Source organism: Theobroma cacao, chromosome 9 (genome assembly GCF_053813885.1).
Source record: "Theobroma cacao isolate CCN51 chromosome 9, ASM5381388v1, whole genome shotgun sequence".
In the NCBI taxonomy this organism is placed as follows: domain Eukaryota; kingdom Viridiplantae; phylum Streptophyta; class Magnoliopsida; order Malvales; family Malvaceae; genus Theobroma; species Theobroma cacao.
The window spans coordinates 19,630,904-19,775,082 of record NC_142647.1 but is presented as its reverse complement, the minus strand read 5'-3'; the positions used below and the strand labels follow the sequence as shown (position 1 = coordinate 19,775,082).

At 33.2% G+C, this 144,179-nt stretch overlaps 2 protein-coding genes, 1 long non-coding RNA gene, 1 other non-coding gene and 1 pseudogene across 4 annotated transcripts; 2 read left to right on the top strand and 3 right to left on the bottom strand.

Annotated features, from left to right (window-relative positions):
• Positions 1-51,140: 51,140 nt before the first annotated feature.
• LOC108663058 (uncharacterized) lies at positions 51,141-56,454 on the top strand. The gene is made up of 5 exons (XR_016028508.1): positions 51,141-51,320; positions 51,435-51,993; positions 52,144-52,245; positions 53,733-53,785; positions 56,191-56,454. It is a non-coding gene; the product is annotated as an uncharacterized LOC108663058 (long non-coding RNA).
• Positions 56,455-73,262: 16,808 nt separating this feature from the next.
• LOC18589488 (cytochrome P450 CYP73A100-like) lies at positions 73,263-75,099 on the top strand. Its single transcript, XM_018127645.2, has 2 exons — positions 73,263-74,168; positions 74,240-75,099. Exons 1-2 carry the CDS (start codon positions 73,297-73,299, stop codon positions 74,973-74,975), a joined length of 1,608 nt encoding a protein of 535 aa, XP_017983134.1. The 5' UTR covers positions 73,263-73,296; the 3' UTR covers positions 74,976-75,099.
• A 157-nt stretch (positions 75,100-75,256) lies between these two features.
• Positions 75,257-91,171, bottom strand: HEN2 (RNA helicase, ATP-dependent, SK12/DOB1 protein). Its single transcript, XM_018127643.2, has 17 exons — positions 90,931-91,171; positions 89,679-90,735; positions 87,932-88,246; positions 87,701-87,805; positions 87,544-87,612; positions 87,115-87,282; positions 86,966-87,037; positions 86,778-86,894; positions 84,985-85,194; positions 84,741-84,899; positions 81,717-81,806; positions 81,503-81,595; positions 79,152-79,305; positions 77,967-78,115; positions 77,785-77,880; positions 77,411-77,503; positions 75,257-75,689 (listed from the first exon to the last, which is right to left on the bottom strand). Exons 2-17 carry the CDS (start codon positions 90,648-90,650, stop codon positions 75,579-75,581), a joined length of 2,973 nt encoding a protein of 990 aa, XP_017983132.2. The 5' UTR covers positions 90,651-90,735; positions 90,931-91,171; the 3' UTR covers positions 75,257-75,578.
• A 10,043-nt stretch (positions 91,172-101,214) lies between these two features.
• LOC18589486 (uncharacterized) lies at positions 101,215-103,113 on the bottom strand (annotated as a pseudogene).
• Positions 103,114-126,720: 23,607 nt separating this feature from the next.
• On the bottom strand, positions 126,721-126,825 carry LOC148760823 (small nucleolar RNA R71). The gene has a single exon (XR_016028694.1). It is a non-coding gene; the product is annotated as a small nucleolar RNA R71 (small nucleolar RNA).
• Between the last annotated feature and the right edge of the window lie 17,354 nt (positions 126,826-144,179).

Genomic DNA, 144,179 nt, shown 5'->3' with positions numbered 1-144,179 from the left:
TTTTATCCGTGGGTGGCAAAATTACGATTTTGCCCCTACACTCCAAAAATCACCAGAATTAAACTTTTTCACTTCCTGTCATTAAATTATACTCCAAATAGTTAATCGTGATCAAAAATTTCACTCCATGATCAAATTATTATCTTAGGTGGTAAAATGACGATTTTACCCTTGAATATCAAAATTTCCAATTTTACCCCAGATGAACCCTCGAACTTCGAACAATAATTTTTAGTGATTTCTGGACTATAAAATATTAAATTTCATCCTACAATTCTTATTTGAACTAGTTCGAGGTTAAATCAACTCAAGTGTATCGTTAGGTACGATATCGGGTTTCGTCTTTTCTTAGGTGCTTTCCTAGCATAATAACATGCTACTCAGTGCATGTATGTCATGACATGTGTTTATAGGGTCAGGTTTTACAGTTAGTGGCAAAATAAATACGTTAAATCAATGTTTTGATCGCACACTTGTGATAGAAAGTTAGTCTTGCTAATTGTGGTATAGACTCAGAAGGAAGCCAGACGATTGTGAATAATTGAGGTAGTAGCTTTAAAGGTGGAAGAGTTGCTAAGATAAAGTGAATTCAAGTTGTTGCAACGCACAGTTCTGACTATCAAACGCTGTCACGTTAAGAACCCCTAATGGCTAGAAAGCAAGAGCAAATTGAGAGTGTCATAAAGATGAAACTCACGAGTTGAAGAATGGTCATTGGTTTTCATGCTAAGCTTTGTTGTTTGGAATCTTAAGTGCATTGGGGAGGTATTAAGATAAAGATGATAAGTGAAATTGTAAAGTTTCTTTATTGCCTTATATGTTGGCATATAAGGGAAAGAAAAGTTAGAGAGTTTTTGAGATCTTTACATAAAAATAAATTAACATGGGGAGTGTTAAGATGAATAATATGATGACTGAAGTCAAATCTTAAGAAATAAGAAAGACAAGAGATTAAGTCTTGTTAAAGACTAAAGAGGAAGCGAGCGAAAGGTTAGATGAATGTATGAGATACTGATAAGAGATGTCAATACCAAGTGAGGAAAATGTAAATAAAGATTTCAATAATGCTATAGCAAATGAGTTTATATAGAATATTGTTATGAGAGTATACTGATCTTGTCTTGACCTTGTTGAAAGGAAAGGATTAGTAACAACACAAGTAAACTAGGTGACATGTTAGAAACCCTTAGAGATAAATTGAAGCATGAGTAGTTGGGCATGCTTTAATGGAAATGATATACTTGGTATATAAAAGAGTAAATAAGTGATTAAGTGTTTCAAGAATGTTTAAATGCCCTTGAGAAAGAATTATAAGTTATACATGATGAGCATAAGATGCGTGACTTTGAGACTTGCTAAGGAGCCAAATGGCTAAGTTACGGGTTAAATGATCATATGTTGTGAGACAAAAATTTAAAATAAATATCCCTAAGGAAATACTCAAGAGAAGTTCTGCCATGGATCTTGTGAAAGCAAGCACTAAGTTATGTAGTTATAAAAAGGAAGCTATAAGCTGAGAATGGTATAAGTATTAACAATAAAAAGTACTTGAGGAGAATTTAGTTTCAAGTCTTGTAATTTCAAGTACAATTTGTAAATTAGTTAAGGAAGAATGATGTTATATTCATATGAAAGAGTGGAATAAAGGATGATAGAAGTTAACCTTGATAATGAAGTCAGATAATGAAACTTTCTTAATATATTATGGGAATTGGAATTCAAAAATGCTTGAGGCATATATGATTCAAATGAATCTGAGTTTTAAGTGACAAATTAATATCGGAATGCAATAAGGATACAATATATGTAGGAGACATGAAGGATAATCGAGGAATAAGGATGACTTTTAGGAATTGTGGTATTGCATAAGATGCAATAATATATAGTATAAGGAAACTTAAGCATATAATTGGAAATGATAAGAAGAGAATATAAGTATATAAATGATGAGGAACTATGCACAGGCATGATGAGAATTTGTATGAATTATGAAGATTATTCTTTTAAATCTTGATTATAGATGGGAATGAACAAAGAGAAATTAGTCTAAAGGCATTTGAAAACAGAAACCCGTATACATAATGAGGAATATAGACATTTGAATGTACATGTATACGTATGTGTGGAGTAGTGATGTACCCAACTAAAATGAATAATGGTTTTAGTGGTTCGAGATTTAAACTCAATATATTTGATGAGTTGTATAAAAAATGTAACGATTAAGAATCTTATCAGAAGACGATTTATGGTGACCTAAGGAATTTTGGAGAAATAGTTAAGGGAATATAATCTATAGTACTATTAAGCCATATGAGATGGATTAATAGGATTAAGAAGATTGAAATTTCCTAAAAGCAAAGTAAACATGAAGTATGTGGAAATAATTAAAGCCATTAATTTTTCCGAATGCTGAGGATATGTACAGGAATGAATATGGCGTGTTAATGATATTGCAAACTACACAATAGTGTATGAGGATGGGATGAATGAATGAAAGTTGAGAAATTTAATATGTAATGAAGTAATAAGATAGTGATTGGTATACCTAAATAAGTATAAAATGTGATTGAAATCGGTATGATTGGGATGGAGTTATGGTTCAAGTTTAATGATAGTAATAGAAGCATGCTTGGTGTCTGGATATAAGAGATCATAATTGTGAAGGTTATTGTTGATCTGATTTTAAAGGATAATAATAGACATAAGTGAAGCACTCGAGTTGAATTGGAGGTAAATGAGGTGAACAAATCGAAATTCCCTATAAAGGGGAGGACATAAGAAGTCGAGCATTAGATGAGATAACAATACCCCCACCTTTTCTCTGAGTTTAGTACATAAAATTTTGAGGTCAAAATTTTATTTTAAGGGGAGTAGTGTTGTGAAACCTAACCCTATAAACACATGTCATGACATACATGCACTGAGTAGCATGTTATTATGCTAGGAAAGTCCCTAAGAATAGACGAAACCCGATATTGTACTTAACGGTACACTTGAGTTGATTTAACCTCGAACTAGTTCAAATAGGAATCGTAGGATGAAATTTAATATTTTACAGTCCAAGAATGACTAAAAATGATTGTTCGGAGTTCGAGGGTTCATTTGGAGAAAATTTGAAAATTTTGATGTTCAGGGGCAAAATCGTCATTTTGCCACCTAAGATAATAATTTGATCATGGAGTGAAATTTTTGACCAAGATTAACTATTTGGAGTATAATTTAATGATAGGAAGTGAAAAAGTTTAATTTCGGTGATTTTTGGAGTGTAGGGGCAAAATCGTAATTTTACCACCCGCGAACAAAATTTCAGATTTTGAGAGAATTTAGATCAAATTTGACAAATTGGAGAATGGTATGAGTATAAGGGATGAAAAATATGTCTATGGGCAATTTTTCAGTTTTTGGGGTAAAAATGTAATTTTTGACTTTTACGGAGGCAAAAGTGTAAATTTCAAAAATTACTCCACCAAGACTTTGGATAAGTCTGAGAATTTTATCTAAGCTATGGATATGTGGGACAAGTGTATGGTGAAAATTTGGAAACAAATGGATGGCTAGAATTTAAGGAATTAATAAAACAAAAAAATGAATAAAATAATATTATATTATTTTAGCCTTTAAAAAGGTCAAAATTCCAGAATTCTCATCTTCTTCAGCCGTCCAAACCAGGAGAGAAAAGAGGGAAAAGAAATAAGAACCCTAGCTGAAAAATTGGAGAAAAATCAAGAGAAATCAAGAAATCAAACATTAAAAAGGTAAATTTCATTGATTTTCCTTGTGATTTTCACTACCCATGCATTTTTTTCTCATTTCCATGCAAAATTAGAGTGTGGGTATGGACACCCATGCTCGCCAAACCTCCATGGATGAGTTTTGAGCTTGAGTTTTGATTGATTTTAATTGAATTAAGGGATTTTAGTTAGGTTATATTGAAATATAGCAAAAATAAGCTAGAGATATAATTTTCTCCCATTGAAACCCATTATGCTGAATTTTTTAGGGGAATATTGGTTGCTGATCTTGATGTTTATTTGAGGAATTATGATGAATTATGATGAATTATGAGCCTAGAAAAATAATGGGAATTTTTGGAGCAAAAATATCAATTTTTACCCACTAGGGGTATTTTCGTAATTTTATATCGGGACTGATAATTTGCACCACACTAAGGGACATTAAGTCAATTTGGGTGCAATTGAGGTATAGAAACTGAAAAAAAATTAATTTGGAGTTTAAACGGACGCGTATATCGATTTATCAAGTAAAAGACCGAAATGGGCTAACACCGCGTTTAGGAAAAATTTAGACATTTTTGCATTCCATATCATGCATTAGTAGTCTAAATTAGTTTAATTTCAATTTAGTACCAATGTGGTGAATTTCTCGATTTGTACTGTGTTAAGGTGGTGAGTCCTCCGATAAAGGCAAGGGAATTGCACCCGAGGACCAGTAGTCTGAGTATTTCGAAAATCCCTACTTTAGACATTGTGAGTAACCTTACCATCATTTTAATTATCTAAAGTATGTTTTTATTTAGTTTTGGTGAATTTTATGAAAATGAGTTCAAATGGTAAATTTTTATGTTTTATAAACAAAATGAGTTTAAATGAAAATATTTTATAAATTGTCTTGAAACAAAATAACGATTTTGAAAATAGAGTAATTGGAGACCACTGATATGTTGTAAATTTAAAATTGAATTAATGGCTTATGTTATTGTATTGGCATGACTGGCTGGGCTGTGTTTTTTATGAATTGTATGAATTGCTTATTTTACCCTTGCAGGCTAGGTAGTAATATATTAGCCCTGTCAGGGTGTCAAAATTTTATTATATGGTGGGTTTGACCTGCTGCAGTGGGCTGGGTTCTGTGGACTAGCCTATTAGAGGGGCACAGAATACTGTTATATTTTTTACCTCGGTTGGAGAGGCGAGTAGGGTAACTCCCGAGGTATAACTTTTAGAGTTCACTTCACGCCAAACCACCACATGAAGGGGAACTCGGCCAACGCCAAGGAACGACTATGTTTTCAAAATAAAAACATGACTTTCTAATAGCCTTGGCGGACTCAGTTAGGATAGCCCTCAGCCAAGGTATCCTAGATAATTGAGTATGATAATAATTTTTGGCATGAGCCAAGCTTTTTCAGAAATTCATAAGCCATACTGATTACTTGCTTTAAATAAATTGATTTCATTTGGTTGAAATAAGTTGAAAGATGATAAATTACAGTTTGATGAAATGTTTTAATAGTCTTCTTTTACTCGACTTTAGATATTTTGAGTGATGTTTGTTTACTCACTGAGATTTTATAATCTCACCAGCCTCATTTCCACCCATTTCAGGCTCAGAATAGATTGTAGATAACTGATATCGGTGAGGATTACAGTTGAACTTGCCACATCCAAAGACTGTAGGTTCATTTCTTTTGATACTTTTGGTCATTCGCGGGCCCACGTGTCACTGTAAATTAAATTCTATGTTTTGGTTATCTGTATTACGGTATGTAGGAATTTATTTTGCTTTTACGCTGTAAAAAAATTATTTATGCAATGTTCTTAAAATATTGTTTTATGTGAAAATTGAATATTTTATTTAATATTTTTATTTTATTCTAATAGTCATAATTCCATTTTAAACGAATGTTTTAGACATCCAAAATTATTTTTGATTATGAACTATGTGTTTTCCACTTACATACTATATTTTTAACTGATTTTGAGATTTTTGGAAAAAATAACCAAAATGCCTCTATGAGACAAAATTTTTATTTTATCAATTTGAAGTTGGAAATAGCTCAAAATCCTTTAAAACATAATATTTGGCAACGGATACTCACCGGGGAAAAGGGAAACTGATATTAAGCCTAGCGGGATTCCGGTTGGCATTCCGGGAGATGAGTGCCCATCGGGGCACCGGGGCGGTTGTCACGGGCTCGAGGGGAGTTTTGGGTCGTGACATGTCAAGCTTTAATATTTTTATAATTCCCTTTATAAACTCAACATAAACTCTCCATTTCACTCTTCATGGCTTGCCAAAGCAAAGAACAAAGAGAAAAGAATAGAAACAAACCCTAGAGAGGAAGATTCAAGAGAAATTTGTTGAATTTCAAAGAACAAAGCAATCAAAGGTAAGATTTTTCAATTTTAGCTTAAGATCTACCTTTCCCATGCTTTCTTTTTCATTTTCTATGGATGAAACACAAGTTTCCATGAGGGAATACTTGTTGGCCGAACATAGGGAGAGAGGTTTTAATGGTGGATTTTGCTAGATTTCATGATATCTTAGTGGTTTTAGTTGTTTGATGATGTTTGGCATGAAAAACAAGCAAGAAAATCACATGCCCTTCAACAACTCTGTTTGGCCGAATTTTATAGATGACATGTTGATGATGGATTTGATTCCTAATGACGTAAATGGATTTATTGGATTGTGTTAACACTGATTAGCACATTAGTTCGGAATCGGAATGAATTTCGGTTATGATGAATTAAGTCACAATCAAGCTCATTGAGGTACTTTGGTGTATTTGGAATATTGGAAGTGTAATGAATATATTTGAAGTTGAATCGGATGTTTTGGTTAATTAAACAGTGTATAGTTCGAGTTAGGTCGAATACAAATTCAGTCCGATCATAATTGAACCCACGTAGAACATCGTCTTTAAGTGATTATTCGAACAATTCTCATTCAATTTCATGCATTCATATAGAGCCTGAAATAGTTTTATAACAGTTTGGTACAAATATATTGAATTACATGTCGTGTATTATGTATAGGTGGTGAGCCCTCTGATAAGGGTAAAGATATCGTACTCGAGGACCAAGAATAGGAGTACTCCAAACTCCTGCTATTGTGAGTAATCAAATGTTCATCTTAACTATCTAATGTAGTTTATACTCGTTTTTATGATTTTAAAGAATAATGAGTTTAAATGGTAAATTATTATGTTTTAAAATTGAAGTGTTGGTTAAACGAAATAAGATTTATAACTTGTTTTGAAATTGAATACTGGTTTTGGAAATTGAGTAAGTGGAGACTATATACTCGTGCTTTGTCAAGCCCGACCTTATAAAATACTTTCCATGTCATTCATATGATTGACAATATGCTTGCATACTTGAAAAGCCCTGAAAGAAAAATCGTTAAAAGACGACAATGTACCAAATGGTACAATTAAGTTAATTTAAGCCTCGAACTAGATCAAATAGAGAATTTAAAATGAAATTAAGAATATTAAAGTCTTAGAATGGTTTAATATGGTGATTTGGAGTTCGAGGATTAATTTGGAGTCAAACCGAAATTTTTACTGTCCAAGGACACAATGGGAATTTTTAGAAAAGAATTTTTTTGGCCCCATTTGACTTATTGGAGTATGATTTGAGTATTGGAGTATAATTTGAGGGTTTGGCAGTGAAAAAGTTTAATTTTGGTGATTTTTAGAGTGTAGGGGCGAAATCATAATTTTACCACTCGCGGACAAAATTTGAGATTTTGAGAGAATTTAGATCAAATTTGACAAATTGGAGAATGGTATGAGTATAAGGGATGAAAAATATGTCTATGGGCAATTTTTCAGTTTTTGGAGAAAAAATGTAATTTTTGACTTTTACGGGAGCAAAAGTGTAAATTTCAAAAATTACTCCACCAAGACTTTGGATAAGTCTGAGAATTTTATCTAAGCTATGGATATGTGGGACAAGTGTATGGTGAAAATTTGGAAACAAATGGATGGCTAGAATTTAAGGAATTAATAAAACATTAAAAAAATGAATAAAATAATATTATATTATTTTAGCCTTTAAAAAGGTAAAAATTTCAGAATTCTCATCTTCTTCAGCTGTCCAAACCAGGGGAGAAAAGGGGGAAAAAAACAAATAAGAACCCTACCTGAAAATTTGGGAAAAATAAAGAGAAATCAAGAAATCAAGCATTGAAAAGGTAAATTTCATTGATTTTTCTTGTGATTTTCACTGCCCATGCATTTTTTTCTCATTTCCATGCAAAATTAGAAAGTGGGTATGGACACCCATGGTGGCCAAACCTCCATGGATGAGTTTTGAGCTTGATTTTTGGTTGATTTTAATTGAATTAAGTGATTTTAGTTAAGTTATATTGAAATATAGCAAAAATAAGCTAGAGATATAATTTTCTCCCATTGAAACCCATTATGCTGAATTTTATAGGGGAATATTGGCTGCTGATCTTGATGTTTATTTGAGGAATTATGATGAATAATGATGATTTATGAGCCTAGAAAAATAATGAGAATTTTCAGAGCAAAAATACAAATTTTTACCCACTAGGGGTATTTTCGTAATTTGCTATCGAGACTGATAATTTGCACCACACTGAGGGACATTAAGTCAATTTGGGTGCAATTGAGGTATAGAAATTGAAAAAAATTAATTTGGAGTTTAAACAGACGCGTATATCGATTTATCGGGTAAAAGACCGAAATAGGCTAACACCGCATTTAGGCAAAAATTTAGACATTTTGCATTCCATATCAAGCATTAGTAGTCTAACTTAGTTTAATTTCAATTTAGTACCAATGTGGTGAATTTCTTGATTTTGTACTGTGTCAAGGTGGTGAGTCCTTCGATAAAGGCAAAGGAATTGCACCCGAGGACTAGTAGTCTGAGTATTTCAAAAATCTCCACTCTAGACACGGTGAGTAACCTTACCATCATTTTAATTATCTAAAGTATGTTTTTATTCGGTTTTGGTGAATTTTATGAAAATGAGTTCAAATGGTAAATTTTTATGTTTTGTAAACAAAATGAGTTTAAATGAAAATATTTTATAAATTGTCTTGAAACGAAATAACGATTTTGAAAATAGAGTAATTGGAGACCACTGATATGTTGTAAATTTAAAATTGAATTAATGGCTTATGTTATTATATTGGCATGACTGGTTGGGCTGTGTTTTTTATGAATCGTATGAATTGCTTTATTTTACCCTTGCAGGCTGGGTAGTAATATATTAGCCCTGTCATGCTGTCTAAAATTTTATTGTATGGTGGGTTTGACCTGCTGCAGTGGGTTGGGTTCTGTGGACTAGCCTATTAGAGGGGCACGGAATCCTGTTATATTTTTACCTCGGTTGGAGAGGCGAGTAGGGTAACTCCCGAGGTATAACTTTAAAGTTCACTTCACGCCAAACCACCACGTGAAGGGGAACTCGGCCAACGCCAAGGAATGACTATGTTTTCAAAATAAAAACATGACTTTCTAATAGCCTTGGCGGACTCAGTTGGGATAGCCCTCGGCCAAGGTATCCCAGATAACTGAGTATGATAATAATTTTTGGCATGAGCCAAGCTTTTTAAGAAATTCATAAGCCATACTGATTACTTGCTTTAAATAAATTGATTTCATTTGGTTGAAATAAGTTGAAAGATGATAAATTACAGTTTGATGAAATGTTTTAATAGTCTCCTTTTACTCGACTTTAGATATTTTGAGTGATGTTTGTTTACTCACTGAGATTTTATAATCTCACCACCCTCATTTCCACCCATTTTAGGTTCAGAATAGATTGTAGATAACTGATATCGGCGAGAATTATAGTTGAACTTGCCACATCCAAAGACTGTAGGTTCATTTCTTTTGATACTTTTGGTCATTCGTGGGCCCACGTGTCATTGTAAATTAAATTCTATGCTTTGGTTATCTGTATTACGGTATGTAAGAATTTATTTTGCTTTTACGCTATAAAAATTATTTATGCAGTGTTCTTAAAATATCGTTTTATGTGAAAATTGAATATTTTATTGAATATTTTTATTTTATTATAACAGTCATAATTCTATTTTAAACGAATGTTTTAGACATCCAAAATTATTTTTGATTAAGAAATATGTGTTTTCCACTTACATACTATATTTTTAGATGATTTTGAGATTTTTGAGTAAATGACAAAAATACCCCTGTAAGATGGAAATTATTATTTTATTTGTTTAAGTTGGAAACAGTTTAAAATCTTTTAAAATGTGGTATTTGGAAACAGTTACCCACAGGGGAAATGAGAAGGTGATATTAAAGCTTTGCGGGGTTTCGGTTGACATTCCGGGTAATGAATGTCAATCGAGACGTCGCGGCGGTTGTCACGGGCTCGATAGGAGTTCCGGGTCGTGACATGCTTAATATATGGTTTGAATTGATGGCTTATGACAATGTGATGGCCTGAATGGCTGGATTTGTGTTTGTGTGGAATATATGAACTGTTTTGTTTTACCTTGACAGGCTGGGTAATATCCTATTAGCCATGTCATGCTGTCGAAATTTTTATTGATTTGGTGGGTTATTTGATTAGCTTACTACAGTGGGCGAGTTTTCATGGACCAGCCTATTAGAGAGGCATGGTAAACCTTTATAGTTTACCTTAGTACAAGAGGCGTAGAGGGTATCTCCTAAGGTAAGTTTAGAGTTCACTTCACGTCGAACCACCACGTGAGGATGTAACTCAGCCAACGCCAAGGAACGGCTGTGTTTTTAAATGGAAAAACATGTATTATGAGTATATGTTATTTTAACAGCCTTGGCGGACTCGGTTGGATACTTGGGCCAAGGTGTCACCGAGTATGAGTTTTAGCACAAGCCAAGTTTTTAAGAGAATCATAAGCCTTGTTGATTATTTTGATGAAATGTAATTGTTTTATATGAATTGAAATGAGTTTTAAATGTTATGAACCATATTATGATGGAATGATTTAATTGTCTCTATTTACTCGACTTTAGAGGTTATAGATGAACTTTGCTTACTCACTGGGTTTATAAAAACTCACCCTTTCTTTTTACCCATTTCAGGCTCAGGACAGTCTGTAGACAGCCGATTTTGTCGAAGGTTGCTTTTGGATTTGCATCCTTAGAAATCGAACGTCTACAATCTTGTATATTTTCGATTATTTTAGGGCCCACATGTCATTGTAGAATATTTTCGTATACTTGGTTTAGTATGCTATTATATATATGAATTTATATTGCTCTTACACTACAAAATTTGTTTATGCAGGATTCTATAAATATTGTTTTATAAGAAAATGAAATATTTTATTTAATATTTTTATTTAGTTTGATTAGTCATAATTTCATTTTATATGGATGATTTAGATTACTAAAATTATTTTTAGATAAGAAATGTATATTTTTCGATTGTATATTGTATTTTCACCAAGTTTCAAAATTTTTGGGTAAAAATGACCAAAATACCCCTACGTAGCATAAATTACTTTTTGTTTGTTTTTGATTTAAAAATAGTTTATATTCCCTTAAAACATAATATTTAGTAACAGTTGCTCATAGGGGAGACGTAAAATTGATACAAGAGCCTTGCGAGGTTTCGGTTGACATTCTAGGTAATGAATGTCTATCGAGACATTACGACGGTTGTCACGGGCTCGAAGGGAGTATCGGGTCATGACAAAAACCGACTTAGCTGATCAAGAAGTAAGTTAGTTGACTAAGTGCTCACTGCCAGAAACTAAAAACAGAAAATAAAGACAATTTAGTCGACTAAGACATAAGTTAGTTGACTAAGAGCATTTTGCCAAAAAATTTGAATTGTGCACTAGAAGACAGATTAACGGCCAGAATTGTTACCAAACTGTTTCTGTCACGACCCGGAACTCCCATCGAGCCCGTAACAACCGTCGCGACGTCTCGATAGGCACTCATTAGCCCGAATGCCGATCGAAACCCTGCAAGGCTTAACATCAGCTTCTGCAGCTCCCCAGTGAGCGACAGTTATTAAATCTCACATTTCAAAAAAAACATAAGTCATTTCCAAATCAAAACAATAAAATATTACTTTTTGGCTCACAAGGGCATTTTCATCATTTTTCTTTGAAAATACCGAAACTCGCCAAAAACATGGTGTAAAAGCTAAATATATTCATACATACTTTAAATCAAATAACTGAAGAATAAAATTACTTTTACAGTGACACGTGGGCCCCCAACTGACTAAGAAGATGTAAGGCTACGAACCCTTACTTTCTAGGATGCAATTCCGAGATTAATTCTCATCTTAATCAACTATTAACAAATTGTCCTAAGCCTGAAAAATGGATGGGGAGAGGGGTGAGATTATGATTACATAATCTCAGTGAGTAAACAATTACCATCAAAAGCATCTAAAGCCGAGTAGATGGAGACAATATAAAAACGTTATATCTCAATAATGTTCATAACACAAAATTCGTTTCAATCTATACCAAATAATTTCTTTTCATCAAAATTTCCTGACTTATGAATTTCTTAAACTTGGCCCCTGCCAATATCATTCTCGTGGGTACCTTCGTCAAGATATCCCATTGAGACAGCCAAGGCTGTTAAATGTCCCATACCCATAAACATGTTTTCACATCTGACACACAGTCGTTCCTTGGCGTTGGCTGAGTCTCACTCTCACGTGGTGGCCAGAACGTGAGGCGCACTCAAATCTTACCTCAGGAGATACTTCATCCAACATCTCCCCCCGGAGGTAATTATATAATTGGGTTACCGTACCCCTCTCATAGGTAGTCCACAAAAACCCCCACCACTGCAGTGACCGTTTAATATATCACCAGACCCATAAAATTTCCAGTAGCATAATATGGCAATTAAAATTAATCCAGTCTACCGAGACCAATCCAAAGCTGTTCACATATTTCATGCCAACCCGAAAAATTTAGCCATCATGCTACCATAGTGTCATAAGCCACAATTTCAATAACATATAAAATCATAAATTTTAACACAGTCTCCATATACTCAATTTTCTCAAAACAATATTTGATTTCAAAACCAGTATAAATCTCATTTTTATTAAAAACATTTTAATTAGAAAACATAATATTTTATAATTTAAGCTCACCATTCAATAAAAGCATCAAACAAGTATAATTACTCTAGATATTTAAAACGATAAATTGTCCACTCACAGTTCTAGGAGTCGATATACTCCTATTTTCAGTCCGCGGGTACAGTCTTTTACCCGTATCTAATGGCTCACCACCTAGCCATAATCCATGACACATATTCCTATTAAATTGTGTCTAACAGTCATAAGCTATTTCAGGCTCGATATATATGCATGATATGAAATGAAAAATGCACAGGTAGCTATCTGGACCCGATATTGGCCTAAGTCGATTTTTCATCCAATAAATTGGCCAATGCGTCTAATTTCACTCCAACTTGCTCCATTTCTTTTCCAATCCCTCAATTCACCAAGCACAACTAATTAACACACAATTAGGCAAAATTTATCTTCACTTTTCTTCTTGGAACTTTCGGCCAACAATGGTACACTAACTCCGTGATTTTTCCTACTTAATTTTCTCTCCATAATTCATTAATTCTTACACCAAAAACTATTATTTCTTAATCAAATCACCTAGAATAATATCTCATTCTTCCTCTTTATTCACTTACAGAATTCGGCTATTGATGGGCACCAAACCTTTGGTGGTTTTCTTCACTTATTTTCATACTACACATCATTAATCACCTAAAAACACTAACATACCTAAAAATCAAACCAATCTAAGATCATTCTCTCTCCATACCCATTTTGACCAACCATGAATTCATCATGAAAACATGTAATTTAACCATGAAAATTAAGGGAAAATGCTTGGGTAAGGTAAATCACTAGCAAAATCAAAGAAATTTTACCTTTGCTTGATCAAATCCTTGAATTCCAACACTTTCTCTTTGATTTGTCACACCTAGGGTTTGTTCTTCCTTGATTTCTCTTCTCTTCTGGTTTGGCTGATCACTATGGGAGAAATGGGCTGATTTTTTGCCTTTTTATAAAGAGATAATAAAATAATAAAAACATGACACATGGCATTTCCTTATTAGTTCAAATTTTAAATATTTGACTTTTAATTCTTTAATTCTCCACAACACATTTCTCATGTTTATCCATTTCCATGATGAATAAAATTCCTTGGTCTTGACAAGTGTCGGGGGTGAAAATTTATTGATTTGCTCCCGAGGTGGCAAAATTACCATTTCGCCCCTATACTCCAAATTATACCAGAATTAAAATTTTTCACTTCTAAACTTCAAATCATACTCCAATACTCAAATCATACTCCAACAAGTCAAATGGACCAAAAAAATCTTTTTTAAAAATTTCTATTTTATCCCCAAGTGACAAATGACCATTTTACCCCTGGATAGTAAAAATTTCGATTTGACTCCAAATTGATCCTCGAACTCCGAATTACCATTTTGAGTCATCCCTGAACTGTGAAACTCTTAATTTCACCTTAAAATTCCTATTTGAACTAGTTGAGGCTTAATCGACTTAATGATACCATTAGGGGCAATATCATCTTTTAACGATTTCTAAAACTTCCAAAATATGTAACCATTCTATTGAGCATGTAAATGACGTCGTAATTATTTTATAGAACAGGGTTTGATAGTTTCCAACGGTCAAAAATTGTCTTACCTATATTAGAGCTGATTTTCCAAGTATAAAAGGGACTTCCAACGTTTAGAAAAGGAGATTGAAGGCTTCCAAGTCCAATAGAGCTCAAAAACTAGAAAATACTCTTTGCTCATTTACTGCACTCTGCTTGTCACGACCCGGTACTCCCCTAGAGCCCGTGACAACCGTCGCGGTGTCCCGATAGACACTTATTGCCCGAAATGTCAACCCGAAACCCTGTAAGGCTTTACTATCAGTTTCTCTATTCCCTTGTGAGCAACCATTGTCAAATATCGTGTTCTAAAGGATTTTAAGCTGTTTTCAACTTTAAACAAATAAAATATTAATTTTTTTGTCTCACAGGGGTATTTTGGTCATTTTCCTCAAAAATTTCGAAACTGGCTAAAACATAATATACAAGTACAAACACATAATTCATATTCAAAATGAGTTTAAAAGTCTAAAATCTTCATTTAAAACGAAATTATGGTTATTTGAATATAATAAGAAAATAAAAGAAATATTAAGTAAAATATTCTATTTTCTTATAAAACAATATTTATAGAGTTATACGTGAATAATTTTTATAGCGTAAAAGCTAAATAAATTTATACATACTTAAATACAGTAAGCCAAAATATTTAATTTAATTTACAATAACAAGAGTGCTCCCGAATAAACAAAAGTAAAGAGGACTGTGAACCTACGGTTTGGAAAATGCAGATCCCACTGTAGTCCTCGATAAGATCAACTATCTATAGTCTATACTGAACCTGAAATGGCTGGAAAGGAGGGTGGTGAGATTATAAAATCCCAATGAGTAAACAGACATCATCATAAACATCTAGAGTTGAGTACATGGAGACAATAAAGTAAATCATCATAAACTAGGTTATACAATTAGAACACATCTCGTTCAAAATACGTAAAAAGGCTTATAAATCTCATAAAAATCTAGGCTTGTGCCATAAATCCATTCTCGAGGACACCTTGGCCGAGGCATCCTACCGAGACCGCCAAGGCTATTAAAATTCACATTTCACATAAATCATGTTTTTGTTTTGAAAACATAGCCGTTCCTTGGCGTTGGCTGAGTTCCCCCTCACGTGGTGGTTTAGCGTGAAGTGAACCCTAAACTTTACCTCAGGAGATACCCTACGCGCCTCTCCGTTTGAGGTAAGAATATAATAGGGTTTATCATGCCCCTCTAAAAGGCTGGTCCACAGAAACCCCATACTGCAGTGATTAATTAATATATAATCCACCATATAATAAAACTCAATAACATGATATGACAATTTTGTAATTCGCAGTTTTTCAAGGCAACCAAACAATTCGCATTTCAATACAATTACCAACTAGCCAATCATGCTCGATTTATCATAAGCCAATCAATTTAAACAATCAAATTGCCACAATTAACAGTCTCCGTGTACTCTATTTTTCAAAATCATTATTAATTCCAAAACAATTTATAAATTAATTTCATTGAAACTCAGTTATTCATAAAATATGAAAACTTACCTTTTTAAATTCATTTTTCCATAGAATTCATGAAAGCATCTAAAAACCACCCTAGATAATTAAAATGATAGTAAGTTTACTCACAATGTCTAGAATGCAGACTTTCGAAACACTCTGTCTACTGGTCCTCGGATGCAATTTCCTTGCCTTTATCGGAGGACGCACCACCTTGACACAGTACAAAATCGAGAATTTCACCAAGTTGGTACTAAATCAAAATTAAACTAATTTTGACTACCAATGCATGATATGGAATGCAAAAATGCACTGGTAACTATCTAAACTCAGTATTGGCCTAATTCGTCTTATCACCCGAATAAATTCCTAACTCGTCCGTTTAAACTCCAATTTAATTCTTTTCAGTTTCTATACCTCAATTGCACCCAAATTAACTTAATGTCCCTCAGTGTGGTGCAAATTATCAGTCCCAACAATAAATTACGAAAATACCCCTAGTGGGTAAAAATTCGTATTTTTGCTCCGAAAATTCCCATTATTTTTCTAGGCTCATAATTCATTATTCCTTAACCAATTCTCCTAGAATAAAATCAAACTCATCCTCACTCACTACATGGTAAATTCAGCCATTAATGGTTGGGGGAGAAAATAAATTCTTTTCTTGTTGTTTTGTTTCTAAATATGCTAAACTAACTAAAAACACTAACATAAATTAAAATCAAATAAATCCAACAACTTTCTCTCTCCTAACCCATTTTTTTCAGAATTGAATTCATCATGAAAACATGTAATTTATTCATGGAAAATAAAGAGAAATGCTTGGGAATAAGAAAACTCAAGCTTAATAGAAAAATCTCACCTTTTTTACTTAATTTCCTTGAAAATTCACACTTTTTCTTTGATTTTCTCTCTCTAGGGTTTTGTTTTTATTTTCTCTCTCTTCTTGCTGGTTTGGCCGGCCATGGGGTGGAAGTTGAGCTGATTTTTGTGCCTTTTAAAAAGAAAAATAATAAATTAATAAAGGCATGACACGTGGCATCATGTCATTGGTCCGTTTTTAAAATTTTAAAAATTTAAACATTTTATCTCCACCACATGTTTAGTCAAGGGTCAAAGATGAAGAAAAAGGAAGACCATGTGCTGGAAAAAATATCCTGGTGGTGGAAAATTACAATTTTGCCCCTAAGGTGGCAAAATTACCATTTTACCCCTTAGGTGGCAAAATTACCATTTTACCCCTATACTCTAAATTATACCGAAATTAAAATTTTTCACTTCTAAACCTCAAATCATACTCCAATAAGTCAAATTATACCCCAATAAGTCAAATGAGGCCAAAAAATTCTTTTCTAAAATTCTCATTTTATCCCTAAGTGGCAAATGACCATTTTGCCCCTAGTTAGTGAAAATTCCGATTTGACTCCAAATTGATCCTCAAACTCCAAATTACCATTTTAAGTCATCCATGAACTATGAAACTCTTAATCTCACCTTAAAATTCCTATTTGATCTAGTTCGAGGATTAAATAAACTTTGTTGTACCTCTAGGTACAATACCGACTTTTGTAAATTTTTTGGGACTCTCCTAGCATGCAATCATGCTATCATCACATGTATGTCATGAATAGTATTTTATAAGGTCGGGCTTTATAGCACTACCCCCCTTAAAATAAAATTTTGACCTCAAAATTTCACTTACCTGATTCGAAGAAAAGATGTGGATATTGGTTTCTCATCTGGCACTCGACTTCCCACGTCCTCTCCTCCATTCGAGCATTCTTCCACAATACTTTCACCATTGGAATGCTCTTGTTCCTTAGCACTCGATCCTTTCGATCTAGAATACGTATAGGCTTCACCTCGAATTTCAAATCCTCATGCAACTCAATGGGAGGTGTCTCTAAAATGTGAGAGGGATCGGGAACATACTTTTTCAACATCGAGACGTGAAAGACATTATGAATCCGATCTAACTCTGGGGGTAATTCAAGTCTGTAAGCCACTGGCCCAATCCTTTCAATGATACGAAAGGGTCCAATGTATCTTGGATTGAGCTTTCCCCTCTTCGCGAATCAAATCACACTTTTCATCATCCAATAAATACCACAAATTATCACAATAGTATAATCAAATAAGATTTAATACTTGGAAATATCAAATTATTACCTTTCCAAGGAGAAACCTTAAGAAAAACTTTATCGTCGACTTCAAACTCCAAATCTTTCCTTCGTTTATCCGAATAATTCTTCTGCCTATCTTGAGCTGTCTTTAATCGCTCTCGGATAACTTTGACCTTATCGTTTATCAAATCAATCAATTCCACATTCACCAATTTCCTCTCACCTACTTCATCCCAACAGAGTGGAGTTCGGCATTTCCTTCCATACAAAGCCTCGTATGGTGCCATCCCAATACTAGACTGAAAACTGATATTATAAGCAAACTCCACCAATGGCAAGTGTCTGTCCCAACTTCTGATAAAGTCAATGACACAAGCCCGTAACATATCCTCTAATGTCTGAATAGTTCTCTCATATTGACCATCTGTCTGTGGATGAAAGGCAATACTAAATCTCAATTTAGTTCCAAGAGCTTCCTGAAATTTCGGCCAAAATCGAGAAGTAAATCGAGGGTCTTTATCTGACACAATAGAAACTGGAACTCCATGTAATATCATAACCTCATCTATATAAAGTCTTGCCAGTCTCTCAATAGAATACGTGCTATGGATAGCCAAGAAATGGGCGAACTTAGTCAATCTATCCACAATCACCCAAATAGCATCCTTCCCACTTTGTGTCCTCGGTAAACCCAATACAAAGTCCATAGTCACATGTTCCCACTTCCATTCAGGAATCGGTAAAGACTGAAGAGTACTTGACGATTTTTGATGCTCCGCCTTGATCTGTTGGCATGTGAGACATTTCGCTACAAACTCTGCTATGTCTCGTTTCATACCTGACCACCAATAACTTTCTTTAATAGTTCGATACATCTTGGTGCTTCCGGGATGTAAAGCGTAGGCAGAAGAATGAGCTTCCTCCAAAATAGCTCGTCTCAACTGATCATCCTTAGGGACACAAACTTGGTCTCTAAGCATTAAAGTACCATCATCGCTGAGTCTAAACTCACTAGCTTCTCCATCTTGCAGCTTTTGAACTTCCTGTTTCAACCAATCATCAGATTTCTGCAATTCTCTGATCTGATTCAATAATGAAGGTCTCACGATGAAACTAGCAAGTAGGGTTCCATCCTCACCATTATTCAACTGGATCCCTAGAGATTCATCTTAAGTAACATCGAAAAATAAGAACTCCGAAGTGTTGCTAACGACGATGAAGATTTACGACTTAAAGCATCCGTTACAACATTTGCTTTTCCCGAATGATAATCAATCACTAAGTCATAATCCTTAATCAACTCCAACCATTGTCTCTGTCTCAAGTTAAGCTCTTTTTGGGTGAGCAAATACTTCAAACTCTTATGATCAGTAAAAATTCGACAACGCTCACCATATAAATAATGTCTCCAAATCTTCAATGCAAAGACTACTGCTGCAAACTCCAAGTCGTGAGTAGGGTAATTCGTCTCGTGCTTTTTCAACTGTCGGGAAGCATAAGCTATTACCTTCTCGTCCTGCATTAACACACACCCTAATCCCAACTTAGATGCATCGCTATATACCACAAATTCTTTTCCACTAACAGGAAGTGTTAAAACAGGAGCGAAGGTCAACCGGTTCTTTAGCTCCTGAAATCGATTCTCACAAACATCATCCCACTCAAACTTAACTCCTTTACGAGTCAAACGAGTCAGAGGAGCTGCTATCAAAGAAAATCCCTGAACAAATCTCCGATAATAACCAGCTAAGCCAAGAAAACTACGAATCTCTGTAACCGTTCTTGGTTGCTCCCATTGTAAGATTGCCTCTATCTTCTTGGGATCAACATAAATTCTAGCTCCGGACACCACATGTCCCAAAAAAACCACTTCCTTCAACCAGAATTCACATTTAGAGAACTTGGCATAGAGTTGTCTCTCGTGCAAAGTTTGCAACACAATGCGCAAATGGGCAGCATGTTCATCATCATTCTTCGAATAAACCAAGATGTCATCGATGAATACTATCACAAACTTATCCAAGTATGGATGGAACACCCTGTTCATAAGATCCATAAAAACTGTCGGGGCATTAGTCAAACCAAACGGCATCACCAGAAACTCATAATGCCCATAACGCATCTTGAAGGCAGTCTTAGGTACATCCTGCTCCTTAATCCTCAACTGATAGTACCCAGATCTCAAATCAATATTAGAGAATACCATAGCACCTCGTAATTGATCAAAAAGATCATCTATCCGGGGTCAAGGGTATTTATTCTTGATGGTCACTCGGTCCAGCTGACGGTAATCGATACACAATCGAAGAGTGCCATCCTTCTTCATTACAAATAGGACTGGTGCTCCCCAAGGAGAAATGCTAGGGCGAATGAAACCTTTATCCACCAAATCTTGCAACTAGACTTTCAGTTCCTTCAACTTTGCTGGAGCCATTCTATATGGAGGAATAGAAATAGGTGCGGTACCCGGAAGTAAATCAATAGGGAACTCAAGCTCTCGATCAGGAGGTAGTCCCGGTAAATCATCAAGAAATGCATCAGGAAACTCACTTACTATTGGGACATCCTCTAACTTAGGTTCCCCCTTTGAAGTATCGATCATGTATGCCAAATAAGCCGGATACCCTTTTTGCACTAATTTCAAAGCTTTGATGGCTGAGATTACACAAGATGGTAATACTCGACGTTCCCCTACAAACACAATCTCTGCTCTCTCCGAATTTCGAAGAACAACTTCTTTTCGGAAACAATCCACGTTCGCCCGATGTGCAGTTAACCAGTCCATTCCCAATATTAAATCAAAATCCAAGATCTCTAGAGGAATTAAGTCACCCCTAAATTCTTCCTCACCTACCCTTACCCCACAGTCTCTATAACAAGTATTTCTAATCAACTGTTCTCCTAGAGGGGTATGCACTACAATTTCTCCCTCTAATGGTGACAGGTTTCTATCAGCAATTGATGCAAATGTCGTACTCACATAAGATCTATCTGAGCCAGAATCTATCAAAACATAAGCATCTTTATCAAATAAAGACATAATACCTGTCACTGCTCCAGGTCGGACCCGTGCCTCATCTTCTGTCACAGTAAAAACTTTTGTCGTGGTACGAGTCTGTGGTCTCGAAGGTGGATGTGACGGGGTATTACTCTCCACACCGGACCGTATGGCTACTCCCTGTCTCGGTGGTAACCTAGAAGAATTTCTCCTCTGCATATCAGTGCGAGCTGGTGGAGATGATGCAGTTACAGTGGCTCGTCCTATTTGTGGGCAATTACTCCTAATATGACCCGTCTGTCCACATTGGAAACATCTTGTTGGCCCTCTACATAGCCCACTATGATAATTCCCACAATTTCTGCATCTGTCAAAACCTCCGGAACTCTTCCCAGAACCAGTCATAGTAGATCTGCTAAACCTCGAAGGTCTCTGCTGTGATGGTGGAAATGGAGGTCGAGCAGATGTCACGGAAACAGAAGTAGTGCTCCCTGAAGTCGTTGAGTCCTTGCCTTTTTTTACTGGCTGACTAGAAGACATACCAGCATTCCTCTTTCTTGCAAACTCAGTCCGAATCCTTCTATTCTCAGTCGCGAGCTTCTCAGCCCGTAAAGCCATCTGTACCACCTCCTTATGTGGCTCCCTACCAATCACTGTCATTCGCTCTCTAATCTCAATACGGAGCCCTTCCTCGAAATAGCTAGCCTGATCCTGCTCAGATTTCACCAGATTCGGTACATATAACATCAACTCGTTAAAACGAGTCTCGTACTCCTCTACAGTTAGATTTTCTTGTTTCAAACTCAGAAATTCTCGCTTCTTTTCTTTTTGATGGAAATAAGTGAAATACTGACCATCGAATTCCCTGAGAAAATCGAACCATGTCTAAGGAGTAGCGGAACGGGACTTCACCGAATTCCACCAAGTACGAGCCCTCTTCTCTAATAATCTCGTAGCCACCATCAACTTCATGTCATCATCTAATCCCATATCAGAGAGAGTCTCTGAAACCTGATTAATCCAGTCCTTTGCCACAGTGGCATCCAACTCACCCGTGAAAGATACACAACCCAATTGCCTAGCCTCCTTCAGCTTCTTGGAAATGGATACATCCTGTACTGGTGGTGGAACTAAAGGAGTAGCTGGAGGCACTACAGGTGGAACTTGACCAGTCTGAGCTTGACCAGCCATTACTGCAAAGAAAGCTGCCAATGCTTGTGCTGCCTCAGTAGGCATGGCTGGAATACCCGTAGGTGGTTGAGGAGATGGAGGATGTGGAGGACTATCGGCCTGCTCAGCAGCAGGTGTTGCCCGAATGGTAGATGCAGCTGATTCCTCCTCTACTGTATTTGGCTGATGACGTTGGGAACGACCTTTTCCCCTCCCAACCGATCTAGTGAAAGGTGGGCGTCCTCGTCGAGGAGGCATTGTAATCTATAAAAAAAAAAAATACGAGCAAGTTTAGGTAACCTTAGGCTCTATATGCAGATGCATGCATTCTATTCAACCTAACCTAACTTAACTTAATCCGGGGCCACACTGATATTGTAAATTTTTAAAACAACTTTAAAACTAAAAACTTTGATCTTTAAAACCAAAAGCTCTGATACCAATCGAATTGTCACGACTCGGTACTCCCCTAAAGCCCGGTGACAACCGTCGTGGTGTCTCGGTAGACACTTATTGCCCGAAATGTCAACCCGAAACCCTGTAAGGCTTTACTATCAGTTTCTCTGTTCCCTTGTGAGCAACCATTGTCAAATATCGTGTTCTAAAAGATTTTAAGCTGTTTCCAACTTTAAACAAATAAAATATTATTTTTTTTGTCTCACAGGGGTATTTTGGTCATTTTCTCAAAAATTTTGAAACTGGCTAAAACGTAATATACAAGTACAAAACACATAATTCATATTCAAAATGAGTTTAAAAGTCTAAAATCTTCATTTAAAACGAAATTATGGTTATTTGAATATAATAAGAAAATAAAAGAAATATTAAGTAAAATATTCTATTTTCTTATAAAACAATATTTATAGAGTTATACGTGAATAAATTTTATAGCGTAAAAGCTAAATAAATTTATACATACTTAAATACAGTAAGCCAAAATATTTAATTTAATTTACAATAACAAGAGTGCCCCCGAATAAACAAAAGTAAAGAGGACTGTGAACCTACGGTTTGGAAAATGCAGATCCCACTGTAGTCCTCGATGAGATCAGCTATCTACAGTCTATACTGAACCTGAAATGGCTGAAAATGAGGGTGGTGAGATTATAAAATCCCAATGAGTAAACAGACATCATCATAAACATCTAGCGTTGAGTACATGGAGACAATAAAGTAAATCATCATAAACTGGGTTATACAATTTGAACACATCTCGTTCAAAATACGTAAAAAGGCTTATGAATCTCATAAAAATCTAGGCTTGTGCCATAAATCCATTCTCGGGGACACTTTGGCCGAGACATCCTACCGAGACCGCCAAGGCTATTAAAATTCACATTTCACATAAATCATGTTTTTGTTTTGAAAACATAGTTGTTCCTTGGCGTTCGCTGAGTTCCCCCTCACGTGGTGGTTTAGCGTGAAGTGAACCCTAAACTTTACCTCAGGAGATACCCTACGCGCCTCTCCGTTCGAGGTAAGAATATAATGGGGTTTACCGTGTCCCTCTAAAAGGCTGGTCCACAGAAACCCCCTACTGTAGTGATTAATTAATATATAATCCACCATATAATAAAACTCAATAACATGATATGGTAATTTTGTAATTCGCAGTTTTTCAAGGCAACCAAACAATTCGCATTTCAATACAATTACCAACTAGCCAATCATGCTCGATTTATCATAAGTCAGTCAATTTAAACAATCAAATTGCCACAATTAACAGTCTCCGTGTACTCTATTTTTCAAAATCATTATTAATTTCAAAACAATTTATAAATTAATTTCATTGAAACTCATTTATTCATAAAACATGAAAATTTACCTTTTTAAATTCCTTTTTCCATAGAATTCATGAAAGCATCTAAAAACCACTCTAGATAATTAAAATGATAGTAAGTTTATTCACAATGTCTAGAATCCAGACTTTCGAAGCACTCTGTCTACTGGTCCTCGGATGCAATTTTCTTGCCTTTATCGGAGGACTCACCACCTTGACACAGTACAAAATCGAGAATTTCACCAAGTTGGTACTAAATCAAAATTAAACTAATTTCGACTACCAATGCATGATATGGAATGCAAAAATGCACTGGTAACTATCTAAACTCAGTATTGGCCTAATTCGTCTTATCACCCGATTAAATTCCTAACGCGTCCGTTTAAACTCCAATTTAATTCTTTTCAGTTTCTATACCTCAATTGCACCCAAATTAACTTAATGTCCCTCAGTGTGGGGCAAATTATCAGTCCCAACAATAAATTATGAAAATACCCCTAGTGGGTAAAAATTCGTATTTTTGCTCCGAAAATTCTCATTATTTTTCTAGGCTCATAATTCATTATTCCTTAACCAATTCTCCTAGAATAAAATCAAACTCATCCTCACTCACTACATGGTAAATTCAGCCATTAATGGTTGGGGGAGAAAATAAATTCTTTTCTTGTTGTTTTGTTTCTAAATATGCTAAACTAACTAAAAACACTAACATAAATTAAAATCAAATAAATCCAACAACTTTCTCTCTCCTAACCCATTTTTTTCAGAATTGAATTCATCATGAAAACATGTAATTTAATCATGGAAAATAAAGAGAAATGCTTGGGAATAAGAAAACTCAAGCTTAATAGAAAAATCTCACCTTTTTCACTTAATTTCCTTGAAAATTCACACTTTTTCTTTGATTTTCTCTTTCTAGGGTTTTGTTTTTATTTTCTCTCTCTTCTTGCTGGTTTGGCCGGCCATGGGGTGGAAGATGAGCTGATTTTTGTGCCTTTTAAAAAGGAAAATAATAAATTAATAATGGCATGACATGTGGCATCATGTCATTGGTCCGTTTTTTAAATTTTAAAAATTTAAACATTTTATCTCCACCGCATGTTTAGTCAAGGGTCAAAGATGAAGACGAAGGAAGACCATGTGCTAGAAAAAATATCCTGGTGGTGGAAAATTACAATTTTGCCCCTAAGGTGGCAAAATTACCATTTTACCCCTATAGTCCAAATTATACCGAAATTAAAATTTTTCACTTCTAAACCTCAAATCATACTCCAATAAGTCAAATTATACTCCAATAAGTCAAATGAGGCCAAAAAATTCTTTTCTAAAATTTTCATTTTGTCCCCAGGTGGCAAATGACCATTTTGCGCCTAGTTAGTGAAAATTTCGATTTGACTCCAAATTGATCTTCAAACTCCAAATTACCATTTTAAGTCATCCATGAACTGTGAAACTCTTAATCTCACCTTAAAATTCCTATTTGATCTAGTTCGAGGATTAAATAAACTTTGTTGTACCTCTAGGTACAATACCGACTTTTGTAAATTTTTTGGGACTCTCTTAGCATGCAATCATGCTATCATCACATGTATGTCATGAATAGTATTTTATAAGGTCGGGCTTTACACAGCTCCTATATTTGTAATTGTGGTATGCACTTTGTACCACTTAGATTAACCTTGTGATCATAGGTACACTCTTATCACTTTTCTCCTTGTATTCTTAAAGTGAGTGGGTCACTCTAAGAGATTGATTCAAGCTAGGATTGCTTGATTGAACATAGGTTCTAATTTAGCCTTGAAAAGTTAGGTGTTGAGTTTTAGTTGATCATGGTAAAAACTATTGTGAAAGGTTTTAGCTAAGCTTGGTAAAAGCCATTGTAAACGCTTGGTAAAAGCTTGTGAATTTTATCGTTCTTAGTGGATTGATTAGAAAATCCTTGGTTGAATAACCAAAGTAGTGGATGTAGGTTCTGGACCAAACTACTCTAAATTCTGCTATGTTGTCTACTTTGTTTTTGTTCTTATTTTCATTCTTTCTTTTCACTTGCATTTGTTCCCACCTAGAGTCAATTTTTGAAAAAGTCAAATTGTGCTATTCACCCCCCTCTAGCACATTTACTTGGGACCAACAGGCCGAGTCGACCTACATTGAAGCTAGAAAACCCGAACAGAAATGAAATAATGTTGCATAAAACAATAGAAAAAACAAGAAGCAAACACCAAGAAGCAAAAAGGATAACTAGTAGAGAAGACAAACATGGTAAACAAATCAAAAGAAAAGCACAAAGCACACCAAATACCAAAGAAAAATTAAAGTATAAGTAGAACACTTATTACAAATGCAACAAACAAAAGAGGCAATAAACTAATGAGAAAATAATGAGAGAAAAGCTTCTGGAATAGACTGAAGGAGGTCAAAATACATAAATGCATCAATCTTTTTTTACAAATCTAAAAAGCACCATAGCCAAAATAGAACATTGGAAATGATGAGAAAAAGGCTTTAAAACCTTAAAAGGTCCATTAAAGCCAGACAAAACTCTGACCTAGAACCCTACAATCAAACCAAACAATGGAGCACGGAATCCCAAACACATCAGTCATAAAAAACATGGAAAACATAGATCTAGCAATTCATCACCCAGATGGAGCTAAGCCAAAACAATAAAAGCCTAGCTACAAGTGTTTAGCATTCATCATCCCCAGCAAGCCAAATTAAAAAAGTCAACATCGCCATCGAATCGAACGATGTAAGTGAAGAAAAACCCAAGCCAACAATGCAAGCCCTCCCATACCAACCCCCAAAGACTTAACTGGAGAAGTCACGTTAGGTGGAAAAATACGTAGATTGAGGCATGCACAGTGCCCAATATCAACTCCTAAGAACCCACCCATGAAAGAGCTATAAAGAAAAGCTAGTTAAAACCAAAACAATAAACCCACCCACGCATCCAAAGTCCATCACCAAACGTGTAAGCCAACTAAACATATCCATGTAGTAAAAAAATAAAGCTCTAAGTGGCGGCAAGTTAACGCCCCTCAAGAGCTACATTTAGCATTCATCATCCTTACTAAGCAAAACAACGAAGTTGACATCACCACTGAATCGATCAGCGTGGGTAAAAAAAAAAAAAACCCAAAGCCAACAATACAAGCCCTCTCCTACCAACCCCCAAAAACTTAGCTGAAAAAGTCACGTTAGCTAGAAAAATGCACAGATGGAGGCATACATGGCACCTAAAACTGACCATAAGAACCAACTCGTGAGAGAGTTGCAAAGAAAAATAGTAGAAACGAAAACAATACACCCACCCACGAATCTAAAGTCCACCACCAAATGTACGAGCCAACCAAAGAAATTTGCATGGCAAAAAAATAAGGCTCCACGTGACAGCAAGTTAATGCCTATCAGGGGCTTCCTTTTAATAGTTATAGATTTCTAACTTTTAGGATTTGTTAGTATATTGCTCATCATGTTTGTTTTGTTCCCACCACCTCATTGTATCCTTTTCCTTTTTTTCAATTCCTTCCATTACAATGCTCATTGTTGTATTCTCATCTTCTCCCTTGCCTAAATTTTTGTTAGAGAGAAAATACATAATCATTTTCAATTATAGTAATATTGCTCTCACACCTACTTTAAAATTTTGGTAGAATCTCTGAATTACAATATTACTCTCTCTTTTATCTTTTAATCTCTTAATTTTGGTGAAATCTTTTTATTACTTGTTAAAGGAGGAAATATTGTAATAAAAGAGGCTTTATTTTAAGGAAAAAATACAATTTTGTAGTTAATAATTATGAGCTCTATATGAAATTTATGCCATTGTTGGTGTCAATATGAATTTTATCAATTATCAATTATTGAAAGATAGTCCGACCATTGACAATTTAGCACCAAGGTGGTGTTTTCAGTGGAGCTTTAGCATTGATAAAAGATATTTTACATTTAAACTTAAGAATTTCTGCCAGGATGGTTCAAAATACACATATACATGTTGTATTTCTTTTTCCTTTAATATTTGTACTAAAGAAAAAAGTTATGTTAATCTTACCATTCAAGGTATTTATAATTAGGCAAATTTTGAGCGGTTTCTCTTTCAAAATATTTCTTATCTTGTGAATTATGGCATTTATAGTGAAATGGTATTCATTGTTGGCAAGTTATTAAGGCTGGAGCTAATGATATTGTTGTTGATTCAATTGTGTTTCGAGCCAAAGATTATGTTAAAGGTATGGATAAGGGATTATTTATTAATTTTCGTACATAGAAATGAATGCAGTATAACAAATTTTTGTGGCTTGCATAACTTGTTTAAAGCTATTAGAGGAATCAAACCTAACAAAAAACTAGAAGTAGTGGTTGTGTGATTTATGTTTGGCTTGAACGTGTGATATTTGTATTTATATTCCCGAGTATGTTACCTTCTAACTTCATTAAATTTTGCTTGAATATATTTTGGTGTAAAAATTCGAAAGCTATTGCTAAAAAAATGATAAGAAAATGTTAGTGTAAAAGTCTCAATGAGCAATATACCAAAAGGGGGGTGAATTGGTATGTTAAAATTTTTTTTGAAAATCAAAGTATAAAAATCAAAACTTTTGCACTCAAAAATATTTTCTAGTATCAAAGAAAAGTTTTCAACAATAAATTACTAAGCATAAAAATAATATACCTAAGTAAAATATTTTCCTATGTTAAATACTAGTTATAAATAATAAAGTGAAAATATTTTCCTAAGTGTAAAACAATAAATCAATGTAAAACTATTTTCCAAAGGCAAATGCAAGCAAGAAACAACAAAGAGGGAAATCAAAAAGAGACAAAGATTTTATAGTAGTTTGGCTTTTTTGTTGCCTACATCCACTCCTTTGGTAACCAAAGAATTTTCAATTCACTAAAAGGATTTTTGTTTTTTAATGGGATCAAATGATAACCCTTACACCTTCTTTATCATGAGATCAAGTGATAACCCTCACACAATCCACAAAGAGATTCTTACTTTTTAACAGGATCAAGTGATAACCCTTATAACAATGGTGTTTTAAAGGCTCAACCACAAACCCACAAATAGCTTTTCAAGGTTAAGTTAGAACCTTTACAATGAAGTACAAAGTTCAGCAATAATATGCCTCTACAAATGCTCAGTGTTAATACTTTAAGCTTGAGTGTAGTGAAAAAAGAAATTTTGGCTTGAATGAAGTAAGTATATGGCTTTTCAAATCTTAGTGGAAGACTAAAATGATGCTAGAGAGTGAGGATAAGCTTTTAGAGGTCTCTATAGGGTTTAAAACTTTATCTTAGGTCTTCTCTTGCTTCCAAAGAGCTCAAAGGTGACTATTTGTAGTTAGTGTGAAGTTTGGAGCTGTTAGACACAAGTTTGAATCAAATTTGACCGTTGCTGGAGCTTGAGGGTCGACTAAAATGATCATAAGATTGACTATGTTCTTCAAATTTCTCAAATCAAGGCTCCATAGTCAAGTATAACTTTCCTTTACTCGATCAAATTCCTAAGAGCATGATTTTTGTGAGTTTGACCTGCTATAGTCAACTATGCCTGTTCTATAGTCGACTATGTTTGTGTAAAGTCAACTTTTTCATGCTTTTGAATTGTCAAGGTCTACTATTCTTGAGCTAGGGTCAACTATGGATTTATATTCTTCAAGTTTTGCACTCTTTTTGCCTTTGGATCAACTTAAGCTTTTGTATAGTTGACTTTTGACTTGTGTCTTGAGGTTTTCATAGCTTTTTGGTGCCTCTCTTTAGCTTTTTTCTCCCTTTCCTTGTTTTTACATTCAAATAACATTTCAAAGCATGTTTTCTCTTTGTTTTCTTAGCTAAATATGCATTGTTTGAAAGCTTTTATGATATTTTCTAATTATGCATGACTTTTCAAACAATTATGTAACCTCAAGGGATTAAAATTGTATTTGAGATAATTTCAAATGCTTGACATCAAGTTTAAGATAACATATAATTTTTGTCAAATCAAAATATGATGTAATTTAAGGCTAACAGAAAATTTTATTGAACCAATTTTCTAAGATTCATCTCAATAATCTATGGTTGCATTTACTTGTTGGATAGCTTGAATCTTACTATGTGGTACACAACAAAAATGAACATACATTTAGAAGTTTTAAAGCATGCCTACCACTTAATATTTTGTGTCTTTATGATAAAAGTTATTTTTGATTTAGCATGGTTGTCTTCATATTTTAGATAATATGTATGCCATGGTTGTTTAATAAGCAAATTATTAAATTCATATTTTTTCGTCATGTTGTCAAATTGGTTGTGATGCAAAATGATTCATACAAAAAAAAATCAAGGTTGTGGTTGGATTTCTATATTTAGCATATAAGAGTTTGAGGTATGTATTCTCATCCGAAAGCTTCATTGATGAAAAGGTTGGTGAGAAAAACAATGGCAGATTTGTTTGAGTGTTATAAAAATATGTTGTAACCACAGTTTCCTATTGGTGGTGACAATAGTCAAAAATGTTCAATGAGACAAGTCAACGATGAAAGTGGCATTGCGAGTATTCTAAGTAGCACTAATAATGAAATACAAAAGAAAAATATGTGTGTATAAAAGGTTTAAGAAGGACAATGGTATAGATGAGTAGAAAATGGAATTGGATAAATATTTTGCTATTGCTCATAATGTTTTGGCAATTCTTGTATCAATAGTTGCTTTAGATACCGCTTTTAGTATAGGTGGACATGTTTTAATGCATATAGGAGTTCTTTGACTTGTAAACTCATGCAATCACTTATTTTTTCTCAAGATGACTACGTGGATTGGCATGTTTTGATCTAAATGACATTGAGTAGGATATCGACAGCCTTGAGAAAGTTGACTTAGGTAATTATTTTATATTTATATTTATAATTTATACTATATAGTATCATTTCATGTTCTTAATTTTTTTCCTTTATTTCTTTAGTTTTTATTTAAAGATTAATTTATCATATCTTTTATTTATTCTTTAGATTTGATAAAGATTTCATTGGACTTCATACCTAAGTAAAAAACTTTGTTATTGATTGTTGCTCCAATTTTCAGGTAATGTTATTGTTAAGTATTATGCATATTTTCATTTATAATTTGTTTAGGTTATCTTAACAAATTAATATTGTCACGACCTATTCTTGAGGGTCCGTTGGAATTAGGACTTACATGAGTATGGCCCACCAAGTGTAAGTAAACCTTTCAATCAACATGTGTGGGCTAGTCATCCACCACATCCATTCATTTAATTTTTTAATATGACTATGTTCATACATGCATGGGCGCCATCACACAGTTATGGAACTTCTCAATATAAGGTGTGGAAATGTTTTCATTCATTAACATCTATATAACATATCATTTCATAGCAACATGTAGAATGCACTCTTCGGTGCTTACGTAGGCACTTAGGCCATCATCAATAACATTGGTATAAATTCATACAAGTATAACGCCAATTAGTGGCTTCACAGTCAAAACATGTTATATAAGCATGAATATAAAAACTAACTCGTTATTAAAACATGACTTGACCCTTTAGGTTCCAAAAGGTTGCCAGAACACCTACCAAGAAGGAATGGATCACATGGCCGTGACATTGGTTACTAGATAGCTAATCAATGATCTACAAAAATAAAATGGATAACTAACATGTGAGTCACAAAGACTTCATAAGTAAATATGGAGAAAAGGAAAAGCTTAAGGGGAAGAGTTTCTGCAATAACTCATACTTTGCAAAAACAACATGAATTTCATAAACATCACTATAGTTCCTTTTAAATGCTTAAATAACATTATTCTAAATCATTTCTGAAGAATACTGTTTAAATCCAAGTTATGTAAACAATTGGATAAAACAAGTTTGTAGCTTCAAATATAAATCATTTGCGAGGTTAAAATGAGAAGTTCTTTATCAGGGTATTAACACCTTAGCCTTGAGTAATAGCACCATTCTTGCATACAAACCCAGACGGTGGGTACTATCCATCACAATTAAGTCTATATATTTTCTTTTAATAGTTATACTTACTAGTTCCTTAATAATCACTCAACGCATGAAGTCATAATTTGAATATCCAATCATATAATCATTCCATACTCAAACAACATTAGTAATCTCATGTATATTTCATAACATCAAATTTCTTATATAATTATGAAGTGGGTCATATCAATGACTACACATGGGAGATTGGTACATCCGCATCAACTCAAGACTATAAAGGTGTGTGTCGTACACTACCCCACATCTGGCTTTAATACATATATGGTGTGACACCCCATATTTGGCTTTTAGGCTCACACAAAATTCGTACTTCTAAAACAATCATTGTCATTCACATATCATTTCAAAATGAAAATCAAATTAATCACACTTCATCATATCATACATTTCATGATCTTAATGGTGGACATTTATCCATCCACACTTGCCTTCTTTAATGGTGGTGACTTACTTATCCACTCTCACATTTTCTACAAGTGGGCTTTCTATCATCCATTCTCAAGCATTTACAAAGTGGGCTTTCTATCATCCACATTTATCCTCTCATAAAGGTGACTTTATTCATCCACACTAGCATATATGCCAAGGTGTGCTTTCTAACATTTCACAATCATTTATCATGGGTGTATATTTGTTCATCCACCTAAACATTTTTCTAGTCATGCTATATTTATACTTTATATATCCTATCGAGGATTCTTTGTGTGAAAACATTTGAAAATACTTGTCTCCCCTAGTTCAAAACTAATATATAGTAGAGATATTTATTTAAATAAATAGATTCCAAAATGGTCTTGAATAACATTTTGACTTAAACAAATTTGATTAGTAATTTTAATGATAGCATTCAAATCATGCAAGGCAACCAATTCGATAAACCATGCTTAGCTTTACATACTAAAATATTTTTGAAGAGCTGTATCCACTCACCGCGCCAAGAAGCATGTTTTCTAAGCCTCACTTTGTTAAACCTTGCTCAATCTATGATCTTTGAGCTCTATAATTTCCTAGTATAATAAATTCTATCATGAGTTTCATAGTTTTCTATCAAACCTATTTATTTGAAACTAGTTGAGTAACCCATATTCTTCGATTTAAATCCAATGAGCTTAAAACTTTAAACTTAAAGCATTTATTGTTCAACCATAAACATCCTTACCTTGATGACTTCTTTGAAAGGTAAAACCCTTAAAAATCTTTAGTTCACTTAAAGGTTTGGTACTGAAAATTTGTGGAAAGATAAAATCGGCTTAACCCATGGAAATAAAGCTTGAAAATGTTTTAATTTTACCTTAGATTCGAGTTTTGAAGGCTAAATCCTTGTTAAACGTGGTCTAGGGTAGTTGTGGATGGTTAGAGAGTGAAAATGAGTGAAATGAGGTTGAGAGAATGAGAAATGAGAAAAAAGGCTTAGGTTAGGTCTTTTATTTTTCTCTACTGAACCCTTAGATCAACTTTTTTGTCACGACCCGGAACCTCCGTCGGGCCCATGACAACCGCCGCAACATCCCGATTGACACTTATTACCCGAAATGCCAACCGGAACCCCGCAAGGCTTACATATCAGTTTCTTTCCTTTCCTGTGAGCAATTATTGTTAAACATTCCATTTTAAACAATTACCAGTCGTTTTCGACTCAAATAAATCCAAAGATAATTTAATTTTCTTTTTTTTTTAATATTTATAGACAAATATCATTATTCAAAATATTGATTAAAATATAGTATTTTTATATAAAACAATATTTATAGAAACACGTGTAAGAAATCTTTTGTAATGTGCAAGTAAAATAAATTCATACATACAAAAATTTACTAAGTTATAATGTACAATAATGGTTACAATGACAAGTGGCCCAAAATACATCTAGTGTTGGTGCTAGAAACCGACTGTCTGTGTGGTAAAGATGTCAACTGGAATCCTCGACAAAATAGGGTATCTACAAGCTACCACAGACCTGAAATGTTTGGAAATGAGGTGGGTGAGATTTTTGCAATCCAAATGAGTAAACAGACATTATCATAAATATCTAAAGGCGAGTAAAATGGAGGTAAGTTTAAACAACAAATTACGAACCATTTCATAATGTTTTCAATTTATTTCTTAAACCATAAAATATTTGTAATTTACCAAAACAGTTGTTAAGGCTTATGTCTTTTATTAAAAACAAGGGTCAAGCCAAAACTAATCCTCGGGGATACCTTGGTCGTGGCATTTAACCGAGTCCGCCAAGGTTGTTATAACATTTACATATGAAACACATTTTTATTTTTAAAACAAGTCGTTCCTTGGCGTTGGCCGAGTTACACATTCACGTGGGGGTTCGACGTGAAGTAAGCTCTAATACTACCCCAAGAGTTATCCTCCTCACCTCTACAACCAGAGTAATTATATAACCGAGTTTACCGTACCCCTCTAATAGGCAGTCCACGAAAACCCGTCACTGCAGTGACTAACCCACAAATTTTAATAAAATTTCGATAGTATAACGTGGCTTTTATTTATTTATCCAGCCTGCATAGTAAAAACAGTTTACATAAATTTTCCAATACACTTACAAAATATAGCCACATATACTCATATCTCATAAGCCATTCATAGGAAAATATATAATTTTCAAGATAGTTAACAGCCTCCAATTACTCAATTTCATAATCAACACAATATATCTTTATTTGTCACATTTATTTCTAAAACATCAAAAATCTCGTTTTAATCTCGTTTCATTTCATAAAATACATAAAGAGCATTTAAAAATAAACTCTAGATAATTTACAATAATAATAAGTTTGCTCACCGTTTGTACAAACTAAAAGCTTTCTAGGTGCCCCGATAACTACTCTTCGAGTACGATTTTCTTACCTTTACCGGAAGGCTCTCCTCCTAGACACATTGCAAAAATTTACTCAATTCATCACATTAATGCTAAATCACTATATATTTGACTTAAATCCTATACTAATGCATGGTATGAAATGCAATAGCCAAAAACGGCTTAAACGCGGTATTAACCTATTTTTGGCACTTTACCCGATAAATTGCTAACGCGCTCCATTTTAGCTCTAAATTGTCCCATTCTCTCTCCAACATTTCTAACCATTAATTATCAGCCAATATTCCTCTAAAATCACTCACTCTCTTCCTTGGAAAATTCAGCCAAAAATGGGACATTAACTCGGTTAATTTTTCACTTTGTTTTTCTATCAAATTTAACCAATTTTCATCATTTTTTCTTCATTTCTCTTAGAATAAAAATCAGATTATCATCATTGTAGCTCATTGCAGATTCGGCCAAGGGTGGTTATTGTGAAAATTTAATGCTTTCTTGCCCAATTCAATTTCTAAACACATTTAACTAACTAAAACTATCAATTTAACTAAAAATCAAAACCTAAAAATTTCAATTTCTCCCCCCTTGAAATTCGGCCAGCCCTTGATCTCACTTTTAGATCTCTCTCTTCAAGCATGCTAAATGGAAACAAAGGCATAGGAAAGGTAGAATCAAGCTAAGGTCAAAAAATCTTATCGTTAGACCCGTAAACAAGCGAAAAACGTGAATTCCCCCTTTGAATTTTTCTAGTTTCCCTTTGTTTTTTTTCTTTTCTTCCTTTCCTCTCTATTTCCTCTCTTGTTCTTCCTTATGGCCGGCCATCACTTAAAATGGGGTTTAAATGGGCTGACTTTTCATTAAAATAATATTAAACCATTAAAAAATGCCATGTGTCATTTTCCCATTGGTCCGTTTTTAAAATTTCATCCATTTGTTTTCAAATATTCACCATACACTTGTCCCACATGTCCATAGCTTAGATAAAATTCTCAGACTTATCCAAAGTCTTGGTGGAGTAATTTTTGAAATTTACACTTTTGCCCCTCTAAAAGTCAAAATTTACATTTTTGCCCCAAAAACTGGAAACTTGCCCATAGACATATTTTTCATCCCTTATACTCATACTATTCTCCAATTTGTCAAAATGTGATCTAAATTCTCTCAAAATCTCAAATTTTGTCCACGGGTGGAAAAATTACGATTTTGCCCATAAACATCAAAATTTTTAATTTTTCCCCAAATGAACCATCGAACTTCGAACAATCATTTTTAGTCATTCCTTGACTATAAAATATTAAACTTCATCCTACGATTCCTATTTGAACTAGTTCAAGGTTAAATCAATTCAAGTGTGCCATTAGGTACAATACCGGGTTTCGTCTATTCTTAGGGACTTTCTTAGCATAATAACATGTTACTCAGTGCATGTATGTTATGACATGTATTTATAAAGTCGGGTTTTACAACTCTACCCCCTTTAAAATAAAATTTTGATCTCAAAATTTCACTTACCAGATTCGACAAATAGATGCGGGTATTGGCTCCTCATCTGATGCTCTACTTCCCATGTCATTTCTTCCATTCGAGCATTCTTCCACAATACCTTCACCATTGGAATGCTTTTGTTCCTCAGCATTCGATACTTTCGATCTAGAATACGTACCGGCTGCACCTCGAACTTTAAATCTTCATGCAGTTCAATCAATGGTGTCTCTAGAATGTGGGAAGGATCGAGAACATACTTTTTCAACATCGAAACGTGGAAGACATTATGGATCCGATCTAACTCCGGGGGTAATTCAAGTCTGTAAGCCACTGACCCAATCCTTTCAATGATACGAAAAGGTCCAATATATCTCGGGTTGAGCTTTCCCCTCTTTGCAAATCGAATCACACCTTTCATTATCCAATAAAACACCATAATTTATCATGATAGTATAATCAATAAGATTTAATACTTCAAAGTATTCAAATTATTACCTTTCCAAGGAGAAACCTTAAGAAAAACTTTATCATCGATCTCAAACTCCAAGTTTTTTCTCCGTTTATCTACATAGCTCTTCTACCTATCCTGGGCTACCTTTAGCCTCTCTCGTATAACCTTGATCTTGTCATTAGTTAGCTCGATCAATTCCACGCTAACTAACTTCCTTTCACCCACTTCATCCCAACAAAGTGGAGTACGACATTTCCTTTCATATAAAGCTTCGTACGGTGCCATACCAATGCTAGACTGAAAGCTATTATTGTAAGCAAATTCCACTAACAGCAAGTGTCTATCCCAACTCCCAAGGAAATCCACGACACAAGCCCTCAACATATCTTCCATAGTTTGGATAGTCCTCTCTGACTGACCATCCGTTTGTGGGTGAAAAGCAATGCTAAATTTCAATTTGGTTCCGAGAGCTTCTTGAAATTTTAGCCAGAATCGAGAAGTGAATCGAGGATCTCAGTCTGACACTATAGAAATGGGAACTCCATGTAGCCTCACAATCTCATCTATATAAAGCTGACCTAGCTTCTCAATAGAGTATGTACTATGGATAGCTAAAAAGTGAGCGGACTTAGTCAACCGATCTACGATCACCCAGATCGCATCCTTTCCCCTCTGTGTCTGCGGCAGTCCCAAAACAAAATCCATAGTTACATGCTCCCATTTCCACTCAGGAATAAGTAAAGACTAAAGTGTACCTGCTGGCCTCTGATGCTCCGCCTTAACTTACTGACATATGAGACACTTGGCTATGAATTTGGCTACGTCTCGTTTCATACCCGGCCACCAATAATTCTCCCTGATAGTCCTATACATCTTGGTGCTTTTGGGATGTAATGCATAGGCAGATGAATGGGCTTCTTCCATGATCGCCTGTCTCAACTGGTTTTCCTCAAGAACACAAACTCGGTCTCTAAACATCAAGACGTTATCCTCTCCAAATCTGAGCTCACTGACTCCCTCATCGGTCAGTTTTTGAATTTTTTTTCTTAACTCATCATCAGATCTCTGAATGTCCTTGATCTGATTAAGTAACGAAGGTCGCACAATGAAGCTTGCCAATAAGGATCCATCCTCACCATTTCTCAACTGGACCCCAAGAGATTTCATCTCTAATAATGCTAGAAAATAACAACTCTAAAGTGCTACTAAAGACGATGAAGACTTACGACTTAAGGCATCAGCTACAACGTTCATCTTTCCCAGATGATAGTCTATCACCAAATCATAATCTTTTATCAACTCCAACCATCGCCTTTGCCTCAAATTAAGCTCTTTTTGGGTGAGCAAATATTTTAAACTCTTGTGATCCGTAAATATCGGACAATGCTCACCATACAAGTAATACCTCCAGATTTTTAAAGTAAACACCACTGCTGCTAACTCTAAATCATGGGTAGGGTAATTTGCTTCATGCTTCTTCAACTGTCGGGAAGCATAAGCTATTACTTTCTCATCCTGTATCAACACACACCCTAACCCCAACTTAGATGCATCACTGTACACCACAAATCCCTTACCACTCACAGGAAGTGTTAAAACGTGAGCAGAGGTTAACCAGTTCTTTAGCTCTTGAAATCGATTCTCACAAACATCATTCCACTCAAACTTAACTCCCTTACGAGTTAGACGGGTCAAAGGAGCTGCTATTAAGAAAAATCCCTGAACAAACCTCCGATAATAACCGGTTAATCTGAGGAAACTATGAATCTTCGTCTCTATCTTAGGTTGCTCCCATTGTAAAATTGCCTCTATCTTCTTGGGATCAACATATATTCCAGCTCTCGATACTACGTGTCCTAAGAATACCACTTCCTGTAACCAAAACTCACACTTCGAAAACTTTACATACAACTGTCTTTCCAGCAAAGTTTGTAATACTATACGCAAGTGGGTAGTGTGCTCATCATTATCTCTCGAGTAAACTAGTATGTCATTAATGAACACAATAACAAACTTGTCCAAGTAAGGGTGGAACACCCTGTTCATGAGATCCATAAAAGTTACCAGTGCGTTAGTTAACCCGAAAGTCATGACCAAGAACTCATAATGACTGTACCGAGTCCTGAACGCTGTCTTGGATACATCCTATTCTTTAATCCTCAACTGATGATACCCAAACCTCAGATCAACCTTAGAAAACACTATAGCTCCCTGTAATTGATCGAAAATATCATCAATCCTCGGTAACGGATACTTGTTCTTAATGGTCATTCTATTAAGCTATCGGTAATTGATACATAACTGAAGTGTACCGTCTTTCTTTTTCACAAATAAAATCGGTGCTCCCCACGGAGATGTACTAGGGCGTATAAAACCCTTGTCCACTAACTCTTTCAACTGCACTTTCAACTCTTTCAACTCTGCCGGAGCCATTCTATATGGAGGAATAGAGATAGGGGTAGTACCCGAAAGTAAATCAATGGTGAATTCTAACTCACGATAGGGAGGAAGTCCTGGTAATTCATCAGGAAATACATCAGAGAACTCACTTACTACGGGAACATTCTTTAACTTAGGTTCCTCCCTCAATATATCAATCACGTGAGCCAAGTATGCCGGATATCCCTTTCGCACCAATTTCAAAGCTTTGAGGGCCGAGATTACACAAAACAGTAATACTCGACGCTCCCTCGTAAATACAACTTCTGCTCCCTCTAAACTCTAGAGAATCACTTCTTTCTTAAAACAATCCACCTTTGCTCAATGAGTGGACAACCAATCCATACCCAAGATCAAATCAAAGTCCCGAATCTCCAAAGGGATTAAATCACCCATGAATTCTTCTTCCCCAACTTTAATACCACAATCTCTATAACACGTATTTCTTACTAATAGCTCGCCTAGAGGAGTACGCACTACAATCTCTTCCTCTAACGATGACAGGTTCCTATCTGAGAATTATGCAAATGATATGCTCACATATGATCTATCGGAGCCTGAATCTATCAAAACATGTGCATCTCTATCAAACACAATCATAGTACTTGTCACGGTGCTAGGTCGAGCTTTGGCTTCATCCTCAGTCACTGCAAAGGCCCTGGTTGAAATCTGAGGCTGCGGTCTGGAATATGGCTGCTCTAGGGTATTACTCCCCATGCCTGACCGTATCACTGGGCCCTGTCTAGACCGTGATCCCGAAGTGTCTGTCCGCTGTATACTAGGACGAGTCAGAGGAGTAGAAGTAGTTATTATACCCCGTCTCAACTGAGGATAATTTCTCTTGATATGCCCCTGTTGGCCGCATTGAAAACACTTTACAGGCTGTCTACATGACCCAACATGAAATTTTTAGCAATTACGGCATCTGTCCAATCCTCCTGAAGTCCTCCCCTGACTACTCATCACTAGCTGATCAAATCTAGAAGATCTCGGCTGTGACTGCTGAGATAGAGGTCTAGTGGATGCCACAGACGCTGAGGTAGTACTTCCTGCAGTAGATGTCGAATCTCTATCTCTCTTTGAAGATTGACCCAGGAACGTAAGCGAATTCCTTCTCTTTGCGAACTCAGCTCGGATCCGTCTATTCTCAGTGGTGAGCTTCTCAGCCCGTAAGGCCATCTGCACAACTTCTTTATGTGGCTCCTTACCAGTCATTGTCATCCGTTCCCTAATCTCATTACGGAGCCCTTCCTCAAAATAATTGGCTTGATTTTACTCAGATTTCACCAGATCCGGCACATATAACATCAACTCGTTAAAACAAGTCTCGTACTCCTCTACAGTTAGATTTCCTTGTTTCAAGCTCAGAAATTCTCTTTTCTTTTCTTTCTGATGAAAGTAAGTAAAATACTGACCATCAAATTCTCTGAGGAAGTCAGACCATGTCTGAGGAGTAGTGAAACGGGACTTCACCGAATTCCACCAAGTATAGGCCCTCTTCTCTAGTAATCTAGTAGCCACCATTAGCTTCATGTCGTCATCTAATCTCATATCAGAAAGAGTCTCCGAAACTTGATTAACCCAATCCTTAGCTGCGGTCTCATCCAACTCACCAGTAAACGAGACGCAACCCAACTGTCAAGCTTCCTTCAATTTCTTAGAAATGGAGACATTCGGTGTCTTGGGTGAAATAGGAGGTGGTGGTACTAGGGCTGTTACAGGAAAAACAGCAGGTGGAATTGGACCAACCTGAGCCTGACCCGTAAGAACAGCGAGAAAAGTCGCTAATGCCTGAGCTACCTCGGGTGTCATGGCAGGTACACCAGGAGTAACAACAGGTGGTGGAGGAGGTACAAGGAGGTCCATAGACTCAGCAGTAGGAACTGCTCTAAAAGAAGACGCAGACGACTTCTCTTCTATGGAATTCGGCAGACTCTGTCTGGGGTGACCTCTTCCCCTACCGGTAGATCTAGTAATAGGTGGTAGCTCACGTCGAGGAGGCATAATGATCTACAAAAAGAACGAAATTGGTTTAGACAACTTAAGACTCTATATGCAACTACATGCAACTAACTAATCTTAACTGGGCCACACTGACATTGTAAATTATTTTTAAAATAACTTTAAATCCAAGAACTTTAAAAGTCAAAAACTTCTTTCAAAACCATAAGCTTTTAAACCAAAAGCTCTGATACCAATTGAATTGTCACGACTCGGAACCTCACTTGGGCCCATGACAACCGTCGCGACGCCCCGATTGACACTCATTACCCGGAATACCAACCGGAACCCCGCAAGGCTTACATATCAGTTTCTTTCTTTTCCTATGAGCAATCGTTGTTAAACATTTCATTTTAAACAATTACCGGTCGTTTCCGGCTTAAATAAATCCAAAGATAATTTAATTTTCTTTTTTTTTAAAGATTTATAGAAAAATATCAATATTCAAAATATTGATTAAAATATAGCATTTTTATATAAAACAATATTTATAGAAACACATGTAAGAAATCTTTTGTAATGTGTAAGTAAAATAAATTCATACATACAAAAATTTACTAAGTTATAATGTACAATAATGGTTACAATGACAAGTGGCCCAAAATACACCCAGTGTTGGTGCTAGAAACCTACTGTCTATGTGGTCGAAATATCAACTGGAATCCTCGATAAAATAGGGTATCTACAAGCTACCACAGACCTGAAATGTTTGGAAAGGAGGTGGGTGAGATTTTTGCAATCCCAATGAGTAAACAGACATTATCATAAATATCTAAAGGCGAGTAAAATGGAGGCAAGTTTAAACAACAAATTACGAACCATTTCATAATGTTTTCAATTTATTTCTTAAACCATAAAATATTTGTAATTTACCAAAACAGTTGTTAAGGCTTATGTCTTTTATTAAAAACAAGGCTCAAGCCAAAACTAATCCTCGGGGATACCTTGGCCGAGGCATCTAACCGAGTCCGCCAAGGTTGTTATAACATTTACATATGAAACACATTTTTATTTTTAAAACAAGTTGTTCCTTGGCATTGACCGAGTTACACATTTACGTGGGGGTTCGACGTGAAGTGAGCTCTAATACTACCCTAGGAGTTACCCTCCTCGCCTCTACAACCGGAGTAACTATATAACTGGGTTTACATTCCCCTCTAATAGGCAGTCCACGGAAACCCGTCACTGTAGTGACTAACCCACCAATTTTAATAAAATTTCGATAGTATAACGTGGCTTTTATTTATTTATCCAGCCTGCATAGTAAAAATAACTTACATAAATTTCCCAATACACTTACAAAATATAGCCACATATACTCATATCTCATAAGCCATTCATAGGAAAATATATAATTTTCAAGACAGTTAACAGCCTCCAATTGCTCAATTTCATAATCAACACAATATATCTTTATTTGTCACGTTTATTTCTAAAACATCAAAAATCTCGTTTTAATCTCGTTTTCATTTCATAAAATACATAAAGAGTATTTAAAAATAAACTCTAGATAATTTACAATAATAATAAGTTTACTCATCGTTTGTACAAACTAAAAGCTTTCTAGGTGCCCCGATAACTACTCTTTGGATACGATTTTCTTACCTTTACCGGAAGGCTCTCCTCCTAGACACATTGCAAAAATTTACTCAATTCATCACATTAATGCTAAATCACTATATATTTGACTTAAATCCTATACTAATGCATGGTATGAAATGCAATAGCCAAAAACGGCTTAAACGCGGTATTAACCTATTTTTGGCACTTTACCCGATAAATTGCTAATGCGCTCCATTTTAGCTCTAAATTGTCCCATTCTCTCTCCAACATTTCTAACCACTAATTATCAGCCAATATTCCTCTAAAATCACCAAAATCAGCTCACTCTCTTCCTTGGAAAATTTAGTCAAAAATGGGACATTAACTCGGTTAATTTTCCACTTTGTTTTTCTATCACATTTAACCAATTTTCATCATTTTTTCTTCATTTCTCTTAGAATAAAAATCAGATTATCATCATTGTACCTCATTGCAAATTCGGCCAAGGGTGGGTATTGTGAAAATTTAATGCTTTCTTGCCCAATTTAATTTCTAAACACATTTAACTAACTATAACTATCAATTTAACTAAAAATCAAAACCTAAAAATTTCAATTTCTCCCCCCTTGAAATCGGCCAGCCCTTGATCTCACTTTTAGATCTCTCTCCTCAAGCATGCTAAATGGAAACAAAGGCATAGGAAAGGTAGAAATCAAGCTAAAGTCAAAAAATCTTATCGTTAGACGCGTAAACGGGCGAAAAACGCGAATTCCCCTTTGAATTTTTCTAGTTTCCCTTTGTTTTCTTTCTTTTCTTCCTTTCCTCTCTATTTTCTCTCTTGTTCTTCCTTATGGCTGGCCATCACTTAAAATGGGGTTTAAATGGGCTGACTTTTCATTAAAATAATATTAAACCATTAAAAAAATGCCATTTGTCATTTTCCCATTGGTCCGTTTTTAAAATTTCATCCATTTGTTTTCAAATTTTCACCATACACTTGTCCCACATATCCATAGCTTAGATAAAATTCTCAGACTTATCCAAAGTCTTGGTGGAGTAATTTTTTAAATTTACACTTTTACCCCCGTAAAAGTTAAAAATTACATTTTTACCCCAAAAACTGAAAAATTGGCCATAGACATATTTTTCATCCCTTGTACTCATACCATTCTTCAATTTGTCAAATATGATCTAAATTCTCTCAAAATCTCAAATTTTGTCCACGGGTGGAAAAATTACGATTTTACCCTTGAACATCAAAATTTTTAATTTTTCCCCAAATGAACCCTCGAACTCCGAACAATCATTTTTAGTCATTCCTTAACTATAAAATATTAAATTTCATCCTACGATTCCTATTTGAACTAGTTCGAGGTTAAATCAATTCAAGTGTACCGTTAGGTACAACATCGGGTTTTGTCTATTCTTAGGGACTTTCTTAGCATAATAACATGTTGCTTAGTGCATGTATGTTATGACATGTATTTATAGGGTCGGGTTTTACATTTTTAATCCCAAGGGTCAATCTTTAGGTCTATTTTTCCCTTAGGTGGTTGTAGGGATCGACCCTTTAAATCTTAGGGTTCAATTTTTTTGATTTCCAGAAGCTTATTCTCAATTCTACCTTACAGGGATCAATCTTGGTGATTCTAGAAGCCATTTCAAGTGTTTTGTTACTAAGGGATCGACCTTTCCTCTTTTAGGAGTCAATCCCCTTATAATTCTATAAGCTATTTTGAGTCTAAAAACTTCTAGGGACTGACCTTTCCTCTTTAGGGATCGACACTTTATGCCTTAACTTGCAAAAATGCATTCTTTTGGTTTCATTTTCCTCCTATTTTTTCAATAATCAGTTTTCTACCAAATAAACAAAATATTAGGGAGAAATTTATCACATAATGGTTAGAAAACTCATCTAAACACTTAAAAATTAATCAATTTAACTTAAATAAAACGTTGGGGTTTGACTAATATATACTAATTGTACATATTAACATTTTAAGGACATGTTTTAATGTTCATATGAAATTTTGGGTGATTGATGGATTCAAAACTGTCGAAACGAAGGTCGATGTTGTGAAATTTATGTTGTGAAATTATGATTGTGTAATTTATAATATGGATATGTACAATTTATGCTTTTCTCTCATTTAGTATGATGTCATAGATAGTTGGGTATGCAGAATTTATGAAAACTTTTTTTTTCTTATCTTTTCTATTTTATTTAAACATTTTCTTGGCCAATTTAATATATGGTTTTATAATCTTTTTTTACTAAAAAAAGTTTCTATGGTGTTTATTGCTTTTTTTTACTAAAAATAAATTATATAGTTTGAAGTATTTAGATTGGTTGAATTTCAAGCATAGTTATGTTTATTCTTTTTATTGAATATTCATGATATTGATTGAGTATTAAGTTATGAATCATGAAGGCTTTTCTTGGTGCTAATAACTAGTATTGTAAATATTCTATTTTTTTTATTTCTATATTTAGTTTATTAGGAGCTTTTAATCATGCTTGCTAATAGCATTAAATTTAAAGCCCTGGATGTTATTGTCTTATTAGGTCAGACAACCTTTTTTGTCCATTAAAACCTTGGATGTTATAAGGTCGAGATTCCTTACTATCCAACTTGGGCCATTAAGCTTAAAATTGAATATCTGAGCCATAATTGATTGACCATGATTGGTCAATGGTGATCGGTTTATCTTAGGCTAGTGACTTGATTAGTTTTTCCCTCACCTATGATCAAAACCGACTGTTACTTAGTCCTATGCATGACCATAAAAGTGTCACAAGATATTGTGTACTCTTTTATGTTGAAATCATTGTATGAGATGTATTGGGTCAACCAACAAGAATAAGTCATTCAAAGCATTATCTACCACGCAATTTTCGTTAACTTTAATATGTTTTCACTAAGTGAAGGTTCAATTAAGAGACGCCTTCATATGTGCAATTGAGCTCCAAAATTATAAAAATTTTGGATTATTTTAAAAATGGTGGGAGATTATTGAACATTTTCAACAACAATAAGTATGTAAAACAATCCCACATTGGAAAAGGAAAAAAAGAGTTCTTTACATAAAAAGGATAACAAGTTTTTAATAGTTAGACTAAAATGGGTTAAAGTGCCAAATGAACCATGGCTAGGCTTGCCAAGCCTTGGTTGGTCTTGAAATTAATTATATTAATAATATATTATAAAGGCATGTGGCAAGTGCTGGTGCATATACAAGTAATTAAAATTTAATTTACTTTGTAATTGTGAAAAGAAGTATTTGTACAACCAATAATAATGTCTATTAGAAACAGAGAATTATATCTATTGGGAAAAAAAATAGTTACTTCTGTTGGAAACAAAAAAGTTGTGTCTAATGGAAAATAGATAATTGTGTGTTTATAAATAGACTTAACACCAAGAAACAAAAAACAACAATCTTTCCTTCTTTTCTCAGTATTCTCCAAATTTCTTCTATATTATTTCGCTATAGAAAAATCCTATAGAAGTTTAGTAATCTTGCCATACACCAGTGGATGCTTAATGGATTGATTGTGTTAGTGCAAAATGCAATTAATCACTAGGCTTCATTGTATCCTTGAGGTTTTTTGTCTACAACCCTTTTACGCACTATCAAATGAGGGCAAATAAAATCTGAAGGATATTGTTTTTAATACATGCCTTTAAGCCATTTCATCTTTTCTAGTTTTTTATTCTAACAGCTTAAACAACATCGCTTTTTGAAATCAACCTATTCAAGTTAATAAAATCAAGCTCAAATTTTAAAAAATACTTATGAAAAAGAGTTTTAATATAGTTTTTTTATATAGATTTAATTAGATCTCTTTATCATGCATTTTAAAAAATTTACAGCATGCTTGGTTGAGGGAATAGAATAGCTATTCTCCGTATTCAAATTACCAACTAAAGACTACATTTGATTGGATCGAATGGTCATTCTGAGGAATGGCCATTCTATGAGGGTCTTGAATAGCCAATACCAAATAGCTAATACCAAGCCCTCCCTTCGTATTGGCTATTCTTAAGGGTTGGGAATATAATTATAAATTGATTGGAAAAAAATGTCCCTTAACAATATAAAAACCTACTCTTCCATATAATACCCAATTTCACTGTCGCACCAACTATCGATGAGTGTATCCCTCTTCAAGACTCCTTATCACTACAAAGCAATCCACTGTTGCCTTTTTCAGCATCGATTTCCCCATATCTGGTGAGTTGTTCATTATCTCTTTCTCTTCTAATTTGGATTTTTTTTTTAATAATGTTGGATTAATCACAAAAAGAAGAAGGCTTTTGATTTATAAAGGAATTCAATTTTGTCACATAATAATTCTTCATTGCGCTATTCTACATTATCATCGTAAAACAACTCATTAGCTTTTAAGACAATCCAGATACTCGATACAAGATCTAACTCATTAATACAAGTCTTTTCAGTTTATTATTCAAAGGATTGGCAGCCCAGTCTAACTAGGGCATCAAGCAAGGAAAGTAATTTTCACTTCCAATACTCTGTTTCTTTTCATGCTTATAAACTTAGAAAAAGTTTGCTTGCTTGATTTTGTTTCGTGCATCTCATGACTTGTTCTTGATTCTTTGTTTGACTTATTTTGTTGTTTTCCCTCTTTCATCAAGATATTCCCTTTAGCTACCGTAATGGTATTGCATTGGAAATGATTAGTAGCAGTGCTTGTGCTAAGCCCAAGTTCTAAGACCTCACGCTTTCATTTTGAGCCTCAGTTCATATGTGGGACTTGGATGTACTTTCATATTTCTCCTAAAAAGTAACTGGAATATCATAGTTTGTAATAGTAGTAATCATCCACTATAATTTAAGACTCTCTAAGGCTTTTGAAGGCACACGGGTCTAAACAAAAAAAGGGAAAGAGGAAAAGGAAGCTTTTTTTTTTTCATTCTTAGGAATAAGTCAATACTTTCCAAGAACAACGTAGATTAGGATTAAAGTTAGATTTGTCATTATACTATAATCTAATATTCACTTTACTAGTATTGAATAAGGAGATTAAAAAAATATATGATTTTCATAAAATTAAAAATAATTTTCTAAAAATTGATTACTTTGTTCTTTTTCAATGTGGCATTTTCATAATAGTCATATGTACATTTTTTATCCAACACGAAATGATATGTCATCATTTTTGCTAGTCTAAATTCTTGTCATCATTTTTTTTCCAACACAAAATGATATGTCATCAAATTAGAGTGGCAAATTCAATGTAATTGAAGTATATTAGTATAGTGATAAAATTCAATATTGAGCCATGGCATAGTTATAAATTTTGTCTTATTTGAATGATTGAATGATTCTTGAATCATGATATTACTTAGTCAAAATGTCACATGATTGGATTTAACATTTTGATTGTTTGAAACATATCACTTCATTTCATAAAATGTCAATTTGACAGCAACTTGCTAGAGCATGTGGAAGAACAGACTGTCATTTGGCTTTGTTTTGCTGTATAGTTCTTTGTTTGATCATTTAACATGGATATTATATATCTATATATATATATATATATATACCACTGGCCAAGCAATAAAAAAAAATTTATCTAGATACTACTTATGAAGACAGGTACACTACTAGATTGAAGTAACTAATTCCCAGTAATTAACAAAGGTCAAGGACATACAAATAATTAGATAAAGATTTTTAGTCAACAAAATAATCAAGAATCCTTGAGGATTTTCTATTGCAATGTGTTGATTATTATTGTTGTTGACTTTGTGGTTTTACTTTTGAATAAATATTCATTGTATGTTTATCTTTATTGTTCTCTTCAAAACAACACAAATCATGAATATGAAAATCTAATTTTTGTAGTTATGGCTCGTTTGGGTTTACGTACAAATTTAAATAAGAGAAAAAAAGATTATAACTGCATTGATAGTGTTCTTGGATATGTGTGTTGTTGTTATTTGGTTTTGGTTTATGTTGGCATTAATTTGTATTTTACGAAATTGTAGACGAAGAGTGAGAGCTTATAACTTAGATTTTTTTTTTTTAATTTAGAGTATGTGATGCTACTTGTGCATGGTAATGATTTTTCGTGTATTTCACAAGCTATAATGAATATGCGTGCCTTTTTTAAATTATATGAGATGCTAGAAAATATTGGAGAGTTGAAGTCAACAAGGAACATGCTTGTAGATGAGCATGTAACAATATTTTTATATATTGTTGCTCATCATCTTAAAAGTTGAGTTATTAGGCAAAATTTTAAAAAGTTAGGTGAGACAATTAATCGACACTTTTATAAGGTGTTAAATGCAGTGATAAAGTTGCAAGATCATTTGCTTAGAAAACCTGTGGTTATTTTGACAAACTCTATGGACAATTGATGGAAGTGCTTTAAGGTAGATTAATCGTCTTATTAATTTTGTAACTATACATACAAGATAGCAATAGGTTTTTCTGATAAAATTTAATTCCATTTTCATTGTAGAATTGTTTAGGTACTCTAGATGGAACACATATAAAGGTTAAGGTGCCAAGTGCGGATAAGCCTAGATATCGAATTCATAAGAGTGATATCGCAATAAATATGTTAGGTGTATGTACACTTGACATGCAATTTACCTGTGTTCATCATGGTTGGGAAAGATCAATAGCTGATGATAGAGTTTTTTGAGATGCAATTACTAAGAGACATGGACTTAAAGTGCCTTATGGTAAGTTTTCCTAAGATAATAGGAAGCTTAAGGTTTTTCACTATAAAATTATATCAAGTAAATAAATAACTTAATAATTAGTTTTTTTATATATAGGTTGCTATTACCTAGTTGATACAGAATAAACAAATTATGAGAGCTTTCTTGCACCTTTTAGGGATCAAAGTTATCATTTTAATGAATGACGTCAAGGTCATCAACTAACAACTCTCGAAGAATTTTTAATATGAAACACGCAGTTACTTACTATGTAATTGAAAGATGTTTTGGGTTGCTAAAAATTAGATGGGATATCCTTGGAAGTCCATCGTTTTATTCGAGTAGGATACATAATTGGATTATCATAACTTGTTGTTTGCTTCACAATTTGATTAAGAGAGAGATGACCTTTGACCCTATTGAAGATAGAGTGGGAGAATATCTTCATGATAACACAGTACTTAAGGAGGAAGATGTAATAAGTGCTATTAACCCCTCTAATGTTTGGACTAATAAGAGAATGCAATTGGCAAATGAAATGTTTACTGAATGGCAAACATCTAGGCAGAATCAAAATTGAAGATGAAGTTTGTTTTTGTGTAGGTTTTGTCGGACAGGTTACTTTTTGATAGTGTTGGAGGGTTTTCTAACCTCTTGTTTAATATGTGAGTTCACATATGTGATTTTTTAGATTTTGCATGTAATAGCCCGCACCCTTGTTGGATACAAATAAGACCTTATTGATCAAACGAATGATCATTTGATGTGAATTGGCATGCTAAAGAGCGACAAATGATGAAAGGAACGTTCAAGAATAAAATGCTTCGTGAATGTAGAAACAACAATTAAATATAATATTTTCGTTGGAGATGAATTAGTAAGCTAAAGGATGATTCGAAAGTAAACCGAGATGTAATAATACGTTTTGGGACCAAAGAAGGCAAGTGAAAATTTTTGAAATAAAATAATATTTTATTTAATAAAATAATATTGAAATATTAATATTTTATATGTTATCGAAATTAGTCATGAAAATGGAATATGACTAATTTAAGTGGGGGAGAAGAAGTAAAGAAGAATTTTGAAAGAAAACGATGATAATTGTGACAGCGTGATTTTATTAAATCGAGCTAACGCGGGTAAGTAGATATTTAAATATTATGGTGACACCGCATTGAAATGCGATCTCGATATTTTGATTATACACGTGTAAGAAAAGGAAGATAGAAGAAAATTAGAATTTTTAAACGTGTCAGAATGATCAAATTTTAAGATACGAAAAAAAGAAGATTGAGTACCAAATAAAATGAAGTTAAGGCATAATATGTAAATTTTATTGTTTTGAAGAAATAAAATGAAAATGAAAATAAAATGGATGATAAAATAATGAAGAAAAAATGTTGAAAGTCAAACAATATTTTTATATGTACATGAGTGACCACATGAGTCAAGAATGGAAATGATGTGGTTTGGATGGGAATGAAGAAAAGTCAAAGTTATTTGGAATAATATTAAATTGGAACCAAGTGAGGTGAATGGCCGGCCATACAAAAGAAAGGAAGAAAGACAAAAAAAGTAAAGAAAACAAAAGAGAAGAGTGTAGAAAGGAAGGTGGGGGCCGACCATGTGAGGAAAGAAAAAGGAAGAGAGAAAAGTTAAGTCAGTTAGTGAATGAAGAAGAAAAAAAGAAGAAAAATAAAGGAAGAAAGAAATGAAGAGAAAAAGGGAAAGAAATGAAGAGAAAAAGGGAGAGAAAGAACCGTGAGAGAGGAAGAGCAAAGAGAATGGTTTTGCTGCACTTTGAGGAAGGAAAAAGAGAGTTTTTGCTGCAATTTTAGAGGAAGAAGAAAGCTAAAAATTTTGAGGTAGGAAAGCTGATTTTTTTTTTAAGTTAATTGCTGGAATTTTTTAGGGTTCTATGGCTGATTTTGGTGCTGAAAATTCAAGGTTTTTGCTGCTGAAATTGTGTGAATATGCAGCTGGAAATTTTAGAGGTTTTGCTACCATTAAAGGGCAACAAAGTGCTACCAATTTGTGTAGAAAAATTGGAGCTATTTGCTGCCAATTTGTGCAGAAAAATTGGAGCTGTTTGTGCAGAAAAATTGGAGCTGTTTGCTGCAGAAAAATTGGAGCTGTTTGTGCAAAAAAATTGGAGCTGTTTGCTGTTAATTTGTGCAGAAAAATTGGATAGCATTGTGCTGCCAAATTTTTGAGGAAAAGAGAGCTGAAAGTGCTGCCACCAGAGGAGGAAGAAAACAACCCAAGGAAGAGAGAAAGCCACTGTGGTGAAGAGAGGAAGACATGGTGGTGAAGGGAGTGACAGTGAAAGAGAGAAAAAAGAAAGAAAAAGAAAAGAAAAGAAGTAGAAAATAAAAATGGGCATGGCCCAAATAGAAAATAAAAATGGGCATGGCCCAAATAGAAAATAAATGGGCATGACCCAATAGAAAATAAGTGGGTATGGCCCAATAGAAAATAAAAATAAATAGGTTTGGCTCAAATAGGAAAAATGGAGAAGCCCATGGAGAAGGCCCAATGGTAAGTTAATTTTATATTTTAAGATTTATGGGTAGTTTAATATTATGCATATTTTGGATGAAAAATATGCAAGTTGCTTAAGGAATTTTTAATTAAGTTGCTACCCATATAAATGTGTGATTAAGTATACTAAGTTTAAATTGTTGCTAGGAAAGTTGTCGTGGAGGCGTGCCGAACGAAGTATGTGATCGACAAATAGGAATAATTATACACGTACGAATCAATAGTGAAGTAATATTCCACTATTATGAGGTGAGTAGGGGGTGTCAATTTTAAAAAATTCCATATATATATACATGTAAATATATTTTACGTGAAGTGCAAAATTTATGGAAAGCATGCGTTGATAGAATTTTAAGGAATTGTGGGTGTAAGTTATTTTTAGAAATCATTTGAAATATATATATATATATATATATATATATATTAGACGTAAAGTGTTTTAAACCGAGAAACAAGCTTTTCGAAAATATTTATATCAAAGGAAATTGTGCCTTATTGTTTGTGTGGTGTGCATTCATGAAATTTATTACATATTCACCATGCTATTTTGATACAAAATATCATGCAAATATTTACAATGAATATTTTACGAAAAAAGAGTTTTAATGCAATGTGGGGACCTATATTTTGAGAAAGATTTAAAATATCCCCTTGAAGATCAAATTTGAATTCTTTTAAAAGGTGATTTCATTTTAACCAAGAAATTCAAAAGTAATTGGAGATTGCTACTTGTTGTGTTATAAATTGTATTTTGAATCTAATGGCTTATGACAATATTTGCATGAATGGTTGAATTGGTATTTGTGTTGAAATAAATGAACTGTGTATTTAGCCTTAAGAGGCTGGATTGTGAAATAATTGCCATGTCATGCTATTGCAAATTTTATTGTATGGTGGGTTTAGCTTGCTGCAGTGGGCGGATTCTGTGGACTAGTCTATTAGAGGGGCACGAAATCCGGTTATATATGTACCTCGATCGAAGAGGCGCGTAGGTATCTCCTGAGGTATGGTTAGAGTTCACATCACGTCGAACCACCTCGTGATGATGAACTCCGCTAACGCCAAGGAACGGTTGTGTTTTCAAAATAAAAATATGATTTATGCGTACATTACCTTTTAACAGCCTTGGCGAATTCGGTTGGAATAGCCCCAGGCCAAGGTATCCCTGACAACCGAGTATGAGAATGATTTTGGCACAAGCCAAGTTTTTAAGAAAGTCATAAGCCATGTTGTTTATTTTTGACAAAAATGTAATGGTTTCATATGAGTTGAAATAAGTTTTAATATTATGAATTATATTTCTCTGCATGGTGAAAAAGGAATTAAACGGTTTTTCGTACCTCCCTTATATGTTTATCTGTGAAATAAATATGTAATTCCTTGCATATGGGGCGAGTTATGATTTGGGCATGATTTTAAATATTATTTTGTTTCGCGGGAGCTTGCTAAATTTTATTGATTTGATTCGAAAATGATTATTAATTTGATTAGAAAATGATTATTAATATAGTTTGATGTGAAAAAATTTTATTACCTCGATTATTTATACTTTATAAGAAATTCTAAATTTTTATATAAGGCACAAATTCCCGTTTGAAACGAATTATTTTTATAATCTGCATTTTTATATTAAACTGATCTGCCGTTTACTTGTTTCCCATCTACGCCCTACTCGCTGAGTCGATGATTATCACTAAGGCGATGAGACTCACACCCCTTTATTTTCCCTTTTTCAGATAGGGATCAGCCTAGCGTGTAGTCAGTGACGCATTCGGTCCACCGTGAATAGGTAAAAGCATCTCCTAGCATTTTATTCCGAGTCGCTCCGCTGTTAGAGGTCAAGTCTGTCAAACCCTACTTTGTAAAATAATTATAATGTCATTCACATGCTCGATAGAATGTTTGTATATTTAGGAAGTTCGAGAAATCGTTAAAAGACGATATTACCCCTAATGGTATCATTAAGTCGATTAAGCCTCGAACTAGTTCAAATAAGAATTTTAAGGTGAAATTAAGAGTTTCACAGTTCAGAGATGACTCAAAATGGTAATTAGGAGTTCGATGATCAATTCGGAGTCAAACCGGAATTTTCACTATCTAGGGGCAAATTTATAATTTTTCCACCCGTGGATAAAATTTGTGATTTTGAGAGAATTTAGATCACGTTTGACAAATTGGAGAGTGGTATGAGTATAAGGGATGAAAAATATGTCTATGGGCAATTTTTCAGTTTTTGGGGTAAAAATGTAATTTTTCACTTTACAGGGGCAAAAGTGTAATTTTTAAAAATTTACTCCACCAAAACTTTGAAAAAGTCTAGAAATTTTATGGAAGACATGGATAAGTGAAGAGGATTGAGTGGTAGAAAAAGAAAGTCAAAAAGATGGCTAGAAAAAAATAAAATAATAAAATATTCAAAGGTCAATAAAATAATAATATTTTATTAAGCCTATTAAAAGGCTTGAAAATTCCAGAATTCTTCATTGGGATGGTCAGCCAAAACCAGCAGGAGAGAGAGAGAAATAAGAACAAACCCTAGAGTGAGAAAATTCAAAGAAAAAGTGTGATTTTTCAAGGAATCAAGTGTTTAAAGGTATGATTTTTCAAGCTTAGCTTAAGATTTATCATTTCCATGCATTTCCCATCATTTTTCATGGTTGAATCATGTGATTTGAGGATGAATTCAATTCTGAAAAAATGGGTTAGGAGAGAGAAACTTGTTAGATTAATTTGATTCTAAGTTATGTTAGTGTTTTAAGTTAGTTTAGCATATTTAGGAACAAAACAATAAGAAAAGAATTTATTTTCCTCCATTACCCTTATTTGCTGAATTTTCTAGGGGAATATTGGCTGCTGATCTGGATGTTTATTTGAGGAATTATGATGAATAATGATAAATTATGAGCCTAGAAAAATAATGGAAATTTTCGGAGCAAAAATACGAATTTTTACCCACTAGGGGTATTTTCATAATTTGCTACCGAGACTGATAATTTGCACCACACTGAGGAACATTAAGTCAATTTGGGTGCAATTGAGGTATAGAAACTGAAAAAAATTAATTTGAGATTAAATTAGACGCATTAGTAATTTAATCGGGTAATAGGCCGAATTAGGTCAGCACCGCATTTAAGCGGTAGTCGGATAAGTTGCATGTCATATCATGCATATATACCGAGCCTGAATTGATTTTATAATGGTCAAGCATTGATGTGGTGAATTATGTATTGTACATTGTGGATAGGTGGTGAGCAAATTACACTGGTAAAAGTACAGATATTGTGCTTGAAGACTAGGATTAGGAGTACATCGACTCCTAGAACTGTGAGTGGATAATTTATCGTCTTAAATATCTAGAGTAATTATACGTGTTTGATGTTTTTATTGAATGGTGAGTTTGAATTATAAAATATTATGTTTTTCAATTAAAATGTTTTTTAATAAAAATAAAATTTATACTGGTTTTGAAATCAAATATTGTTTTGGGAAAATTGAGTATATGGAGACTGTGTTGAAATTTATGATTTTATATGTTATTGAAATTGGGGTTTTTGACACTATGGTAGCATGATGGCTAAATTTTTAAGGTTGGCATGAAATATATGAACAGTTTTGGATTGGTCTCGGTAGACTGAATTACATTTTATTCACCATATTATGCTACTAGAATTTTTATGGGTCTGGTGGTATATTAAACTGTCACTGCAATGGTGGGGGTTTCCGTGGACTGACTATGAGAGGGTTACGGTAACTCAATTATATACTTACCTCCGGGGGGAGATGTTGGGTGAAGTATCTCCTGAGGTATGATTTGAGTGCACCTCACGTTCGGGCCACCACGTGAGAGTGAGACTCAGCCAACGCCAAGGAACGGCTGTGTGTTAGATGTGAAAACATGTTTATGGGTATGGGTCATTAAACAGCCTTAGTGGTCTTAGTGGGATATCTTGACGAAGGTACCCGAGAGAATGATTCTGGCAAGGGTCAAGTTTAAGAAATTCATAAGCCGGGAAATTTTGATGAAAAGAAATTATTTGGTATAGATTGAAACGAATTTTGTGTTATGAACATTATTGAGATATAACGTTTTTATATTGTCTCCATCTACTTGGCTTTAGATGCTTTTGATGGTAATTGTTTACTCACTGGGATTATGTAATCATAATCTCACCCCTTTTCCTATCCATTTTTCAGGCTCAGGACAGTTTGTTGATAGTTGATTAAGACGAGAATTAATCTCAGAGTTGCATCATAGGAAGTAAAGGTTCGTAGCTCTACACCTTCTTGGTTAGTTGGGGGCCCACGTGTCACTGTAAACGAAATTTCATACTTTAATTATCTTTATTACTATATGAATAAATTTATTTTACTCTTACGCTACAAAAGTTATTTTAGGAAGACTTTGAAAATATTGTGTTTTAAGAAAATAGAATATTTTATTTAATATTTTTATTATATTCAAATAGCTATAATTTTACTTTAAACGAATGTTTTAGACTTCAAAATTTAATTAAAATAATGAAATATGTGTTTCCACTTACATATTACATTTTTTTCGGATTTCGAAATTTAAAAAAAATGAAATGACGAAAATACCCCTGTGAGCTAGAAAATAATATTTTATTGTTTTGAGTTGGAAACAACTTATGTTTTCTTGAAATGCAAGATTTAATAACTGTCGCTCACCGGAGAGATGCAGAAGTTGATGCTAAGCCTTGCGGGGTTTCGATCGGCATTCGGGGTAATGAGTGCTTATCGGGACGTCGCGGTGGTTGTCACGGGCTCGATGGGAGTTCCGGGTCATGACAAAGTCGTAGCATTTTATTTATTAAGTTGTAAAAAAAATCTAAATTTTTATATAAGCATTAATTTGGAGATTATAGATTTTAATACATATACTTACGAATAAAAAGGAAAAAGTTTGTATTGATTTTTATATTTATGGTTCAAGTTAGTATATGAAAGTATCAATATTATATGGTGATTGAATGTAGTGGATTAATGAGCAAATTCTAGACAGGCTTGTTGGAGACTTGGCGGGTCTTTTCCGAAACTCTTGGACGCCGGCAGCAACTGGGGAGAGGTCGTTGCATTGCAACTTTTGGATCTTTGTATAGATTAGAATAGGTTTTTGGCTTATGTAGACTCAATAGGGCAACTTGTTTTTTTTTTCTTTGAATAGATCAAAATAGGTTTTTATCTCAATTGCAATTGTGATAATTATATTAAGATATTTATGTTTCAATTATCACTATGATTATTTATTTGATGAATAAAGTTTACTTTTTTATAGTGTAAAATGTCTTCATCTTCAACAATTTCTTCTTGAAGTTCAAACAAAGGAACAAAAAGAAACTAGACCCACAATAAATATGTTGTACTAATATCATGTTTGGTTGATCTCCACAATAAGGGAACATATAATGTAGACGCCGATTTCAAAAGTGGTTATTTGTTGGAGTTCAAAATAATGATTGCAAAAAGTTTACCAAATGCGAACTTGAAGGCCAAATGTAAAGCCTGACCTTATAAAATACTTATCATGACATACATGTGATGATAGCATGATTGCATGCTAGGAAAGTCCCAAAAAATTTACAAAAGTAGGTATTATACCTAGAGGTACAACAAAGTTGATTTAAACTTCGAACTAGATCAAATAGGAATTTTAAGGTGAAATTAAGAGCTTCATAGCCTAGGGATGACTCAAAATGATAATTCGGAGTTTGAGGATCAATTTGGAGTCAAACTGGAATTTTCACTATCTAGGGGCAAAATTGTTATTTTGCTACCTGAGGTTAAGATGTGAGTGTTGGATGAAATTTTTGACTAAGATTGATCAAGATTGACTATTTAGAACATAATTTGAGGTTGAGAAGTGAAAATTTGTAATCTTGGTATTTTTTGGAGCATAAGGGTAAAATGGTAATTTTGCCACCCCAAGGGCAAAACAGTAATTTTCCACCACCAGGACATTTGTCTAGCGCATGGTCTTCCTTATCCTCATTTTGACCTTTGACTAATCATGTGGTGGAGATAAAAGGTTTAAAATTTTTAAAGTTTTAAAAATGAACCAATAAGAAAATGACAAGTGTCAAGCTTAGGATATTTTATTATTTAACTTAAAAATCAGCATAAATCAGCCCATTATCTCTCCAAATATTCAACCAAGCAAGGAAGAGAGGGAAAGAAAGGAAGAACAAACCCTAGGTGAAGAATTTCAAGAGAAATAGTGTGGAAAATCAAGGAAACAAGTGAAAAAGGTAGGATTTTTCAACTTAAGCTTGAAATCTATTTTCCTTAAGCATTTCTCCTTATTTTTCATGCTTAAATTACATGTTTTCATGATGAATTCATGGCTGGTCATAATGGGTAAGGAGAGAGAAAGATGTTGGATTGATTTGATTTTAAGATATGTTAGTGTTTTTAGTTAGTTTAGCATATTTAGAAACAAAACAACAAGAAAAGAATTCATTTTCTCCAACAACCATCAATGGGAAAATTTACCATGTGTTGAGTGAGGATGAATTTGATTTTTATTCTAGGAGAATTGGTTAGAAAATGATGAATTATGATGTGAAAAAGTAGTAGGAAAAATCATTGTGTTAATGCACCATTATTGGTCGAAAATTTTAAGCAAAAAAGTGAAGATAGTTTTGCCAAATTTTAGGTTATTTGATTTGAGTTTGGTGAATTAAGATATTGGAAAAGAATTGAAACAATTTGCAGTAATTTGGGATTAAATTGGACACATTAGTAATTTAATCGGGTGATAGAACGAATTAGGCCAATACCGGGTTTAGATAGTTACTAGTGCATTTTTGCATTCCATATCATGCATTAGGAATCTAAATTAGTTTAATTTCAATTTAGTACCAATGTGGTGAATTTTTCGATTTTGTACTATGTCAAGGTGGTGAGTCCTCCGATAAAGGCAAGAAAATTACACTCGATGACCAGTAGTCTGAGTACTTCAGAAATCTGCACTCTAGACATTGTGAGTAAACTTACTGTCATTTTAATTATCTAGGGTGGTTTATAGATGATTTAATGAATTCTATGGAAAAAGGGATTTAAAAAGGTAAATTTTCATGTTTTATGAATAAATATGTTTCAATAAAATTAATTTATAAATTGTTTTGAAATTAATAATGATTTTGAAAAATAGAGTACACGGAGACTGTTAATTGTTGCAATTCGATTGTTTAAATTGATTGGCTTATGATAAATCGGGCATGATTGGCTAGCTGGCAATTGTATTGAAATACGGATTATTTGTTTACCTTGAAAGGCTGTGAATAAAATAATTGCCATGTCATGCTATTGTAAATTTTATTGAATTGGTGGATTATATATTAATCAATCACTGTAGTAGGGGGTTTTTGTGGACCAGCCTTTTAGAGGGGCACGGTAAACCCCATTATATTCTTACCTCGATCGGAGAGGCGCGTAAGGTATCTCCTGGGGTAAAGTTTAGGGTTCACTTCACGCTAAATCACCACATGAGGGTGAACTCAGCTAACGCCAAGGAACGGCTATGATGTCCAACGAAAAATGTGTTTTATGTGAAATGTGAATTTTTAACAGCCTTGGCGGTCTCGATAGGATGCCTCGACCAAGGTGTCCCCGAGGATGGATTTATGGCACAAGCCTAATTTTTATGATATTCATAAGTCTTTTTACGTATTTTGAATGAAATGTGTTCTAATGTTGTGACCCAGTTTACGATGATTTGTTTTATTGTCTCTATGTACTCAACTCTAGATGTTTATGATGATGTATGTTTACTCACTGAGATTTTATAATCTCACCACCCTCCTTTCCATCCATTTCAGGCTCAGATTAGACTGTAGATAGCTGATCTCATCAAGGACTACTGTGGGATTTGCATTCTCTAAACTGTAGGTTCACAGTCCTCCTTACTTTTGGTTATTTGGGGGTCCACTAGTTATTGTAAATTAAATTTCATACTCTAGATATCTATACTACTGTATGTAGGAATTTATTTTGCTTCTACGCTATAAAATTTATTTACGCAGTGTTTTAAAAATATTGTTTTATAAGAAAATTGAATATTTTACTTAATATTTTTTTTATTTTTTTATTATGTCCAATTAATCATAATTTCGTTTTAAATGAAGATTTTAGATTTTTAAACTCATTTGGATTATGAATTATGTGTTCTCTACTTGTAAATTACATTTTACCCAGTTTCAAATTTTTGAAAAAAATGATCAAAATACCCTTGTGAGATGAAAATTATTATTTTATTTGTTTTAAGTTGAAAACAGTTTAAAATCTTTTAGAACGTGGTATTTGACAACAGTTACTCATAGGAGAAATGAGAAGCTGACATTAAAGCCTTGCAGGGTTTCGGTTAACATTCTGGGTAATGAGTGTCGATCGGGACGTCGTGGCGATTGTCATGAGCTCGAGGGGAGTATTGGGTCGTGACAATTCGATTGGTATCAGAGCTTTTGGTTTTAAAGATTAGAGTTTTTAGTTTTAAAGTCGTTTTAAAATTTACAGTGTCAGTGTGGCCTCTTGTTAAGTTAAGTTAAGTTAAGTTATGTTAGGTTGAATAAAATGCATGCATCTGCATATAGAGTCTAAGGTTCATTAAATTTGCCTTGTTCCCTTGTATAGATTGCCATGCCTCCTCGACGCGGATGCCCACCTCTCACTAGATCGGTTGGGAGGAGAAGAGGTCATTCCCAACGTCATCAGCCAGATACAGTAGAGGAAGAATCGGCTGCATCCACTATTCAGGCAGCACCTACTGCTGAACAGGCCGAGACTCCTCCACATTCTCCACATCCTCCACCATTTGCTAGTATTCCTGCCATGCCTACTGAGGCAACATAGGCATTAGCAGCTTTTTTTACCATAATGACTGGTCAAGCTCAACTGGTCAGGTTCCACCTATAGTGCCTCCAACTACTCCTTCAGTTCTGTCAATACAAGATGTGTCATTTCTAAGAAGCTGAAGGAGGCTAGGCAACTTGGTTGCATGTCTTTCACGGGTGAGTTGGATGCCACCATGGCAAAAGACTGGATTAATCAGGTTTCAAGGACTCTCTCAGATATGAGATTAGATGACGACATGAAGCTGATGGTGGCTACGAGATTATTAGAGAAGATGGCTTGTACTTGATGGAATTCAGTGAAGTCCTGTTCCACTACTTCTCAGACATGGTTTGACTTTCTCAAAGAATTTGATGGTCAGTATTTCACTTACTTTCATCAGAAAGAAAAGAAAAGAGAATTTCTGAGCTTGAAACAAGGAAATCTAACTGTAGAGGAGTACGAGACTTGTTTTAAAGAGTTGATGTTATATGTACCGGATTTGGTGAAATCTGAGCAAGATCAGGCCAATTATTTTGAGGAAGGGCTCCGCAATGAGATTAAAAAGTGGATGACAGTTACTGGTAAGGAGCCATATAAGGAGGTCGTACAGATGGCTTTACGGGCTGAGAAGCTCGTGATTGAGAATAGGAGGATTCGAACCAAGTTTGCAAAAAGAAAAAATCTTGGTGTATCTTCTAGTCAACCACCAAAGAGAGGCAAGGACTCATTGACTTCAGGGAGCATTACTTCTGTTTTAGTGACATCTCCTCGACCTCCATTTCCACATCACAGTAGAGACCTTCGAGGTTTAGCAGATCTGCTATGACTAGTTCTGGGAAGAGTTTCAAAAGTTTTGATAGATGCAGAAATTGTGGGAATTATCATGTTGGGCTATGTAGGGGGCCTACGTGATGCTTTCATTATGGTCAGCCGGGTCATATTAGGAGTAATTGCCCACAGTTAGGACGAGCCACTATAGCTGCATCATCTCCACCAACTCGCACTGATATGCAGAGGAGAGATTCTTTTGGGTTACCACCGAGACAAGGAGTAGTCAAACGGTCCGGTGTGGAGAGTAATATCCCGGCACATCCACTATTGAGACCACAGACTTGTACTTCGACAAGAGTTTTCGTCATGACGAAAGATGAGACATGGGTCTGACCTAGAGCAGTGACAGGTACTATGTCTTTATTTGATAAAGATGCTTATGTTTTGATAGATTCTGGCTCAGATAGGTCTTATGTGAGTATAGCATATGCATCAATTGCTGATAGAAACCTGTCACCATTAGAGGAAAAAATTGTAATTCACACCCCTTTAGGAGAAAAACTAGTTACAAACAGTTGTTATAGAGATTGTGGAGTAATTGTTGGTGAGGAAGAATTTAAGGGTGACTTGATTCCTCTAGAAATCTGAGATTTTGATTTGATATTGGGTATGGACTAGTTAACTGCACATTGGACAAATGTGGATTGTTTTAGGAAAGAAGTTGTTCTTTGAAATTCCGAGGGAGCAGAGATTATATTTGCAGGGGAACGTCGAGTATTACTGTCCTGTGTAATCTTGGTCATCAAAGCTTTGAAATTAGTGCAGAAAGGGTATCCAGCTTATTTGGCTCACGTGCTTGATATTTCAAAGGGGGAACCTAAATTAGAGGATGTCTCAATAGTAAGTAAGTTTTCTGATGTATTTGCTGATGAGTTATCAAGACTACCTCTTGATCTAAAGCTTGAGTTCCCTATTGATTTACTTTCGGGTACCACACCTATTTTTATCCCTCCATATCGAATGGCTCCGATGGAGTTGAAAGAACTGAAAGTCTAGTTGCAAGATTTGGTGGATAAGGGTTTCATTTGCCCTAGCATTTCTTTTTGGGGAGCACCAGTCCTATTTGTAAAGAAGAAGGATGGCACTCTTCGGTTATGTATTGATTATCGTCAGTTGAATCGAGTGACCATCAAGAATAAATACCCTTTACCCTAGATTGATGATCTTTTTGATCAATTACGAGGTGCTATGGTGTTCTTTAAGATTGATTTGAGGTCTGGGTATTATCAATTGAAGATTAAGGAGCAGGATGTACCCAAGACTGCTTTTAAGATGCGTTATGGGAATTATGAGTTTCTGATGATGCCGTTTGGTTTGACTAATGCCCCGACAGTTTTTATGGATCTTATGAACAGGGTGTTCCATCCATACTTAGATAAGTTTGTGATAGTATTCATAGATGACATCCTGGTTTATTCGAAGAATGATGATGAACATGTTGTCCATTTGCGCATTGTGTTGCAAACTTTGCGCGAGAGACAACTATATGCCAAGTTCTCTAAATATGAGTTCTGATTAAAAGAAGTGATTTTCTTGGGACATGTGGTGTCCAGAGCTGGAATTTATGTCGATCCCAAGAAGATTGAGGCAATCTTAGAATGGGAGCAACTGAGAACGGTAACTGAGATTCGTAGTTTTCTTGGCTTAGCTGGTTATTATCAGAGATTTGTTTAAGGATTTTCATTGATAACAACTCCTCTGATTCGTTTGACTCGTAAAGGAGTTAAGTTTGAGTGGGATGATGTTTGTGAGAAGCGATTTCAAGAGCTAAAGAATCAGTTAACCTCCGCTCTCGTTTTAACACTTCCTATTAATGGAAAAGAATTTATGGTGTACAGTGATGCATCTAAGTTGGGATTAGGATGTGTATTGATGCAGCATGAGAAAGTAATAGCTTATGTTTCCTGGTAGTTGAAGAAGCGTGAGACGAATTACCCTACTCATGACTTGGAGTTAGCAGCAGTAGTCTTCGCATTGAAGATTTGGAGACATTATTTATATGGTGAGCGTTGTCGGATTTTTATTGATCATAAGAGTTTGAAATACTTGCTCACCCAGAAAGAGCTTAACTTGAGACAGAGACGATGGTTGGAGTTGATCAAGGATTATGACTTAGTAATTTATTACCATCCGAGAAAGGCAAATGTTGTAGCGAATGCCTTAAGTCGTAAATCCTCATCGTCGTTAACAACACTTCGGAGTTCTTATTTTTCGATATTACTTGAGATGAAATCTCTAGGGATCCAGTTGAATAATGGTGAGGATGGAACCCTACTTGCTAGTTTCGTTGTGAGACCTTCATTGTTGAATCAGATCAGAGAATTGCAGAAATCCGATGATTGGTTGAAGCAAGAAGTTCAAAAGCTACAAGATGGAGAAACTAGTGAGTTTAGACTCAGTGATGAAGGTACTTTAATGCTTAGAGACCGAATTTGTGTCCCTAAAGATGATCAGTTGAGACGAGCTATTTTGGAGGAAGCTCATTCTTTCGCCTACGCTTTACATCCTAGAAGCACCAAGATGTATCGGACTATTAAAGAAAGTTATTGGTGGCCGAGTACAAAACAAGACATAGCAGAGTTTGTAGTGAAATGTCTCACATGCCAACAGATCAAGGCGGAGCATCAAAAACCGTCAGGTACTCTTCAGCCTTTACCGATTCCTGAATTGAAGTGGGAACACGTGACTATGCACTTTGTATTGGGTTTGTCACGGACACAGAGTGGGACAAATGTTATTTGGGTGATTGTGGATAGACTGACTAAGTTCGCTCATTTCTTGGCTATCCATAGCACATATTCTATTGAGAAACTGGCGAAATTTTATATATATGAGATTGTGAGATTACACGGAGTTCCAATTTCTATTGTATCATATCGAGACCCTCGATTTACTTCTCGATTTTGGTCGAAATTTTAAAAAGCTCTTGGAACTAAATTGAGATTTAGTACTACCTTTCATTCGTAGACTAATGGTCAATCTGAGAGAACTATTCAGACCTTGGAGGATATATTATGGGCTTGTGTCATCGACTTTATTGAGAGTTGGGACAGACATTTGCCATTGGTGGAGTTTGCGTATAATAACAGTTTTCAGTCTAGTATTGGGATGGCACCATACGAGGCTTTGTATGGAAAGAAGTGTCGAACTCCACTCTGTTGGGATGAAGTAGGTGAGAGGAAATCGGTTAATGTGGAATTGATTGATCTGACAAATGACAAATCAAGGTTATCAGAGAGCGGTTAAAGACAGTTCAAGATAGGCAGAAGAGTTATTCTGATAAACGAAGGAAAGATTTGGAGTTTGAAGTCAACGATAAAGTTTTTCTTAAGGTTTCTCATTGAAAAGGTAATAATTTAAAAATTTTGAAGTATTAAAATTTATTTAATTACACTATTGTGATAATTTGTGGTATTTTATTAGGTAATAAAAGGTGTGATTCGATTCGCGAAACGGGGAAAGCTCAATCCGAGATATATTGGACCCTTTCGCATCATTGAAAGGATTGGGCCAGTGGCTTACAGACTTCAATTACCCCCGGAGTTAGATCGGATTCATAATGTCTTTCATGTCTCGATGTTGAAAAAGTATGTTCCCGATCCCTCTCACATTCTAGAGACACCTCCCATTGAGTTGCATGAAAATTTGAAGTTTGAGGTGCAGCCTGTACGAATTCTAGATCGAAAGGATCAAGTGCTAAAAAATAAGAGTATTCCAATGGTGAAAGTATTGTGGAAAAATACTCGAATGGAGGAGATGACGTGGGAAGTCGAGGGCCAGATGAGAAACCAATATCCACATCTTTTCTTCGAATCCGGTAAGTGAAATTTTGAGGTCAAAATTTTATTTTAAGGGGGGTAGTACTATAAAGCCTGACCTTATAAAATACTTATCATGACATACATGTGATGATAGCATGATTGCATGCTAGGAGAGTCCCGAAAAATTTACAAAAATAGGTATTGTACCTAGAGGTACAACAAAGTTGATTTAAGCCTCGAACTAGATCAAATAGGAATTTTAAGGTGAAATTAAAAGCTTCACAGACCAAGGATGACTCAAAATGATAATTCGGAGTTTGAGGATCAATTTAGAGTCAAATCAGAATTTTTACTATCTAGGGGCAAAATGGTCATTATGCCACCCGAGGTTAAAATGTGAGTGTTGGATGAAATTTTTGACTAAGATTGATCAAGATTGACTATTTAGAACATAATTTGAGGTTGAGAAGTGAAAATTTGTAATCTTGGTATTTTTTGGAGCATAGGGGTAAAATGGTAATTTTGCCACTCTAGGGGCACAACAGTAATTTTCCACCACCAGGACATTTGTCTAGCACATCGTCTTCCCTTATCCTCATTTTGACCTTTGACTAATCACGTGGTGGAGATAAAAGGTTTAAAATTTTTAAAGTTTTAAAAATAGACCAATAAGAAAATGACAAGTGTCAAGCTTAGGATATTTTATTATTTAACTTAAAAATCAGCATAAATCAGCCCATTATCTCTCCAAATATTCAGCCAAGCATGGAAGAGAGGGAAAGAAAGGAAGAACAAACCCTAGGTGAAGAATTTCAAGAGAAAAAGTGTGGAAAATCAAGGAAAACAAGTGAAAAAGGTAGGATTTTTCAACTTAAGCTTGAAATCTATTTTTCTTAAGCATTTCTCCTTATTTTTCATGCTTAAATTACATGTTTTCATGATGAATTCATGGCTGGTCAAAATGGGTAGGGAGAGAGAAAGATGTTGGATTGATTTGAATTTTAGATATGTTAGTGTTTTTAGTTAGTTTAGCATATTTAGAAACAAAACAATAAGAAAAGAATTCACTTTCTCCAACAACCATCAATGGCCGAATTTACCATGTGTTGAGTGAGGATGAATTTGATTTTTATTCTAGGAGAATTGGTTAGAAAATGATGAATTATGGTGTGGAAAAGTAGTAGGAAAAATCACGATGTTAATGCATCATTATTGGCCGAAAATTTTAAGCAGAAAAGTGAAGATAGTTTTGCAAAATTTTAGGTTATTTGATTTGAGTTTGGTGAATTAAGATATTGGAAAAGAATTGAAACAATTCGGAGTAATTTGTGATTAAATTGGACACGTTAGTAATTTAATCGGATGATAGGACGAATTAGGCCAATACCGGGTTTTGATAGTTACCAGTGCATTTTTGCATTGCATATCATGCATTAGTAGTCTAAATTAGTTTAATTTCAATTTAGTACCAATGTGGTGAATTTCTCGATTTTGTACTATGTCAAGGTGGTGAGTCCTCTGATAAAGGCAAGAAAATTGTACCCGAGGACCAGTAGTCTGAGTACTTCAAAAATCTGCACTCTAGACATTGTGAGTAAACTTACTGTCATTTTAATTATCTAGGGTGGTTTTTAGATGATTTCATGAATTCTATGGAAAAAGGGATTTAAAAAGGTAAATTTTCATGTTTTATGAATAAATGTGTTTCAATGAAATTAATTTATAAATTGTTTTGAAATTAATAATGATTTTGAAAAATAGAGTACACGGAGATTGTTAATTGTTGCAATTCGATTGTTTAAATTGATTGGCTTATGATAAATCAGGCATGATTGGCTAGTTGGCAATTGTATTGAAATACGGATTATTTGTTTACCTTGAAAGGTTGTGAATAAAATAATCGCCATGTCATGCTATTGTAAATTTTATTGAATTGGTGGATTATATATTAATTAATCACTGCAGTAAGGAGTTTCTGTGGACCAGCCTTTTAGAAGGGCATGGTAAACCCCATTTTATTCTTACCTCGATCGGAGAGGCGCGTAGGGTATCTTCTGGGGTAAAGTTTAGGGTTCACTTCATGCTAAACCACCACGTGAGCGTGAACTCAACCAACGCCAAGGAACGGCTGTGATGTCCAACGAAAAATGTGTTTTATGTGAAATGTGAATTTTTAACAGCCTTGGCGGTCTTGATAGGATGCCTCGACCAAGGTGTCCCCGATGATGGATTTATGGCACAAGCCTAGTTTTTATGATATTCATAAGCCTTTTTACGTATTTGGAATGAAATGTGTTCTAATGTTGTGACCCAGTTTACGATGATTTATTTTATTATCTCCATGTACTCAACTCTAGATGTTTATGATGATGTCTGTTTACTCACTGGGATTTTATAATCTCACCACACTCCTTTCCATCCATTTCAGGCTCAGCTTAGACTGTAGATAGCTGATCTCATCAAGGACTATTGTAGGATTTGCATTCTCTAAACCGTAGGTTCACAACCCTCCTTACTTTTGGTTATTTGAGGGTTCACTAGTTATTGTAAATTAAATTTTGTACTCTAGGTATCTATACTACTGTATGTAAGAATTTATTTTGCTTTGACACTGTAAAAATTATTTACGCAGTGTTTTAAAAATATTGTTTTATAAGAAAATTGAATATTTTACTTAATATTTCTTTTATTTTCTTATTATGTCCAATTAATCATAATTTCGTTTTAAATGAAGATTTTAGATTTTTAAACTCATTTTGATTATGAATTATGTGTTCTGTAGTTGTAAATTACATTTTAGCTAGTTTCAAATTTTTTTAGAAAAATGACCAAAATACCCCTGTGAGACGAAAATTATTATTTTATTTTTTTTAAGTTGAAAATAGTTTAAAATCTTTTAGAACGTGGTATTTGACAACAATTACTCACATGGGAAATGAGAAGCTGACATTAAAGCCTTGTGGGGTTTCGATTGACATTCGGGGTAATGAGTGTCGATCAGGACGTCGTAGCAGTTGTCACTGGCTAGAGGGGAGTACCGGGTCGTGACACCAAACCTCACATACAATCAAGGATTAAGACCTTGAAGAAAGAATCGACAATTGTATATGATATGGTACAAGGAAGAGGTACTAGTGTATTTGGTTGGGACAATGAAAGGAACATGGTTATCACTGAAGATCTTGTATGGGATTCTTATATAAGTGTAAGTATATTGTTTGAATTTGTTTGCATATTTGTATTTATTTTCTTATCATTATAATACGTAATAATATTATTTATTTACTTTGATTAAAGTCACAAAGATGCTGCTCAGTTCAAAAAAAGGAATTTTTCATTTTTTAATGAGTTGTCTAATGTTTATGCTAAAGATCGAGAAACAAGACAAGATGTCACGTCCTGGAACCTCCCTCAGGCCCATGACAACCGTCACGACGTTCCGATTGATACTCATTACCCGAAATACCAATTGGAACCCCGCAAGGCTTACATATCAGTTTTAAACAATTTTCAGTCGTTTTCGGCTCAAGTAAATTAAAAACAAAAATATAGCATTTTTATATAAAACAATATTTATAGAAACACGTGTAAGTAATCTTTTGTAATGTGAAAGTAAAATAAATTCATACATACAATAATTTACAAAATTATAATGTACAACAATAATTACAATGACAAGTGGCTCCTAAATACACCAAGTGTTGTGATAGTAATCTACTGTTTGTGAGATAAAGGGATCAACTGGAATCCTCGACAAAATCGGGTATCTACAAGCTACCACAGGCCTGAAATATTTGGAAAGGAAGTGGGTGAGATTTCACAATCCCAATGAGTAAACAGACATTATCATAAATATCTAAAAGTGAGTAACATGGAGGCAAGTTTAAACAACAAATTACAAACCATTTCATAAGGTTTTCAATTTATTTCTTAAACCATAAAATATTTGTAATTTACCAAAACAGTTGTTCAGGCTTCTGACTTTTATTAAAAACAAAGCTCAAGCCAAAACTAATCTCGGGATACCTTGGCCGAGGCATCTAACCGAGTCCGCCAAGGTTGTTAAGATATTTACATGTGAAACACATTTTTATTTTTAAAATAAGCAGTTCCTTGACGTTGGCCGAGTTACACATTCACGTGGGGATTCGACGTGAAGTGAGCTCTAAGACTACCTCGGGAGTTACCCTCCTCGTCTCTACTACCGGAGTAACTATATAATCGGGTTTACCGTGCCCCTCTAATAGGCAGTCCACGAAAACCCGTCACTGCAGTGACTAAACTCACTAATTTTAATAAAATTTCGACAATATAACGTGGCTTTTATTTATTTACCTAGCTTGCATAGTAAAAGACAGCTTACATAAATTCTTAATACAATTATAACATATAGCCACATATACTCATATATCATAAGCCATTCATAAGAAAATATATATTTCAAAATAATTGACAACCTCAAATTACTCAATTTCATAATCAACACAATATATTTTTATTTGTCACATTTATTTCTAAAACATCAAAAATCTCATTTTAATCTCATTTTCATTTCATAAAATCCATGAAGAGCATTTAAAAATAAACTCTAGATAATTTACAATAATAATAGGTTTACTCACCGTTTGTACAAACTAATTGCTTTTTAGGTGCCCCAATCACTGTTAGTCGGGTACGACTTCCTTGCCTTTATCGGAAAGCTCTCCTCCTAAACACATTGCAAAATTTACCCAATTCACCACATTGATGCTAAATCACTATATAATTGGTTTAAATCTTATACTAATGCATGGTATGAAATGCAAAAGCCTAAAACGGCTTAAACGCGGTATTAACCTATTTTTGGTACTTTACCCGATAAATTACTAACGCGCTCCATTTTAGCTCTAAATTGTTCTATTTTCTCTCCAACATTTCTAACCATTAAATATCAGCCAATAACTCACTACAATCACCAAAATCAGCTCACTTTCCTCCTTGGAAAATTCGGCCAAAAATGGGACATTAATTCGGTAAATCTTCCACTTTGTTTTTCTATCACATTTAATCATTTTTCATCATTTTCTCTTCATTTCTCTTAGAATAAAAATCAGTTCATCATAATTGTACATCATTGAACATTCAGCCAAGGGTGGGTATTGTGAAAATTTCATGCTTTCTTGCCCAATTTGATTTCTATACACATTTAACTAACTAAAACTATCAATTTAACTAAAAATCAAAACATAAAAATTTCAAATTTCTCCACCTTGAATTTCGTCCAGCCCTTGATATCACTTTTTGATCTCTCTCCTCAAGCATGCTAAATGGAAACAAAGGCATAAGAAAGGTAGACATCAAGCTAAAGTCGAAAAATCTTACCGTTAGATAAGTAAACGGTCGAAAAACGTGATTTCCCCTTTGAATTTTCTAGTTTTCCTTTGGTTTTTTTTTTTCTTCATTTCCTCTCTATTTTCTCTCTTGTTCTCTCCTTATGGTCGGCCATCACTTAATATGGGGTTTAAATGGGCTGACTTTTCATTAAAATAATATTAAATCAATAAAAAGTGCCATGTGTCACTTTCCCGTTGGCCCGTTTTTAAAATTTCGTCTTTTAAACTTCAATTTTTCACCACTTAAAATAACATAGTTATTCATACCAAAAATAAATAAATCCTATGATTTTGACAAGTTTTGGGTGGTGAAAATTACGGTTTTTACATCGAGACGACAAAATTACCGTTTTGCCCCTATATTTCGAAAATTACCGGAATTGAAAATTTTCACTTTCTATCATTAAATTATACTCCAAATAGTTAATCTTGGTCAAAAATTTCACTCCATGATCAAATTATTATCTTAGGTGGCAAAATGACGATTTTGCCCCTGAACATCAAAATTTTTAATTTTTTCCCAAATGAACCCTCGAACTCCGAACAATCAATTTTAGTCATTCCTGAGCTGTAAAATATTAAATTTCATCCTACGATTCCTATTTAAACTAGTTTGAGGTTAAATCAACTCAAGTGTACCGTTAGGTACAATACCGGGTTTCGTCTATTCTTAGGACTTTCCTAGCATAATAACATGCTACTCAGTGCATGTATGTCATGACATATGTTTATAGGATCGGGTTTTACACAAGATGCTCAAATTCCTGTAGATGTCCTTGATAAAATTGATGAAGATGTTGCTCATGGGATAGATGAAGATTCTACATGTGAACATGAACTTGGTTTAGATGATGTGGATGTCTCTGCTACCGAACCTCAACCATCAGTTAGTAGAAGAAATCAAAATTCTATAGCTATTAAGAAGCGAACGACCAATGGCATGACTGAAGTAGATGTGTTTAAAAAATTTATGGATGCTGCCATTTTATTTAGTGAGAAATTAGAAAATATTGGAATTTCATTGAACCATGCTTTGGGGACTGAAGTACTTGTACATCAAAAAAATCTTCAAGATTTGAATAGTGAATTATGTGAGGTTTCGGGTTTGACAGAAGATGAAATGGACAAGGCATCCTACAAACTTAATAATAATCCATCCAAAATGTCTTACTTTTTACTGTTCCGCCTAGCAGTAGACTTAGATGGTTGAGAAAGATTATTTCAAGACCTTGCTGTTATAATAGTTTGATCTTTCAAGACTTTATTGTTAATTGGTGAGAACTTAAAAACTTGCTAATTGGTTTGTTCTTCTATGACAACAATATTATTATGGATGTTTATGTTCTTGAATAATATTAAGAATGTTTGAGTTCTTGAATATTATTATGGATATTTGTGTTTTTCATTAATATCTTCATCTCATATTATTTTGCATAAGGTTTTTGTAAATTGTGATTTGTATGTTCTTTGCTTGTTTTTGTTGTAAATTATGGATGAGTATTTTTGTTTCCTTTTTCTCTAAATCCAACAAAGACGTGGATTTGAAGTAGCAATGAAGCCGTTTTAGTGCTCAAATGCAAAAAGTAAATTAGTACTAAAGGTATTATTAAATAAAACAAAATTAAAGAGTAGTTATTATTAAATTATTTTTATATTTTGATAAAAATATTACTTATTTATAATAAAGTGTATTTTTTTCTCATCATCTATTATTTGGGTATTTTTATTATTTATTTAAAAAAATTTAAAATTTTAATAAAGAGTATTTTTGTTATTTATGAGTTATTTCTCAACTATTCCTAAAATTATTTCTGCCAACGAAATAATAAAATAATAATAATAATAATAGCAATTCTCATCTTATTTCATTCCCATAAACCAATTTAAATTATAATTATTCTTATCTTATTCTATTCTTACGAGATGATTATTCTATTTTTATTTTATTTCTTCCTACAACCAAACCATACTGTTAATTCTCGTTCTCGATCCTTATAAGCAAGAAGGAGTGAATTTCATTGTTAACGTGGACGGTGTTGTGTGTTTAATTGTTGAGATGTAGCAGCCATTATTTGTTGTAATGACTTGTAGGAATTGTTACAACTTAGATGCAAAGTTGAGTGGTCAAAACCGGAAGAAGTGTAAAAGCAAAAAGAGTGGAATAATGAAGTGGATTCAAATGTTAATTTGTTAGCATTGAATCAATGTTCCTTCATTCTCTTTGTGATCGATTTCAGGTAAACATAAAACTTCAAAGTTACAATTGAGAATGCTAAGGTTGGTGGACGCGGCCTCCACCAACCAACCAAAGACAATCCTGACTTTGACTTTGAAAACTTAGAGAGTACCTCCTACCTTGATTCGCAAAGAGCCCATGGATTCTCTACAAAACCATGGGGCACCCACCAACCCTCCTACCCGCTCGTCGTCTCTATATATAGATATTCAATATATTCAGTTTCCCTCCTCAGAGGTTTCCATCTACAAACATGGCTCGTCTTCTTTTCAGCAAAGCAACTCTTGGCACCACCCTCGCCCTGTTACTTATCCTTGCACTAACCAAAAACTACTCTAATTTCTCCACCCAAACCCTCCTTTCAGTCACCATTGTCCCAGTACTTGCTACCATCTACTTTTTGCTGCACACCATTTCCACGTCTTCCGCTGCCCTCCCTCCAGGTCCTCTCTCTATTCCAATATTTGGGAATTGGCTCCAAGTTGGTAATGACCTAAACCACCGCCTTCTAGCTTCCATGGCACAAACGTACGGCCCGGTGTTCCTCCTAAAACTTGGCTCAAAGAACCTGGCGGTGGTCTCAGAGCCTGAGCTCGCCACCCAGGTGCTGCACACACAAGGCGTCGAATTCGGGTCGAGGCCGCGCAACGTAGTTTTCGATATTTTCACAGGCAATGGACAGGACATGGTGTTCACAGTTTACGGAGACCATTGGCGCAAAATGCGCAGAATTATGACTTTGCCGTTTTTCACAAACAAAGTGGTGCACCATTACAGTAGCATGTGGGAGGAAGAAATGGAGCTGGTGGTTAGTGACCTGAAAAAGGATGAGGAATTGGTGAAGAGCAAAGGGATGGTTATCAGAAAACGTTTGCAGCTGATGCTTTATAATATCATGTACAGGATGATGTTTGATGCCAAGTTTGAGTCACAGGAAGACCCCTTATTCATTGAGGCAACGAGATTCAATTCGGAGAGGAGCCGCTTGGCTCAGAGTTTTGAGTACAATTACGGCGACTTCATTCCCTTGCTCAGACCATTTCTAAGAGGGTACTTGAACAAGTGCAGGGATTTGCAGCGCCGGAGGCTCGCCTTTTTCAACAACTATTATGTCGAGAAAAGAAGGTAATTCATCAAGTGATTTCCTAGTTAATTTTCTGGGTATTTTAATCGGGTTTTGAATTTATTGTTTACAGGGAAATAATGGCTGCTAATGGGGAGAAGCACAAGATCAGCTGCGCTATTGATCACATCATAGACGCTGAAATGAAGGGAGAGATTAGTGAAGAAAATGTGCTCTACATCGTGGAAAACATCAATGTTGCAGCGATCGAAACCACTCTGTGGTCGATGGAGTGGGCTATAGCTGAGCTGGTGAACCATCCTAACGTTCAGCACAAGATTCGCCAAGAGATCTCGCAAGTCCTGAAAGGAGAGGCAGTCACAGAATCAAACCTCCACGAATTGCCCTACCTGCAAGCCACCGTAAAGGAGACGCTAAGGCTACACACCTCGATTCCATTGTTGGTGCCCCACATGAACCTTGAGGAAGCAAAGCTTGGAGGCTTCACCATTCCCAAAGAGTCCAAGGTGGTAGTCAATGCCTGGTGGCTGGCCAACAATCCCAAATGGTGGAAACGTCCAGAGGAATTCAGGCCAGAGCGATTCTTAGAAGAAGAATGTGGTACAGATGCCGTTGCTGGCGGGAAGGTTGATTTTAGGTACTTGCCATTTGGAATGGGCAGGCGTAGCTGCCCGGGAATCATACTCGCGCTACCAATCCTGGGCCTTGTGATTGCCAAACTGGTTACCAATTTTGAGATGAAAGCTCCCATGGGAACAGACAAGATTGATGTGAGTGAAAAAGGAGGGCAATTCAGTTTGCACATTGCAAACCATTCAACGGTTGCGTTCAGCCCTATCGTGGTGTGATCTGTTGGGATCCCATGTATCAAGGGGATCACAAGCAATAAAGTTTTTCATTTCCATACTATTTCACTGTAACTGTTGAGCCATGCAAAGTTGCTGAAAGAAAAGGTTTACCATATTGCATTTATTTCTTCACCTCTACTTCTCCAGTATCAATGGTATTGTCGTTTTCAATTCTAACAGATTTGTTCAAGGACCTCTCTGTTTCAATGCAAAGCCCATTCAATTCAACCAACGCTAACAAAAAAGTTTCTGCCATGAATAGGTTCTAAGCCTCAGAGGAGTAACTGCAACATTCTTCCTTTTTTTTTTTTTTTTGGAAAATAAAATCTATTTCATATTCACAAAATTTTCGTTCGAGCAATATATGTTGTCATGGGCATATCTGTTACAAATAGAATATAACAAAAATTAGTGACTACATTTAACAAAATTTAGAGCTAAAGTCCCTTAAGTGTAGTAAAGGGAAGGAAAATAAGGGGGCAGGGGAAAAATTGAAAAGAAGAAGAGGGGAAATCTAAGATGTCAGCATATGACAGAGCAGAAGACAACTGAAAACTTGGATGGTTGAATTCCGTAACACAAGTAGCCTGCAAAAACACACATTTACAGATAAAGGGAGTTTGCAAACATGATGCCTCGCCGTAGGCTCTCACTTGCTGCAGCAAATTTCTTCTCCAAATTAACTTCTCCGACGGCTTCAGCAGCAGCATGCAGCTGAGTACAATAAAGTACAACTTAGAGGCATTTTCATTCAAATCTGAATGAATTAAAGAAGCAAAGGGCAGCCAAATTTACAAGCCCACCCACCACAATCTCTCGTAAACATTCAATAGAAAACTTTTTAGTTGGTATACCCACAACTAGGGCAGGGAATTCATGTTGGCAAGTCATTATCGTGTTTGGTTGAGATGGGATACAAGATATATATGGGTCTACACAAACATGAAATGATTAAATTATTCTTGTCAAAAACCTTGGCTCAAACACATGTTTATTAAGCAGGTTATGCGATATGACTAACACGTTCATCAAACAAGTATCAAAAGTTCTAAAGACGAGATATAATAACATGATTACACGACAAGAAACTCATTACTCATTTAAACTTAGATCAAAATATAATAAGATATCAAAATTGAAATTCAAGTAAATGAATTATGATTGTACTTACAATACAATAAAAATCAATGGCAACAGAATTTATTTTATTATGATATAAGATGATAAAACTCAAGTCAAATTATAACATACCCAAAAAGAAACACAATTTAAAGCATTTTAAGCAACAAAAATAAAGAGATTAACTCGTTCTCTTCTCTACATCTTGATTGTATTTAAAAATTAACAATTGGGGAGTGACATCATAAAAGGGAAAAAAAGCAAAAAAAATAAAAAGAGAAACTTGCACATACAATCAACAAAATTACTTTACCGAAATGTGAAGGAATTTCATTTTTTAAAAGGAAGAACAAGAAAATGCTACTAGAATATACAGCCAAAAAGGTGAAAAGTAAATCAATAGCTAATGTCATTAGTAGACATCTGAAAATCAAAACAAAACAAGATAAAACAACTTCCATATATATACATATATGGCATAATAAAACACCATCAGTTTTATTCAAATAACAAAACTTTCACAACCACAAAATTCAAAGCATTTGAACAAAATATGTTCTTAAAACCAGGAAAAAAAAAGTAAAAAAATGTTTAGACACTTTGAAGGGGTGAAGGACAAGAGAAGTATATCAAAGTGGAGGGAACGGTGGAGGGAGAGAGTGGGAGGAGAAGATGAGATGGGTCTGTTAGATTGAGGGTAAGGCTGTGATGGAAGAATGGAGAAAGGAGCAGATTGGCATCTTACTTAGATGGGTTTGGTTCAGATTTGAGAAAAGTATCTATTCTAGAAATTTCTTCATTTGATCACCATTATTATCTCTACAATTCAAATAAAATAAATTAAATTCCAATTCTTCAAACAATTCGTTTTAATGCTAAAATAGTCTTTATGAGCCTATATGTAAACAGGCATAAGCAGGTTAGAGGGTATAAGTTATACCAGTTGACACTATTATTAGTTAAACAGGTTAAGTGGGTTGTCAATTCAATAGGTAGGTTGAGCTGCCAAAAACACGAAAATTTTTGTATCATAAGCAGGTTGACACGAGTATGATCTGAAAATGATTATACAAAACCCTAACTCACTTATTTGTGTTGTTTTATCAGGTTGGGTCCAAAATTACCAACTTTATGAAAGTACTAGTTGACCATTGGGAAATAATGGAAAACAGAGAAATAAAGGTCAATAAAGAAACTCCCAAAACTGTGTTTCCAAAAATCCAATGGAAAAAAATGAAAAACGGCAGAAGAGAACCGTGTATTATTATAATGTGGGAAGGGGTGATGGGGCATAGTGGAGGTTCTGATCATTGTACCTGGTTCAGAAACTCATCAAGTCTTCTAGCGCTCCTAATAATGCTACCTTCAAATATATCAGTCATCTGTGTTATCTCTGCAAAAGTTGCACCCTGAGGAACAATCAAGCAATGAACTAGATTAATAGTCCGTGAAAAAGAAATGGAAAACTGAAACAACATGCCCAATCAGAGCAGGCACCTAGACAGACATCTGTATAAACATTACTGATGGCAGAACTATAAATCTGATAGAAATGCATGAGAGAGAGAATGCAGAGACAATCAGATGAGAAGATAGTGGAATTAATTTTAAAACAAAGCCAGTTGCAAATTGAACACAACATAGAAGCAGCAACTTTTTCCTTACAGAACCAATTATGTAGAGCACTAACCTTTGACCAACAATAAATCACATCCATCAAGAATGGCCTTACTGTTGATTCTACATACTCGTCAACATTTACATCCAATTTGCATTCATGTTGTATCTGCAACCATTAAGAGATCATTCTAATTATCTTGTTTATGGTAAATTAATAACGTACATGAACAAGAAAAATTGCAGATGAAGAACCTCTGCTATTTTTCTCGCACTTTCTTGGAGTTGCTGTAACGGTTTAGCAATTTCTGTCCTCAACTGTATTTGTTCACTTGATTTGTCTACTGGAATGAAACAACTTGCAAGGGCAGCTACTTGGTGATGATCAAGATCATTGAAGGTACCTGATTAAAATTTTGTTCAAACTTCAAACACAACAGAAAATTCAAAAACACTGGATGCCAAGATTTGCCTGATCAGCTGTAAAGTATACCTTGCACTCAGCCCTAAAATACAAGCCATGAAAATCATATAATGTTTAAAATTTGAAAAACTCCTTAATGATGCATGGAAGTTAATTTAAATATTGGATAATTTCACAAAGAACCAAAATAAGCGCAAGTTTCAATTTTTTTTTTTTTTTGAAGAGCAAGTGCAAGTTTCATTTAACCTCCAGCAGTATGAAAAAAATCCAATAAATTGTGCTATTAATTATTAGAGTTTATCAGCAAATATCTGAAAACAGCTTTCAATATGCTTATCTAATATCATATTTAGATGTATTTAAGAAAAGAAAAATTCATTAGTGTAACAGTTTTCTTTTCACCTTTTGATATTCTTTCTTATCATTTTTTTCAGTTTAATTAACAAATATGTGTGAATACTCATAGGCATTTCCCTAAAGAAACAAATTCCCTCCATCCTACTGTCTTAATTCTATTTGTAACATGCACAAGGTCCAAGGATAGTTATGGTTATAAATCAGTAGTCAATGTTTATTCATTAGTAATAAACAAAAATCTCAGCACGATCCAAAATAGAAAGATGGACTAACATCAGGTGGTGGAGTTCACAAATATAGATAAACGGATTAAATTCATTTTTAAAAAATTTTTCAGGAAAGAATCTCATGGACCTTTTTTTTTTTTTAATTACTAGTAGAATTATAATATTTAAATTATTTCATTTTTTAAAAAAATTTGATGACACTAAGTCATTATAAGAAATCTTTAAAAATAAAATGTATTTTTCACTTTTCAATAAACAACTAAAAAAGTTTGGGTTAGCAGCCCTTCCATGAAATGAAATTCTGACCAGGCTAGCATCTCTAGAAAAGCCTCTGCCCACCTGGCCAGGAAAATACATAGCCTTATTTGATAAGATAAGACCCTATGTACCACAAAAAGGATTGGGCTTTGGGCAACAGTAGTTGAAACTCACCATTAAACATCAGTTCTGTAACAAGCAGTTCATCTCCAGTGTCTATCAAGCAGGCTGCCCGTCCCTTTAACTGGACAACACCATCAGCATCAATATGGCCTAGCTTCTTCAGTACCCTTGAACGGTTCCTAAGTTCATCGCGGAATTTTTTAAGCTGCAAGAGGAAGAGCAAACTTTAATAAAATCACAGAACAGGCAAACAGAATTAATGCAGTTTGTATTGATCTAATGAGATATTACTATTAACAAGAAAATGCTTTGCAGATTATAACCATTTCATGCCACATTGGGGGAATAAAAACCCATCATAACATAAATTGGTGCATGTAAAAGGTAAAGGTCAGTTGATATTCACTATTCTAAAATCAGATGTATTCTGTTTTCCTTTTCTTTCTTTTGGAAAGAAAATCAGATGTATTTGCCGTTTGCAAACAAAATATAAATTAGCCTAAACAGCCAACCAGCAACTAAGTCAGAAGCACTCATTCTGGTATGAGTTCATTGTGCAATTACCATCTTTAAGCTCTCAAACCAACAGTTACAGTCAACGAACAATTCAAGATTCGGAGAACACTGAAGATTTTCACAGTCAAGGTAGGTAAAATTAACACTCTCTTCTCTATACCTACAGCATATCTGATTACCTGCTGAAAGTTGTTGCATCCATTCAAACTTGACATCTTAGGTGCCATTTAGCAACATTTGTTTATGTTATCTGTTTTTTGCATAAAATTTTTGAAATAGAAATCCAAAACATGTCTACTGACATGCTTTTGGCTCCAAAAAAATAATTCTAACAACAATGGAAACAAGAAAATTTTTTTTATTGCTATTGTTATCAATTATGTGGCTTGAATGCAAGAGAGAGTATCAGGACTACTTAGTTTTAGAGAACGCTTCATCATTTCCACTTTTACTCAAACCTGATGAACAAAATACAATCAATAACTAAATGTCAAAACCCTTGTATTCTAAGCTTCTAAAAAACCGAACATATCTTTTGAATAATTTTTCAATTCTCTGAAAAATTAAAAACAGAGGTTTATTTGGAAGGTCACGACCTCAATCCCATGTCAATTTTGCTAGGTTGAACATGTTCGACAGTATTACTTTAAAAAAATGAAGAGTCAAAGGAACATAAGTTTTCAAAAACAATGTTCCCATAAATATGTGCATTTATGAAAAAAAGTACTATTCCACGGTTTTATAAGAAAAACATAACATTAAATAGAATAAATAATAGATTTTACAATAATATTTAATCCGATACAAGATTATAATGATTTAAACATAGCTATGTCTAAATGCAATAGTATATAATTGTGTAAAAGTAAACAAATCTGCAACTACATAAAATATTAAATATATAATCACATCAAACATTTATAAACAATACATAAGTCCTAAAATCTCATTTTTTATATGAACTAATATAAATTATATTAAACTTATAACTAAATATATTATTAAGAATGTTAGTGCAGTATATTATTCAAGCAAAGCCTAATCTAATTATAATTATATCATATACAAAAATAACCATATAATATATTTAGATTTGTACAGTTAATTTAATATATAATACACTTAAAAATATAACCATTTGCTTATATTAAAAATACAAAAATTCAAAATTATAAATTATATAGTATTTTTAATATTTAAATATTACTACCTCCGTTTCAAATTGAATGTCCATCTTACTATTATATGATGTTTCCGAATAATATGCATTTTCCCAACAGGACTATTTTCAGTGTTACCCTTCATCGAAATACTAACTTTAGATGGACTCATCTAGCTTGATGACATGTAAAGAGTAAAAGTTGTTAAGTAAGGGATGAAATACCCCATTCCTCAAACTTAGTGCCATTTGGAAAATTGGCATTCAGTTTGAAATAAAGAGAGTATTAATTTATATTGGTTTTTTATTACATATACTATATGACTTACGGAATTTTTATATCCCTACAATGTAATATAATATTATTTTTTATTTATTAGCATTTTAATTCTTTATTTAATTATTATGTTTCTTAAATGATCAACACATTTTATTTCTTCTTATTTATAGAGAAATTAAAGTTATCAAATATGTAGAAAACAGATATCTTGAATAAAACTTTTCTTTTATGTGAAAGCACCATTTGTTTAAAATATGCATCTACTAAAACTTATAAATTCAGCAAAGTGTTAAAATAAGTTAAAATACTAAGGACTTTTGGAACTTTGACTCTTTTAAGAAGAATGAATTCACACATATACATGTTGAGGCCAAATCAAATACAAGCAGCATCCCATTTGCAGAGTAATGTCAGATCTACATAATGAGGCAATCCCAAATGCAATACCTGGGAATCACGCATTTTTGACTTGAGTTGTTGAATCTCATGATTCACCTCTGCCTTTCTCTGGAAAGATCTAATTTGAAGCACATCTTGAGACTGCCATGCACAAAATAGGGTAAGCATAGGGAATATAATTTAGTATATAATTTTATAAGCACAAATGTGTTCTCTAATTGAAGTAATAAAGAAAGAAATCTGAATTTAAATTAATGTGAACCTTGTGAAGTGGATGAGCAAACAACTTCTTTTCGAGTTCCTCAACTTGTTTCACCAACTCAACAATTTCTGGATCTTCAATTTTCATGTCCTGTAAATCAATTTAAATAAGTAATTCATTATTTATTCCTATCCAAAGTTCTCTCACGCAACCGAATTTAGAATTTCAAAAGCATGTTGTTGAAATATATTCCTACCACTCCTGAGTATGTATGATGGTCATGGAAAAACAGAATAAAGAGCATACTCTAAAGCAATTGCAAGCAATGAAGAAATAAAAAACAGAATGGAGATAAAATACTGTGAAGATGCTTGCTAAGTGAGGGCTATTCAAGATGATGCAGCCATGGAAGGAGATGCTTTGTTATTTTCATATTTATAATTTTCGTACTAGCAATTTAGGACTCTAATTCATAAATTTGGGCTATTGTCATGTACACTACAGAGTTTATTTTTTCTGATACATGAGTCCTACGGGAATTCAGGAAATTTTCAATTTATAGCTGATATGAGCCTTAGTCATGGTCCATTGGGTCTTATTCTGAGTTTAGATAAATTATTAGGGCATTTCTTGTGGTCTTGAGTCAGTTGAGTCTTTCCTAATTCTAACAATTTCAAGAGTCTCAATTCAAGGAGGACAACTTAATACTTACATATTCATATCTCTATCTATTGCTAGACTTGGTAGAGATGATCTGTAATTAAGATTTCAGTTATTAACAGTTCTCGGAGAATTTGTGATTTAATGATTGGAAATTTCCTCCTTTATTTCTTTTTTCCCTTTCTACCCTACAATGCTTCAGGTCAGAGTATATAGCACAAAAACAGCAATCATAAACTTGTTTCCTCCTTATCTAAATGCTACCAAAGAATTCCTGAAACCATTTTTTTAAATACAACCCTCTTTTGAGATCACAACTCAAATAAATCTAAGCCTTTTAAATCATAAACCCTTATCCTAATTTCAACCATATACCTTTACTCCCTCATTCTCTAGCCTTAGCTCATCATAAACCTTAAGTAGGCAGACTTTTCTTAATCTATCCTACATCAATTAGCATCAGAGCGAAAGATCCGTCTTTGTTCCTATTTAACTTTCCCTTTCTCTATTTTATTTTACATCTATGGTAAGCAATACGGAACTTTCATCAAAGTTTCAAACTTTGCACAAAAGTTTTGAGGCTTTTTATTAAGGTCATGAACCTGTCAACAAGGATATCATATAATTAAAAGCTGAAAGTTTATATATAAAGTGTTGATATGGGAAGAATTAAAGAAAATCTTAGGATGAGATAAAGGGCCTTTTTTGAAGCTGTCCAATGATGTCTCAAGCAAAGAAATTTTGGAGGCAATCAAAAAACAAGAGATAAGGCCTCTGATTTGGGCCCAAGATCAAACACTACCAAAGCTTTAAACTGATTACTCATTCTAGTTCTGAACAATGCAGCACCATTCAGCCACCCAGAGCAAGCCAAGATCTATGCTGACGTTGAAAAGGTCAAAGTTGTGCAAGCAATCTGGACTTCAAGAAAAGCACAAGGTGAGGATAAAAACTTTAAGTTATTGATTGTCCGGGCTAACAGAGAGAAGTCAGGTGTGCAAGAAGCTGTTTCCAGGGAACCCAAGGATGAATTTGTGTTCAAAAATTCCCCAGTTTCTAGATGTTCTAGGCATTATTCATGGCAATTTAATGTGATGGAAGGAAGGAAAATTTGCTAACTTATCAATCTTAGGTTCCAGAGAAAAGTTTCAAGTTTAGTGAACTTAGGTCAATTTGCACGCTTGATGGTTCTTCTACTTCAACACTTCAAAAGTCCAGGTCAAGTTACTACAAACAGAGGAAAATGATGCACCCATGAAAGAAGATAGTTTAAACTATAGTTTAATATTTTTGTATTTACAATTTCAGTACTAGCAATTTGGAATTGTTTAATAAGTTGGGGCTATCTTTGTACACAAGGGAATAATTGTCAACTTTCAGTTCCTGTACCCTAGGGACATTCTAATATTTTTCTCTTTCCCTGAAATGAGCCTTAGGCATGGTGCATAAGGTCTCCTTTTGAGTTTAGAAAATTATTAAGGCTTTCTTCAGGTATTTAATTTATATTAGTCAAGTCTTTTTCCCAGTTCTAATAGTTTTAGGAATCTTACACCAAGGAAGACAAGTTAGAACTTGCCTATATTTTTGTATTGCTAATCTCGTTAGAGTTGATTTTTGATAAAGATTTGAGTTATTAAGAGGGTATGTGATTGAGTGGTTTAAAATTTCTTCTTTTCTTCTTTCTCTCTCTACAGAAATGTGCTCCAGGTTACACTGGTTGCAGCACAAAAGTGGCATCAATAAACTTGCTTCATTCTAATTCTACTGCTGCCAGAAAATTCCAGCAATCTTTCCTTGACATTTTTTAGATCAAATCTCAACTAAATTAAACCATAATGAATTTCTAAACTCTAATACTAATTCCTACCATAAACCCATAACACTTCATCACTGATTTTCGAGCTTTGGCCCACCATGAATCCTAAGTCAACAGACTTCTCATAATCTGTCCTACATCCACAGAGTGTTCTGCACAGACTATGGGGCAAACAGAAAAGAACGAAATGAGGAAGTAGGAAGCTAGGAGTCAAAATGTTATAGATAGACAAGATTGGTTTACTTCTTGAGTCTGGGGGATATTGGGAGCTTCAATTGGTAAGTGTTTCTCATTAAGACAAGGTGTTAGATGGTTTACTGAAGTTGTTTCAGAGCTATTTATTTTGAAATTTGTTAGGGAGTTTTTATATCCTTAGCTTTCCAGCAGAATTTTTTGTATGTGGAGTGTCCTCTTGTTGCAGCCCCAATATCTTTCACATAAGTCAAATGTTGACTATGAAAAACATGGAACAAAATAACAAAATACTGCAAGAAGTTACAACTATCAATAGCAAATGCACCAAAAGGAAAAAGTTTTCAGAATTGTCTCACTTTTGGTTTTACTAGAAAAAAATAACTCACAATATCTTAATATCGTGAAATAGTTACCGTGACAGGATTAAGTTTTGGAAGGCCTTGAGGAAATCGTGTTCCTAGCTCCTGCACTGCCAGTAATATACTCTGCCTGGCTTCAGGTGGCCGAAGATCAGGAGGTATGAATATTCTGATTTTGCTCAGAGCAGAAACAAGGGGCAACTGAACAGGAACCTAAAGTAGATGAAAATTGGAGATCAGAAAGTTCAGAAAACCAAGACTGAAGTTTAGCTTTTGTAATTTGGCTGTTTCAACTCACCACATGCATTTCACCCTTCTCTGCAGGACAGGGTGGGCATGGTTTTGGCCGTGCACCATTCTCACTAGAACCAGGTGAACAATGAAGTAGTGTATCCACGATATAACCACCACCACGAGCAGGCAATGCACCTAAACCTGCAGAGGGCCTTTTAACAACATTAACTACAACTCCCCAGCCCCAATCTGTACTGCCTTCTCTTACTTTGATCTGCAGTAAGCACTTTCAAGTTAGATGTTGAATCCTAATGCCAAAAAATATCCAAAGCAACATTACAAATCTAACAGTATATATCCAAGTTAGGTGCAATTAGGTGACACAACAATTGATGTCTATCCAATATATACACTTAACAGCAGGATAAACTATGCAAATTACAATATTTGAGTATGAATCCAAGACATAATTGAGACAGGAGAAAAAAACCGGTGTCAAGGCTAGGTGTATATATATATACAAAGAAAACCTTTTTTTCTCTAAGAAACAGACCACTGACCATTTGGAAAAACCTAAAATAAGTTTTGGAAAAACCTAAAATATTTCTTCTGTAGAAGTATAAATGAATTAATACATTTAGTTAAAATAAACATCCAGAAAGCACATGGTCATTTATCTAAATAATGAAACAAAAACTTCTAACAAAAGCACACTGCCATACATTTAACAAAAAAACATGAGTACTTCTAGGTTATAAACAATATATATATATATATATATATATATATATATATGGATTAATATTTGATGCACTAACAGTGTATAGCTTCTCTACACAGTCAGGCCACCAAATCTTGACACCACATTAATGAAGTATTATTTTGAAGGAAATAAAAGGTTGATAAGCTCCCAAAATGGTATCAGGTTTTAACATCAACCTTTTAGTTCCTTCAAAAAAATACCTCATTAGTGAGGTGTCAGGATTTGGTGGCCTGATAGTGTATAGAAGCTGTACACTGTTAGTGCATCAAATATTTTCCTTATACATATGCATATATATATATACATATGCATATATATATATACATATGCATATATATATATGTATATGTATGTATGTAAGTCTGTATGTATGCATGTATGTATGTATACTATGAAAATATTCCTTGTTATCAAACTATCAAAAGGAAACATTCCATGCAAAAGCAACCCAATTCCAGGACGGCATTCAAATAGAATTCATTTTGACGGTGATACAAACCACATTTAGCCAGGTTAGAAAGCAAATAACAACTTTGTACATTTACTGTTTCAGATAAATGAAATGTTTGAAATGAATCCTTAAAATGGAATTAAGGGAAAGGCGGGCGAAGGCTCTGACCCTATTAATTCACTTCCTTCCCTAAATACTGTTTTTTGCATGGTTCAAAGAACTGTAATTTTATGCCTCTAGTAAGTAATGACATACTGCTGGTCCTAAATGGGATGAACAACCAAATGGCAGCTATGGATTTTTAACTTAAAATTAAGCAACACATGTATGAAGGAGTTGCATGATGACCTTGAATACACAGGAACTGCACTTCAAATGAAACACCAAAAGTGACTAACTAGGCAGTTTGAATTTCAAAATTTTGATTGATAAGTTCTATGAAGGGAGAATTACTTCATGGATAGTTATGGCACAAAAGTATATTTTTACAAACTTTTGGCATTCTCACTAGTAATTAATAAGAAATAAGAATATATATATATATATGTATAGAGAGAGAGAGAGAGAGAGAGACAGCTGTACAATAACTAATGAGCAAATAGTGATTTCAACATAATCAACATCAACTACAATGAGCACTTACCAGCCGTCCAGGATCAAGATAATAAAGAATTCTTTCAGGCCTAGTAATTTCTGACATCAACTTCTTCTCTAACTGGGCTATTTCAAGTTTTAGTTTATGATATTCAGCTACTTCAGCCTGCACATATATATAAATGTTTGTATTGACACAAATTTTTAAAAACAAATCTAAAGAAGGAATGTGATTACCTCTCCTGAAGCATCAAGCAAGGCAGCTTCCTGTTCCAGCTTTGAAACCTTCTTTCCTATATCAGGTAAGGCCTGAAACACACAAAAGTCCAGAAGTTATTGCACGCACAATATGCTTATATAAAAGAGAATAGGGATTCAGCAAAGACCTTCTCATATTGAAACTGGTGGAATGAGTTCCTTATCACATGCTCAGCAGTGATCTGGCCTTCCGCACGGCTCATTAAATTCAAAATTGAATAGTAACTCAGTCTGAAAGTACTGACTAAAGGTGCCGGCTTACCCAATACCATGTCCTTGAGTGTATTCATCTCCATCTGTAAAACGAGATGATGGAAACTTTTTTGCTGCTTTAAAAACATACAGCAAGAGAATACAACATACTGCTAGCCCAGATTTTACTCCAATAAGAAAGTACTTTTACAAATACCAATTTGCAGTGAAAAAGGCAGTAAACAACATGAAATCCTGGAGGGTCAAAATTAAAAGGTCATACTTTCAAAGACTTTTCAAGATTGGTAAAACAGTATTGAATAGTTGCAGACTTCAAATGCAGATAAAAAGAATTGATCAATCACCTGCTCATCAATCATAATGATACAAATACCACGTTCATCTTTGCCACGACGCCCAGCCCTTCCGCTCATCTACAGGGTTTAGACAATAGTAAATGATCATCAACTTTAAAGATAGTTAAAATTAATTAAAAGGAAAAGGAACAAAATATTCACTCACCTGGATATACTCACCAGATCCGATATAACGATGGCTATCACCATCCCACTTCTTAACAGAAGTGAATACAACAGTTTTTGCAGGCATGTTTAAACCCATCGCAAACTGTAACAATCAAATTTTATAGTGGAAGATTGTCATCATTAATACACGAGGTATAAACATACTGAACAATAACATAAAGCACATATCATGAAAGAGAGTTGGTTGGGTGCCTGGAGATGATCTTACTGTTTCTGTGGCAAAAAGTGCCTTTATAAGGCCTTCCTGGAAAAGAAGCTCCACCAATTCCTTGATAACAGGAAGCAAACCAGAATGATGTACAGCAATGCCTCTCATAAGCAAGGGTAACATTAATTCAATAGCAGGCAAACATCTATCTTCTTCATTCAAGCAGAGTACTGCATTGCGAAAAACCTGTTCTACATCATCCTTCTCCTCCTGTGTATTGAAGTCAAGCTTGGACATAGACATCGCATGATATTCACACTCTCTTCTACTGAAGCTAAAAACAATGACTGGATGAAATTTCCGTTCCATAATCATCTGAAATTCAGAAAGTGAACGACTGAAACAGATATGATTACAATAGCAGAAACAAAGCTGGGATAGAAGACAAAAAGTACATTAACCTTGTCTAATTATTTCATATTACCATTGCTCACACAGACATGACACGTCTATGACTCCCATTACTAAATGTGATTGCTTTTTACTATGAATAAATGAAGGAGTTACTCAGGCAAAACCACGGAATCTATGGTGTGCAAGTTAAATGTCAAAAGGTCGGATGTTGGCTACAAATAAGATTAATTTCATATTAGTGGCAGGATCCTTAAACCCTAGATTTATGGATGACATAAAAAGATTTGGCCTGCTGAGTCATTATTATCCCAATAATGTGATCATTCTTACTTTTCAGATATGACATGGCATTTTCCTATTGGAAGATGGCCTACCAACCCGCCCCCACCATAAATATTATAAATGATTAATAACATAGGTGAAAAAGTGATATCTTTATTTCAAAATTTCCAACTTATACACAATTCTTGAAAACCAAATACCCCCTTTTCATTTTTACTCCCATTCGCTGTCCACTTTGTGAGATAAAAACCTAGAGATTGTTAAAACCATTTTCCCTCAGCTAAAACTTACATTGTCCCATTTTCATTTTTCTTTTCATAAATGAGTTCCTGTAACCATTGAATAGTTTACATTTTTACACCCGCAATGTGAGCATAAAGGAGGGTAGAATCAAGAAAGACAAGGTCTTCATCCAAAAGCAAATTAATGAGAAAAAGACAAACATTACAAATGGATGCTTGCTCTATCCTGATTCAATTCCTGTTCAAAAACTTTATTTGTATGAAGAAACATAAAGGAACAAGATAAAGCTGCTTATAATGCAGTGCAACTGCCAATAGAAATCTTGGAATAAAATTATTTTACTAAGCCATAAGCTTGCTTATGACAGAACTAACCAAAGTAATCCTCCCATAAAAAGATTTTGAATGTTCTAAATGGACAGATCTTATGGAAACTAATATTTTAACATAAGAAAGCAACATTCAAGTCCTTGGAATTCTATTTTGCTTAGGAAGGAAAAGAAATAGTTCACTTGTCAAATTTAAGTCCCCAAGAAGATTGAAAGTTACATGCCAGACGAGAAAATTCATAAACATGCAGCAGAACCGCCAGTTATGCCCATGAAAAGGTCCCCTTTCCCTGTTTTTCAACTACATTTCACAATTCCTGAATTGATTGTGTTCCTAATAGAAACTATTGACCTCTTAGATTTCAAAGATAGAAGTTTTCAGATGTTCAAACCTACTAATAAAGTGTATCAAAGGATCAGAAAAACTTGGGAAGCCTAATAAAGCAGAGGAGAAACAAAAGAGATCGGCATACTTTGAACAACAATAAAAACCAGCTAATAGCATAGATCAAAAGCAGTATTTAAATGTAGAAGCGGCACCTTCACAATTTTGTATATGTCAGAGCCCCCTGAAGCACTCCCACCTTTGGCACTTCTCCCACTACTTTTTCCATTTGCACTCTTGTTCAAATCACCCGGTCTCTGTTTTATGAATGAATCCTGGAGCTTCATGAAATTGTCCTCCCTTAATTGCTCATTCTCATCAACCACAAGATATAATCCACTCCCACCCATGGGGAAAACATAATGCTGCAAAGGAGTTGGCCTGAAATCTGTGTACACCACATGACAAGGCTGTTTGTGTAGATGACAAATCCACTCCACAAACTCAGTGGCATTGGACATTGTCGCCGAAAGGAAAACCATTTTTATAGCTGGTGGCAAAAATATTATACTCTCTTCCCAAACAACCCCTCTTTCCCTATCCTTCATATAATGAATTTCATCAAAGATAACCCACGCAACCTCCTTCAAAACCTCTGATCCCCTATAAAGCATCCCTCTAAGAATCTCTGTTGTCATGACCAGACAACTAGCATTAGGAGACAAGGTAACATCACCAGTCATCAGCCCCACATCTTGGAACTCATGATGCAGCTCCCTATACTTCTGGTTACTCAAAGCTTTCAATGGTGAAGTATATATGACCCTTTGCTTATCCCTAAAGGCCATTGCAATGGCGTACTCAGCAACTGCAGTTTTACCTGCAGACGTATGTGCTGAGACCAAAACCGACTCATTTCTTTCCAAGCAGGCCACGGATACTCGCTGAAACGGGTCAAGCTCAAACTTATAAGTTTTGGCCATGTCCCCATTGTACACCGGATTTGAGAGCGTCCCATGAATCGATTCATCTTTAATTGAAGTGTACCCACTAGGAACTGCAACCTCATGCACGCATGTTCGTGCTAGACTTCTCCGTTTGGAGGCTGATTCTTGGCTAGGGGTCTCTGTAACATGTGGTTTTTCAGGTGATTTCCGTTTCCCTAGTGCAGCCGGTTCTTCTTCCATTGTAAGGGTTTACTCTGACTACTATTAGATACCAACTTCACTAAAATTCCGCAGCACCTTCCAAAAATGTTATGCCGCTTCCCCTCTGCTAAACCAATCGAGATTTTTATCAAAAAAAAAAAAAAAGCGAACAGATTATCACACATTAGATGCAAATGCACCTCAAAAACACAGGGAAAAAGGAGTAATAATAATGGTAGCTAAAGCAAAGCACATACTTTTTAGCTGTAATGAAAAACAGCTAAAAATAAACAGAAAATGAAACAATCCAATAGCTCACATTTTGCCCCCGAAATGAATAAGTAAATTAAGCTACAGCTCTCGGAAAATAAAAAACAAGAAGAGAAAAGTAATGCAAAATAGAAAAATTAGGGTTGTTTGAAAGAGGAGGAAGTTGTGTTTGTCACGTGCCAGCGAACCTCTTGAAACCGAAAATGGTAGCAGCAGCTTAAGCTTAACAGAGTAGAGGCAGCGCAGAGGCAGGCAGCGAAAAAGGGATTTTGATTTCTCGCTTCGTAGAATTAGAGGATGAGCCCTTGTTCTTGTTAACATTTAGGACTGTACTCCATTTTTTATGGACCAAGGTCCAGCCCAAGTTCAACGCTTTTAGGGCTTACATAGCTCTAGAAAAAGAAAACAAATGGCGTTGTAATGATTGAATACTTCTCATTAAGTTTGTCCATTAACTTGTCATTGTAATTTTTTATCCAAACTCCATTGAAGTTTAGGTATAATATCTAAAAAAAAATTTTAATTATTCAAAAAATTTTAAATAAATTTTTATATTTTTATTATGTTCAATTAAAATTTTATATTTTTATTTTAAATTAAATAAGCACTTATAACTAATGATTAATTTAATCAAATATTATTTGTTATTTTATACCTCGTAGAGTTTACATGACATGTAAAATATCATAATTGATGATGATACAACATGCTAAGTTAGCATGATAATATGATTATGTGATATTTTTTATATTTTTCATTAACGTCATTTTAGTGTCATATGGATATGAAATGATAAATAGCATTTGAATTAATGACAATTAGTCAATTACTAGTCATAAATGCTAAATTAGCATGATAATATGATTATGTGATATTTTTTATATTTCTCATTAACGTCATTTTAGTGTCATATGGATATGAAATGATAAATAGCATTTGAATTAATGGCAATTAGTCAATTACTAGTCATAAAGGCTTATTTGATTCAAATTAAAAATATAAAAGCATGCTTAAATGCAATAAAAGAATAATAACTTATTTAAATTTTTTAAAATAATTTAAGAACTTATTTGAGCATTATGCTTAGATTTTAACCTAAAATACCACATTTTCTTTAATTTTTCTTGAAGTTAAAAGCTCTTGTTTCGAATTCTTATAGGTGCAGACTTTCACTGCACATGTCTTGGTATTTGATCATAAATATATCTAAAAAACTCAAAATGAGATAATTCTTAGACTATTGAAAAGCTAAGAGAAAAAGCTATGACTTTCATGTTTATCATTTCGTCCAGTTCTACTTGAAAAGTGGTAAAAAATCTTGTCAAAGTTTAAACATTGCAGCAGTCTTAGAGCAATTACAATTTCTACCAATTAAATGGTTGAGGCCGCAACCTTGGTGGAGGTAGGCCATGGCTCACATAGTTTGATGAGAAAATCCTTATTAGAATTGACTTCTTTCTTCACCCAACTTGACCCAACTTCAAAGTCTTATAAAAACAATCTTTCGAATAGAGATACGAAACACTAGATTTTGAATTAAGAATAAGCCACAAGGCCATTGAAAAAAGTAGCATCAAAACTAAGAAGAATTTGAAGGATTCAAGAAGAATGGAAGATCAAGATTATGACTCTTGGGTTCTTTTATCTTTTTGTTATTCTTTTATTTTCTTAGTTTGGTTTTAATGTTTAAACTTAATATGATGATGATTTGTGACTTGATGGAGAACAAAATATTTATCTAAGATTATAATTGAACTCAATACGTAGTCTGATTTATTTATTTCTCTTTTGTTTATGTTTGATGGTTTTAAGTTATTTATTCTATTCTGTTCTTATTGCTTTTAATTGCCTAATCACCAATAAATTAATTTGGAAATCTAAATTAAACTTTGACGAAGAAGATTTAGGTAGGCCTAGAATAAAATAATATATGATTGAATACACTTAGTTGATTAAGTGATTTGATTTGTATATAGGATACACATACACCTATAAGCCATACGTAGCTAAGATTAGAGTACGAATTTAATTTATTTTTCTTCAATTTAATTCGTATAGACATATAGTAAGTTAATAGGGAGAGATATTTTTATAAGAAACTCGATAAAAACTTATAAATAATTTAAAACTCTAGGTTAGTAACTTAATCTATTAAACTGAGTTAAGAGAGAGAGAGAAAGAGACAATAATCAGATGAAGCATTAAGGGACATCATAGTAATAGGTCTAGAAGTCAATCAAGTCTTATAAAAACAATTTTGCTGAGTAAATTTAGATTAGTTTTAGTTTTTAATTTTGTTTTAATTATGCTTTTTAATTCAATTTTTATTATTTGGATAAAATTAGGGTGTTTAATTTTAGTAATTAATAGTAAGAATTAATTTAATTTTCATTGGGATCAACACTTTATTCATCATTATATTATCATTGAGATACGTATACTTGCATGGGTAGAAAATTGAACAACACTTACCCACCTATTACTATAGTGCATCATTACCTTATCTACATACCTTTATAGAAAAAGTCCATATTTTGGTGACTCCACTAGGGAGAATTGATTACACTAGGTAATGTCACTTAAGAAAAGAAATCCATTTGTAGAAATCCTTTTATTCTCAAGTTCATGGTAAAAAAGATATTGATTATTTAGCCAATAACCAACAAAGACTACCAACCACAATTAATAAGACTACCTCATGTATGCAAGAGAAAATGAAGATGTTCCAAACTACCTAAGAGAAGATATTAGGAACAATTAAGATGATAGAAGAGAATAACAACAAAATGATGGGATACCCAATACAAAAAAACTTGCCATTTCTTATGGAATTTATTTAGTCAAAAAGATTCCATTAGAAATTTTTGATGGATTTTTTATGGAAGCTATTTTCAAATATTTTCAATGAAATTTTTTGACGAAATTACTGTCATTGTAGACACTCCATTTTATCCAATATATTTAATTTTATTAGTGTAATAAACTCAAAGTGAAGAAGTTTAAGAGGATGGGTGAATTGACTTCTTTTTAAAATTCTTTACAATTTTGATGAAAATAGATTTTCTTTTTAAAGCAAGATTGAAACACTAAAAACTTGAAGAGATAAATGAAAACTAAGAACATAAGAATTTTATAGAGGTTTGGCCTCCTTGCCTACATCTTTTCCTTTAACTCACTAAAGTATTTTGAATCCACTATAAATAGGCCTTTTTAAGGTTCAAGTACAACCCTTACCTTAATTTTTTAAAGGATAAGATTAAAATTTTCTACCTTTTCACTTGGTTAAGGTATAACCACTTAACAATAAATGAGGGATGAAATAAATAAAGCTAAAATGCCTCTTAAAGGTTGATGAGCTATAAAGGTTTAAGCTTAAACAAGATTGGAAAAAGATGTAGTAGAAAAATCAGCTTAATAAATGCTAGGAGGAAAACTTAAATGCTTAAAAAGAGATAAGTGAGTGTGCTTAAAGATTTTAAGGTTGCTCTCTTGCTTGGAGATATTTTTCAAAGTCTTTTTAGTCTTCAAAATAAGTGAAAAGCTCTATTTTATAGTGTTTGCGTCATTTGGAGCCATTGAGGTTCATTTAAGGCAGAAAATAGTTGTTGGAACGTTTAATGCTGGTTTACTGTGACTGAGAGATCAACCTTTAAGATTAGGGGGTGGGGGTCGATCATTACTTGAAATTGTCCTTCGATTATAACTAAGGGATCAAGCTTTTAAACATGACTGGTCAATTCAGTTCCATGTGGCTTGGGACAATTTCTTTATTTCTTCTTAAAGATCAACCTTTCTTGTCCAAGGGGTTGATCCTTTAACTTTTAAAAGCTTCACTTCTCCTTTATGTCATCTTGGGATTGACCTTTTGATCTTGAGGGGTCGATCCTATGAATTTTCAATAGCTATTTCTCTTCTATTCTTTGAGATCGACCTTTTAAGTTTAAAGGGTCGATCCTTCCAATTTCCAATAGCTATTTCTTTTTTGTTTTCTTTTAAGATCGACTTTTTTAGCTTGAAGGGTTTATCCTACCAATTTTCAATGGCTTCCCTTGCCTTTTGTGCTTTTTTGTGATTGACCTTTTTAACTTGAGGGGATCTATCCAACAAGATTCTAATAGCTTCATATGCTTTACATTTCACAACGATCAACCTTTCTTATCTTGGGGGTCAATCCTACAAAATTCCTACAAAATTCCATAAGGTAAATTTTGCCCTCTGTTTTTCTTTGGGATTGATTTTTCATCAATATGGGTTCGATCTTTACAACTAAATTTTGACACTTTGAATATTTTTTTTATTTCTATTAAGAGCTATAAGTTTGTCAAAACTTTTCAAGACCTTAGAAAGATGTTTTTAGGTTCAAAACATTTCACATGACTTGTTTACAAATTTTGATCATTTTAATTTTGTCAATTAAAAACATAACCCAATTTTAAAGCTAACAATCTTCTCTTTTTTTATATGACAAAATTATTAGCAAAATTTATTTTAAAAAGGTCTCTCTACCGTTGTTAGCTTGAAAGCTCTTTGTTAGAAAAATTTCAATTATAAGTTGCTGAAAAGAGCTTGCAAATATACTCATAAACCTTCTTTTTCTTTTTTATATCAAAACAAGGTTAAAGGGAGAGCATAAACAATTTTAGAGCTTAAAGCATCATAAGGAAGCTAAAATCATCAAGTCAGTAGATAAAAAAAGATCAAGTCATGGATTATGCTATAAATATTATAAGGAAAATGTAAGCATAATCAAGCATTACCCAAGTAATTCAAAGATAAAGAGAGTAGTAAATAACAGAGAAGTCTACAGAAACATGAACAGAAATATAATGTTGAAAATGTGAATATGCAAGAGATAGAGTCATCTAATAGCAAAGCTAGTTGCCTCTTTTTGGGAGATGCCTCTCAATACACTCATCCATTGACCATTGATGTTGAAGAACGTGTTCAATGGTTTGATCAACATCATTGAAACGAAAATCCATGGCATGATTAACCTCGTCAAAATTGGGTGTTAATAATGATCTACATAAGATCAAGAAGGGAATTGTTGACTTTAGGGCTAAAGTCCATGCCATGGAAGCATCCCAAGATTCTAGTCTCCATGGAATCAACGCGTGCCATCAAGTAGTTAAACACATCCTTAGAGTTAAACACATTGCTCAAGAGAGAAAAGGTTAATAATAGAATACTAAATGGATGAACGATTTCTAGTAGCACATAACTCGAAAAAGGAGGTGGAGTTAAAGGTGTATCATAGGGAAGGCATGCGGGTCCTCATCGTCTCATAGCTCATAGTGATGGTCATGTTTTTTAACCTAAGTACCAATGGTAGGATTTTCTATGAAACCTATTCTTGTTAAGGTTCTTCAGTCAAAGTATTTAGCTTTGTTTTGTCTAATGTCAACATCACATGAAGTTTCTATACCAAGATGGCCAAAAAGTTAACAAATGGCTTGGCCATATAGTAAAGTTAGCTTAGACTCAAAAATTATTTTCATCATGTCAATAAAGATGAAGTTAGCTAGGTTAATAGGTGTTTTTCTCTTAATATGATGCATGAACCACAAATCCTTAGTAAAGATAGTAGAATATTTACTACTTATTACACGTAATGTATGACACATTATGAGGTGAAAAATTCTATCCATCAAGGTTAGTCTACTTCAAGAGTTTAGGATATTTGTATTAGTCAATAGATTGACAAACATCTCCTTTTCTAACTTTTGTTCAGTAAGGTCATCGCTAATGTAAGTGAGGGCATTTGGTGCACATTGAAGGCTTATGACCTCTTTAAGTAAGTACGAGGTGACCTTAAATTCTTTTCTCGTGACAAATGTGACAAAGGAATCATCATGCATCATTATCTCACCATCATTAGTTCCTTTGTAATTCATACTCCCATTGCAATAAAAGACATCTAACTAGATGCTCATGCATGGGTCTATTCATCCAAATATATCTATACCATCCTAAGTCTTTAAGGTGCTCAAGATAAGGAAACCAAATGGACTCAAGAAAATTTAGGTCTATCACCCTTCCATGATGCACTCTCTTCCTTAAGAAATAATTATTGTAATGTTCTTCCTCATTGTCTTGAGTGAAGTTTTGCTTAAAAGGATTTGGAAAAGCAATGTCCTACAACAATAACCCCATATGACTGCGATTTTCCATTTGTTGGACATGTTTAGGAGCCGTTTTTGAGGAGTTTGAAGGATTGATGGTTGAAAAATTGATTTGTAGTGTGGAGGGGTTGATTCTTGGAAAGAGGATCGAATTTTGAATAGAAAGGGTTAGCTTTCCTAAGTTGGAAAGGGTTTTGAAGATTTAGTGTGTTTTTGAAATTGAAAGTGAAAAAGCCTTTTATAGTTGATGAAAAGGGAGTTTTTAGTGAAAAGTCGCATCTCTAAAAAACCTAAATTGTGTCTTTTGATGAAAGAATGAAATTTAGGGAAAATTCATCCCTTTTTTAAAACTTGTCTTGATGTAAAGAGTCGTGTTTGTTTCATTTAGGATCGACCCTTTTGAACTAAGGGTCGATCCATGAGGTTTAAAAAATGTTTCCGTGCTTTGGGGATCAACCCTTTAATTGCAAGGAGTTGATCTTGAAACCCTTATATGTTTTTAAAATTGGTTTTGCTTATGAGGATTGACCTTGAATGGTAAAGGGTCGATCTTTGTACACCCTCGTGGTTTTAAAAAAAGACGTGCTTCTAGGATTGACCTTTTAATTGAAAAGGGTCAATCGTTGAGCACTCAAGAAGTTTAAAAAATTATCTTGCCTTATGGGGATCGACCTTTCAATTAAAAGAAGGTCGATCTTTGTTCCGCGGAGCATGTCTTTAGGCTTTCCTTCTTACAAGGATCAACCTTCCTACCATTAGGGGTCGATCCTAGGGAGCCAAGGAAGTTAATATAAGCTTTTGTTTTTGTGAAGGATCGACCTATTCATGTTGAAAGGTTGATCCTTGCACTTTCTCAGTAAAAAAATTACACCATTTTTTTTTGAAAACAAGTGTAAGGGTCTAAGAATTATTTTTCAAATCAATTTAGATATAAAATTTGTTTTAAAAATAAATAAATAAATTGGAATTATGCAAGTATTTCTTAAAATTTAATGAAAAATTTAAAGAAAAAAAATGCAGAGGACAGAGGCATTGACTGTTTAATTATACAACCTAAACAAAGCCATTTTGCGGGGGGGGGGGGGGGGGGGAGTAGAAAAAAGGAAAAAGAAAAAGAGTAATAAGCACCAAAATAGTGTCATTTTAGGAGAAGGAATATGAGAAAAAAAGGGGAGGAAAAGAGAGCAATGGGTCAAATTTGACCCTACCTGGCTGAGGCTAAGTTAGGATATTTTAGAAAGTTATGGTTTAGTGGGCTCAAAGTGGGATTCTTTACATTACACTTATTGCTTAACCTTTTTTAAAGAGTCAAGTACTTCCCATGTGTCATCATTTTTTATTGAAAGGTAGTAATTTTTTCATTACCAAAGAAAAGTACAAAAAATTACCACTTAACGACAGTGTGGTTAGCCATTTGATATTAGCAACAAACTAACTATGTCAAGTGCTTAGCAACGTAATAGCCTACCAAAAACATCATCTTGCAAAATGATCATACCCATAAACACCCAACACAAACCTACAACTTCCAAGTCAGAATCAAAACAAGATATCAACACGTAACTACCTAATTCCTTCCAAACTCTATGTCTAGTTACAATCATCAAAATTTTCAAAACTTCCCAAAATCAACTAGTTGGAACCTCCATTGTAACTAAGAATTATCATCTTTTTACTAAGATCTAGGAATACCATAATGTCCACTTGCTATTATCCTATAACTTGTAATAACTATTATTCCCTTGTTAGGATCCAGGAATAAAGCAGTGTCCACTTGTTATCTTGCAACTTATGCAGCTTACATCCATTTCACTTTTCCATCCATGCCAACTGTGTCACTTAGAACGAGACAAAAGCCTTTAGTCTCATAATTACTTTCACCATAGAACCAAGAAACGTTTTGCAATTAGCAATAGCCATTCACTTGACTAATGACCTTTATTGAAGTCAACATTTCACCCTCCAAACTCTATTGATCCTTCCTTTACTTGAAGAAGCATGGTGCCCCAAACAAGTATGTATCCTAACTATCCAACATAATTAGGGGGATCTCATGGGTAGGCCTTTATAAGTAGAAAGCCTTTAACAACATAGAAACAAAACCTTAAGCCAAAGAAGATTTTAAGAAATTCTTCCATTCAAGATTACACATATGGAGACTTGTGGATTTATTTTCTCAATTTTTACTAGTTATTTAGTTTTTAAAGTTTTTTAGTATTTTTTCTTTTGTGCCTTTTTTGTTTTCATTTCTCTCCATCATCCTACCATATCTCTTTTCCCCTCTAGACCCAAATTTTCCCATACCCCTTGTGATACCCCATCCTACATTAAATGTGAATATGATTGTTAAGATTTGTATAATGATCCAAGTTAGGCATTAATATAAATTTGAGCTTAAGCTTGTGAGGCCCATGTAGTTTAAGCCTAAAAAGTTGTTGGGCCAGTGCTTAGACTTGAGTCATTACAAATGATATCAGAGCATATGCTAGTATAATGTGGGCTTCTACATTGCATTGGTGAGATCTTGGTCTTATGAAATGGGCCTTGATTGTGATTATAATGTGTGGCCTTGATAAAGACATTAAAGATTTAAGTGAGTGGGATTGTGATACCTTATCCTAGATCAGATATGAATGTGATTGTTAAGACCTATATAACGATCCAAATCAGTCACTATTATAAACTTGAGCTTAAGTTTTTTAGTAGATTAAAAATGAACGTTTATTCTATTTAGAGCTTTTTTCTCTAACCTTCCTTATTCCTTTCCTTCAAATATACATCTCTTATTAAAGAACACCTTTCCCCACATTCCACCTAACCCTTATTACCTTATCAACTTTTTGATCATTTTCCACCGATAATAAGGCTTTCTACAACTACCCACTTTTCCTCTCTTCCTTTCTTTTCTTACCCATCTCGTTACTTTAGTGCAATGCTACCATAGTTACCAACCTTTTATAGAAAAGATCCTTCACATACTTAGTAGTAAAAAATATTGTTCCAGTTTGAGTCAAATAAAGGAAGGGTATTTGTTAAAGGTCGAAATCTAAGCTTGACCATTTCAATTTAGTAATTTTAGCCTCCTTACCCTAATTTTAACTAATTTAATCTTTTCACTTAAGTTAAAAAGTAGGTCTAAGAACAATTGATGATAATGTCTAAATTTAACAATTAATTTCAACCGTGTGATTCTTTTGTTGATGTTATGGCATGCCAACCTTAGGTTTTTTAGCTATGTGGCACCCATTATCATAAAAAAAGAAACTTTATTTTCAATAGTATTTGTTTTTTAGTATCTAAAAAAAATAATTCTCATTTAATCAAAATAATGTGCTACATGATCAAAACTTAATCCATCTCATCTTTCTACGTCATCATTAAAATGTCATGACATTGAAATTAATGGTAAAAAGTTTTAATATCGTTTTCAAGTATTCTTAAATCAAATTAATTGTACAGTTTTGATGAATGTTGGGAAGAGTTTTAGCTGCAGATTTAAGACTCCCTAAAGCATTCTTACTTTTCATAGTCCGATGAAAGAAAAAAACTTTTCAAAAAAGAATAAGAATTCATTAACATTTAGGTGGATGGAGTAAAGGTTTCAAATTGAAACTTATCATGCTTTTTAGAAGTGATTTGAGATGGCTATAGCTTTTTCTAAACAAAATATATAGCTCTTAGTTAACATATTGTTTAGCTTTCAATTTTATGACTTCTTTTAAGGCTTTTCTAGGAATCGCAATTTACAATGTTTCTTAATTAGCATCCTCACATGGATGGCGTTAGGTTTGGTGGGCAATTTCCAAGGATGGGATCCTCAAATTGGTGATGGGGATGAGGATGGAAATCCATTTCCTTCTTCATCTTCACTCCCCCATGCAATATATATATAATGACAGCTAATCTTTTGCAATCTATTGGCAATAATGCACAAATAAATTTTCAACAATCCAAATAGCACATTGCTAACTTGAAATGAATCTTCTCTGGACACCTTGAGTAACACATAACACCGTACAATTCAATAAAACCTAAGCTCATTGCGCAAGCTCTATTTTATATCAGCAATAAATATACTACTTTTTTGCCCCACTCACTTAGCCATGAATTGAGTTTCTCACTTTTTCAGCTTAATCTTTCAAAAAAATATATAGTAGACATGGGGCCCTGACTCTGGTAAATCTTGCAACAATTAGAAAGTTAAGCAGGATCTATAACAATTCATCATGGATATTTACAATAACTTTTGTTTGTTCAAGATGAGCATAATCCCATGACTTAACTCCATATGGAAAACTGATCATATTCACATTTCTTGCACAATTTGCGCTAGAGCTTGAACTCCCACTTTTCTGGCTATGAATTCTAAGGTTGTTTCGAACAAAGACAAGATCTTTCACTCTCTGTGTTCCCAACTTGTTAAGTGCTTTTTAACATAGAAAGTAATCACCTTGCCAAATATCTTGGCACATTGAAATGGTTGAAACTTGACTGAGGACCTTAATGGCTAGAGTCTGCAAGTGAGGTGTTTCAAAACCAAAGTTTTCCCACCATGCAACTAGGTCCATTTTATCTCTACAATCTAGTGCATCTTCTTATCCAAAGGATCCTTCTAATCGCCAATAAGAGCTTAGTTACTTTCTAAGGACCCACCTAGCTGCACTATCACACTCATACCTTTATAAAGTGGCTTTCCTACCTTACATTATACTTTTATCCTTGGCCTGACCTTTTCCAAAATATCCTGGGTTCAATATGTAACCAGCAGCATGAAGAAGGGAAAATAACACATTCCATTTGTTCTCTATCAAAACTTCCAACTGATTCAATGCAGTTTCATCGATTTCTTTGCTCCTTACAACTTCAAGTGCCTGAACACGCCAATCATAAATAGCACCCATCACAGATTTGTCAATATCAAGCATAGCAAGTAATTTTGCAAAAGGCTTAAACAATTGCAGCATCATATGAGCGTTGCTCCAAAATTCGTCCCCTAAAATGGAAGCTTCGATAATTAGAATATCCTTAAGAATACTATGTTTCCATTGTTTCCACTCTTCGCTCACAACAACATCTTGAAGTGCCTGCTTTAGCTCAAAAATTCACTTGACAAAGCAATAGGAAGGTGCAAACTTGGCAGAAAATGGATCAGGGCTCTCGCACGGAAAAGCATGGTGATTTATCAAGATACATTGCTCAATACCCTTTGCACACAAAACTACAGGTTTTATGCACTTCAGTTCAGCTACTTCTTCCATCAATATACGGACATAATGTGAAGTGCAAGGTGACCATAATATATAAGGAAACTTGGATGAAATAAGGGATTTAGTTGATTTACAAGCATGGTCTATATGTGAGATTATTTGAAGAACATTTATGGCTTTAGCTTCTACAATTGCATCAGTAAGGACACTAGTAAACATATCGACTTCTTCATCACTGTCATCTATATCTACTGCTCTCACGAATATGAGCCCCCTTGGACTCGAGACAAAAATGTTAACATGAAAACAACCTTGTGTCCGCAGCCTAAACAACCAACACACAGCACAGTGTAACCAGTGTGAGGCCAGGACTCCCTAACTAAAGTAATAGATTTCTCAATCCTTCCTTTTTCTTTACTTTAAAAGCAGTCAGAAAGCTTATCCATTGAAGGGGGTTCATACCCACAGCCAAAAGCTGCAATTGCCTTAACCATTTCATTAAAATAAGGAGAGTTGACTAAACTAACATTTAATCCATCCGCATAAAAAATCTAGCTATAATGTCATTCAAATCTTCTTTTCTGATAGTTTTCCATGTGCCTCTTGGTTTATAGTTGATATGCGCTTACTAGGCTTCCCACTTCCAAAAGTCCTTTTCTTCTTTCGAGCCAAGCGCTCCTCCTCTAAGATATGAAATGCTTCTCTTAAAGTCCTATTTATTGCAAGGCAGCTTTTGACTCCAACACCTGAGAACCTAAGAAGATGGGCCCTAACTCGAGAATAAGATCCATTATATCGTAAATTACAATGATTGCACTTCCATCTTTTAGTACCACTCCCCCTGTCAAACACACCAAACACAGTGACATGCTCCCATCCCCACTTATCAAATTCTGATGCCATATTCACAAAGCCTGGTGCAAAGGGAAGAAAATGATACTTTAACCAAGGATCATAAGAGAATGCTACAACACCCCATCTCCATTACAAAATGCATTTCTCTGGGACATTTATCGAACAATTAAAGATCACTTACTATTACACGTGAATTGAAACAAGTACAGGAAAGAAACAAGGAATGGCCAGAATTTTAGTAACTTTTCTTGTTTGGATAACTAATTTTGAAGAGAAATGGATGGAACAGAAGAAAAATTGTAAGTGATAAGTTATCTTTAACACTTCTTTAGCCATTACTTTTTGAAGAAAAATAGAATGTCAAGTGTATCTAGATAATTCATTGATAAATGGCAAGACAAGTTTCTTATAACCGTATTTTATCTTTATTTCTCTGTTGATCAAGTCTCTTAAATCCAAACGAAAGAAAAAAAGAAATTACTTTCAATCACTTCTCTTCTTTAACCCTCTTACTTCTTACTGCTCGACATTTTGTAACTTACCAAACATAACTCCTCTTAAATTACCAAACATAGTCTAAAAGCAAAGCCAAAAAGGAACTTAAGCATAACTCAACACTGTAAAGGCTAACATAGTTTCATAAAGAAGAGAGAAAGAGAGAGAGAAGGCCAACATAATGCCTCATCTTTTGACACATCAAATGAAGAACAATTCACTTGAATATATTAAAAACCATAGAATAAGGTCATTTTAAGGCAATCAAAAGATCAAGTAACAACATCATCAAATTCATTAGATAATAAGAGGGAATCTCTTTAATAACACAGGGAACCAAGAAAAGGAAGACAAAAAAAACTTACCCAAATTAGAAAAACAAAGGCTAATAGTATGTATAATAGAATAGTGGCAGAGATAGGTTCAAAGCTTAAAGTAGAGTCTGTTTGTTTTCTCTTCTTCCGTTCCATTTTGTGGGAACATAGCAGTTGGGCAAAATTTACTAACGGTGAGAGAGAGAGAGAGAGAGAGAGAGAGAGAGAGAGAGAGAGAGAGAGAGAGAGAGGGGGCTCATGGTCATGGCCTCATGGCTCATTGGTGGGTTATTGAGCTTTCCATAAACCCACCTGTTGACAGAAAAATGGGCTTTACTATTTCCTTCGAATGCCATTCCTACATGTTCACTACAAAGTCAACGATTGACTTTTAATTTTTTTCTTTTTGTTAAAAAATAATTTAATGTTATAAGAGAAGTGACATCAATTCAATTAATGAAATTATTATAAAAAAATCAATAATCATTGAGTTTTTCTTCTTTATAATTTGATATCCCAATTCAATAACACTAACTCAATTAACTAGATTACATAAAAACCAACAAAAATAAATAAATAACATTAGGGACTAACACACATCAGTACGTTAGTATATAAAAGTAGTAAATTGATATAGACTTTACTACAATTTTTTTATTATCATCGCATAAAAGCATTGCACAATTATCTATTCTAATAGATATTTTATTTTGGTTCCATTTTGATAATTATGAAAATAATTTTTTGATTTTTTTTTTGTAAACATAGGAAAATTTGGTTAATGAAAATTGTTTTTTTGTTAATGGAATAACATGTAGATGTTGGTCCCAATAAATGTGCTAGAGGGGGGTGAATAGAACTTTTTGGTTTTTTCTAAACTTGATTTTGAATTGGGGGCAAATTGAAGGTCAATGATGAGAAATTTGAAGCAAGATGAAGGAACGATTTAAGAAAGAATGAAAATGAAAAATAAAACAGAGGAGATAATACACAAAGATTTATAGTGGTTCGGTCAAAGACCTACATTCACTACCTTGATTTTCAACCAAGGATTTTCCAAACCAAATCATTAAAAATAGTGGAATTCTCAAGCTTCCACCAATCTTTTACAATGGCTTTTCACAAGCTCAGCCACAACCTTTCACAATGGTTTTTCACAAGATCAACCAAAACCCAAAATGGCTTTTCAAAGGCTCAACCACAACCTTTAACAATGATTTTTCAAGGGATCAACCAAAACTCAAAACTAACTTTTCTAAGGCAAAGTTAAAACCTACCACAACAACCAAGCTAACCCAAGCTTGATCAACCCCGTAGAGTGCCTTGCACACTCTAAGTAATCAAGAAATGAAGAAAAGATGAAGTACAATTGATCACCTAGCTAATCTAAGATGCACAAAATTAAGCTCAAACACTTTTTCAAAGGATGAAAGTGAAATACAAGTGTAAAGATAAGGTTTTTTCTCTTTTAAGCTCAAAATCAATATGGATGGCTTCTTTATCTTGTTTTTGACTGTTGGAGAGGTTTTAAATACTTGCAAAATCAATTCTGACCATTAGAGACAGAAACTAGCCGTTTTTTGGTCGTTATTTTATCATTTTGTGCTGAAATTCAAATTTTCTGACAATGTGCTCTTAGTTTACTAACTATGCTTCTTAGTCGATTAAGTCATCTATGTCTCTGAACATGGTTTCTGGCAGTAAGCTCTTAGTCGACTAACAATGCTTCTTGGTCAACTAAGTCTTTTTTGTTTATGGACTGGCCAACTTCACTTGTGAATTTTAGCTAACTAACTCTCATCTTTATCCGACTAAGAGGCTTCTGTTTGTATTCAGCATCCGCTTAACTGATTAAATTTTGTGTTAACCAGTTAAGACATTTTTGTCTATCTTTAGTGTAGCACCCAGAATTGCTTTAATTGATTAAGGATTTGTGTTAATTGGTTAAGACTAATTTGTTTTCATTAAGGCTATTTCTTCTTTGCTTGTTTAACCAATTAACCCATCTTGCAACTGAACAAGCATCTTGACTTGCTTTCAAATATCAAATATATTAATGAATTTAAGCTTTCTCCTGCACACTTAAACAATATAATTAGACACCAATGAATGGGAATGTTTTGCTATCATCAAAAACATATAGAGTCAACATTCTTTATCTCTTATTTTTGATGATCACAAAACATTCTTAGATTAAGAGTGTAATGTCTATGTTCAATATGAATGCTTCAAATCTTTATGCATAATAAGTTGCTCCCCCTTATTCAATGTGTCACAACCCAGTACTCCCCTCGAGCCCGTGACAACCGCCGCGATGTCTCGGTAGACACTCATTGCCCGGAATGTCAACCCTAGACCTCGCTAGGCTTTACTATCAGTTTCTCATTTCCCTTGTGAACTACCATTATCAAATATCGTGTTCTAAAAGATTTTAACTGTTTTCAACTTAAAACAAATAAAATATTAATTTTCGTCTCACCGGGGTATTTTGGTCATTTTTCTCAAAATTTTTGAAACTGGCTAAAATATAATATACAAGTACAAAACACATAATTCATATTCAAAATGAGTTTAAAAGTTTAAAATCTTCATTTAAAACGAAATTATGGTTATTTGAATATAATAAGAAAATAAAAGAAATATTAAGTAAAATATTCTATTTTCTTATAAAACAATATTTATAAAGTTATACGTGAATAATTTTTTTATAGCGTAAAAGCTAAATAAATTTATACATACTGTAATACAGTAAGCCAAAATATTTAATTTAATTACAATAACAAGAAGGCCCCCGAATAAACAAAAGTAAAGAGGACTGTGAACCTACGATTTGGAAAATGCAGATCCAGCGATGTCCTCGATAAGATCAGCTATCTACAGTCTATATTGAACCTGAAATGGCTGGAAAAGAGGGTGGTGAGATTATAAAATCCCAATGAGTAAACAGACATCATCATAAACATCTAGAGTTGAGTACATGGAGACAATAAAGTAAATCATCGTAAACTGGGTCACAACATTAGAATACATTTCATTTAAAATACGTAAAGAGGCTTATGAATTTCATAAAAACTAGGCTTGTGCCATAAATTCATTCTCAAGGACACCTTGGCCGAGGCATCCTACCGAGACTGCCAAGGCTATTAAAATTCACATTTCACATAAATCATGTTTTTGTTTTGAAAACATAGCCGTTCCTTGGCATTGGCTGAGTTTCCCCTCACGTGGTGGTTTGGCGGGAAGTGAACCCTAAGCTTTACCCCAGAAGATACCCTACTCGCCTCTCCGTTCGAGGTAAGAATATAATGGGGTTTATGGTGCTCCTCTAAAAGGTTGGTCCACATAAACCCCCTACTGCAGTGATTAATTAATATATAATCCACCATACAATAAAACTCAATAACATGATATGAAAATTTTGAAATTCGTAGTCTTTCAAGGCAACCAAACAATTCGCATTTCAATACAATTGCCAACTAGCCAATCATGCCCGATTTATCATAAGCCAATCAATTTAAACAATCAAATTTCCACAATTAACAGTCTCCGTGTACTCTATTTTTCAAAATCATTATTAATTTCAAAATAATTTATAATTTAATTTCATTGAAACACATTTATTCATAAAACATGAAAATTTACCTTTTTAAATTCCTTTTTTCATAGAATTCATGAAATCATCTAAAAACCACCCTAGATAATTAAAATGACAATAAGTTTACTCACAATGTCTAGAATGCCGATTCTCGAAATACTCAAACTACTGGTCCTCGGATGCAATTCCCCTACCTTTATCGGAGGACTCGCTACCTTGACACATTACAAAATTGAGAAACTCACTACATTGGTACTAAATTGAAATTAAATTAATTTAGACTATTAATGCATAATATGGAATGCAAAAATGCACTGGTAACTATCTAAACTCAGTATTGACCTAATTCATCTTATCACCCGATTAAATTACTAACGAGTCCAATTTAATCCTTAATTAATTTTTTTTTAGTTTCTATACCCCAATTGCACCCAAATTGACTTAATGTCCCTCAGTGTGGTGCAAATTATCAATTCTGATAGCAAATTACGATAATACCCTAGTGGGTAAAAATTCGTATTTTTGCTCCGAAAATTCCCATTATTTTTCTAGGCTCATAATTCATCATTTCTTAACCAATTCTCCTAGAATAAAAATCAAACTCATCCTCACTCATTACATGGTAAATTCGGCCATTAATGGTTGTGGGAGAAAATAAATTCTGTTCTTATTGTTTTGTTCTTAAATATGCTAAACGAACTAAAACACTAACATAACTTAAAATCAAATAAATCCAACAACTTTCTCTCTCCTAACCCATTTTGATCAGCCAATAATTCACCATAGAAACATGTAATTTAAGCATGAAAAATAAGGAGAAATGCTTAAGGAAAATAGATTTCAAGCTTAAGTTGAAAAATCCTACCTTTTTCACTTGTTTTCCTTGATTTTCCACACTTTTTCTCTTGAAATTCCTCACCTAGGATTTGTTCTTCCTTTCTTTCCCTCTCTTCCTTGCTTGGCCAAATATTTGGAGAGTAATGGGCTGATTTATGCTGATTTTTTTAGTTAAATAATAAATTATCCTAAGCTTGACACATGGCATTTTCTTATTGGTCCATTTTTAAAATTTTAAAAATTTAAACATTTTGTCTCCACCACATGATTAGTCAAAGGTAAAAAATGAGGATAAAGGAAGACCATGTGCTGGAAAATTGTCTTGGTGGTGAAAAATTACAATTTTGCCCATGGAGTGGCAAAATTACCATTTTACCCCTATATTCCAAATTATACTGAAATTAAAAATTTTCACTTCTAAACCTCAAATCATACTCCAATACTCAAATCATACTCCAATAAGTCAAATGGGGCCAAATAAATCTTTTCTAAAAATTACCATTTTGTCCCCAAGTGGCAAATGATCATTTTACCCCTAGAAAGTGAAAATTCCGATTCGACTCCAAATTGATCTTCAAACTCCGAATTACCATTTTGAGTCATCCTTGGACTGTGACGATCTTAATCTCACCTTAAAATTCCTATTTGATCTAGTTCGAAGATTAAATCAACTTTGTTGTACCTCTAGGTACAATACCGACTTTTGTAAATTTTTTTCGGGACTCTCCTAGCATGCAATCATCCTATCATCACATGTATGTCATGACTAGTATTTTATAAGGTCTGGCTTTACACAATGCATCTAGTTTTCTTTACATAATATTCAACAAAATCAAAACTAAGTATCACACACATAAATTAAATATGAAGACCCATCAAACTCTATTTAACTTAGTCTTCCTTCTTTCCTTTTTCTTTTTCATCATTAAACAAGATATTCAAAATTCCCCCTTAACGAGTATATCAAGATTTTTCTTTAATCTTTAAATCAAACTTTAATGAATGAGAATCATAAGTACTCATACACCTAAGTCATACAAGCTTATAGATATAGTTCAATAACTTCAAGAGTCAAGCTTGTGTCTATGTAAGAACAAATGTATTGGAGTTTAATCATTTCAAGAATTTGTCAAAGATTAGTCAAATAATGTTCAAGCAAATTTGATCATTTTGTCATAATCAAAACTATAATAATTTTAAAACTAACAGTAGAAATTTTGAAAATTGTCTTCTAGATTTGGGGAAAATAAGACAATTTCCTCAAACATATTTAAAGCTTGTTTTACTTACAATTAACTTTTGCTTTTCTTGTGTTAGCTCAAATGTAATGGGGTGAATTAGATTTCTATAAATACTTTTCACAATTTAAACATCAAAACACAATAAGTTAAATATAAAGTCAATGACAACCAACCAAAAAATTTAATGCAATAATAATAAAAAAGGATAGGGTAGAGAAATTTGCAAATGCTATCTATAAAGGTTTGGCCTGTCATTTTGATGCCTATGTCCTCTCCCTTAGCTTGCTAAGGAGTTCAAATTTATTATTGGTTCACCAATACAAATATCTTTTTAAGGTTAAGGTATAACCTCTCTATCTTTTTAAGGTTAAGATAAAACCTATTACACAACCTTTTTAAGGTTAAGGTAGAAACTCTCTTACTCTAAAAAATTGTTTGCTAGACAAGTAAAAAGAACCTCTTAAAGGTAGATATTGTTCGTAAACACAAGATGGTATCAAAATGATAAATGTAAGCTAAAAAAATGAAGAATATGAAGAATCTTTGATCTTAAGGGGTTAATTAATTTGGTTTTGCACTTGTTTGCTATACTTGCAAAATAAATAGAAATCATTGCATAGCCATTAATAAACAAAAGACTTGTTGGTTAGCTACAATTTTACCTTTATTACCATAAACGGACACCTTGGCATCAATCCCTTTTTACATGGGATCAATTTTGCTCTTGAATTTTATATTTATGTGAACGGAGGATCGATCCCTAGTAGGCAGTAAGGGATTTTTGGGCTTTTGTCTAATAAGGATCGATCCTTAAAACCTTAGGATTGATCCTAGTAAGTAGTAAGGGATTCTTTGGCTTATGTCCAATAACGATCAATCTTAAAAACCTTGGGATCGATCCTTGTAGCCATGGGTGCATTCATTGTGGTTCTGAACAATAAAGATCGATTTTCTAACCCTAAGGATCAATTTTTGCAATTGTGGGTGCAATCCTTTTTGCTTATGGCCAATAAGGATCAATCCTTGTAGCTATTGTTTTCAAAATCCCTTTCAATTTAAGCCTTCTTCTTAAAAGCTTAACCTTTAATTCATAAGATAAATTTCATTAATTATTCCAAGGTTTCTAAATGTTTCTTAAGCATTTAAAACTTATTATTTAAATTTTGATAATTTTGCTTTTGCTATTTCAAAGTAAGAATCAAATTAAAACTAATAATCTCCTTTTTTTTTATATGACATAACTTTAATCAAAATTTGCTATGCTTTTGAGAACAACTCCTCCTGAATTTAAGTTAAGCATTAAAGTATAGAAGTTTCTAAACTTAAGAAATGGTAAGAAAAGTTAAACCATTTTGTAAAAACTCCCCCTCAATAAGTCAAGTTTCAACAACATCAAAAAATGAAGGTAAAAAATCAAGTTGCAGGATCAATGTTTAAGTATTTGCAAATTTGAGAGTTCTCCCCTCTTTTCCTAAAGCAAAATTATAAGCAACATTTAACCACAATACGCAATATACAAAATAGTATAAAGCAATATTCACAGTAAGCAATATCCAACATTCAACATTCAATCCACAATATGCAAAATTTAACCCCAATATTCAACGTTCAACCACAATATTGAAAATTGCATAAGGCAATAGTCCTAAATAGAATGAAAATTAAATTATAGAGCATCACTCATAAGTGGTCATCCACAAACCCAAATTATAAAACATAGCACCAAGCAAACATCATGATGACCATAAAATGCATTAATAAGAAATCATCAACTTTGTTAACCACAAGGATAAGGTGCAAAGTCAAGATAAGTCTAAAGTCATAAAGGTAATTGAAAACAAATCCACAACGTAAAAGTTTTAATATAAATTGATGTTCAAATTGCTAGCTTTAAAATTATTATAGTTTTGATTATGACAAAATGATCGAATTTGCTTGAACATTATTTGAGTAATCCTTGACAATTTCTTGAAATGATTTAACTCCCATGCATTTATTCTTACATAGACACAAGCTTGACTCTTGAAGTAATTGAACTATATCTATAAGCTTGTATGACTTAGGTGTATGAGTGCTTATGATTCTCATTCATTAAAGTTTGATTTAAAGATTAAAGGAAAATCTTGATGCACTCTTTAAGGGGGAGTTTTGAATATCTTGTTTAATGATGAAAACGAAAAAGGAGAGAAAGAAGACTAAATCAAATAGAGTTAAATAGGTTTTCGTGTTTAATTTATGTGTGTGATGCTCAGTTTTGGTTTTGTTGAATAATATGTAAAGAAAAGTAGATGCATTGACTAAGGGAGAGCACCTCATTATGTATAAAGATTTGAAGCATTCATATTGAACATAAACATTGCATTCTTAATCTAGGAGTGTTTTATAATCGTCAAAAATAAGAGAGAGAATGTTAACTCTATATATTTTTTATGATAGCAAAATATTCTCATTCATTGATATTTAATTATATTGTTTAAGTGTGTAGGACAAAAATATATGTCAATAATTAATTAATCACTCAAAAAAAATATCAAAACTTTTAAGAATGAGGAGCTATAATTAAGTCACAAAACAGAAGCCTCTTAGACAGATGATGATGGGAGTTAGTCAGCTAAAATTAAAAATGAAGTTGGCTGGTTCAAGAGCAGATTGCAAAACAAAGAAGACTTAGTCGACCAAGAAGGATGGTTAGTCGACTAAGAGCCTACTACCAAAACTCTAGATTACAAGACCGAAGGAACTTAATCGACTAAAAAGTGTGGTTAGTCAACTAAGAGCTTACTCCCAAAAACTATGTTTAGAGACAGAGATCACTTAATCGACTAAAAAGCATTGTTAGTCAACTAAGAGCTCACTGCCAGAAACTGGGATCAGAGATAGAGACGACTAAATTGACTAAGAAGTATGTTAGTCGACTAAGAACATTCTGTCTGAAGATTTGAATTGGAACACTAAAAGACAAAATAATGGCCAAAAATAGCTAGTTTCTGTCTCCAACGACCAGAATTGATTTTGCAAGTATTTAAAGCCTCTCCAACAGTCAAAAATAAGATAGAGAAGCCATCCATAGTGATTTTGAGCTTAGAAGACCAAAAACCTTCTTTTTACACTTGTATTTCACTCCAATCTTTTGAAAAAGTGTTTGAGCTTAACTTTGTATATCTTAGATCAGTTAAGTGATCATTTGTACTTTATCTTTTCTTCATTTCTTGATTACTTAGAGTGTGCGAGGCACTCTAAAGGGTTGATCAAGCTTGGGTTAGCTTGGTTGTTGTTATAGGTTCTAACTTTGCCTTAGAAAAGTTAGTTTTGGGTTTTGATTGATCCTGTGAAAAATTATTGTTAAAGGTCGTCGCTGAGCCTGTGAAAAGCCATTGCAAAAGCTTGGTGGAAGCTTAGAAATTCCACTGATTTTAGTGAATTGGTTTGAAAATCCTCGATTGGAAGATCAAGGTAGTGGATGTAGGTCAAGGGGACCAAATCACTATAAATCATTGTGTTTTGTCTACTTTCTTTTATTTTTTTCTTACTCTTAGCACTCAAATCTTTCCTCCAGTAAGCTTTAAACTTCCATTTTCAAGTTCCTTTAATCAACTCTTTACTCAACTCAGAAAAAATTTTTGTGCCATTCCAAAAGTGCTATTCATCCCCCTCTAGCACATTTATTTAGGACCAACAAGTGGTATTAGAGCCTAACCTTCATTTTTAAGACTTAACATCGTTATGGGAGATTCAAATGGTTCTAGAAAAATCTATTGATGCTGATGGTTAATGTATAAATATGCCTCCTCTATTTGATGGATCAAACTATTTTTATTGGAGTACTAAAATGTCCATTTATGTTAGGGCTTATGACTATGAGATATGGGATGTCATTACCAATGGTCCTTTCATTTTTATGATTACAAATTCGGTAAAAGGTGAGAAAACTCCCAAAGATAGAAATAAGTGGATTAAAGCTTAAATAAGGAAAGTACAAATCAACTCTAAGGCCATGCACACTCTCATTTGTGCACTTTATTATAGAGAATACGATAAAGTGTTCATGTGCAAAAGTGTCAAGAAAATTTGACAAAAATTAGCAGAGTTATATGAAGAAACAAAGAAGGAAAAAGAATTGGAAGACAAGTCTTGTGAGAATCAATGCTCAACAAGCAACAGGGCAAATGCAGACAAGGAATCAAGTGAAGATGAATCCTCAAATCAAATTGAATCATGCTTCCTGGCTCTTGAAGAGATAAAGGTAACTTCTTCATCTTTTGAACTTAATTCATATGCTTTTGACGAATTACATGATGCTTTTGAAGATTTAGCATTTGAGTTTGAGAAAATGAATATGAAGAACAAGAAAATTATTTCCATACTCGATGTTGAAAATGAATTTTGGATGAAAACAAAAATTTACTTGGAAAAAGAAAATAAAAATTTGGAAAAGGATTTTAAAGCTTACCAAAAGAAAATTGATATTTTGGAAAAAGGAAATTTTGATATGAAATGAAATTTGAAGATTTATTGAATGAGAAACAAAAGGCTACCATGAATTCTTCATCTTCCAAAATGACCAAATACAATCATTGCACATTTTATAGTTATTGTTCATGCACTTGTCGAATTAAAAAATGTGTACCTTACAAATTTAGATAAGTGTGGTTTCCAAAAGAAACTTTATGCAACGAGACTAACTTTCAAGGATTCAAAGCAATTTGGATACCAAAGATCAAATAAAAAATGTCTCTTGTAGGTGTGCTAGAGCAAGGAGGAACAATTCTTGAAAAATGGATGCTCTCTAGTCACACGTAAAGGAAAATAGGTGATTTCTATGCTAAAATTTATTTTAATGAGAATCTTGATTGCTTATTTATTGAATGTTTCATTCATTTGGCTTGGTTTCTAAAATTGTTTGCTTTTCTACATTGAAAATTTTAGTTGCCTATTCTTGCTTGAATATTAAGTGCATAAGTCTTTTAGCTTTATTGATCAATCTTGGCTATGCAACTTGATTTGATATGATACATGCTATAAGTTGCAAGGAAGTATGAATCTAAAGATTGAGTATGTACTTATATTTGATCTTGAATATATCATCATCCTTATTTTGAGAAAATTATTTTATTAAGATTGCTTGATTATGGAAAATTATTTATATAAAATTTCCTCATGTTTTGTGAAATTGTTTCCATACTACTTCTTTGAGGAAAAATGATTTTTAAGCATAATTTTGAAACATAAAAGGTTGGATAATGTGATAAAAATATGAGCATACTTGATGACTTACACTCACAACTATTCAAGTAGCCTAAAACAAGGAAAATTGAGTTAAAAAAATTATCCCTGATTTCCTTATGTCTAGCATAAGTTGACCATTTGAACAATCTTGATCTACATTCTAGTACTTGCTTGAATAGTTCAAGATGGTTGATAATGAGCTTGAAAGTTTTGACTACTTTGATTGGTACTTTTGAAGCAAAATGAGCTTAAATGGGAAAAATGTTGACATCCTTAAGTCTAGAATGATTTATGAATTGAAAAAGTTTATTTCATAGTGAAAATAATAATGACTTGTACTTATTGGATGTGCATGCTTGCTTGTTAGCTTGAATGGTCATAAGGACATTTTTGGAACATGATTGTGAGATATTTGCAAATGACCTTTCAAATGCATAAACATGATTCATTATGCTTCTTACACATTTCATAAATCATTTAAAGCATAATTGAACAAAATTGAGTGATATTGAGCTCATGATTTTTCACAAAGCATGTCTAATCTTGAATGTTTCAAGTTGAAAAGTTTGTAAAGAAAGATTAAATCTTTATCAATTGATTTTTTTGGAAAATCTTTTTATCCTATTTGATTGAAAATGATTTATTAATTCTTTATTTTTAATGTTATAGCATGGTTGAGCAAACTTAATTGGATATATTTATATAAATTGCACAAATTTGATGTTGTTTGGTATTTCTCTTATGATTGGTGAAACTGATTGAAAGAGATTTCTTAAGCATGATCTTTAGTGTGATAATTTAACACTAATGGCATTTTTCAAGCAAAAGAACATATCTATTTGCAATGTTTGGCATCCTTGAGATTACAGTGATTTCAATGATATATAACTTGAACAAGCATACCTTGTGTTGAAAATGCCATTATATTTAGTTCTTGTTGCAAATGATTGCTTGAATAACCTCAAAAGCATTTTTGTCCATATGTTGGAAAATTGTTGAAAATGATAAATTTGATTCTTATTATGCTTAAAAATTGTTTAAATGCTTGTTGTACATGTTATAAGTCATAGTCACGCATCATGATGTAAATTGAATATGTTTGAGCATATTAGAGACATGATTCTTCAAATGAGCATTTCAACTTTTTAGCATTTGTGAACAATGAGCAATAAAAGCCAAAATTTCAGTTCACATGTTTTCTTGAAGAATCTTTGATCATAAATGCCCAAAAGGATGTTCCAAACATGGTTAAAATGAAATTCTAAATTGTTCTCACACTAATCCATGTTTTGAGATTATTATATCTTTGGAACATTGCATGTTTTACACCTTTTTCTGGCTTTTCAATATGCAAGAATCAAGCATAATTGACTCTTTAGCATAGTTAGTCGACTTTTGTAGAACAAAATGCAAACAAAGTTGCTGGAATGGTAAAACGTGCACCTAAGGGATATGTAGTCGACTCTTGAGTTCTCTAAAGCCAAAATGGACAAGTTTTGAGTTCCAAAATGTCTTTTTACTTTGCATCTTGTCCATTACAATATTTTCTTCTCTGAATTTCCTTTTCAAAGATGATTCTTGACTTTTAAAAACATGCATTATGAATACTCTCATGATCATTTGGTGCAAGTACATGTTCTTGAAATTGCAAAACTTGCTGAAAAATGGGAAATCCTTTTTGGTGACATAAATCTATCTATTCCCAAGCATGACACTCATATTGATTTCATAAATTCTCATGTATTTACAAAAACAAAATAGAAATATGAGAAATTGTTCATCAATGCTTGAATTTGTTAATCCGATTGGATTTTCATGTGCATATATAGAAAATATCTTCTCATGAAAATTGAAATGTTCAAATGCTAGTCTAGGAACAATTCTTGAAATATATTTTATGATTGTGCTCAAATGATTGTTTCAAAATTGATTTCTTGATTATGCATACAAATTCGATTAAGATGAACTCATTGAACTTAATGAAAATATTCTTGGTTCATCTACTACATTGGTCAAGACAGATGCTTATATGAATTTTCTTTATGCTTGACTTTAAGTTTTGAAGTCTAAGACTTGACTTGAGCTATGCATTTGAATATGAATTTAATTGTCAAGTTTGATCATGGCATATATTGTGAGTTGACATAGTTAAAATTTATTTTGAATATGCATTTAAATGTTAAATAAGTCTTCATTGAGCCTTAATGTTTACATGATTTAAAGATTTTGTGTGAATCCAACTTTGGATTATGGGTCACCATAAACAACTTGACATGTCAAACAAAATATGGCTTATAGCTTTAGTTAGCAATGAATGCCTAATGTGCTTTGATTAAATATCTCTTTCTTGAATCTTGATAATTGGTATTCATTGATGATTGAATGTTCACTTTGAATACATTCATGAGTTGAGTGCTTTACTTTCAATATTCTATAACAATTGATATCACTCATGAATCATGAATTATTGAGAAATTGCATGTACTTTGAACTTCAATGGTTGCTTATTTTTGTAATTTGTATATGCCTATATTGAACTCATGCTTGAATTTTGATGAACAAAATTGGAATCATGATTAAGGAAGATAGCCATGTTATTTCTTGTAATCATGTTTGTGCTTATTTGATCATAACTTTCATACATGATTGCCATAAATGAAAAATGCTTTAGTCATGCTTCATTAATAATGATATGCCTTTTGTGAAAGTTCTCTTTGAATTGACAATTTCATATATAATTTGGAGAATACATCTTGCAATGCTTGCTTCAAAATGACTTGGATGAATGACTGCTTGAAATTGATTTGGAATAATACTTGCTAAAAATGCTTAATAATGACATTTTTTTCCCTTGAGTTGCTATTTTTAGGAAATTTCTTGAAAATGCTTGATTAATACTACTTGGTTGATTTATATTGGAATAAATAATGAATGCTTGATGATGATTGATAATACTTGATGATAATTGAGAATAATGCTTGAAGACTAATGATACCTTAGACATGCCTAGGAGCTACTTTGCAAACACTTCTTGAAAATATAAGTATTTGATGCATACGTTGAACATTTATTCAAATGCTCATACTTTTTTAGTTTCATGAATACTTGAGTATTAGGAAAATAAATTGAATATCCATTTGAATGCTCATTTATTCTAGGCTCATGATTTCTATCCTAATGTTTGATCTATTAACGATCTCTAATAATTTTTCTTGAGCATATGATTTCTTAAGTGGGAGTCAATCATTGTCATTGATATCATAAGGAATTAAGATATTCAACAACAAGGTTTGGTGAGAATTCAACATTTGATGTTCTTCGTTACAAGTAACATCTTTCTTAATACCAAAATAGATATTGTGCCTTATATTTCTTCTCACTTAAACTTGAATGTTGAAATGCATAATTGGTATCAAGCCTTAAGTTTTCTCAATTAGTGTCTAGCTTTAAAATTAGCATCAAGCTTTGTAATTGTCTTTTCTCACTTGAGCTTTAAATTGATCATATCTTTCTTAAATGTTTTGAGATTTGAAGTTGATATGCTTAGAATGCTTAATGATAGGGGAAGTCTTTACTAGTGCTTAACCAATTGATATAATGAGCTTTAAAATGATTCCATCTCTCATAATTGATATCGTGCTTTTACAAATAAGGAGATTTTACTTACATCTATCAATTGGTATATTGAGCTTTAACACATGGTATTGGAAATAAAATAGGGCTTATGTGCTTATTGAACATCTTTATGCTTATCTTTCTTGAACTTCATAAATGCTATTTTTCTTGAACATTTATACACATGTGGCATTCTTATTGATGATTTTCTTGATGAATAAATACTGAAATGTGCTTAATGGGTATATTTCTTAATGACTTGGTTGAGGATATTAAATGCATATGTATGATGACTTAAAGACTTTATGGTTACATATTCATGGTCTTAATGCTTATATTCTTGATGGATTTTGCTAATCATTATTTCTTGAGCTTAAGTGTTTAACGTTCACTCTTCTTAACCTTTTTGATATAACAAAAAGGGGGAGAAGGTTTATGAGCAAATTTAATTTTATGCATATGTTGAGGGGAGATTTTAAAATCATTTCAAATGCAAATTATGCTCATACTTTTGTCATATCAAAAGGGGGGAGATTGTTAGCTTTAAAATTCTTATAGTTTTGATTATGATAAAATGATCAAATTTGCTTGAACAGTATTTGAGTAATCCTAGACAATTTCTTGAAATGATTTAACTCCCATACATTTGTTCTTACATAGACACAAGTTTGACTCTTAAAGTTATTGAACTATATATATAAGCTTGTATGACTAAGGTGTATGAGTGATTATGATTCTTATTCATTAAAGTTTGATTTAAAGATTAAAGGAAAATCTTGATGCACTCATTAAGGGGGAGTTTTGAATATCTTGTTTAATGATGAAAAAGAAAAAGGAGAGAAGGAAGACTAAATCAAATAGAGTTAAATAGGTCTTCGTGTTTAATTTATGTGTGTGATGCTCAGTTTTGGCTTTGTTGAATATTATGTAAAGAAAAGTAGATGCATGAACTAAGGGGGAGCACCTCATTATGCATAAAGATTTGAAGCATTCATATTGAACATAGACATTGCATTCTTAATCTAAGAGTATTTTGTGATCATTAAAAATAAGACAGAGAATGTTGACTCTATATGTTTTTGATGATAGCAAAATATTCCCATTCATTGATTTTTAATTATATTATTTAGGTGTGCAAGACAAAAAATATATGTCAATAATTAATTAATCATTCAAAATCAAATATCAAAACTTTTAAGAATGAGGAGCTACAATTGAGTCATAAAACGGAAGCCTCTTAGTCGAATGATGATAGGAGTTAGTAAGCTAAAATTAAAAATGAAGTTGGCTAGTTCAAAAGCAAATTGCAAAACAGAGAAGACTTAGTCAACCGAGAAGGATGATTAGTCGACTAAGAGCCTACTACCATAAATCTAGATTACAAGATAGAAGGAACTTAATGGACTAAGAAGCATGGTTAGTCAACTAAGTGCTTACTATCAAAAACTAGGTTTAGAAACAGAGACAACTTAATCGACTGAGAAGCATTGTTAGTCGATTAAGAGCTCATTGCCAGAAACTAGGATTAGAAGACAAAGATGACTTAATGACTAAGAAGTATGTAAGTCGGCTAAGAGCACTTTGTCTGAAGATTTGAATTTGAACACTAAAGGACCAAATAATGGCCAGAAACGGTTAGTTTTTGTCTCCAACGGCCAGATTTGATTTTGCAAGTATTTAAAGCCTCTTTAACAGTAAAAAATAAGATAGAGAAGCCATCCATAGTGATTTTGAGTGTAGAAGACCAAAAACCTTCTCTTTACACTTGTATTTCACTCTCATCATTTGAAAAAGTATTTGAGCTTAACTTTGTACATCTTAGATCAGCTAAGTGATCATTTGTACTTCATCTTTTCTTCATTTCTTGATTACTAAGAGTGTGCGAGGCACTTTAAGGGGTTGATCAAGTTTGGGTTAGCTTAGTTATTGTTATAGGTTCTAACTTTGCCTTAGAAAAGTTAGTTTTGGATTTTGGTTGATCCCGTGAAAAACCATTGTTAAAGGTTGTGGTTGAGCCTGTGAAAAGCCATTGTAAAAGCTTGGTGGAAGCTTAGTAATGCCACTGATTTTAGTGAATTGGTTTGAAAATCCTTGATTGGGAGATCAAGGTAGTTGATGTAGGTCAAGGGGACCGAACCACTATAAATCATTGTGTTTTGTCTACTTTCTTTTATTTTCTTCTTACTCTTAGCACTGAAATCATTCCTCCAGTAAGCTTTAAACTTCCATTTTCAAGTTCCTTTAATCAGCTCTTGACTTGGAAAGAATTTTTGTGCCATTCCAAAGTGCTATTCACCCCTCCTCTTGCACATTTATTTGGGACCAACACAAATATGAAATATTTGAAAATAGAAATGAAATGTATCCCTTTGGAGAATCACCAAGCTATAATGGAGAATAAGGTGGTGATGAAGAAGGGAATTGTTGGCAAAGAAATTGGCCCAGCACTAATTATCATTGCCACATGTCATCTTGCTTTGCTCGTATTTGGGAGATGAAAGTTTGGACTTCTAAAAGGCTTAAGGACAACTTATGGTCCATATGTCCCATTTAAGAGATAAGACCATCAATGTTCTTGATAAAAGACTTTAAGGCAACTTGGGTGTGAAAGGTTGGTCACTAAGTGGTGCACTAGGTCTTTCTTGAGGTAAATGTTTCTTAACTCATTTTCATTCATTGTTTATTACACATCCTTGGCCGTAGTATGTGCCCTAATGTGAGATTATTTTGGTTCTTGAATAAGAGGGTCACACCTAATGTCTAATTGCAAGTAATCAATGATCGCACTAATGGCCAACCCATAAAGAATACTTTTTTGAGCACTAGTGACAATTTGCATCATATCATCAAAGATTAACTAAACCAATTGTACTCTAGTCTTTTTTTTTTAATTTGATAGATAAACCACAAGTTTTCCTTATTAAGGATCAAATACTTAAGACTTGAAGGTATCAAGGTGTGAGACACTGTGAGGTGGAAGATCCCATTGTGCATAGAGAGTCTCAATGCACTATTTACAACAGATTTAATAATGGGAGCATAAGAGTACACCACATTAGTTAAGGTGGTCTCACTAATTACCGTATCATTAGAACTTGCACCATAGTCATTATCAAGGTCTAAAACAATGCCGAGGAAATTCGTGTATACAATTATTCATTTTCTTAAGACATAAGTGTCAAACCTATCATCATAGAAAACTTCATTTCCATCATCATCCTTCAGCTTGTTAGTAGCCTTATTATATAAAATTCTAACAAGATTTTCACAAACTCTTTTATACATACTAATATATTTAAACCAACCAAATCTCTTTAATGTAACAATATAAGAAATGTCTAAAGTGGCAAGGAAATAAGAATTTATTAACCTTCCCAATCGAACCCTTTTATGTGCAAAGTTGGATGTGTAGCGATGATAAAGCACAAGATTTTTGAAATTTCATTTGAAAGCACACTCCCTTCGCTCCACCTTTGAGTATAAATCACAAAAAATTGACCCTTAAATATGTTTAATGTAATTATGCTAAATGACAAGAAAACTTGATGTTATGAATGAATATTTATTGACATTGTAAGAGTTACATGTCACATGATGTTGCTATATGGCAATGTAAGTGATTTCTCACTTATGTAATGAAGGTTATGTTGGGTGAAGGCTGGTCATGCATCAAATACAAACAAAATCGCAGCAAAAGAAAATAAGCAAATAAAATGCATGTCACTTTTCTAAGATCTTATTCATACCATATTGAGCACCAAATCAAAATGTAAAATAAAGTCATATGATCATATCATATTACCTAAACAAAAAAGGATGATGAATGCTGTTGATTTCTCATGCAAGTGCACGTATTGTTAACAAGTAATATAGTAATGAAGTAGAGTATCATTCCCATATAGAATTGTTTAATTCCTACTGTTAACTACTAAAATTATATCACCCTAATTTTATCCAAACAATTAAAATAAAAAAGAAAAATTAAAAGTAATAAATTGAAACTAAAATTAAATAGTAAATAAAACTTACTTAACTACCGACCTAAGATTATGATATCCCTCAATACTTCATCTAATTATTCTCTCTCTCTCTTAACTTAGTTTAATGGATTAAATTGTTAACCTAGAGTCCTAAATTATTTATAAGTCTCTGTCGAGTTTCTCATAAAAATACTTCTCTCAATTAATTTACTATATGTCTATGCAAAATTAAATTGAAGAAAAGATTCATTAAGTTTGTGCTCTAATCTTGGCTATGTATGGCTTATAAATGTATGTCTACCCTATATGAAAATCAAATCGCCTAATCAACTAAGTGCATTCGATCATACGTTATTCTATTCAAGGTCTACCTAAATCTCCTTTGTCAAGGTTTAACCTAGGTTTCTAATTCAATCTAATTAGTGATCAAGAAATTAAAAGCATCGAGAACAGAATAAAATAAATAGCTTAAATCTATCAAATATAAGTAAACGAGAGATAAATAATTTTGATTACATATTGAGTTCAATCATAATATTAGATTAACAATTTAGTTCCCTATCAAGTTACGCATCATCATTGAATAAAGTTTAGACAATAAAACAAACTAAGAAAATAAAAGAATAATCAAAAAGATAAAACTCAAGAATTATAATCTTGATCTTCCAAGTCTTCTTGAATCCTTCACATTCTTCTCAACTTCATTGATTTTGTGGCTTGACTCTCAACTGTCAATCTTGTGTTTCGTTTTCCTCTCTTTAAAAGTCCTCTGAAAGGTTGTTTTTATAGACTTTGAAGTTAGGTCAAGTTAGGTGAAGAAAGAAGTCAATTTCAGCTAGGATTTCCTCATCAGACTATGTAGGTTGCAGCCTTACCCAATTAATTAACAGAAATCATAATTGCTCTAGGATTACTGCAGTATGTCAAATTTGACAAGAATTTTTACCATCTTACAAGCCAAACTGGGTAAAATGGTAAACAAAAAGTTGTATATTTTTCTCTTATCTTTCCAATGATCTAATAATTGCTTCATTTGAAGCTTTGTAGAGAAAGTTATAGCTAAAATACCAAAACATATGCAGTGAAAGTTTACACCTTGAAATTGCTCTTTTTCTTCCACTAAAATTCTTCTTTCATCAAATACCTACAAAAGCACAAATAAATCAATAACAACCTATCTTAACCACATTAACACCAAATTAAGCATAAAATTAACTAAGATTAGATTAACTCTCTTAAATTAACTAATTTAAAATAATTAAATAAAATCTACTAATTTCTATGCATTACTACAAGAACTAAGCTAAATTACTATTAAAATTAAGCCCAAATAACTCTATATCATAGAGTTATCAATGAATCCTTTGTTAAACCACCAAAACAGCCTTGAAAAACTCAACCACCTCAGTTCGGTTGTTGCAAACCAAAGTTGCCTAAGAAATACTTGTACAGCCTCTAATGGTGATCCACACCAATGAATCAAAAAATCCTTCTCTAAGGATTGGGAATGCTATTTCTTGTCTATGTACTAGCAAATATGAGTTCATAAACTCAAATCCCACACAAAACAGCCTTAGGGTCAAGCACACACAACACCAAGGGAAGGAAAATGACTTTCTCTTCATAAAGGGCAATTAGGGAAAAAATGTTTTTAAAGTGTGTAGGCTTATCTTATGTTGGGAGGCTATAGCAAAGTATTTATACCTTAGATTAATTTAACCCTAATTAGGTCAATTACATAACTTTTATGTAATTGCCAATTAATCCAATAACTTAATTAAACTATTTAATTAAGTCCTTAAAAAGCTTATAACTTTTAATTTGATTAAGTCCAACTTAATCACCTTCTCTCGTTTTATTTTCAATATTCATTTTAGGTGTGTGACTTATTAGGCTTCTAACGTGTTGGAAATGAACCTAAGATATAATCCTTAAGATAAACTTAAGATTAGATAAATTTAAACTAACTTAAATTTATCATTAATCAAATTAACTATCTAAAGTTCACAGACCAAGAGCAAGATTTAACAATTTGATAACTCTATTATATAGAATTATCTTGCCATATTTTGTGTGATAAAATGGTTAAGTCTTTAAGTTTAGTCAAAATTTTAAGTAGTTTTCATCGTTTTTTCTTTAATTAGTTAACACATATTTGAGCTAGTTTACTTCAAGTTATTTTAGTTCATTTGTATGGTAAAAATGCCTATTTTTAGCTATGGCTAATTTAGTTCTTATATTTTTAAGGTCCTCAAAAGAAAAGGGGTCTAGTGGCAAGGAACTATACAAGTGGCCAAGTGCAGACATCATTAAATATGTTACAGTATTTTGAGCATAACTCGAGATACAGACGACCAATTGACTAGATTTTTAAACCATTGGAAAGTTAAAAGGAAGGGTTACAACTGTGATGCTCAGCACTTCACCTAGTTCTGATCGAATCATGGTCAAAGTTACATTGAATTTTGAAGGACTAAAGTAGAATGCACAGTAGCTAGGCAAACAAGATAGCGCAATAGTCTCAAAGGGCCAACGCAGCAGTGCCACCCCTATTCAGCAAAGACTCAAAACCAACCAAAGAGGTTGGCATCACGGTGCCAGCTTCTTAAAGCCATGGCACCAACATGTATTGCCTCATTTCTACATCATTTGATCTTTTAAATTAAAGAGCTATTTTTAGGGGTATAAAAATAGGCTTTTTACTTTGAAAATGGTCTGAAGACCACAATTCATTTTGGAAAAAAGGTGGCTGAAAATGAAAAAGGAAAACGAAGAAGAAATTTTGAAGATCAAGCTTGGAAAAGCTACAATCGAAGACTTTCTCACTTTAGATTTGATTTCTCTCTCTAGCTCTCTTTATAGAAATGCTTTATTTTGTTGAGATGTTGGTTTGTGTTATGGATAATTTGAGCTAGATTTCTTTATCTAGGATTATGGTGGATGCTATTATGTAGTTTGGATATTTAGATTGGTTTTTACACACTCTTTATGAAATTATCGATATTTATTCAAATCCATGTTTATTTTCTCTTTTGTTGCTTGATCACCATCAAGATGAGTTTGGGTTTTTAGATGATGCTTGACAAAGATAGTATAAATAGACTTAGATTTGGATAATGTATGTTCATTCCATTTATTAAATTGAGTGGTTGATTAGTTAATAAGGTAAACATACACCTATTAACCATACATAGTCAATTGTTAGGACCTAGGCTTCACAAACTTAGCTTGAATTAATTCCCTATAGACATATAGAGGGTTAACTAAGTTAGCAATTATATGATAGCTCAATGGAGAGCCATATATGCTAGTGGATCCTAAACTAACATTGATTTCCATAAGAGTAGGTAATTAACCAATCTAGCATCTAAACAAAGTATTAGCTAAACGCATAATCCTAGGCTTTATTCCATTGCTTCTTCATTAAATTTTGATTGTAATTTTTAGTCTAGTTTTAGCTATTTAAATTTTATTTTTACTTCAATTCTTAAATCTCGATTGCTTGGATAAAATTTGCTTGTTTTAATGTTAGTACTTAGCAATAATTATTAAGCCAACTCCTTGTGGGATCGACAACCCTTCTTATCATTATATTACTTGTTGATGACCACGTGCACTTGTGTGAATTTCTTGCTAAATTATGTAAATCACTAAAGCAAATATATTGGTAATTTAGCAAGTAACAAGTTTTTGGCGTCGTTGCCGAAAAAATTGAGTCTTTATTTTTATTTGTTAATATTAATAACAATCAAGCTAGTTTTAATTCAAGTTTTTTTTTTATATATTTTCAAGTACTTTTAACCATTTTATGAGAAAAGTAAAGAGTCTGGAATTAGTCTTTTGAGATCTAAAAATCAAAAAGACATTTCGAAGGTTATTGAAACAAAATTCGCAAGACTCTAATCAATTGGATACAATGGCTGAGAATCAAGGTGAACAGCAAATTCAAGGGCATGTAGCAGTGGATGATCAATCTTTGAGGGATTATGTTGTTCCATTAGTCAAGGACTTCATTCAAGCATTAGAAGGCTGGCAATCCAAGCTAACAATTTTGAGATTAAGCCGACTATCATTCAAATGATACAAACGTCATTCAAGCATTATTTGGCATCTAGTTTAGAGGTTTACCAAAAAATGATCCCAATGTGTATATTTTTAACTTTTTGGAGATTTGTTTTACCTTTAAGCACAACAAAGTCACTGATAATGCTATCTGGTTTAGGCTTTTCCCTTCTCACTACTGGACAAGGCTAAAGTTTGGTTGAATTCTCTTCCCACGAGCTCTATCACAACATAGGATGATCTTGCACAAAAGTTCTTGGCTAAATTCTTCCCTCTGGTAAAGATGGCAAAGACGAGGAACAATATTACTTCTTTCACATAGTTGGATTTAGAATCTTTGTACTAAGCATGGGAAAAGTATAAGGACTTCTTTGGAGATGCCCACATCATGGTCTACCTAAGTGGCTCAAGTGCAAACATTTTATAATGGGTTATTGAATCCAATTCGGACTACCACTAATGCCGCAACTAGTGACGCTCTCATGGCTAATTCAATTGATGATGCTTATGGTATATTGGAGGAGATAGTGTCCAACAACTATCAATGGCATTCTGAAAGGGCCTTGCCAAGAAAGGTAGCTAGTGTTCATAAGATGGATGCCATTAATGCTTTGACTACTTAGGTAGCACCTCTCATTAAAGAATCTGATTCTTTTAAAGTGCACCTTATATAAAGTCCTTATATTACTTTTAATTATTGTGGTGATGGGCACTCAAGTGTTATTTAAGTATGAAGTCTGTGTAGTTTGTGGGGAACAGGCAGTAATCAAACACTTATAATCCAAGGTGGAAGAATTACCCCAACTTTTCTTTGAGCAGAAATTAGAGTTCTTCATCAGTTTCGAGACTGAATTTTCCTCTAGGTTTTTCACAACAACCTAAATCACCAAGTGCAAGAAAAAAATCCATCTATGAAGTAGCTGCTAATGCAATATATGGCTAAGATAGATGCCCTTATTCATAGCCAAGCAGCTTCGTTGAAAAATCTTGAGACACAAATGGGGCAATTAGCCAATGTTGTCAACAACAGACCTCAAAGGACCCCACTAAGTAATATTGAACTTAATCTTAAGAAAGAAGGTAAGGAACCTTGTATGGTAGTAACCCTTCGAAGTGGGAAAAATGTCAATAATGGTAATAAACAAGAAGGACAACAAAAGAAATCAGTCGAAAATGAATCAGAAGTTGAAAAGTCAAACAAGCAAGAACAGGTTAAGGATGCACAGGCAACACACTCTCCTCTTCCATTTCCTCAATGTTTCCAAATGCAAAAGTTGGATGATCAATTTTAGAAATTTTTTGAAGTGTTCAAGAAACTCCGTGTCAACATCCCTTTTGCTCAAGCTTTAGAGCAGATGCCTTAATATGTTAAGTTTTTGAAAGATATTGTAAAACCCGACCCTATAAACACATGTCATGACATACATGCACTGAGTAGCATGTTATTATGCTAGGAAAGTCCAAGAATAGAGGAAACCCGGCATTGTACCTAACGGTACACTTGAGTTGATTTAACCTCGAACTAGTTCAAATAGGAATTGTAGGATGAAATTTAATATTTTACAGTCCAAGAATGACTAAAAATGATTGTTTGGAGTTCGAGGGTTCATTTGGGAAAAAATTGAAAATTTTGATGTTCAGGTGCAAAATTGTCTCATTTTGCCACCTAAGATAATAATTTGATCATGGAGTGAAATTTTTTATCAAGATTAACTATTTGGAGTATAATTTAATGATAGGAAGTGAAAATTTTCAATTTCGGCAATTTTCGAAACATAGGGGCAAAACGGAAATTTTGTCACCTCAGGGTAAAAACCGTAATTTTCACCACCCAAAACTTGTCAAAATTATAGGATTTATTTATTTTTGGTATGAATAACTATGGTATTCTAAGTGGTGAAAAATTGAAGTTTAAAGGATGAAATTTTAAAAATGGGCCAATGAAAAAGTGACACATGGCACTTTTTAATTGTTTAATATTATTTTAAAGGAAAATCAACCCATTTAAACCCCACATCAGGTGATGGCCGGCCATAAGGAGAGAACAAGAGAGAAAATAGAGAGGAAAGGAAGAAAAGGGAAAAACCAAAGGAAAACTAGAAAATTCAAAAGGGAAATCGCGTTTTTCGTCTGTTTACGCGTCTAACGATAAGATTTTTCGACTTTAGCTTGATTTCTACCTTTCTTATGCCTTTATTTCCATTTAGCATGCTTGAGGAGAGAGATCAAAAAGTGAAACCAAGGGCTGGCCGAATTTCAAGGGGAGAGATTTTGAAGTTTTTAGGTTTTGATTCTTAGTTAAATTAGTAGTTTTAGTTAGTTAAATGTGTATAGAAATCAAATTGGGCAAGAAAGCATGAAATTCTCACAATACCCACCCTTGGCCAAATATGCATTGATGGACAATGATGATGAACTGATTTTTATTCTAAGAGAAATGAAGAGAAAATGATGAAGAATGGTTAAATGTGGTAAAAAAACAAAGTGAAAAATTAACCGAGTAAATGTCCCATTTTTGACCGAATTTTCCAAGGAGGAAAGTGAGTTGATTTTGGTGATTTTAGAAGGTTATTGGCTGATATTTAATGGTTAGAAATGTTGGAGAGAAAATGGAACAATTTAGAGCTAAAATGGAACGCGTTAGCAATTTAACGGGTACAGTGCAAAAAATAGGTTAATACCGCGTTTAAGCCGTTTTAGGCTATTGCATTTCATACCATGCAGTAGTATAGGATTTAAGTCAATTATATAGTGATTTAGCATCAATGTGGTGAATTGGGTAAATTTTGCAATGTGTTTAGGAGGAGAGCCTTTCGGTAAAGGCAAGGAAGTCGTACCCGACGAACAGTGATCGGGGCACCTAAAAAGCAATTAGTTTGTACAAACGGTGAGTAAACCTATTATTATTGTAAATTATCTAGAGTTTATTTTTAAATACTCTTCATGGATTTTATGAAATGAAAATGAGATTAAAATGGGATTTTTGATGTTTTAGAAATAAATGTGACAAATAAAAATATAATGTGTTGATTATGAAATTGAGTAATTGGAGGCTACCAATTATTTTGAAATATATATTTTCCTATGAATGGCTTATGATATATGAATATATGTGGCTTTATGTTACAATTGCATTGGGAATTTATGTAAGCTATCTTTTACTATGCAGGCGGGGTACATAAATAAAAGCCACGCTATACTGTCAAAATTTTATTAAAATTGGTGGGTTTAGTCACTGCAGTGACGGGTTTCCGTGGACTACCTATTAGAGGAGTACGGTAAACCCGGTTATATAGTTACTTCGGTAGTAGAGGCGAGGAGGGTAACTCCCGAGGTAGTATTAGAGCTCACTTCACGTCGAACCCACACGTGAATGTGTAACTAGACCAACGCCAAGGAATGACTTGTTTTAAAAATAAAAATGTGTTTCACATGTAAATATCTTAACAACCTTGGCGAACTCGGTTAGATGCCTCGGCCAAGGTATCCCTGAGGATTAGTTTTGGCTTGAGCCTTGTTTTTAATAAAAGACAAAAACCTTAACAACTGTTTTGGTAAATTACAAATATTTTATGGTTTAAGAAATAAATTGAAAACCTTATGAAATGGTTTGTAATTTGTTGTTTAAACTTGCCTCCATGTTACTCGCCTTTAGATATTTATAATAATATCTGTTTACTCATTGGGATTGCGAAATCTCACCCACCTCCTTTCCAAATATTTCAGGCCTGTGGTAGCTTATAGATACCGATTTTGTCGAGGATTCCAGTTGACCCCTCTATCTCACAGACAGTAGGTTACTATCACCAATACTTGATGTATTTAGGGGCCACTTGTCATTGTAATTATTATTGTACATTATAACTTTGTAAATTATTGTATGTATGAATTTATTTTACTTCCACATTACAAAAGATTTTTACACGTGTTTCTATAAATATTGTTTTATATAAAAATACTATATTTTAATCAATATTTTGAATAGTAATATTTGTCTATAAATCCTTTTAAAATAATTTTATCTTTTGATTTACTTGAGCCGAAAACGACTGGTAATTGTTTAAAACGGAATGTTTAAAAACGATTGCTCACAGAAAAGGCAAGAAACTAATATGTAAGCCTTACGGGGTTCCGGTTGGCATTTCGAGCAATAAGTGTCAATCGAGACATCACGGCGATTGTCATGGGCCCGAGGGAGGTTTCAGGTCGTGACAGATATCTAGACAAAGAAGAGGAGATTGGGTGAGTATGAGACAGTGGCACTCATTGGGGAATGCAACACTATTATTCAAAACAAGCTTCCACTGAAACTCAAAGATTTAGGTAACTTCACTATTCCTTGCACAATTGGTGCGTTGTTCTTTGCTAAAGTATTGAGTGACTTGGGGGCTAGCATAAATTTGATGCCTTTATTAATTTATAAAAAATTAGGATTAGGGGAAATCAAGCCAACCACAATGACACTGCAACTTGTCGATTACTTTCTCCCTTATCCTCGGGGCATTATGGAAGACGTTCTTGTTAAGGTTGATAAATTCTTTCTCCCGATTAATTTTAATGTTCTTGATATGGAGAAGGATCGTGAGGTCCTTATCATACTTAAGAGACCTTTTCTAAAAGTTGTTAGAGCTCTTATAAATGTTGAGAAAGGAAAGTTTACTTTGAAAGTGTAAGACTAATATATAGCTTTCAATATTTTTAAAGCTTTAAAGTTTCCCAATGAACATGATGAATGCTTTTTGGTAAGTGTAGTGAATATTGTCACTCATGAGGTGTTTTGATGAGATTTATCGCCATGACCTTTTGGAGGCATCATTAATTACTAGCTCTAAGGAAAATGATGTTGAATTTGTGGATTATGTGAACTTATTGGATACATCATCTCGTGTCTTAAAGACACCATTTGAATCTTTGGATTTTTCTACTTCATCTTCACTAGCAAAACCATCAATTGAGGAGTCTCCCACATTGGACCTTAAACCTCTACCTCTACATTTGAGATATGTTTATCTTGGTAACTTATCTACTCTTCTTGTTATTGTTTCATTTGCTTTTGTTGACTTGTAGGAAGATAAGCTTTTCAAAGTGCTAAGAAAGCATAAAAAGGTAATAGGATGGACCATTGTCGACATAAAAGGGATTTGTTCATCCATATACATGCACAATATCCTTTTGGAGGATGACCATAGAGCCACTGTTGTTGATTTCTTACACAAGTGCACGTATCTTTAACAAGTAATATAGTGATAAAGTAGAGAATCGTTCCCATAGAGAATTGTTTTAATTCCTATTGTTAAGGACTACAATTGATATATCCTAATCTTATCTAAACAATTAAAAATTAAATTAAAAAGAAAAACAAACTAAAGACTAAAACTAATCTAAATTAACCAACAAAATTATTTTATTAAATTTGATTGACTTTTTAGATCTAAAATTATGATGTCCTTTAATACTTCATCTCATTGTTCTCTCTTTCTTTCTCTCTCTCTCTCTCTCTCTCTCTCTCTCTCTCTCTCTCTCTCTCTCTTAACTGAGCTTAATGGATTAAGTTATTAACCTAGAGTACTAAATTATTTACAGGTTTCTGTCGAGTTTCTCATAAAAATATCTCTCCTAATTAATTTATTATATATCTATGCAAATTAAATTAAAGAAAGATTCATTAAGTTCAAGCTTTAATCCTTGCTACGTATGGCTTATAAGTGTATGTCTACCTTATATGTAAATTAAATCAACTAATCAACTAAGTGCATTCGATTATATGTTATTCTATTCAAGGTCTACCTAAATCTCCTTTGTCAAGGTTTAACCTAGGTTTTCAATTCAATCTAATTGGTGATCAAGCAATTAAAAGTATTAAGAATAGAATAAAATAAACAACTTAAATCCATCAAACATAAGCAAAAGAGAGATAAATAAATCAGACTACATATTAAGTTCAATCATAATCTTAGATAATTAAATTAGTTTTCCATTAAGTCACACATCGTCATCAAGTAAAGTTTAAACAATAACATCAAACTAAGATAAATAAAAGAATAACAAAAAGATAAACTCAAGAATTATAATCTTGATCTTCTAAATCTTCTTTTTGAATTCTTCAAATTCTTCTCAGCTTTAATGACTTTGTGGCTTGATTCTCAGCTGTCAATCTAGTGTTTCTTTTCTTCTCCCCTTTAAAAGTCCCTCAAAAGTTTGTTTTTATAAGGCTTTGAAGTTAGGCCTAGTTGGGTGAAGAACAAAGCCCATTCTAAACAAATTTTCTCATCAGACTACATGAGCTGCGGTCTCGACCAATTAATTAGCAGAAATCATAATTGCTCTAGGACTGTTGCAGTGGTTCAACTTTAACAAGATTTTTTACCACCTTACAGGCCGAACTAGGTGAAGTGGTAAACATGAAAGTTATATATCTTTCTCTTAACTTTCCAATGGTCAAGAATCATCTCATTTAAAGCTCTGTAAAGAAATTTATGGTCAAAATCTCAAAACACGTGCAGTGAAAATCTGCACCTCGAAATCTCCCCTTCTTACATTAAAATTCTTCCTTCATTAAACCTACAAAAACACAAATAAATCAATAACAACCTATCTTAATTATATTAACACCAAATTAAGCATTAAATTAACTAAGTTTGGATTGACTCATCTAAATTAACTAACTTAAAATAATTAAATAAAACTTATTAATTTCTATGTAATCCTAAACCCAAGAACTAAGCTAAATTAATATCAAAATTAAGTTCAAATAACTATATATCATAGAGTTATCAACCACCATCGAGCATCAAAGAAGGTTTAATCCTATCATGAAGGAGGTGGTGAAAAAGGAGATCATTAAATGGACAACACTTAAGTTAAGAACCTTTATTTTATAATCTTTGTGCACAATATAGTTCCTAGCTAGCAAAGGTGAAATGGAGCTAGCCATCTGGCCGAGAATGGCACATTATCACTATATATATATATATATACATATGTATGTATGTATATGTTAGTGGCTAAATACATTGGACAATCTTTATAATGAGGGTTAGAATACCTTCCATTTACCTTAAATAGTGAGGGCAAAAAGACATTATCCCTTAGGTTGGATCACCCTTGGATTAATTATGTACTTCTTGAGTATTCTCAACAAATGATATGATTGATTATAATAAAATCCTGACTTGAAATGATTTTTCGTGTATGATTTCCTATTTTGAATCAAGGTCAGTCCTTTACTTGTTTTATACTTGAATTATGTCACTAAGTTGTACATATGGCATAAGTTATCCATGATTGCTCTTAAGGAACCAAATTAGGGCATTTATAAGCAACAATCTGGGTTTTATGAATGAAGCATCGATACTTGCTTAAACAAATGCCCCAAGAAGTATTCTGCTCAATAAGTATCAATATCTCTGTTCAAGTATCGATACTTATAATATAATTTTTCAAAAATAAGTCTTTAAAAGGTAGTTTCTCTTAGGGATTGTCTTGATTCTTTCAAATTGTATAGGTGTTAATACTTGTAGAATACTTCCAAAAGGATTAGAAATATTTGATTTCTATGTGGCATATGCATCATTTTGTTTTATAACAAAATCACATGGTTTAAAAGTAAAGGCATTGTGTTATTGAAAACAATCATGCGTTTGCTTGTTCACATGCATTTAAAGGAAAAAAACATGATTTTGAAACATCTAAAAAAATGATGGATAAAGAAAATAGGATAAAAGATCTATTTTTTTTTTTACCCTTTGTCGAATTAATTTTATATTGATTTATATGCATCATTTTAAAACTTTATTTGCATAATTTTTTTATAGAATAATCTACCACCTTCTTAATTTAATCCTTTTATTTCTTGTTAATTAAATTATTATGTGAAAATCTACATATGGTAATGATAGATTTATAAATTTTATTGAACTAATACTTTCATACTTATTAGATTTTGCTTATTTGAATTCTTTTATATGTAATATTCATCTTATTTCTGAATTTTTATCTAATTGAATTATAAGACATAGTTTAAATTTATAAATTATGCTTTATAAATAAATTTAGAGTTTTCTATACCACCTAATAAGAGCAGTTTTCTTTCTTTTTTTATGTTTTGCCTTTTTATTTTTGTCACAATTATCTTTTGATTTTAATTTCATTTGCTAAAGTTGAATTTATTGGAGGTTAAAAAGTGATTCAAAATCAAATTCGAATAAAGTTACCCAAGATGCTGAAGATGTAAACTAATATTATATATACATCTAATTTGTATTGAAATTAATTTGTAATTTCTATCTTTATCTTATTAATTTTTTATTTAAAAAATAGTGTGAATACAACCCAATGGCTATGAGCCTTTCCATTTCTAATATTATTTGTTACTCATTTCCATTCTAATTTTAGCAAGTTTTTTGGAGTAAACTCCAAACATCATACCACAACTATAGAGCTTGAGATCAATATAGAATACAGTTCTTTAATACAACAATGGATTCCAAATAAAGAGAGAATTAGCAACAATGGATTCCAATGGCTTGTGAGACGATGGTTTCATGATGTCCCATAAGATTAGTGAATCGGGTAATCTAATTTCAAAATACGTGTTTTGGTATTTTTTTTATCTCATAGGTATTCAGATCATTTTTTAACATCTATTAACAACATTTGAGGTTTCAGAATACGCGTCTATTTTGAATAGTAATATATTGTAGATGAATTAGGGTGAAACCTTAATTGTTTGGATAGGTAATGTATCATTTTTATTACTATAATGATGCTGCACATTTACTAATCAAACTATATCCTCTCAATTTTTTCATCATGGAAGCTTAATTCACAATCTCTTCTTGTTGGTTACAAGTTGTTAGGCTATATTAATGCTTGGAATCCCATGCCCATCTACTACAACTAAAAAGGACTCAATCCTTCTAAAATGATCTCAAATTTTGGTTTGAGCAATGCATCATTAGGATCAAAGTTCTCCTTCATGGAATAATATCTTATGTTAAAGATGTTGTTCCATTCTATAGAAAATACTAATGGATGAGTTTTAGAATTAAAAAAAAAAAAAACCTTGTTTTCATTAACAAGATGAAGACACATATATACAATTTGTACAGATTTTGCCACTCTTAAATATCTACTACAATCCCTAAGAATATGTTGAAAATAAATACAAAAAGAATTAAAGAGTTTGCCAAATATTATTGCTTGAAATATGAAGAACATTGCAACTGGAATAATGAAAATATTTTGCTCCTTGATTTAAGGATATGGGTATATTTTGTAATAGTTTCCCTCAAGCCAATTTGGGTGACAGGTTTGCACTCCACCAAGCTTGCCATTGATATTGTGGGCACCACTTTGTGCCTCCCTCAAGTTGGTGGAGAGTGAACTCTTACATAGTTTAGCAATAAGTTGAATGTTTCAGCACTAAGTCCCTTGGTTAACAAATTTGCAAGTTGATTGTGTGATGGAACAAAATTGAAAGCTAAGAGCTTTTGTTGAACTTGTTCTCTGATAAAATGAAAATCAAGCTCGATGTGTTTAGTTAGTTCATGAAATACTAGATTGGAGATAATGTGTATGATTGACCTGTTATCACATAATAGAAGAATAGATTCTATAATAGAAAATGACATATCTTTTAAAACATTGCGTAATCAAACCAGTTCTGTAGTTGTTAATGGCATTGTTCAATATTTAGCTTCTATTAATGATCTAGATATTATTTTTTGTTTCTTTGTTTACCAGCTAATGAGAGTGTCTCCTAGAAAAACAAGCATTCCTGAAATTGAGCACCTAGTAGTTAGATAAATAGCCTAATCTGAGTCACAGTACACCGTCAACTCAAGTGAGTTCATACTGGAATAAAAAAAGCCATGGTCAGGAGATTTCTTGATATATCGAACCAATCTTTTTGCCATAGAAAGATGAGATGCTCATGGTGCCTGCATGAATGGGCTTAAGACTTATACAACATAAGAAATGTCCAATCGAGTCACTGTCAAATAGATTAGTCTCCTTACAAGTCTCCTGTATTTAGTCACATCCTTTTGTAAGTCCTCTATCTCACCAGATAGATTGTGTTGTTATAGATGCACCTTTGCATATTTGAGACCTGCTTCTTTAATAATATCTCCTGCATATATGTGTTGATTCACATAGATTCCATCTTGATTCCTTTTAACCTCTAACCCCAAAAGATAATACAAAGTTCTAGGTCTTTTATTTTGAAACAAGTTTGGAAATATTTCTTAAATTGTGTACATTTATCTTCATTACTCCCAGCAAGTATAAGACCATCCACTTAGATTAATACTACCAAGAAGCTATCCCCATCTAAAGTGTGAATAGTGAGTGATCTTATAGACTTTGTTTAAAACTATAATTGATAGAAGAAATGGAGAGTTTTCCAAACCATTATTATGGCACTTGTTTTAGTCCATACAAGGACTTATCCAACTTACCAACTAGTGAATCATTAGGAATTTCCATACCTTGAGGAGGTTTCATGAATTCTTCATTAAGTTCCTTATGTAAAAAAAAACATTGTCAATGCTCATTTGATGTAGTTCCCATCCTTTAATTGCTGAAATAGCCAACAAGCGTCACACTGTAGTGAATTTAGCCACTGAAGCAAAAGTTTCATTATAGTTGAGTCCCTCCACTTGGCTATAACCTTTTGCAAATAATCGAGCTTTGTACCTCTCAATTGTTCCATCAGCTCTTCATTTAATTTTGAATACCCATTTGCTTCCAATTACCCTTTTTTCTTTTGGTAAAGGAACTAAACTCCATGTATTATTTAAAAAAAGAGCTTTTAGCTCTTCATTCTTAGCTTTTTTTCACATTGAATTTTTGACAACATTCTTATAAGTATCTGGCTCAAAATTCACTTCTTCCAGTCTTGCATTATTAGTAAAAAATACTACGAGATTTTTAAAAAAGAATGAATTTTGAGAATCTTTATCATACAATCAGTGGATATGAGTGGTAAACTCAGTTGGGTGTCTATAATCCTCTTACAAGTCATTACATAATCTTCAAAACTTTGTGCATTCTTCTTCCCCTTTGTGGACTTGAGTTCTCAACTATCATTTCTTTTTCAATTTCACTTTTTATTTCAAGATCAGATTCTCTCATATCTTTTTCCTCTATCCTAATTGAGTCTTCTACATCTTCAAGTTGATTTTATGCATGTATTGATTCTTCACGTTCAATCACAATTGTCGATGATTACATTTTTGCTATTTTTGAAGGTTGTATAGTTTTAAAAGGAAAAGAATCCTCATAAAATATAACGTCTCAAGATTCAAAGAACATTCTAGTATTGAGTTCCATTACCTTATAGCCCTTTTTTTTCTCGAAGCATAATAAGGTTCAATCATGGTTGTCGATGATCGTTGGATTGATTTCTTCAGATGCTAGAGTGAAGACCTTGCATAAGAGGAATAGCATATTGCCTTAAAGACTTGTTTTCCTCCCTTTATTGTTTAGCCATTGTTTCAATGTGAGTTGCAGCTTATGAATTTTCTCTCCGAGGTCTTCAAAAAGTCTTTGATTTCTAGATCAAAAGGAACAATCTCTAAGTTTCTCACTCTTCATGTACAACGATTAAAAGTACCTAAAAATAAAGAAAACAAAGTTTGAATTAAGACAAAGATTGCTTGGTATTTATATTAGCAAATAGCAAGAAAACAATTCCTTAGAAACAGTGTCAAAAACTTGTTAGATTTATCACGTAAGTGTACATATCGTAACAAGTAATATATTAGTAAGTAGAGTGTCGAATCCCACAAATAATTGCACCAACTTTTGCTAAGTATTAAAATAACACAACCTAATCTTATTTAAACAATAGAAACTAAGTGATTAATTAAAAACAGAGTTATGCTAACAAAACTAAAACTAAGAACTAAAAGTAAGTTTTAACTAGAAAATTAATCAACTAACAAGCCTAAGACTATAATATCTCTCAACACTTCATTTGAATCTTCTCTCTCTCACTACTTACTTAATGGATTAAGTTGCTAACCTAAAATCCCAATTTATTTATAATTCTCTGTTGAGGTTTTTATAAAAATATCCATCCCAATTAATTTTCTATATGTCTATGTAAATTCAACCGAATATACTTTAACCTTGGCTATATATGACATATAGGTATATGTCTATCCTATATGTAAATCAAATCACCTAATCAACTTAAGTGAATTCGAACATAAGCTATTCCATTCATAGCTAACTCTAAACTCCTTTGTCAAGTTGCATTTAGGTTTCCAGATCAAGCTAGTAGAAGCATTAAACATAAAATTGAAATAAACAACTCATATTCCATTGATCCTAAGCAAAAGAAAGATAAAGAATTCAAACTATTTATTTAGTTCAATTGAAATTTTAGATAAAGTAAATTAGTTCATAATACTACTAAAAACATCATCCAAAGAAAAGTAACTATCAATACAAGTCAAAGAAAGTGAAAAAAGAACAAAAATAGAGAGGGAAACTACGAGTTGTCAAATCTTGAATATTCAATCTTCTTTGATTTTCCTTACTTTCTTGCTTGTTTGATGACTTTTTTTTTCTCTAGAAAACTTAGTCTAATTGTGTCGTTAATTGCCCCCAAAAATTACCTTAAATAGCCCTTTTAAAACCCTATTTTAATAAAACTTGAAAAAGTTTTAAACCAAGATGTCAGGTTGGCGTAGCAGCTTTAGCTTTCTAGCACTGCAGTACTTTACTCTCTAGTGTTTGTTTAGGATAGCATCATCTTGTGATGTCACAGCTTTGAGCTCTCGGGTGTAAGAATGATGCCCTTGCTCAACACGATGCCACGACACCCACGTCTTCACAGTCACACACCCAAAGGCTCATTCTTACCTTATGCTGCCTCTACTGCCCTACTTCATCTTGTGACGTGATTTTTTCCTTCTTCCAAGCTAAACTGGATAAAGTAGTAAACATGAAGTTGTATGCCAGTCTCAATAGCTCAAGAATCGCGTCAGTTGGACTTATAGAATGCGAGTTATGTTCAAAATACTAGAATATGTGCAAGAGAAGCATAAACCTTGCAAGCTCTCTCCTTCATCACTTGAAGCCTTTTTCAATAATAACTAAACTAAAAAGAAATTTAACATAAAATTTTAAATTAAACAACTCAACATGCTTTAAACATAAATTTTGAAAAATAATTAAATACTTTTAATTTCGAACCTAAATCTCAAGAACTTAGCCAATTTAATGCTCATTATATATCAAAATAACTCTATGAAATTGAGTTATCATACATTAAATAAACCTTTCAATCTAGAAAATGGGATATGTCCTAACATTCTGTGAAGTAATTCTGGTTAATTCTTTAATCTCAAAGCATTTGCCCAAAATTTTTTTCCTTTAAAATGATAGAGCCCCCTTCCATTCTACTTGCTCCAATCACCCTCTTGGTGACAAGGTCTCGTAAAATATATTCATTTGAAAAAAATGCTATTAAGCCTTTTAAGTCTCGAGTAATTCTACTAATTGAAGCTAAATTGCAGGTAAAATTTAGAAAAGAAAGAACTTTATGTAAAACAATATTGGGATTTAGTTGAATATCTCCAACACAATCCATTTGTGACTTTTTTCCATCTAGTAGTGTAACTTCCATAATAGATTTTTCTGGATATTTGCATTTCAAGAACTTTGAATCTGATACAAAATGGTTAGGTGCCCCACTGTCTAGAATCCAATTTCGAGAACAAGAAATTTTACCAACAAAGTTGATAATGAGAGTCCCTTGTTTGACTCCGTCAAGTATTGCCATCAGTTGATCAAACCAAGTTTGAGATAACCTTATTGTATTTGTAACAATCTGTTGTTGATTTGCTCGTTACTAGGGATGTTAATAAGTACCTTGTTACAAGGTACTCGAGAGTACCCAACTCGATTATATAAGGTTAGGGTACCTTATAAACGGGTTTGAGATGGGTTTGGTAGTAATTTCACTACTTGTAGCAGGTTCGAGTACAACCCCTTGGGTACCCGCTACCTGAACCTAATTATGTTAACATCTAGGTTTAGGTGGGCACCCGCCCCAACTCGAATCCTATACCCATTTATATAATATTTTATTAATATTTATATAATAGATAATTAAATTAAATTAAATTAAATATGTAAAATTTTGTTGGTGTTTGGATTTTAATTTGTGTAAGGATGAGAAATACGTCACATTTTTACCAATTTATGAATAATTCATTTTGATAGAAATTGATAGAGATATTAATGATATATGATTGTTAGTCAAATTATTAATTTGATATCATTAATATATTTAAATTAAAAAACTATTAGAGTATTAGTTATGTTTAAATAATATGAATATCTTATCATATTACAAGAAATATAATTACTGTTAAATATATACTTTTAATATAAACATATTTGCTTTTTATTTTATATTTTACAAATATTATAACTTATAAAATTATTAGTTGTAATATATATACCTTTCTTTATATAAACTTTAAGAATAAATACATCAAAAAGGAGATTGTGAGATTAAAGTAGTTTGTCAACTTATTTTTTTTAATTTCATGTAATTAAGGACAAATCTATAAAGTTAATTAAATTAATTCATGAAAATATGATTATTGATCAACTTGTAATGTCTTTTAATATATACTTTATATATTCTGTTAATTTATAAGGAATATAATTACTATTATATATATACTTTTAATATAAACATATTTACTTTCTATTTTGTGTTAACTTTACAAAAATTATAATTTATAAAATTATTAATTATAAATATATATACCTTTGTTTACATAGATTTATAATATGTATACCTAAAGAGAGGTTGTGAGATTAGAATATAATTATTATTTTTTTGCTTTTATAAATTTAAATTAAACAATGATTGTTGTAAACTTGTAATTTTATTGTTTATTTGCTTTTATAAATTTAATTGTTAGTGAATGGTATGGAATATTGATGTGAATTGTAAAATATAATTTAATTGTATATTGATACAAGTTTGGATTCGGGTTCGAGTAAGTGGGTACCCATGAATAGTTAAATAAAAATTTTTAACATAACTGAGTTTTTAAACAGATTCGTGTAATTGTCGAGTAGCGGGTATGTATTAGGGTTCAGGTTAAAGTAATAAATTTTAAAAATATCTGGGTAGTTATCGGGTTTTAGTACTCTACAACTTAATCAGGTTCAAGTTCGGATACCTCAAAATTAACTGGTACCTTACCTGTTGACATCCTTACTTATTGTTAAGAATGCACGTTATTTCCTTTTGGTTTTTGTTACTGCTGCATTAATGGATGTCTTTGCTTGAAAGCTCATTTTCTTCCTGTGCCAATTTGGTGGATATCCTACAATCTCAAAACAGTTTTGTTTTATGTGACTTATCATTTTTTAGTGTTCACATTTTGGCCTTTTGTTTGGATCTAAATCATATACTTTGAATGCTACTACCTCGACAATTGACCTTGCCATTGTCACCTCTTCTAAACTCAATAAAGAATAAGTAGTTGTTAAAGATGGTAATGGATCCTTACAAAGAATATTCGATCTTACAACCGGATAGGAATCACTCATTCCCATTATAAACTGATGCAAATTTTCTTCTTTTTTTTCTCTGCCCAAGACTCCTCACATACAACTCTCACATCCTTGTCTATGAGACCTAGAAAAACTTTCAAGTTGATCCCAAAGTCCCTTCATTTTTGTATAATAAGTTGAGATTGTCAACTCACCTTGTCTAGTGTTGAAAATTTCTCTTTTTAGTTCTTGAATACGAGGTCCACTTTCATGTGAAAACCTCTCTTCCATATCTCTCCAAATGTAATAAGCAGTGTCATGACATATAGCACTGTTATGAAACTCCTCATTAAGTAAGTTTAACAACTATACTACTATCATAACATTACAAGTCAACCAATCATCTTCTTCTAGATCTCTTTTTTTTGGTTTCGATAATTTTTCATCCATAAATACCAACTTGTGTTTTGATTGCGTTGATAATAGCTCTCCTCCATATTGAATAGTTGGGTCCCTTTAGTGCATGGGCTACCAACAAATCACCTAGTCTATCAAAATTACTCATATAATAGTGAAATGGTTTGTCATTTTTTGCTTTGGTAGAGGATTTTGATTGGTTTTTTTTGTTTGTTTTTCTACCATATAAAAAAATGTTCACAAGAAAAAACAACTTAGCTCTAATACCATGTAAAAAATACCAATAGGTTGGCTTTAGAATCAGAAAAAATCATGCTTTCAATAACAAGATGAAGACATATATATACAATTTGTACAAATTCTATCACACTTAAATATCCCTTAAAATCCCTAAGAATATTTTGAAAATAAATATGGAAGGAATTAAAGATTTTTCCAAATATTATTGCTTGAAATATAAAGAATATTGTTGCTGGAATAATGAAAATATTCTACTCCTTGATTTGAGGATATTCATATATTTCATAATACATTCATTGTATTTGTTGCATTTTCCTGTGAAGCTCGAAACAAAATTAATAAGCTTTACATATATAAATATAAATCCACCATGATAAATTTTTAAAAAAATATGAACAAAAACAATTAAGATATCCGTTATTTTTTTAGGTATGTGTCTATCCAAATTTTATTATTTGCAAGGTATCCAAATCTTATAAATACTTGATTAATATTTAAAAATTTGTACCTTAACTTACTCGAATTATAAAGAAACGACTATTATTATCCAAGCCCGATAAATGCTCCATTGCTAGAAAAAAAAATCAAAAAAATCAAAAAAAAAAGTGAAAGAAAAAAGTTGAGAAAGAATTAAAAAAAAAAAAGAAAAAAAACCTAAGTCCCTTTAAAAACTCATGATTTCAACTTCCTAACAAAGCACGAAAAATTGAGCCTTCCACATCATAGAACTAAATTAAAAACAATATAATCTAAATAATTCTTTCCTTGCCAAGTAAATCTACAAAATAATTAGATGTGCATCTCCACAATTGGATGTCACCCTCACATCAATTTGCAGAAAAATCTTCTAAATATTGCTCGACAAAGGCAAGCAGCAACAACTTCAAGACCTCAACGTTTTGAGTTTTCTTAATTTAAGGCTTTTTAGTTTTGTAAGAAGGTTAAGGTGAGAGGCCATAGATAACCAAATTTTGTTTCTTTAGTTAAGTGATAGAACAAATAAATATAAGTTAGTATCTGTTGAGTTTTAGGTTGACTAGAATTCTAGATCTTATTTAATTAGGATTCTTGTTTGTGTACAGCATTGAGTAGTTGTACGATTTTAAACTTCTTATTCCACATCGAGTCCTAATCACATTCTACTTTGGACTTTTAGACTATAAAAGTGGATCTTTAGGTTTTAGAATTGAAAGTAGTGCTTTGAGAGCTTTAGAGAGGGAACACCTAGTAACTCTGTCCTTTGCTCTAGGTGGAGCTAGAGTGGTTTGGGTGAGTGTTCTTGTGAGGTTATTGAGAAAGAGTGCGCAGGAGATTTTGGGTTGGTTTGGGGAACCATAGAGGTCAATTTATTGTACTTTAATTTCTCAATAATCGAAGAACAGTTTCACTCCATGGACGTAGGTAAGAGGTCGAACCACGTAAATTTTTGTGTTTTTCTGTTTGCTTAATTTCTCTGGGTTTCATCTTTTTGTTGTTTCTTGGGCAATTTCCACAACAGTATCATATCATTTCAAGTTTTGAAGTTGGCTAAATTAGTAAATATTTGATTTCTTAATTCAAA

What these genes read in the sequence shown, in the direction of transcription:
- HEN2 (XM_018127643.2), bottom strand. Translation starts at nt 90,650, where the DNA reads ATGGAAGAAGAACCGGCTGCACTAGGGAAACGGAAATCACCTGAAAAA. An exon ending in ACATATACAAAATTGTGAAG is followed by an intron (nt 88,247 to 89,678) that starts GTGCCGCTTCTA and finishes TCTGAATTTCAG; the next exon opens with ATGATTATGGAACGGAAATT. An exon ending in GTGCGAGAAAAATAGCAGAG is followed by an intron (nt 77,881 to 77,966) that starts GTTCTTCATCTG and finishes TAATGGTTGCAG; the next exon opens with ATACAACATGAATGCAAATT.
- LOC18589488 (XM_018127645.2), top strand. Translation starts at nt 73,297, where the DNA reads ATGGCTCGTCTTCTTTTCAGCAAAGCAACTCTTGGCACCACCCTCGCC. An exon ending in TATTATGTCGAGAAAAGAAG is followed by an intron (nt 74,169 to 74,239) that starts GTAATTCATCAA and finishes TATTGTTTACAG; the next exon opens with GGAAATAATGGCTGCTAATG.